The 144,179-nt window shown below is 38.4% G+C and overlaps 9 protein-coding genes and 4 pseudogenes across 18 annotated transcripts; all 13 read right to left on the reverse strand.

Moving 5' to 3' along the window:
- Positions 1–12,704: 12,704 nt before the first annotated feature.
- LOC120292449 (salutaridine reductase-like) lies at positions 12,705–25,124 on the reverse strand. The gene is made up of 4 exons (XM_039310630.1): positions 25,046–25,124; positions 24,686–24,929; positions 24,537–24,602; positions 12,705–12,880 (listed from the first exon to the last, which is right to left on the reverse strand). The coding sequence occupies exons 1-4, from the start codon at positions 25,051–25,053 to the stop codon at positions 12,731–12,733; spliced, it is 468 nt and encodes a 155-aa protein (XP_039166564.1). The 5' UTR covers positions 25,054–25,124; the 3' UTR covers positions 12,705–12,730.
- An 11,819-nt stretch (positions 25,125–36,943) lies between these two features.
- Positions 36,944–38,934, reverse strand: LOC104441776 (salutaridine reductase). Its single transcript, XM_010054999.3, has 5 exons — positions 38,857–38,934; positions 38,498–38,741; positions 38,348–38,413; positions 37,883–38,065; positions 36,944–37,520 (listed from the first exon to the last, which is right to left on the reverse strand). Exons 1-5 carry the CDS (start codon positions 38,862–38,864, stop codon positions 37,143–37,145), a joined length of 879 nt encoding a protein of 292 aa, XP_010053301.1. The 5' UTR covers positions 38,865–38,934; the 3' UTR covers positions 36,944–37,142.
- A 3,525-nt stretch (positions 38,935–42,459) lies between these two features.
- On the reverse strand, positions 42,460–44,600 carry LOC104443126 ((+)-neomenthol dehydrogenase-like). The gene is made up of 2 exons (XM_039311189.1): positions 44,111–44,600; positions 42,460–42,901 (listed from the first exon to the last, which is right to left on the reverse strand). The coding sequence occupies exons 1-2, from the start codon at positions 44,137–44,139 to the stop codon at positions 42,559–42,561; spliced, it is 372 nt and encodes a 123-aa protein (XP_039167123.1). The 5' UTR covers positions 44,140–44,600; the 3' UTR covers positions 42,460–42,558.
- Positions 44,601–52,256: 7,656 nt separating this feature from the next.
- On the reverse strand, positions 52,257–53,975 carry LOC104441777 (annotated as a pseudogene).
- A 4,677-nt stretch (positions 53,976–58,652) lies between these two features.
- Positions 58,653–65,785, reverse strand: LOC104441778. 9 transcript variants are annotated; one of them, XR_005550309.1, is made up of 10 exons: positions 65,627–65,785; positions 65,344–65,455; positions 64,116–64,243; positions 63,746–63,885; positions 63,558–63,626; positions 63,278–63,416; positions 63,015–63,080; positions 62,879–62,922; positions 62,362–62,473; positions 58,653–58,978 (listed from the first exon to the last, which is right to left on the reverse strand). XR_005550309.1 is itself a non-coding variant. In XM_010055001.3 (9 exons), the coding sequence occupies exons 1-9, from the start codon at positions 65,733–65,735 to the stop codon at positions 62,447–62,449; spliced, it is 834 nt and encodes a 277-aa protein (XP_010053303.1). In that variant the 5' UTR covers positions 65,736–65,785; the 3' UTR covers positions 60,972–62,446. The 9 variants fall into 9 exon arrangements, 2 of the variants coding, with proteins under 2 accessions (XP_010053303.1, XP_010053302.1); XR_005550307.1 differs by lacking the exon at positions 58,653–58,978 and adding an exon at positions 60,972–61,229; XR_005550308.1 differs by lacking the exon at positions 58,653–58,978 and adding an exon at positions 60,972–61,246.
- Positions 65,786–66,464: 679 nt separating this feature from the next.
- On the reverse strand, positions 66,465–69,692 carry LOC104441779 (general transcription factor IIE subunit 2). Its single transcript, XM_010055002.3, has 5 exons — positions 69,534–69,692; positions 68,796–69,125; positions 67,852–67,983; positions 67,644–67,760; positions 66,465–66,984 (listed from the first exon to the last, which is right to left on the reverse strand). Exons 2-5 carry the CDS (start codon positions 69,045–69,047, stop codon positions 66,643–66,645), a joined length of 843 nt encoding a protein of 280 aa, XP_010053304.1. The 5' UTR covers positions 69,048–69,125; positions 69,534–69,692; the 3' UTR covers positions 66,465–66,642.
- A 2,522-nt stretch (positions 69,693–72,214) lies between these two features.
- Positions 72,215–75,352, reverse strand: LOC104443127 (protein P21-like). Its single transcript, XM_010056478.2, is given in 3 exon segments — positions 72,215–72,983; positions 72,985–73,076; positions 75,332–75,352. Coding segments are annotated over 3 exon segments (648 nt in total). The 3' UTR covers positions 72,215–72,448.
- LOC104441780 (thaumatin-like protein 1) lies at positions 75,322–76,225 on the reverse strand. The gene has a single exon (XM_018872262.2). It carries the CDS (start codon positions 76,163–76,165, stop codon positions 75,482–75,484), a length of 684 nt encoding a protein of 227 aa, XP_018727807.2. The 5' UTR covers positions 76,166–76,225; the 3' UTR covers positions 75,322–75,481.
- A 12,636-nt stretch (positions 76,226–88,861) lies between these two features.
- On the reverse strand, positions 88,862–104,928 carry LOC104443129 (annotated as a pseudogene). Its single transcript, XR_005550299.1, has 4 exons — positions 104,514–104,928; positions 97,050–97,264; positions 95,755–95,882; positions 88,862–89,765 (listed from the first exon to the last, which is right to left on the reverse strand). The product of XR_005550299.1 is annotated as a PR5-like receptor kinase (transcript).
- Positions 104,929–107,262: 2,334 nt separating this feature from the next.
- Positions 107,263–107,877, reverse strand: LOC104443130 (annotated as a pseudogene).
- An 11,285-nt stretch (positions 107,878–119,162) lies between these two features.
- On the reverse strand, positions 119,163–124,126 carry LOC108959230 (annotated as a pseudogene).
- Positions 124,127–128,316: 4,190 nt separating this feature from the next.
- On the reverse strand, positions 128,317–129,260 carry LOC104443133 (thaumatin-like protein). Its single transcript, XM_018872265.2, is given in 5 exon segments — positions 128,317–128,686; positions 128,689–128,945; positions 128,947–129,007; positions 129,010–129,068; positions 129,070–129,260. Coding segments are annotated over 5 exon segments (666 nt in total). The 5' UTR covers positions 129,207–129,260; the 3' UTR covers positions 128,317–128,534.
- A 7,311-nt stretch (positions 129,261–136,571) lies between these two features.
- LOC104447521 (NAC domain-containing protein 90) lies at positions 136,572–138,738 on the reverse strand. Its single transcript, XM_010061250.3, is given in 4 exon segments — positions 136,572–137,082; positions 137,085–137,109; positions 137,535–137,824; positions 138,532–138,738. Coding segments are annotated over 4 exon segments (792 nt in total). The 5' UTR covers positions 138,698–138,738; the 3' UTR covers positions 136,572–136,771.
- Positions 138,739–144,179: the final 5,441 nt, after the last annotated feature.

The raw sequence follows: 144,179 nt of genomic DNA on the forward strand, positions 1-144,179 counted from the left end.
TTGTGCTGTATAGCAATAAGCGTACATAAGATATTCTCTTAAATTATACGGAAAATACAAGGCAACATTGAGCGTGAATCTTCTTGTTCTATTCAACCCTCTTTTACCATTTTAACATGATATCAGAGCAGATTGTTGTGAAAGCAAACACAGCCTTCTGATGTTGTCCCTTTTTTTCCTGAAATTTCCATGGAAGATTCATCAATCTCAGCCTTCGAATCTGCTGTCGCATCCTTACCAATCATGGCAATTCCACAATCTACTCCAGGAAATCAGTCCCACACCATTACCTTTCCGGCCATTGGAGTAAAACTTAATGGTGATAAGTATGTTGTATGGAAAGCAAGGTTGCTTCTACTTCTCTGGGTAAACAAACTTCTATCCATTATTGAAGGTACATACCTATCCCTGTCCTCTAACTCATATCAGACAAACAAGTGCAGATGGAACTGCTATAGTTGTTTCTAATCCTCCCAAAGAAGAATGGTCAACACGTGATCAAGTGGTGCTCGCATGGATTCTCAACACCTCAGCCGACACAATTGTCGGATAGCTCTCAGCATTCACCTCTTGAACAAACACATGGGGATTCATAGCCACATCCTGTGCGGCACGAAATCATGCCCAAGCAGCTCAACTTCGGAGGCAGTTGCAAACTCTTCGTAAAGGTAACCAAACGGTTACAGAATTTCTTCTAGAAGTAACGGCAATTGTAAATTAGCTATCCTCCATTGGTGATAAAGGTGATCGGTTCCCAATCCGATCCGGTTCCACTTAGGAATTGAGAATTGGATCGGGAGAACTAGTTCTGAATTTTTGGGACCGAGAACCAAACCGAATGGTACTAAGATTGAGAATTGAACGGGATCGGTCCGATCCCAAGGTATTGATCACCTAGAAAAAAAAAATATACTAGATTTGTTACTATTTTGAGGGTTTATTGTTATTTTTAAGAAATTTAAAAATATATATATATTTTTAAAAGAATCGGTTCGGTCTGGTTCAGCCCCCCAAACCAAGAACTAGACCAACAATCATTGAATCCTTTTTTTATGGAAGCAGGAACCAGACCAATCCTTGTGGGCCTTCTGAGAACCTAACCAGACCGGCCGATCCGATCTGGTCCAAGCGATTCTCGATTTAGGCGATCTAACATGCTTATCTATAATTTGCGAAGTCATCTCTCCTCAAGAACCCATGTGTTTCGTGGGTTGGTCCAAAATATCAAAATTGAGGCGTACGAGACATATTCCATCAACAAATGGCATTTTCGTCTGGCTCACGCCTTGTACAACATAGTCAGTCGAGTACTAAATAAATCTACAGTCTCTATTTCTCCTTTGAACAAACACATGGGGATTCATAGCCACATCCTGTGCGGCACGAAATCATGCCCAAGCAGCTCAACTTCGGAGGCAGTTGCAAACTCTTCGTAAAGGTAACCAAACGGTTACAGAATTTCTTCTAGAAGTAACGGCAATTGTAAATTAGCTATCCTCCATTGGTGATAAAGGTGATCGGTTCCCAATCCGATCCGGTTCCACTTAGGAATTGAGAATTGGATCGGGAGAACTAGTTCTGAATTTTTGGGACCGAGAACCAAACCGAATGGTACTAAGATTGAGAATTGAACGGATCGGTCCGATCCCAAGGTATTGATCACCTAGAAAAAAAAAAATACTAGATTTGTTACTATTTTGAGGGTTTATTGTTATTTTTAAGAAATTTAAAAAAATATATATTTTTAAAAGAATCGGTTCGGTCTGGTTCAGCCCCCAAACCAAGAACTAGACCAACAATCATTGAATCCTTTTTTTATGGAAGCAGGAACCAGACCAATCCTTGTGGGCCTTCTGAGAACCTAACCAGACCGGCCGATCCGATCTGGTCCAAGCGATTCTCGATTTAGGCGATCTAACATGCTCATCTATAATTTGCGAAGTCATCTCTCCTCAAGAACCCATGTGTTTCGTGGGTTGGTCCAAAATATCAAAATTGAGGCGTACGAGACATATTCCATCAACAAATGGCATTTTCGTCTGGCTCACGCCTTGTACAACATAGTCAGTCGAGTACTAAATAAATCTACAGTCTCTATTTCTCCTTTGTCTTGCATGTCTTTCTAGCAAGAGCCACAGTCATGTTCATCCACTCTCCAAAAATAAGTCTTCGGCCTCCCTACAATTAGTCCATTTTGATGTATGAGGACGACTCCTATAATGTCCTTTTTGGACAACTGTTATTATATATAATTCACTGATGATTTCTCTCGATTTTCTTGGATATATCTTTTTCAATCCCATGATCAATTTCTTTCCATTTCATAGCATTTTTAAATTTGGTGGAAATTCAACTTAACACTACGGTGAAAGCCATTTAATGTGATAATGCAGACAAGTTCCAGTTTGCTCCTTTTCGCAGACTATTGCAGGATCGAGGAATCCACTACCGTACCTCTTGTTCGACACTTCATCGCCAAAATGGTACTGCCGAAAGAAAGTATCAACACGTTGTAGAAATGGGACTGTCGATGCTTCATCATGCTTAAGTTCCAACTCACTTTTGGGATTTTGCATTTGAAAGTGCTGTTCATATCACTAACAGGTTATCTTCAGTTGTGCTCTACCATAAGTCACCTTGGGAAGTTCTCTATAATGTTAAACCCTCAATTCATCACCCACGCATCTTAGGCTGCGCTATCTAGCCGAAATTTCAACCTTACGCAAAGAACAAACTACAACATCAATCTCATTGCTACATTTTTCTGGGTTATCCTCTTGGCTTCCATGGTTATCGTTGCTATCTCAAGGATAATCGGTTCTATATTACCACTGATGCCATTTTTTATGAAGACTTATTTCCTTTTATTTCTGCTGCATCATAAGTTCATACTAGCCCATCTCCTAATTTATCAACAGATTCAGAATTTTACCCCCAACCAGGTGGTATTTTCGTCTCTGTCAATCCGCTCATGGCCTCTCCAAATCAAAATCATTCTACCTTAATTTGTAGAAATCCTTTACTGAATCAGCAACACTGCGTGTTATGGCACCATCAATAAAAAATGATTCACCTAATTTCGCATGTTCTATCGCATGCTCCTCTGATCAGTCCAGTCCCTCTACTGACCAACCCATCAGCTCTTCAACTCAGCGAGAGCCCTCTTCCGGTCCACCCGCGGCTCTGCCCGTGGCTCCTACACACCCCATGGTCACACGGCTTCGAGATGATACTTTAGCCCGACGTCATCTCACTAAGGACCACACATAAGCCCTTCATTCTACGGTGCAGCCAATACCCACTCCAACTTGCTTCAGTGAAGCAGCTACAAATCCATGCATGGAGGGCTTTCATGGCTGAAGAATATACGACCTTATGAAAAATCAAACCTGGGTTCTAGTCCATGGTCCGTTACAATATAGAGCAATTGGATGCAAATTGGTGTTTCACATCAAATATCATGCATATGGCTCACTTGAATGCTACAAAGCAAGATTGGTGGCCAAGGGATATAATCAACAGGAAGGAGTTGATTTCCATGAGACTTTCAGTCCCTTTGTGAAGCACGTAATTGTCTATATGGTGATTTCACTCGCCTACAGTTAAGGTTGGACACTTCGACAACTTGATGATAAGAACGCGTTCCTTCATGGCCACCTTACTGAGGAGATTTGTATGCAACAATCACTAGGTTTTGTTGATGCTAATCACCCTAACTATGTTTGCAAATTTCAACGGTTGTTCTATGGATTAAAGCAAGTACCACAAGCTTGGCATCAAAGGCTAAGTTTTTTCCTCTTATCTATTGGTTTTCATGTTTCTTGTGCCGATTCTTGATTATCTGTCCTACATACATCAGCATACAGTATTTCTCCTTGTATATGAGGATGATATCATCCTTATAGGCTTTCCCTAGGCACCACTATCCACTTTAATTGCATCTCTACAATGGGAGTACACTATCAAAGATCTTGGTGATCTCCACTATTTTTTTTGGGGATCAAATTACAAAACACTGCCTCTAGCCTTCTTTTGCATCAAGGGAAATATGTTGTTGAAATTCTTAAGAAGGCCAACATGGACAAAGCACGAGCTGTAGTTACACTATGCTTGACCAGTGCAGATCCTCTTTCTCTTGATCAAGGTAATCCCACACTATATCGTAGCACAATGGGCGCACTACAAAATCTCACCATTACTCGATTAGACCTTACTTATGCTGTGAATACTGCTTGTCAGTTCATGCTTGCCCCTACAGAAGCCTATTGGCAATATGTCAAACGTATTTTACGCTTCGTCTCTAGCATTCTTAGTCACGAAATTATCTTCACCAAAGGATCTTAGGATTCCCTTCATGCTTTTTTTGATGTAGGATGGGCTAGTGACCATGATACTGGACGCTTTGTGGGTGGTTATGTTGGGAAAATATGGCTTCAAATTGGGTAGAACAATGTAGTCGGATCTTTTAAAGTACTCAAGTCAAACTTTGAGACGTGATATCACTTTCTTTAAGGATTTATTTGCCCCACTACGTTGCTAATGGTCACCGGCAAATTTCCTCCAGGATACAACAAAGTCTCAAACAAGAATACTAGATAGCAATTCTAGTATTTCTCCAGGATCTCTCATGGGAAACAATTAAAAACAATGGCTATAGTTTCTTTCGAAAGAAAAAAAAATGAAAGAAGATATTGTTTGATCTCAAAACAAATGTACTTATATATGTCTTTCGAATAGAGGCAACCCTTCAAAATGTTACAAAAGAACAAAGACAACCTTTCGTGAACAAGTACGTCTCAAAGGTTACATTAAAAGACATAAAAATTGATTGTCGGTTAGTGCCAAATCTCGTCCACGTGCGCACTCACATCTTTTCGATGTGGGACAAGGCACCTCTTCATTTGTTTTATAAACAAATTACCAACAATCCCCCACTTTTGTTTATAAAACAAAAACAAAATATAAAACGTTAGAAATATACAGCCAAAGTTTTCGTGAGATTAATATACATACATAAAGGTCTCTTTCGAGTTAAACCTTTACTTAGTGCAAGTATCTCAAAGCTCTATCAAAGTGACAAGTAGCTCGGCTTTAAACTTGTACTTTTATGTAATAGAATCGGACATACTGCACATACACTAACCTCTTGTTTCAGCGAGAAGTTCTATATTACTCTGCACTATTATGGCCTTGTGCTTGATCCTGTTTCACGAGCTCTCTAGAAAGCAACCCTAACTTTCGTAAGAAGCGGCACCACTTCTAAGCTTGTATAGGTGAAGTATCTACCATGTGTTTCTATTACTATCAACACATTACATATTTGTATCATACTTTATTAAAAATTCAATTCAACCTACAAAACGTAACAGACGATACTGACTTCTCATATTAGGGCTACGTCAGTATCAAACAATCACATCCAATAACTTGTTTTTACCCATTAAACCTTGTAACTAGTGATGTTCTAGAAAAAGGTCGAGTTACCATTATTGGTGATTTCAATTAAAGGGTTTCAGCCCTGTTTCTTGTGAGGTCATTATTACCATGTCTCTCGGTAAAGACTTCGTCAAAGGATTGGCAAGATAATTACTTAACCTCACATAGACAATTGTTGTGGTACCATCTTTAATCAATTGTCTCACATATTTATGTCTTAGACTAATATGTCTAGACTTACAGTTATAGGTGCTACTATAGGCTCTTGCTAAAATAGCCTGACTATCACAATAGATAGAAATATGAGGCATAGGACTAGGTCATAATTTGATATTTAACAACAAATTCATAGTCCATTTAGCCTCTTTCTCAAATTCTACTAAAGCAACGATTCAAGTTTCATAGTTGAGTGAATTATGCACATTTGTTTCTTGCTCGCCCAAGAAACAACACATTCACATAATGTGAAAATTAATCCATTAATGGATTGTTTATCTCTCACACTTGCAATCCAACTAGCATCGGTATATCTTTCTAATATAGCCAAATTATTATAGAACAATAAGATAACCCTCCAATGTTCTATATTGGATTACTAGTATTTACTCAACTTGCATATACAAAAAGTAATATCAGGTCTAGATAATGTATCAGATACATCAAAAACCAATATCACTCACATTAAAAACTTTCCACCAGGAATCAAATGGAGTACTCATATATTTGAAAACAATATGTTTAAATCTATGCAACATCTTCTCCGTGTAATCACTTTAGCTCAAAGAATAACCCCCACTATTTTTAATTTTAATACTTAAGATAGTATCTGCTTCTCCTAAATATTTCATTTTGAAAATGAAAGCTAGATACTTCTTAGTCTCAATGACTTCAAGTCCCCTTCGGATACCCCCACCACAAGAATATTTCATGAGGCATCCAATCAAAACTATGCATTGTCAAATTTCATGCTCAATGAAATACATACATCAAAATAGAAAACCAATGCAATTATACTCTCTTGGCTCATTTATGATATTCCTTAGAATCAAATCTATGAGGGGCAAGGACAGCAAATAGAACACATTAGAACCAAACAAGGGACGCCCAAAAAAAACCCATTCAGTATCTCCAGATTGCCTCCATAAATAGAGCACTACATATCATCCCATGCATGTAAGAACATTCTCTAAAAATTCAGTAAATGCAAGCGAATCGAGTATCGAGGTATCATAAGTGCATAAACTGGAATTGAGAGAGGTGAAAAGAAGATACCAGCAATTCTAGGAATGGAATCAACAACATTGTATAATCCGAAACCTTCTAAAAGGTATAATCAAGGCCATACCTCATTTCTCATCAAATTGCATGCAAGGGCAAAACCATAAATTTAACATTATTATGCTTGAAACCATTAGATAATATGATTGAATAGAATTTTCATGCCACTGCTTATGTGCTTGCATAAGCCCATAATAACATAAACGTTTGTGCACATATTAATCCAGGACATCAAGCAATCAAGCCGATTCCAATTAATCTTGTGCTTGAATGCATGGCTCAAAAATACTAAAGCATGAAACAAATCAAGACCAAAAGTCTAGCTTAATCACACGATACCAAAATTCTATAGACACCTTCCAGTTCTAGTTCAAAATTCACACGCTCGTGTCAATCTCGTAATGCATTGCGACTGAACTCACCTTTCTTGGTCAACCGCCTACAACGATCAATAGCTCAAGCATACACATGCGTACCATTTCTTGTTACTGAAGTCTTAAATTGAGGCATGTCACATCTCTTCAATTGTATCATTATCCCACACATGGAATTGAACACACACGCCAAAATGACTAAAGACTAAGAGCAAGTATGAAACCCTCAATGACAAATAGTGTAGCAGTTTACGTGCTAAACATGGAGATAAAAATATCGCATACCTTAGCATATAAGCCGATTAGCAAAAAGCAACACCTCGGTACATTCTCAAGTAGTCCTCCAAGACATCCATGAATGACCCAACATTTGCCTTCACTTTCACAATTGTCCTATCTGTGGGTGCAGTGACCCCCACTATTCCTGAGTTTGATCAGTGCCATTAATGTGACACCAATTGGCAAACATAGGAACGTTTCGGTCACATCTACTTGTGTCATCCACAGAAAAGTGAAGCAATACTAGCCAACGAAAAGTTTCGACGGAGATGCAGTCGCTTCAGGCTCTCAACCAAGCAGAGCATGCTTTGTGCTGTTTCAAAATACAGCCAATGGCAATGAGCGATAATCATCAGCGTCCGTGGAAGCCACCGAGGGACAGACCAAATTCTGCTTTGGCGTTTTTCTCAACTTCTCCTTGGATGAACTTATCTCCTTCTTTTGGTTTTTTATTTTTATTTCTTTTAATTCTAAGCTCATCTCTTTTCAAATTCTCTCCCCTGCTGATGACTAAGTCTATTTTTTACCGTACTCACAACGACATCCTTAATCCTCCTTATTTATTGAGGAAGCTTGTCCGCTTGAAGGTAGGCAGAAACCTGAAAACATATAAAGAGCTTTGACCGCGCACAATAAGTGCAGCAATCCCAACGAGATCATGCTCCCCTGCTCGACTTACATAGGACCGAACCGAAGTGTAGGACCTCGATCTTCTGTCATACCACGATTGCAGAGAAATAACACCTCTTCTCAAAAGCCTTTTGGTCAATCACCTATCATCCGAGACCCTCTTTGTAACATTCCACCGTGTCGAGTACTTCCATGTCCTCGTTCATCGAGACCGTCCGTTAATACATGCCGCAGAAACGCTTCTCTTGAGTTCATGATTTTCGTGACCCGAATGCGAGACCCACGTGAGCAAAAAAGCAGAAGCAGAAGTCTATGGGAGTAGGCAGAAAGTACAGACGTGGAGGCGGGCGAACTCCTCGGCGCCTGTGAAGGCGAGATAGGAGTGGGGGGACTTGTCCATGATGAGCCTGGCCAGGGAGATCGGGTTCTTCACCATCGTCACACCAGAAAACGTGCCGCACCTCCTCCCCACCCCGTCCATTATGCTCGCCTCCATCTCCACCGTGCCCTTCTCCGTCAGGGCCGACCCCCGCCCCGAGTTGAACACCGGATCGGTGATTCTCGTGCAAACCAGCGACCATGGCGCGCACTCTGCACAACAATCGAGACTCTTCGACAAAAACCAAGCACTGCATCAATCTGGTTCAATCGAGGCAGGAACGCTGGCGAAAAGACACGACCCGCCGGGTCAGAGGTTCACGCACCAGTTAAAGCACGTGGATGGCTAAACGTAGAAAGAGCCACGCCATTGACGTCCTTTCGTCCCTCGTGACTGGCGTTGGGTCCCAACCGCCATCCATGCCAATACGTTTCATTCACCATCCGTTCGAGAAAAGATGGTTTTGTTTTCGAATTCTCGCGACTAAATATTTCAATGGGTGAGATCGTCCATCGATTCCACCATCATCCACGAACCAGCACGAGGATCGAAAAGCTCCACTGTCGCCACCATTTTAGATCCATCGTAGCCTCCTACATCATATAACTTTTGGTTCAAGATGACCAAAGAATGATCCCCTCTTTTCGTGCTCATGTCCTTTATCGGTCTCCATGAGCGTTCTCGAGGATCAAATCTTTCTCCTGACTCCAAGTAGTCTTCTCCAACGTTCTATACTTATTGTCGAACATCACGCCCTCATGGAGCAGATCAACATGCAAGAAGTCATGGCATGTGATCACTCGATATATTCGCCAAAGAGTTTGAAGTCTCCTCCGTATGCACATCTTCTTTTGTATTAACTGATATCCATCAGATTTCCTTCATTTTGCTTCCTCCAAAACACAATCATCCTTGTTCTAAGAGTTCCATAATATCCTGAATGTTGTCCTCCGCTTGCAAAATATTCTTCACCCCCTCTGGTGATGCTGTATCATCTGTGCATAAGATATATCAATGTGATTGTCATGAGATTTGCCAGAAATAACTGAACTGTCCCGCCACATCAATACGCTCTGAAGTTCCACCAAAGCCCTCTGCCCTGGTTCTCGATTCAAGCAAAATTGCACTGGCGGCAACTTGACTTCGATTAACTCCAACTTCATTGTTGCAGAAAAAATAAATCCTTAAAATTGTTTGGGAAAATATGGCTTCAAATTGGGTAGAACAATGTAGTCGGATCTTTTAAAGTACTCAAGTCAAACTTTGAGACGTGATATCACTTTCTTTAAGGATTTATTTGCCCCACTACGTTGCTAATGGTCACCGGCAAATTTCCTCCAGGATACAACAAAGTCTCAAACAAGAATACTAGATAACAATTCTAGTATTTCTCCAGGATCTCTCATGGGAAACAATTAAAAACAATGGCTGTAGTTTCTTTCGAAAGAAAACGAAAAAATGAAAGAAGATATAGTTTGATCTCAAAACAAATGTACTTATATATGTCTTTCGAATAGAGGCAACCTTTCAAAATGTTACAAAAGAACAAAGACAACCTTTCGTGAACAAGTACGTCTCAAAGGTTACATTAAAAAGACATAAAAAATTGATTGTCGGTTAGTGCCAAATCTCGTCCACGTGCGCACTCACATCTTTTCGATGTGGGACAAGGCACCTCTTCATTTGTTTTATAAACAAATTACCAACAGGTTATACCATTTTTCTTGGTTCTAATTTAATCTCATGGAGTTCTTGCAAACAGAGATTGATTGCTTGTTCAAGTATCAAGGCAGATTTCAAATGTCTTGCTGACACGACTACTAAGATCATATGGATTCAAGCTTTACTTTCTAATTCAAGGATCATCCTGCAGGGGTCCCCAGTACAATGGTGTGATAATAATTCAACTATCTACCTTAGTGGCAATCCTGTTTTTCATGCTAGGATGAAACATGTGGAGATTGACTATCATTTTGTTCGCGAGTGAATTTATTAGGGCCAATTGCATGTTCAATATATCTCTTCAATGGACTAACTAGTGGACATATTCACCAAAGCCCTTTCAGGATCCCGATTCCATCTTCTTCAGGCCAAGCTTACTGTGACTGCCACCCCATCAGCTTGCCCCAGGGGGGTTGTCAAAGGAAAGAAATCCCTACAACATTGATCATGGAACTGCTACGATTCCTGATTTGGTCATCAAGTCAAATCATTTTGTTCCAAGAGTACACCTACAATTCCCCCATGACTTGCTCCTCAAGACGGATTATTCTCTAAATATTGTATCCAACAAAATCACGTTTCTTATGAACCTAGTGCTTAGCCTATATATATGTAAATTCATTATGTTGTATAGCAATAAGTGTACAGAAGATATTCTCTTAAAATATACAGAAAATACAAGGCAATGTTGTACCTGAATCTTCTTCTTCTATTCAGCCCTCTTTTATCATTTTAATAGGTGCGACCATTACGGTATATCGGAGGAGTTAACCGAAGGGTATCATCGGATAGTATCTATATGATGTATTGTTATTTGCAAACTTCCAATCCTCAGAAGAAGAGATGGTGATGCTTAGTTGGTAATTTGCCTTGAGGCTGATTCACCAGCAATGTCGGCTCTGAGTCGATTTCGAGGCATTGCACAAAGTACTAAGTCAAATTGTGAAACGTGTTCAAGATATAAAGATGAATTTCATAGAGTAGAATATTAATCATTCCGAATTCGTCGGTTGAAAATTTTGAGCAAAAAGTACAATCGCTTTATCGCTGGCCATAGTAAACACAAATGAAATGAAAAAGGGAAAATTATCAGAAGAAGACCTAAATCTATTGTATTTATGCCAGTTTAGTCTTAACCTTTTCAATTTGACTACTTTAGTCCAAAGCCTTTTAACAATTTGTTAATATAATCAATTCAACCAATTTTGACGGGAAATCACTAAAGTGGACGTTGGTCATCTTATGTGGTGTATGGCTAATGCTAACACCAATAATTTTTAATATATTTCTAATTTTATATTAATTTTTTTCTTTTTTTTTATTTGCTTTTCTTTTTCTTTTTTATTTTTCCACTATGGCTGACGAGAGTCTCAGGACCTTGCTGGCCGCCGGGGAGGATCACAGCCCTTATTTCCAGTCAACCACCATATCTCACCACCTCCTCGCAAGCCACTCTAGGATGCAAGCGTGGCAGTCCTATTCCATAAGCAACACGTCACACGTGCCGTGGCTGTCACAGTCGGCGTCGGCATGGCCAAGGCAAGTTTGAGAACACTATAGGCTTGTTGATGCCCACTTACAGCTGATGGCATGACCTAGAATTGGTATGTACGCGGAAAGCTCGGGTTGATATGAATCATCGTGTTCGGCTTATATCTTTTTTTCTCTTTTCATTCCGATTGTTGCTTGAGACCCCAGAACAGTAATTAAATTGGTTTGCGGATGTACAATTCCATTTCGAGAACAAATTGTCATTCCATACGTGGTCAAAAAGAGTGTAAAAGATTAAACCCAAATGAGCAATTTTATCTTGTATAGTGCCAAATTATTCCAAAACTCGTGCCAACATAACTCCCATTTATTCTCCTTTGGCATAGTCACTCTCTCCAATCTCAGTGATATAAGTGTAATGCGGTTTAGAAGCTCCTACCAAGAAACAGAATTAAAAATACAGTAGAACATAGCTTTAGGGTTTAAGCGGACATAGCCTCTATACACTACTCAACCAAATCTTGATCAAAAGGTCGATACCACTGTCCGATCAAAGAACACGCCAGAAGGTCCTTCTTTTGGCATTAAAGCCACTGTAACGGGACCTCTCGCGCCTTCCTCAACCGGCAAAAACCCCGTGTTGTGGTTTAGGTCGGTCTTGACGAAACCGGGGCTCACGGCATTGATGGCGATACCAGGGTATTTCTTTGCCAAAACTCTTGTGTAAGCATTGAGAGTTGCCTTGGACACGATGTAAGCGGATGAAATGATCGGCCAGCCTCCAGTTTCTACTGTTCCCTCTTTCATATCCTTTAAAAATCTCATCACCAAACCGTCCACTTTCTCTTCCGTGAGGCTATCAACGTCATTGAGCTCCTCTTTGATATTCTCGCCAGGTATGAACTAATTTCAAGCAAAATAAGATGAACAAATCTTTCATGAGAGAAAATGCAAATAAGTAACAAGGTTACAGGACAAAGACAATAGTGTCAATCTCTTTCATTATTCCGTTAAACAGCTAGAAGATATAATAAGTTGATTATATGTGGTTTTCTCGATCAACAATATGAAAAACTTCATTTATGTAATTACACTAATGAAGTACATACCTGAAGCTTGCCAACGGAAGAGGAGACATTGATCACTCTTGCTGAATTCGATTGCTGAAGAAGAGGTAGAAGAGCAGCGTTACTTGTTTGACTCCATAGTAGTTAGTCCTCAGACATTTTTCTGCTAATTCATACGTCTCCTCAATGAACTCTTTCGTTGATCTGGCGTTTGGACCTTTAATCTGCAATAAGGTTACATGACAAAGGCAATAGTGTTTACCACTAGGGGTGAGCACGGTTCCCGGTTCTAAAGAGACCGGTTCCGGTTCCCGGTTCCATTTTTCTAGGAACCGGCGTTCCCGGTTCCGGTCAGATATTTTTTTTAAAAACCCAAGAGCACCCACATCATTATCCCCCGTCCCCTTCCTTTTTCCCTCTCTTTTTCCCCCTCTTTTCCCTCTCTCTTTCTTTTTCCCCCTTTTTCCTGCTCACGTCACTTCCTGTCCCCCAATTTTTTTTCTTTTTCTCTCTCTCTCTTCTCTTTCCCCCTCTCTCGGCCGAAACCCCACCCCTTCTTCTTCTTCTTCTTCTTCTTCTTCTTCTTCCTTCCTTCCTTCTGTTGGAGAAATCTTCGTGAAGTGTTTTGAAGTTGACAAAACGTTTCCATCAGTCTAGTCTGAAGGTCAGCAGACTCTGTTAGTTAAAGTCTGAAGACTTCCGGACAGCCAGACTCAAGACTCAAAGTCTATCCTCATTGACAGTCTCTAATCCGTTGAAGAAAGGTTATCCATAACTGGATGTTTTGTTCAGGATTTAACCTTATCATCTGGAGAAGATCTCGTGGTTGGAGAAGACGTATAAGAATCCTTTGATTGATCAAGATTGATTCAATGACTGAAGATTCGATGATTGTCTAAATATTATTGGAAGGTTCTACTTATGGAAACCAAGATCCCGATTGTATGGGCGAACAGATTGATGGGCTATCAACACGTTCCTTTAATAGCTCGAACAATCTTCCTAATTGATTCCGTCCAACGGGTAGATTGGAGGAATTCCTTTGGTAAGTGCCAACGGATATGATGGCATAAAGGAGTATATAAGGAAGACGTTCTTAGTTGTTCGAGGTGTGCGCGATAGAAGAATTCCAAAGTTTGAAGCTCCTTTTTTGTTTAGACAATTCCTTTGAGCGAACACTTGTATACGAAAGAGAGAGTCTATATTTGTGAGAGACCTTGAGGAGATGTGGTAAAACATCTACACTGTGGAATCAAGGCAAAGCTGTGCTGTAACTTCTCTTTTGATCATAGTGAAATCCAGCCGGTGGGCTGTCGTGCGGAAGAGTGGACGTAGGCTTGGAATAAGCCGAACCACTATAAATCCCGTGTTCAATTTTCTCTTCCTCACTCTCTCTACCTCAATCGTATTTCATTTTGTTAATTAAGAGAGAATTTACTTTCTATCATATGTTAAGAATCGCTTCCGTATATCGATAAAGTGTTTAGGCACCTATTCACCCCCCTCTAGGTACTCATACTAGCAATATCAATTGGTATCAGAGCTCGTGTATTCACTTTGTTTGAAGTATTTTACTTCAGAGTTAAAGATCCATGGCTAGTATGCTAGCACCAGGGCTGATGGAAGGGCAAAGCAATACCAGACCACCCTACTTTGATGGAAAGGATTACAACATCCGGAAGAACAAGATGAAAGCTTTCCTACGATCAAAGGATCCTCGGAATGGGACGTTGTAGAAAAAGGAATTACTCCTACCACCGCATCGGTCTCGAAAGAGGAAAAGAAATGAAGAAACCAGCGGAATGTCTCAGGAAGAAATAATCAAGAGACAAACACTCGATGCAAAAGCAATTTACTCCTTATATTGTGCTTTATCACCAACTGAATATAATAGAATATCTTCTTGTGGTATAGCAAAAGAAGTTTGGGACAGATTGCATATCACCTATGAAGGAACAGATCGAGTGAAGGAAACAAGAATCAACATTCTTCTCGGTCAATACGAAGCCTTCTAATGAAACCAGGAGAATCAATATCTGACATGTTTAGTTGATTTACAGATATTGTGAATGGTCTTGAAAATCAAGGTCAACCAACTTCTGATCCCATGAAGGTAAACAAGCTACTGCGTGGACTCTCCAGGGATTGGAATCACATAAAGACTTCGATAAGAGAGACGCAGAGAATCATGCCACTATCTCGTCGACGAGCTGATTGGAACTCTTCAGTCCTATGAAGTGGAAAGGATCAATGAAGATGAAGATCCAAAAGGTAAGAAATCCATTGCATTAAAATCAAATGATGATTCTGATGTTACAGATTCTGAAGATGATATGGACGATGAGGAGCTTGCTCTCATGATAAGAAGATTCAGAAAACTGAATAGAAAAGGAAGAAGGTTCAACTCAAAGAAACAAAGCTTTCAAAGACAGCAGACCAAGTCTCGTTGATGATGAGGAACCAAATAAAGATGTAGTCTGTTTTGAATGCAAGAAAAAGGGACACATCAGACCCAACTGTCCTCTTCTGAAGAAGAAGAGAGGAAAAGCTGAAAAATTTCGAAAAGCTCTCAAAGCCGAAACCTGGAGTGATACAGAGTGTGAAGAAAGTGATAATGAATATGCCAATCTATGTCCGATGGCACACCGACTCTCGGACTGGATCGACTCGGGATCGACTCGGACAGTGAATTTAAGGCAAGTGATTTTAAAATTCCTGTTAAAGTTTCTAAATATATTGATGAACTATGCTTTAGTCTTAAGACTTCTCTCAAAAGAATTTCCGAACTGAAAAAGAAAACTCAGCTCTAAAACAAAAGGAAAATGTTTTAGAAAGAGTTAAAAGTCTAGACTTGTCTGTTTCCAATCTTAAAGAAATGAAGATAATCTTTTAAAAGAAAATGCTTTTTTAAAAACAGACTTATCAAATATATCAAAGAAATTTTCTATAGGGTCTGAAAAACTTGAGAAAATTCTTTCAAGACAAAGACCTTACTTCAATAAGTCCGGTCTAGGTATGACAGAAGAAACAATCCCCTTGATTGATTTTCCTAAAGTAAAAGAAAGAATTAAGAAAAGACTCTCGAGTGAGGTTTACAAAAATCACTTCAAGAAAGTTTTTGTAAAACCTGTAGGTAGAAATGCTCTCAGATGTTCTAAGTGCAACAGTCCAGGATCACTTTGAAAAAGAGTGTCCTATGGTATGGAAACCGTTAAGAAAGTATGGGTTAATACTTGTTTATCTTACTAACACCAAAGGACCCAAGAAAATTTGGGTACCAAAGAAAGCTTGAGACTTTATTTTAAATGCAGGTCTCCGTCAAGAAACAGGTAAAGTGGTATCTTGACGGCGGATGCTCAAGACACATGACGGGAGACTCAAACTGCTTTATAAAGATTGCTCAAGTAAATGGTGGAAAAGTTTCATTTGGAGGAAACAGCAAAGGAAGTATTGTGGGATTTGGAACCGTGAAAATTGGAACTCTCACAATAAGTAATGTTTCCTTAGTGGAAGGACTCAATTACAATCTTCTCAGCATTAGTCAATTGTGTGATCTTGGTTTCAAGATCTTCTTTCAAGAAGGAACATGTTCGGAATCGTAAAGACTCTACTCGTCTTTCATGGGTCGAAGACATGGAAATATCTATCTTCTGGATGTGAAACCAAATGAATCGCAATGCTTTATCTCAATTCAAGACGAAGCAAGCTTAGGGCACAAAAAGCTTGGTCATGTCAACATGAAGCAATTAGCCAAAATCTCTTCAAAACAGCTTGTTCGAGGACTACCCAGATTGCCATACCAAAAGACTGATTCATGCACTCCATGTATTCTGGGAAAGCAAGTAAGAAATTCTTTTAAGCCAATTAATTATGTCTCTACTAATCATGTACTACAGTTGCTGCATATGGATCTCTTCGGACCAACCAGAACTCAGAGTATTGGGGGTAAGAAGTATTGCCTAGTAATTGTTGATGATTACTCCCATTTTACTTGGGTATATTTCCTTGCAAGTAAGTCCGAAACCTTTTCGTATTTTGAAAAATTTGCTAAAATGGTTCAAAATGAAAAAGGATGTGTTATCTCTAGTATAAGAACAGATCATGGAGGTGAATTTGAAAATCAAGATTTTACAAAATTCTGTGATGAATCGGTTGTAAGCATGTGTTTTCCTCTCCATATACTCCTCAAAGCAAAATGGAGTTGTGGAAAGAAAGAACAGATCTCTTCAAGAAATGGCTAGAACTCTTTTAATTGAAAGTAAAATTTCTTCTCGATTTTGGGCTGAAGTGTTTCAACAAAGCATGCTATATCATCAATAGAGTCTTCTTAAGATCTATTCTTCGAAAACCCCTTATGAGTTATTCAAAGAAAAGAGGCCTATTGTTTCATACTTTCATGTATTCGGTTGCAAATGTTTTATATTGAAAAATGCAAAAGATCGAGTTGGTAAGTTTGAAGATAGATCGATGAAGGTATCTTCCTTGGATATTCTACATCAAGCAAAGCCTACAGAGTCTATAACAAGAAGAGCCAGACTGTGGAGGAGTCAATGAATGTCAAATTTCAAGACTCAACGCAAGATGAATCAAGTCAGACTCATCAAGAAGAGTCTGAACCTGCTCCAGACCCTCCAAAGTTTACAACTCAAGAAGCATCTCAGACTCTGGAAAACCAGCTTCAAGATGTTCGTGAAGATCCAAACAAAGAAAGAGATCATCAACCAGACAGATCAACGAGTAACTGGAAGCATAAGTCCAGTCATCCCAAAGATCTTATAATCGGCGAAATTAATGAAGGAATTCGCACCAGATCCAAAAGGCGAGAAGAGTCTAGTCTTTGTGGCACTCGTTTCGAAATTGAACCAAAGAGCATAGAAGAAGCTTTATCGATGAAAGCTGGATTGAAGCTATGCAAGAAGAGCTCGACAGTTCAGCATAAATGATGTCCGGGAATTGACATCCAAACCAAAAGGTAAAACTGTTATTGGAGCTAAATGGGTTTTCAGAAACAAGATGAACGAGAAAGGAAAAGTCGTACGAAATAAAGCAAGACTCGTGGCCAAGGGATATACGCAAGAAGAAGGAATAGACTATGATGAGACTTACGCTCCAGTGGCAAGGTTAGAAGCTATTCGACTATTACTTGCGTTTGCTTGTTATAAAAATTTCAGGTTATTCCAAATGGACGTCAAAAGCGCCTTCCTAAATGGATTTATCCATGAGGAAGTTTATGTGGAACAACCACCGGGGTTTGAAGACCCAAAGAAGCCGGACTCGGTCTTGACCGAAAAGGCTTTGTATGGTTTAAAGCAAGCACCTCGAGCTTGGTACGACAGATTGAGTAAGTTTTTAATACAAAATGGTTTTGTCAAAGGTAAAGTAGATACAACTTTATTTATCAAAAAGGAAAACAAAAGTTTCTTACTTGTTCAAATATATGTGGATGACATTATTTTCGGATCCTCTAATGAGAATCTGTGCAAGAAATTTTCTAAGTCTATGCAGGATAAATTTGAAATGAGTATGATGGGAGAATTAACATTCTTTCTTGGTCTTTAAGTAAAACAATTGGAGGAAGGAACTTTTATTTATCAAGAAAAATATGCTAATGATCTTGTCAAAAGGTTTGGACTGGAAAAGTGCAAAAAGGTCAACATTCCAATGTCAAGTTCTTTAAAGATAGACAAAGATGAAGAAGGAAAGAAAGTTGATCAAAAGTTGTACAGGAGCATCATTGGTTCACTTCTTTATCTTACTGCCTCTAGACCTGATATTTTGTTGAGTGTTTGCATCTGTGCTAGGTTTCAATCAGATCCTAGAGAATCTCATCTCAGTGCTGCGAAACGCATCATTAAATACGTGGCTTCATCATCAAGCATCGGTCTGTGGTATCCTAAGAAGGGAGACTTTAATCTTCTGGGATATTCAGACGCAGATCTGGCCGGTTGCAGAGTTGATAGAAAGAGCACTTCAGGAACTTGCCAGTTGCTTGGAAGCAGGACAATGTCTTGGTTTTCAAGGAAACAAAGCACTGTGTCTCTTTCAACAACAGAAGCAGAGTATGTAGCTCTTGGAAGCTGCTGTTCGCAAATTCTATGGATAAAACAACAGCTAAGAGACTTTGAAATTGAAGACTCATGCACGGAGATTAATTGCGACAACACCAGCGCTATCAACCTCACCAAAATCCAATTCTCCACTCAAGAGCAAAGCATATAGAGATTCGACATCACTTTATAAGAGACCATGTTCAAAATGGAGATGTTTCAATTCAATTTGTTGACTCAAAGAATCAACTGGCTGATATACTCACAAAGCCTTTGGAGAAAAATCAATTTGAGTCTATACGGTCCAGACTCAACATTTTGAGGTATGAGGATATCAAAGTCTAAAGACTTTCAGACTCAGTCTTACAAGACTTTATCTGGAAGATAGTCTTGGCTCGACCTTCAGACTGTAAGTCTTTTTCTCTCCAATCTTATCTTAAAAAGGTACGATCATCAGACTGTGTTTAAATTGTTGCTATATTTAATTAACGTAAATATTGCATCGATTCATTTTCAAAAAGGTAGTTATTTTTGAAATGGCTATTTTTTGCGGAAAAAGACAGTTATTTTGAAAAGGCATATTTTTATTTCCTTTGTGACGGTTCGTTTACTCTTCTTTTTAACCGATTGTGCAATCGTCGATTTCTCTTCACTTTTCTATTCACTTTTCTCTCAAAAACCCTAGAAAGCATCGATCCTCAATTCCCGTTTGTCTTCTTCGCTCAATCTTCAAAAAGTTGTCATCTTTTCTGGAAAAGTCAAGCAAGGAATCTTCCAAACACTGAGAAAGATGTCATCTTCACGAAAGTCCTCAAGAATCGCAAGCAGGGGACCACAGAGAATGAGTGAGGGGCCTACGCACTTCGATCTTACTGAAGATGAAGTTACTCCAGATTAGCAACCGAGCCCACAACATTCTCAGCAGCGTCAGTCTTCTCCATCTAGTCCTCAAGGCGGTGTTCATCAGCATCAAGAAGAAATCATCGAGGATGTAGACCCCGTAAGAGTTCAAAAGCCCGCTTTTATTTACAAGCTATAACGTGCCTTAAAAGGAATTCGTACTCCTTTGAACTATGTTGATGAGTTTCTTAGAGACAAAGGATATAGGAACGAATATATCTTTCGCGAAAAATGGAAAGTTTGGGAATCGCTCGTAAAGAGGTGGCGAGGAAACCCTTGCGAATATCCCAAGTGATCCTCGTGGACTGGGGACCGAATCCTGTAGATGGGAATGACGATGACAACTGTTCAGTCTATTTCAACCGAAAATGGGTATTGCGGCTGAAATTCAAGGAAAATGGGAGATTTGTTCAGATCAAAGGAACAAAAGGATCTCGTACTCAAAATTGCTGAAGCGTGGGGTAATAAACCCTAGGAGTGTGGACTTTGATTTTCTGGATGTGAAAGTGAACTTGAGGGAAAAGTTCAGTTATCTTCAACTTGAAAAGTTTTGCTCTGACTCAACTGAGGCTTATGCTGAATTGACTGCATATTTCTATTCAAATCTTAGCTTTTTGGATGCGAATAGATTCTCCTTCAGTGTTAAAGAACAAGACTATGTTGTGGATATGAATATGCTGGCAGATGTGTTAGAAGTTGAGAGAGGCAGATATCAACCAATCAAAGTTTCCATTCTTTGGGGCCACACTTGAACCGGTGAAGGACGGGAGAACAGATGAGAAGATCACCTACTCACGGATGAATGCATTCAACATCTTACTTCACAAGATTGTGATCAATTGCCTTCGGCCGAAATCAACTTCCAAAACCGATGTTTCAAGCTCGAGGCAAAGTTGATGTATGCCATCCTCTGTGGTAAGAAGTTTTCTCTCCCTCATACTGTTATGTTTCACATGTATAGAGTAGTGATGAAGGACAGAGGTCAACTCCCTTACCCAAGCCTTGTTACGAAGTTATTCAGACATCTGAATATTCAGCCTCCGCAAATCTTTTGTGTTCGATCATGCGATCATATGGTGGTAGGACTGAAAATGGTGACCAAAATGCGTCTGAAGGAACTGAGCAAGGAATTGGAGAAATTCAAGGAGAAGACTCCTACCAAATCTCATCAACTCTCTTCTGCTGCTAAGAGAAAAGGGAAGGAGCCCATGGCTGCTCCATCAAAGAGAAGAAGACTCTCCTCGTTGAGGATGAAGATGATGACGAAGACATCACCATCTCTGCAATGGCCTTGAAGAATTTAGGTCGTCCTGTTCCACAGAAAGAATCGGAACAAAAGACGAAAGAAGCAGAGGAGAAGGGAGAAGAAGAAAGAGAAGCAGAGGAGAAGGAAGAAGAAGAAAGAGAAGCAAAGCAAGAAGCGAGAGGAAGAAAGACTGAAGAAGAAACAAGAGAAGAAGGAGAACCCGAGGAAATCTCTTCTCCACCGTAGGCATGGAAATGGGGGAGATCGGGAGAAAGGAGTGACGTCTTCATATCCCGATGCAAGTGAAGGAGTCGGGTCGCTCGCCACAGCACCCGAAGATGTTTATGCATCTCAGTTTCCAGAAGAAGGTCATGAAGTGTCATCGCCAAATCTGCAAGACTATGCTGATCTACCATCTTCTGCAGATCGAGCCGAAGCAAGTACTCAGACCGATAATGGAGCAGATTTTCGCAGAATCATGGATCTTCTCTTGGAGATGAAAGGTCAGATTTATGCCTTGGGATGCGAAGTTCAAAGTTTGAAGAAAGAAAGTCAAGCTTCTTCCTGTTCATTGAATGATAAGATGCAAGACCTCTCTATTCGAATCGTGCCAATGCCAAGAGTGAGGAGGTTGTACAGCTGAAGGAAGACTTTAAAAGGCTGGAAGGCATCGTTCAGTCTATGGAAGATTTCCAGCTTGTCCGCATTCCCAAGACTTCATCTCATCCTTTTTAATGATGAGAAAAAGGGGGAGAGATGCATGATTTGATCAAAAACTTTCAATCATTTTTTAACTGTTTGTTGGATTGTGTTGTTGTTTAACTGTTTTTGGAGACTTTGACTTTGTTTTGTGTCTCGGATGAGATCCGAACTAGACTTGGACTTGACTGCTTCTATTAACAAGTACTGATATCTTATGGATGGTTTTATTATATACTAGACTAACCTACTTTCTGTGGTTGCAGATTCTAGTGTTAATCTTTTAGCCATTCATCTCTATAAGATATGCATGTGTTTGAGAAATGTTTTGCAGGTCAAAGTTATCCAAATCTGCAGGAAGGTTTTGTCACCATCAAAAAGGGGAGATTGTTGGAGAAATCTTCGTGAAGTGTTTTGAAGTTGACAAAACGTTTCCATCGCCTAGTCGAAGGTCGGCAGACTCGTTAGTTAAAGTCGAAGACTTCCGGACAGCCGGACTCAAGACTCAAAGTCTATCCTCATTGACAGCCTCTAATCCGTTGAAGAAAGGTTATCCGAACTGGATGTTTTGTTCAGATTTAACCTTATCATCCGGAGAAGATCTCGTGGTTGGAGAAGACGTATAAGAATCCTTTGATTGATCAAGATTGATTCAATGACTGAAGATTCGATGATTGTCTAAATATTATTGGAAGGTTCTACTTATGGAAACCAAGATCCTGATTGTATGGGCGAACAGGATTGATGGGCTATCAACACGTTCCTTTAATAGCTCGAACAATCTTCCTAATTGATTCCGTCCAACGGGTAGATTGGAGGAATTCCTTTGGTAAGTGCCAACGGGTATGATGGCATAAAGGAGTATATAAGGAAGACGTTCTTAGTTGTTCGAGGTGTGCGCGATAGAAGAATTCCAAAGTCTGAAGCTCCTTTTTGTTTAGACAATTCCTTTGAGCGAACACTTGTATACGAAAGAGAGATTCTATATTTGTGAGAGACCTTGAAGAGGTGTGGTAAAACATCTACACTGTGGAATCAAGGCAAAGCTGTGCTGTAACTTCTCTTTTGATCATAGTGAAATCCAGCCGGTGGGCTGTCAGTGCGGAAGAGTGGACGTAGGCTTGGAATAAGCCGAACCACTATAAATCCCGTGTTCAATTTTCTCTTCCTCACTCTCTCTACCTCAATCGTATTTCATTTTGTTAATTAAGAGAGAATTTACTTTCTATCATATGTTAAGAATTGCTTTCGTATATCGATAAAGTGTTTAGGCACCTATTCACCCCCTCTAGGTACTCATACTAGCAATATCACCTTCCTCTTGCTGGTTGTTGCTTCACTCACCACCACACGCCGCCCCACACCCTACTCACCACCACATCTTGGCCACCGAACCACCACCACCCACCGCTCGTCCGACGAGCCGTCTCACCGTTGAGCCCGACGAGCTGTTGCGCGGCCCCTCGCCGCCGTGAGCCGCCGCCGCCGTCCCCAAGCCACCGTCACCACCTCTTGCTGCAGCCTGCTGCTCGCTTGGCCGTTCGGGCCGTCATTGCTCCGAACCGCCACCGCCGACGTGGTTGAGGCATCGGATCATCCTCAAGATGAAAGCAATTGGGAAGGCGGGGATCCTGATGGAGACATTATTTATGTGGAGTAGGTCTAACTGCTACAGAGCAACATCACTATGTTGCTAGACTGGGCATACTGTTGCTTAACCGGTTAGTTTGGTGTTGTCTTTGTAGGGAAGAGAATTCTTTTTCTTCTGTTCAATGACAAAATACGATAGCAATCGTATTGTAGGGTGCAGCTTAGCCATATTCTGGATCTTGTTGGAACAAATTGTTATTTATGTGCTATATTTTCATAGGATTGTATATGTTATTGTCTACTGAAGGAATAGCCAATGTGCCTGAAATACTTGGCACTGTATCTATATTATTTGTCACTCTACTCAACTCTGCCCATTTGGGGTGAAGAATCTTCAGTTGATATTGATGTGACCATCTTCTTTTGCCGGCCTGAAATGGGAAAGAAATTATCAGCCGATTGATTCTCTAGTTAAATGCTAAACCTAATAGACAAGCTGAATCCTTCTGTTGAGGCAGTTTGCAGTACATGTAGTCCAGGCCGTCATTTTGTTGTAATTGGTAAATCTCATGCATCAAACTAAGAAAATGATGATTTTGCACTTCTTCTGCTAGTTTACGGCACAATGAACGGATTTGCAACTGTTTGCTTGTCCCGGGATAGATACATTTACTGAAGCACCATACGCATGCTCTTGTTGGGTTTTAAGCTTTCAAGTTGTTCTTTCAGTGATGCTACTTATTATTTTCAGAATGACAACTGAAAAGTCAGTCTCTCTTCATGCAGGTTTAGGGCGGTAACAATAAATCGCTCTTGTGCAGGAAAGGAGGTTTCATAACATCATATGGACTTGAAATATATCTTGCCGATCTTTGATGCAATCCTCATAGTTTTGTCCTTGCATTTGCCGACCGCACGCCATGGCAGCTATATTGAGCTTGTACTTTGTGTATCTGAGCATGTTGCCGTAAAACTTTCTGCAAGGAGCACATAGCAATGACGAAAATGAAAAAAAAAAAAAAAAGAACCTGTTGGAACCTGGAACCGACCCCGGAACCTGTGACAGAGTAGGTTATAGGTTCTCGGTTCTGACGAGTAGATTCTAGGTTCCAAAAATTGAAGAACCTGTACCCGAGGGTAGGTTCCAGGTTCCGGACGGAACCGAACCGGAACCTGGAACCGCTCACCCCTATTTACCACTTTAAGCTTCTCAATTCCGATGAAGAAAAAGGAAAAAAGGAATAAATATTGTTTGCCCCAAACGTTTGTGCTAGTATCAAGAAAAGTAAAAAGGTGGTCTAAGATACGCATAAACGTCGGACATAATCTGTAAATCACCTCACAAAAGTAAATGGAAATTGTATTTCGTAGTACTACTACCAAGTTGAGAAAACTCACTTTATCTACCGTCAAAACCAAGTCTTTTTTCATGACTGTAACTCCGGTTACGCCTGCATTATTCACCTGCAACGCCATTGTTCTTTTATGGCTCCTTTCTCAATCTATTTGAAAGATGATATACAAAGCGACATACAAATAGATTTTACCAAGATATCGAGTTTTCCGAACCGGGCCTTGATGAAATCCGCCAGAGAATAGACACTCGTCCCATCGACCACGTCAAGAGGATGAAAGACCACGTTGGAGATCCCAATACTCGCAAGCTTCTCGATAGCATCATCTCCTTTATTCACATCTCTGGCAGTTAATACAACAAAGACTCCATTTGAAGCTAGTTGCTTACATATCTCGAATCCAATCCCTTTATTCGCACCGGTCACGACTGCAATCCTTCAGAAATTAACACAAAAGGGAGGAAAAGATCAAAAGGGTTAGCATTTAAATTGAAATATATCATATCGAACTGGTCTTGGAGATTCATCAAGAGTAACGGAAGCAAGTAGTACCTGTCCATTTGATGAAGAGCTTGAATTGTTAAGATCTTTCTCTGTTTTTCTTTTCCAGTGGTTTTGGAGGGTGGTGGCTCTTCTGCTGTGGCTTGTTGATTCCGTATTTATGGGTGGTAAGAAACATCATTTTTTTTCTCTATCTAGGCAAAAAAGAAGAAGCAGGAAATAGAGAAAACGTCAGCCAGTACGTCGTAGGTTTATGCGTGGTCGTTTTTTTTTTTTCTTTTGGTAAAAGGTAAGAATTTTATGCGTGGTCGTTGGCTGGGGGTCGTTGAAGATTATAACGCAAGTATCCTCGTCATTCTTATCTAAGCGGTGATGACATCCTTTGAAGGAATAAATGGCAAAAATCAGCCTTTGAAGTGATGAAGAGTATTATATTACGACCAAAAAAAAAAAAAAGAAGAAGAAGTGATAAAGAGTATTATAGAACAAGTCGATGCTATCTCTTTAATATTATGAATTATCTGGTAATAAGATATGGGGGCGAGGTTTTAACTCATCTTGTGTCTACCTAGCGGACGACTGGCTATCTATTTCTTGCCATTTGCCCTTCTTTGTCCAATCATAAGTACCCACCCAAAGCGCGACAATTTAAGATCTGTGCTAGCGATGTCGCTGCGTCTTGATTAACGGACAAGACTAAATTTGGTGATTTTAGTTTTTAAGCTAGTTTTTTTTTTTTTTTTTTTCTCTCTCTCAGTCTCTTTTCCTTCTTTACTTTTTTTCTTTCTATTTTATTTTATTCTCTTCTTTTTCTTTTTCCATTTTCTTTTTCATTTTTTCCCTTTGTTGGCCCACTAGGCCTTGTTGGTAATTGGCAACTTGTCAGCCATAGGCGAGGTACACCCAGGCCTTGGTTGTCGAGGGCAAGCCTTCACCAAATTGGGCAAGGGTTTGCCCTCACCAACCCAGGTGAGGAATAGAATTTCTGTAATTAATAGAATTTTAGAATGGAATATGATTCCAAATTCAAATTCTTTTGAATTCTATTTCACTTTCTTTCAAAAATAAAAATAGAAAGAAAATAGGTTGGCAAGAGAAAAAAAAGGAAAAAGAAAAAATTAATAAATATTTCATATAAACCTTAAAATATTATTAAAAATTGTCCATATTAGTATCGGTCATGCTATACAGGACGGTCAGTATTTATGTTAGTATTTTTTTTTTTACCAAGATTGGCATAATTGACTTAATTAGTGAAATGTGAAAATGTATAAAACTCAATTGTCACAATTAAAAAATTAAAAACTAATAGATTTTAAGACTTTTTAGACAATTTATCCATTATTGTTGCATAATTTGCACTATAGCCACGACAATACAAAAAAGCCATATAAGCAGTCACATCAGCTTGTTATTGCTTTGGCAATCCTGTGAGAGGTTCTTTTTGGGTCTATTCTCCAAACTCCAGTTGACTTTGAGGTCAAGTCAACTTGAGTTTGAGAAGATGTTAAAGACCATTAAGATATTTCTCTTAATTTTGCATCTCTTAAAAATTACGTATATATCTCTCTTGATTATGCATATCCCTTATTGACTACAATTAATATCATAATATCTTGTTAACGTCTCCTCAAAATCAAGGCGACCTAAAAGAAGTCAACTGGAGTTTGCTGAAAAGATCTTAAAACAATTAGTAAATTAGTGAGGTGTTTTAGTGTTTGAAGAGAGAATCAGCTGGCATGTGCAAGCGACGACAAGCTGATGTGGGTGCTTACATGGCTGTTATGTGTTACTGTACTTGCTGTGCACACTGAGCAGTATTAGGCTATCGTGGCTATGATGCAGACTACGCGACAACAAAATAGGCTGACGTGGCTACGGACACCGCGGTTAAGGATCAACCTTGGGAGAGGGATACCAGTAAAAAAGAGAGTGACATGAGATTTGAAGAGTGCGTTCTATGGGTATGCACTCAAATGTGCATCAGATGCACTCAAAATATCAAGATAAGAATTATGCGAAAGAAAGAATTGTGTAATTTAAGTATCTTTCTGTATTATGATGAAAAGTACATGAGCTTATTCATGATATAGCTAGTATAAGCACCTAGAGGGCGGTGAATAGGTGTAAAAATAATTTCTCGAGATATGAAAGCAATACTAGGCAAACAATAGAAATGAAGCTCTCCTTTAGTTAACAAAACGAACTATGATCAAAGTAAACAGAGAGTAGGGAAGAGAAAATTGAACACAAGGTTTATAGTGGTTTGGCTTATTCCAAGCCTACGTCCACTCTTTCGCACCGATGTGAGCCCCACCGGCTGGATTTCACTATGAACAAAAGAGATGTTACAGCAATGCTTTCCTTGATTCCACAATGTAGATACTCTACCACACTTCCTCAAGGTATCTCAAAATATAGACTCTCTTTTAAGTATAAGATTTCGCTCAGTAAATGAATTGACTAAGAATCAAAGAGCTTCAGACTTTGGAATTCTTCTATCGTGCACCTTCTTGAACAACTGGAACGTCTTCCTTATATACTCCTTTGTGCCATCATACCCGTTGGCACTTACCAAAGGAATTCTTCCAATCTTCCCGTTGGACAGAATCAATTAGGAAGATCATTCGAGCTATTAAAGGAACATGTCGATAGTCCATCAATCATGCCCGCCCATACAATCAGGATCTCGGTTTCCATAAGTAGAACCTTCCAAGAATACTTCGCCAATCATCGGATCTTTAATCAATCTTGATTCGAATAAAGGAATCCGTTATGTCATATCCAACCAAGAGATCTTCGTCAGTCGATAAGATCAAATCCTTAACGAAACACACAGTCCTAGATAGACCTTCTTCGACAAACTACAAACTGTCAATGATAATAGACTTTGAGTCTTGAGTCTGGCAGTCCGGAGGTCTTCAGACTTTAATAGTAAAGTCTGCAAATCTTCAGACCAGACTGATGGAAACGTTTTGTCAGCTTCAAAATATTCCAGAAAGATTTCTCCAACAATCTCCCCCTTTTTAATGGTGACAAAACTTTCCTGCAGATTTGAATATCTTTGACCTGCAAAACATTACTCAAGCAAATATGGATATCTCATAAAGATTAATGGCTTAATGATAACACTAGAATCTGCAACCACAGAAAATAGGTTAGTCTTGCATGAGAGTAAAGCCATTCATAAGATATCAATAGTACTTAATATAAGCAGCAGTCAAATCCAAATCCACATCCAGACACACAAGTCAAGTCAAACATCAAAACAAACAAACTAAAAGTTTAAGTTCAAAGTTTTCAAATCTCGCATCTCTCCCCCTTTTTGTCATCATAAAAAAGGTTGAGATGGAAATGGAATAGAGTCAAGATTGCTTGGGAACACGAACAAGCTAGAAATCTCCCATTGACTGGACGATGCCTTCCAGCTTTTTCAAATCTTCCTTCAGTTGAGCCACCTCTTCACTCTTAGCATTTGCTTGATTCTGAAGAGCAAGGGCTTGGATCTAATCATTCAAAACAACTGAAGAAGCTTGTCCTGCATTCTGCAAGTTCTGAACTTCGCATCCCAAAACATATATCTGACCCCGCATTTCCAAGAGAACATCAAGAATTCTGCAGAAATCTGCTGAATTATCAATCTGCGTACTGGCTTCAGCACGATCAGATGGAGTGAAGGTAGACGATGGTACATCAGCATAGTCACACAGATTTGGCGATGAAACATCATGTCCCTCCTCAGGAAATTGAGAGGCATGAGTGTCCTCTGGATCTGCTGGAGAGCGGCCGACTCCTTCACAGTTTCCACTATCTCCCTATGTTTCCATGCCTTCAGGTGGAGAAGAGTGTTCCTCATGCTCTCCTTCCTCTTGATTTTCTCTTCCTTCTTCTTCTTCAAACCTTTCCTCCTCTGCTTCTCTTTCTTCAGCTTCTCTCTCCTCTTCTTCCTTCTCCTCTGCTTCTTGCTCCTCTGCTTCTGTCTCCTGTCGTTCCATTGATTCTGGAACAGAACAACTCAGCTTCTTCAATGCTATAGCAGAAATTGTGAGGTCATCCTCATCATCTTCATCAATGATGAGAGCTCTTCTCTTTTTGGATGGAGCAACCATGGGCTCCTTCCCTTTTCTTTTCGCTGCAGAAGAGACTTGATGAGTTTTGACAGGGGTTTTCTTCTTAAATTTCTCCAACACATTGTCGAGTTCTTTCAGACACATTTTGGACACCATTTTCAGTCCTACCACCATTTTGTCACATGGTCGAACACAGAGAATTTGTGGAGGCTGAACATTCAAATGTCTGAATAACTTTGACACAAGACCTGGATAAGGAAGTTGGCCCTTGTCCTTCACCACTGCTCTATACATGTGGAACAGAATAGTGTGAGGAAGAGAAAACTTTTTCCCAAAGCATTGATGGCATACACGCTTTGCCTCTAAGTTAGAAACATCGGTCTTGGAAGTTGATTTGGTCCGAGGCAATTGATCACAATCTTATGAAGCGAATGTTGAACGCACGCATCCTTGAGTAGGAAATCCTTCCCTCTCGTCCTTCGTCTTTAACAAGTTCCAATGTGGCACGAGCTATAGAGACACTGATGGGTTGATATCTCCCTCTCTCAACCCCAATCACATCCGCCAGCATATCCACATCCACCACAAAGTCCTGATCTCGGACACTAAAAGAGATTCTATTCGCATCCAAGAAACTAAGATTTGAATAGAAATATGCAGTTAATTGAGCATAGGCTTCTGTGGTGTTAGAACAGAACTGTTCAAGTTGAAGAAAACTGAACTTTTCCCTCAAATTGACATTCACAGCATCAAGGAAATCAAAATCCACACTCCTGGGGTTTATCACCCCACGCTTCAACAATTTGGAGTATAGATCCTTATGTTCCTTCGATTTAAACAACTCTGTCTTTTTTCCTTGAATTTTCGGCGCAACACCCATTCTCAATTGAAATTGGCTGTACAATTTGTCATCATCATTCCCATCTATCGGATTAAATCCCCTAACACGCGGATCACTTGGGATATTTGCAAGGGTTTTTTCTGCCAACCCCTTAGGAGCAATTCCCAAACGCTCCATTTTTCGCAAAAAGATGTACTCATTCCCATATCCCTTGTCCTTAAGAAACTCATCGATGTAGTTCAATGGTGTACCAATCCTCTTTAAGGCACGGTAAAGCTTATAAATAAAAGAGGGCCTTTGAATTCTTACAGGATCTGCGTCTTCAACGATTTCTTCCTCTTGTTGATGACCAGCACCCTGTGGACTAGTTGGTGGAGAATGACGCTGCTGAGAATGTTGTGAGCTCTCGCCGACTTGGTGACTCCTCTTCCTCGATGAGATCAAAGTGAGTAGGCCCCTCACTCATTCGCCGTCCCCTGCTTGCGATCCTCGAAGACTTTCTTGAAGAGGACATCTTTCTCAGTCTTTGAAAGATTCCTTGCTTGACTTTCCCAAGAAAGATGACAACTTTTTCGAAGATTAAACAAGGGAGAAAGACAGGAATGGAAGATCGATGCTTTTTAGGGTTTTGGAGTTAAGTGAAGAGGAACCGACTGTATATAGCTTAGTCGAAACGGGGGAATGCTAAACGTCGTAAAGGAAAGTGAAAAGATGCCTCTTAAAAATAACTGCCTTTTTCAAAAATAGATAACTGCCTTTTTTTAAAAGAAAAATTAACTCTTTTTGAAAAGGAAAAATTGCACTTTTTACGGAAATTGAAGATAGCATAAATCAATTATAAATAGATAAATGATCGTACCTTTACGAGATTTAATCTAAGAGAAAATAAAATAACTTACAGTCAAGAACCATGATTGTCTGAGTTTGAGAGTCTCTAGACTTTAACTTCTTCAAGCTTCAAGATGTTGAGTCTGGAACGGATGATTTCAAATTGATTTTTCTCCAAAGGCTTTGTAAATATATCCGCCAGTTGGTTCTTTAAGTCAACAAACTGAATCGAAACTTCTCCATTTTGAACATGATCTCTAATGAAGTGATGTCGAATCTCTATATGCTTTGCTCTTAAGTGAAGAATTGGATTTTTGGTAAGATTGATTGCACTAGTGTTGTCACAGTTAATCTCCGTGCATGAATCTTCAATTCCAAAGTCTCTTAGCTGTTGTTTTATCCACAGAATTTGTGAACAACAACTTCCGAGAGCTACATACTCTGCCTCTGCTGTAGAAAGAGCTACTGTATTTTGCTTCCTTGAAAACCAAGACACCGCCCCCGCTTCCAAGTAATCGATGTGTACCCGAGGTGCTCTTTCTATCAACTCTGCAACCGGCTAGATCTGCGTCTGAGTATCCAAGAAGAGTAAAGTCTCTCTTTTTAGGATACCAAAGGCCGATGCTTGAAGTTGAAGCAATGTATTTGATAATATGCTTTGCAGCACTTAAATGAGATTCTTTAGGGTCTGCTTGAAATCTAGCACAAATGCAAACACTAAACAAAATATCAGGTCTAGAAGCAGTAAGATAAAGAAGTGAACCGATGATACTCCTATATAGCTTCTGGTCAACTTTCTTTCCTCCTTCATCTTTGTCTATCTTCAAGGAACTTGACATTGGTATATCAGTCTTTTTGCAATTTTCCAATCCAAACTTTTTGACAAGATCATTAGCATATTTTTCTTGATGAATAAAAGTCCCTTCCTTCAATTGTTTCACTTGAAGTCCAAGAAAGAAGGTTAGTTCACCCATCATGCTCATTTCAAATTCATCCTGCATAGACTTAGAGAATTTCTTGCACAAACTTTCATTAGAGGATCCAAAAATAATATCATCAACATATATTTGAACAAGCAGAAAACTTTTGCTTTCTCTTTTGATAAACAGAGTAATGTCTACTTTATCTTTTACAAAGCCATTTTGAATTAAAAACTTACTCAGCCTGTCGTACCAAGCTGGAGGTGCTTGCTTTAAACCATACAAGGCTTTTTTCAGTCTGAATACTGAGTCTGGCTTCCTTGGGTCTTCAAACCCAAGTGGTTGTTCCACATAGACTTCCTCATGGATAAATCCATTCAGGAAAGCATTTTTGACGTCCATTTGGAATAACCTGAAATTCTTATAACAAGCAAAAGCAAGTAATAATCGAATTGCTTCTAACATTGCTACTGGTGCGTAAGTCTCGTCATTGTCTATCCCTTCTTCTTGCGTATATCCCTTGGCCACGAGCCTTGCTTTGTTTCTTACGACTTTTCCTTTTTCGTTCATCTTGTTCCTGAAAACCCATTTAGCTCCAATAATATATTTACCTTTTGGTTTAGGAGTCAACTCCCAAACATCATTAATATTGAATTGTCTGAGTTCTTCTTGCATAGCTTCAATCCAACTTTCATCAAATAAAGCTTCTTCTATGCTTTTGGGTTCTATTTCATAAATAAGAGCCACAGCACTAGACTCTTCGCGCCTTTTGGATCTTGTGCGAATTCCTTCATTAATGTCACCAATAATGAGATCTTTGGGATGATTGGACTTATGCTTACAGTTACTGGTTGATTTGTCGGGTTGATGATCACTTCCTTCATTCGAATCTTCAATAACCACTTGATGCTGGTCTTTCAGAGTTTGAGTTGCTTCTTGAGATTTAGACTTTGTAGAGTCTAAAGCAGGTTCAGATTCTTCAAGATGAGTATGAACAGATTCATTTTGCATAGAATCCTGGAATTTGACATTCATTGATTCCTCCACAGATTGAGTCTTCTTGTTATAGACTCTGTAGGCTTTGCTTGAGGTAGAATATCCAAGGAAGATGCCTTCGTCTAATTTTTCTTCAAACTTACCAACTCTATCATTTGCATTTTTCAATATAAAGCATTTGCATCCGAACACATGAAAATATGAAACAATAGGCTTCTTTCCTTTGAATAACTCATAGGGGGGTTTTTTTTCAGAATAGGCCTTAGAAAAACTCTATTGATAATATAACATGCTATTGAAACTGCTTCAGCCCAAAATCATGAAGAGATGTTACTTTCAATTAAAAGAGTTCTAGCCATTTCTTGAAGCGATCTATTCTTTCTTTCCACAACTCCATTTTGCTCTAGAGTATATGGAGAGGAGAACACATGCTGAAAACCAGATTCATCACAGAATTTTGTAAAATCTTGATTTTCAAATTCAGCTCCATGGTCTGTTCTTATACTCGAGATAACATACCCTTTTTTTCATTTTGAACCTTTTTAGCAAACTTTTCAAAGTAAGAGAAGGTTTCAGACTTACTTGCCAGGAAATATACCCAAGTAAATCGTGAGTAGTCATCCACAATTACTAGGCAATATTTCTTACCTCCAATGCTCTGAGTTCTGGTTGGTCCGAAGAGATCCATATGCAGAAGCTGCAGTACACGATTAGTGGAAACTTGATTTATTGTTTAAAGGAATTTCTTACTTGCTTTCCCAATACGCATGGTGTACATAGATTAGACTTTTGGTATGATAATTTGGGTAGATCACGAACAAGCTTCTTTGCTGAAATTTTGGCTATCTGCTTTATATTGATGTGCCCAAGTTTTCTGTGCCATAAGCTCGCTTCATCTTGAATTGAGATTAGACATTGCGATTCATCTGGTTTCACATCCAAGAGGTAGATATTTCCATGTCTTCGGCCCATGAATGACTGAGTAGAATCTTTACTGGTTCCTGAACATATTCCCTCTTGAAAGTTGATTTTGAAACTAGTATCACACGATGGCCGATCGCAGATTGTAGTTGAGTCCTTCCACTAGGGAAACATTGCTTATTGTGAGGTTTCCAATCTTTATAGTTCCAAACCCCACAATTCTTCATTTGCTGTTTCCTCCAAATGAAACTTTTCCACCATTTACTTGAACGAGCTTTATGAAGCAATTTGAATCTCCTGTCATATATCTTGAGCATCCACTATCCAAGAACCATTTTACCTTTTTCTTGATAGTGACTTGCATTAAAAAAAAAAACTCAAGCTTTCTTTGGTACCCATATTTTCTTGGGTCCATTGGTATTAGTATGATATGCGGTTTTTGCTCATACTTTCTTAACAGGTTTCCAAACCATAGGATATTCCTTTTCAAAATGATCTGCACTATTGCACTTTGAACATCTGAGAGCATTTCGACCTACTGGTTTTACAAAAACCTTATTGAAATGATTTTTGTAAGCATCTCTTGTGGGTCTTTGCTTAATTTTTTCCTTCATTTTAGGAAAATTAATTAGAGGAATGGTTTCCACAGTCATTCCCAAACTAGATTTATTGAAATAAAGTCTTTGTGCTGAAAGAATTTTCTCAAGTTTCTCAGATCCTATTGAAAATCTTTTTGAAATATTTGATATGTCATTTTTTAAAAATTCATTTTCTTTTAAAAGATTTTCTTCACTTTCTTTAAGAGTAGAAACATTCATGTCTAAACATTTCAACTTTTCTTTCAAAACATTTTCCTGTTGTTTTAGTGCAAAGTTTTCTTTTTTAAGTTCGGAAATCCTTTTAAGAGAAGTCTTAAGACTAAAACACAGCTCATCAATGTATTTAAAAACTTTAACAGGGATTTTAAAGTTACTTACCTCAAATTCACTCCCGAATCCGAGTATGTCTCGGAGTTTGATTCTGAATCCAATTGTGCCATCGACATATATTGGCATAATCATCATCACTTTCTTCACACTCGTATCACCCGGGTTTATGCTTTAAGAGCATTTCGATACTTTTCAGCTTTTCCTTTCTTCTTCCTCAGAAGAGGACAGTTGGGTCTGATATGTCCATTTTTCTTACATTCAAAGTAGACTATATCTTTGTTTGATTCATCATCCTCAACAGACTTAGTCTGTTGCTTTTGAAAACTCTGTTTCTTTGGATTGAATCTTCTTCCTTTTCTGTTCAGCTTTCTGAATCTTCTTATCATGAGAGCAAGCTCATCATCGTCCATATCGTCTTCAGAATCTGTGAAATCAGAATCATCATTGGATTTAATGCAATGGATTCTTACCTTTAGGATCTTCGTCTTTATTGATTCGTTCCACTTCATAAGACTGAAGAGTTCCAACCAACTCATCGACAGATAGTGGCATGATTCTTTGTGTCTCTCTTATTGAGGTCTTTATGTGATTCCAATCCTTGGAGAGTCCACGCAAAGAGCTTGTTTACTTTCATGGGATCAGAAATTGGTTGACCTTGATTTTCAAGACCATTCACGATTTCTGTAAAACGACTAAACATGTCAGTTATAGATTCTTCTGATTTCATTTTGAAGGCTTCATATTGACCGAGGAGAATGTTGATTCTGGTCTCTTTCACTCGATCAGTTCTTTCATAAGTGATATGTAATCTATCCCAGACTTCTTTTGCTGTAACACAAGAAGATATTCTGTTATATTCAGTAGGTGACAAAGCACAATATAAAGAATAAATTGCTTTTGCATCAAGAGCTTGTCTCTTGATTATCTCTTCCTGAGTCATTTCACTTGACTCAACAGTTTCTTTTCCTCTCTCTGAGACAGATGCAGCTTTAGGAGTGATTCCTTTTTCTACAATGTCTCATTCCAGAGGATCCTTTGATCGTAGAAACGCTTTCATCTTGTTTTTCCAGATGTTGTAATCCTTTCCATCAAAGTAAGGTGGTATGGTATTGCTTTGCCCTTCCACCAGCCCTGGAGCTAGCATACTAGCCATGGATCTTTAACTCTGAAGTAAAACACTTCAAACAAAATGAGTACACAGGCTCTGATACCAATTGATATAGCTAGTATAAGCACCTAGAGGGGGGTAAATAGGTGTAAAAATAATTTCTCGAGATATGAAAGCAATACTAGGCAAACAATAGAAATGAAGCTCTCCTTTAGTTAACAAAACGAACTATGATCAAAGTAAACAGAGAGTAGGGAAGAGAAAATTGAACACAAAGTTTATAGTGGTTCGGCTTATTCCAAGCCTACGTCCACTCTTTTGCACTGACAGCCCACCGGCTGGATTTCACTATGAACAAAAGAGATGTTACAGCAATGCTTTCCCTTAATTCCACAGTGTAGATACTCTACCACACTTCCTCAAGGTATCTCAAAATATAGACTCTCTTTTGCGTACAAGATTTCGCTCAGTAAATGAATTGACTAAGAATCAAAGAGTTTCAGACTTTGGAATTCTTCTATCGTGCACCTTGTCGAACAACTGGAACGTTTTCCTTATATACTCCTTTGTGCCATCATACCCGTTGACACTTACCAAATGAATTCTTCCAATCTTCCCGTTGGACAGAATCAATTAGGAAGATCATTCGAGCTACTAAAGGAACATGTCGATAGCCCATCAATCCTGCTCGCCCATACAATCAGGATCTCGGTTTCCATAAGTAGAACCTTCTAAGAATACTTCGCCAATCATCGGATCTTTAATCAATCTTGATTCGAATAAAGGAATCCGTTATGTCATATCCAGCCAAGAGATCTTCGTCAATCAATAAGATCAAATCCTTAACGAAACACACAGTCCTAGATAGACCTTCTTTGACAAACTACAAACTGTCAATGAGAATAGACTTTGAGTCTTGAGTCTGACAGTCCGGAGGTCTTCAGACTTTAATAGTAGAGTATGCAAATCTTCAGATCAGACTGATGGAAACGTTTTGTCAGCTTCAAAATATTCCAGAAAGATTTCTCCAACAATTCATAGGTTTGATGCTCACTCGCAGCCGATGGCATGTCCTAGGAAATAATAAGTACACGGAAAGCTCAGATTTATATGAAACATTGTATTCGACATGGAAGTTGACCTGAGTTGCACCACCCGGAACAAATTAATTACGTAATTCAGACGGACAACTCAAAATCTTGTTCTGTTTTCATCGGAATTGCCTTTCCAGACCACTAGATCAGTGATTAAATCGGTTTCCAGACTGTAGAATTCCATTTCGAGAACAAATGATCATTCCATACCTTAATAAGAATGATTGATTAAATAGATTAAATAGATTAAATAGAATCACGTCGTATTTTATAGTGCCAAATCATTCCACTCTTCGACAACTTCACTCTCTCCAATCTTAGTAAGACAACTATAATGTGGTTTAGAAACTCCTACCAGTGAATAGAAGGAAAAATACAAAAGAACATAGTTTTAGGGTTTAAATGGACATGGCCTCTCCGAACCACTAAGCCAAATCTGGATCAAAAGGTCGATACTACCGTACGATCGAAGAATGTGCCGGAAGGTCCATCTTTTGGCAATAGAGCCACTGTAACGGGACCCCTGGCGCCTTCCTCGACAGGCAAAAAACCTGTGTTGCGGTTTAGGTCGGTCTTGACGAAGCCGGGGTTCACGGCATTGATGGCGATTCCACGATATTTCTTTGCCAAAACTCTTGTGTAAGCATTGAGAGTTGCCTTCGAGACGAGGTAACTGGATAAGACAATAGGCCAGCCTCCGGTTTCCAGCTTGTCCTCCTTCATATCCTTCAGAAATCTCTCCACCAAACCATCCACTTTCTCTTCCGTGAGGCTATCGATGTCATTGAGCTCCTTTTTGATATTCTCGCTGGGGATGTACTAATTTCAAGAAGGATAAAAAGAACAAATCTTGTCGTGAGGAGCTATGCAAAATTGACTAATAACTTAGAGGAATTAACGAGCATTCCTGGATTATTCGATTTGTTATGCCTATAATTGGGAAGTCGTTAAACATCAACCAACCTTATAAAATGTTAGTTATTTTATATTCCTCGTGTTTGATACTTCAAATCTGCCTCACTTATCAGATATTTTCTTTCACGTCATGAGTTTCAATCAATCTCCTTATTTTCAGAATTTTGTCATTGGATGAAACAAGATGATACAATAAATTGATTATGTACGTTTCTCGATCAACAACATGAAAATTCATATGCTTATGACACCAATTAAGTACATACCTGAAGCTGGCCAAGGTCAGAGGAGACATTAACTACTTTTGCCGAATTCGATTGTTGAAGAAGGGGTAGAAGAGCAGCAGTTACTTGTTTGATTCCATAGTAGTTAGTCCTCAAACACTTTTCTGCTGATTCATACGTCTCCTCAATGAACTCTTTCATCAATTTGGCCTGCGGACCTTTCAGCTGCAATAAGATTACATGAAACAAGAAGATTGTATTAACCAGTTTAAGCTTCTTAATATCGATAATTAAAACAGAGAAAAGGGGAAAAAAAGAAGAAGAGGATGCCCCAAATAATATGCCACAGGGAATGGTGGGCAAATGTGTATAAAGCTAGTAGCTAGGAAAAATGAAAAAGCTACGTGAGATACGCTTTAACGCTCTGTGTTCTCTATAAATCGCCTCAATAAAAAATTGTGTGAGAAATGTATTGCACAGTAGTATTGCCGATTTGAGAAAACTCACATCATTTGCATTCATAACCATGTCTTTTTTCATGCCTGTAGCCCCGGTTATGCCTGCATTATTCACCTGCAACGTCATTGTTCTTTTATGGCTCTTTTCTCAATCTATTTGAAGCATAACATTAGCAAGTGACCTATGAATACATTTTACCAAAATATCGAGTTTCCCGAATTGAGCCTTGACGAATTCCGCCAGCGAATTGATGCTGGTCCCGTTGACCACGTCAAGCGGATAAAAGACCACATTGGAGATCCCAATGCTTGTGAGCTTCTCGATAGCCTCATTTCCTCTAGTCACATCTCTAGCGGTTAATACAACAAAGACTCCATTTGAAGCTAGTTGCTTGGATATCTCAAATCCGATCCCTTTATTCGCACCAGTAACGACTGCGATCCTATGAAAATTAAAGAAAAACGAGAACAAAATAGAAGGGTTAGCATTTACGCTGAAATATATCATATTGAACTGGTCACGATGATTCATCAAGAAGTAGCGGAAGCGAGTAGTACCTGTCCATTTGATGAAGAGCCTGAAATGTTAAGATCTCCCTCTGTTTTTCTTTTCCAAAGGTTTTGGAGGGTGGTGGCTCTTCTCCTGTGGCTTGCTGATTCCGTATTTATAGGTGGTAATAAACATCATTTTTGGTCCATCTAGCCAGAAAAAAAAAAAATAAAATAAAATAAAATAAAATAAAATAAAATAAAATAATAAAACAGGAAACAGAGAAAACGTCAGCCAGTACGTCGCAGGTTTATGCGTGGTCGTTGGTTGGCGGCCGTTATGACGTAACTATCCTCGTCATTCTTATCTAAGCGGTGATGACATCCTTCGAAGGAGTAAATGGCAAAAATCAGCCTTTGGAGTGATAAGAGTATTATAGAGCAAGTCAATGCTATCTCTTCAATATTATAAATTATCTGGTAATAAGATATGAGGGCGAGGTTTTAATTTATCTTGTGTCTACCTAGCGGACGAGTGGCTATCTATTTCTTGTCATTTGCCCTTCTTTGTCCAATCATACGTACACAACCAAAGCGCGACAATTTAAAATCTGGATTAGTGATGTTGCTGGGTCTCGATTAACGGACGAGACTAAATTTGGTGATTTTAGTTTGTAAGCTAGTTTTCTTTTTTTTCTCTCTCTTTTCCTTCTTTACTTTTTCTTTTCTTTTCTCTTCTTTTATTTTTTTTTTCTATTTTCTTTTCATTTTTTCCCTTTTCCCTCTGCTAGCCATCGTTAGGCCTTGTCAATAACCGGTGACCCACCAGCCTCAAGCTAGGTACACTAGGCCTTGGCTAGCAACGTAGGCCTTCGTCAAATTGGGCAAGGGTTTGCCCTCGCCAACCCAAGTGAGGGATATAATTTCTATAATTAATAAAATTTTAGAAAGGAATATGATTCCAAACTCTAATTCTTTTGAATTCTATTTCATTTCTATTTTACTTTCTTTCAAAAATAAAAATAGAAAGAAAATAGGTTGGCAAGAAAAAAAGGGAAAAAGAAAAAAATTAATAAAAATTTCAAATAAATATTAAAATATTGTAAAAAATTGTCCATGTTAATGTCGATCATGCCACATAGGGCAGCCAGCATTCACCCTAGCAATTTTTTTTTTTTACCAAAATTGGTGTAATAGACTCAATTAGCAAAATGTGAAAATGTTTAAAACTCAGTTGACACAATCAACAAATTTAAGATTAATAGATTTATGACTTTTTAAATAATTTTCTACTTGTTAATGCATATTTTCCACCGTAGCCACAATAATACAAAAAAGCCATATAAGCAGTCATATTTACTTGTTATTGCTTTGGCAATCTTGTGAGAGGGTCTTTTATGTCTGTTCTCCAAACTCCAATTGACTTCAAAGTCAAGTCAACTTGATTTTGAGAAGACGTTAAAGATCATGAAGATATTTCCTTTAATTTTGCATATCTCTTAAAAATTATGCATATATCTCTCTAATTATGTATCCCTGATTGGCTATAATTAATATTATAATATCTTGTTAACATCTTAAAATCAAGGTGACTTAGGAGAAATCAACTAGAGTTTGATGAAAAGATTTGAAAATGAATGGTGGATTAGTGAGCCATTTTGGTGTTTGATGAGAGAACCGGCTAGCATGTGCAAGCGACAACAAGCTGATGTGGGTGCTTACATGGTTGTTGTGTGTTACCATTAGGGGTGGCAAATGGATGGGTCGGGTTGGGTATGGGGCGAATCGAAAATGGGTCAACCCATATTTGACCCATTTAACCCGTTTTGACCCATATTCTTATACTGTAAATCTAGTGATCCATATCCGACCTGACTCGTACCTGACCTATATCCGACCCGATCCGTATTGCTAAAACCTACTTATTGTTAAAATATTTTTATGCAATACAATTTTTTTAACGATCTTTATGCAATACAAATTTAAGGGAAAAAATTTATAATTCTTTTTAAAATATTTTTAAAAATCGAAATTTTATTTTTTAAATATATTTTTTTACTTATTTTCATTTTTTAAAATATCATTCTTAATTTTAATAATTATTTTTCTTTTTTTTCTTCTTCTTCTTCGGTTGGCCGCTGGTCACGATGACGGCCGGCGACCGGCCACAGGCGAGATTGAGCTCGCTAGTGTCAGGCAGGGCTCAATCTCGCCAATTCGGCAAGGCTAAGGCCCCGCCTGACACTGGCGAGCTCGAGCCTCGCTAGATCCGACGAGTCTCGAGCCTCACCAGTCATCGGCGAGGTTGAGCCTCGCCGGATCTGGCAAGACTCGAGCTTGCCGACGTCGGGCAAGGCTCAATCTCATCGATCTAGTGAGGCCGAGGCCTTGCCTGACGCCAGTCGTCGGCGAGGCCAAGCCTCGCTAGCTCGCCGACGTTGGGCAAGGCTCGAGCTTGCCAGCGTTAGGCGAGGCTCGAGCTCATCGGCATCGGGCGAGGCTTGATCTCACCAAATCTGGTGAGGCCGAGGCCCCACCCAACGCCGACGAGGCTCGAGCTTATTGGCGTCGGTCGAGACTTGAGCTCGCCGACATCGGGCGAGGCTCGATCTCGCCGATTTGACGAGGCCAAGGCCCCGCCCGACGCCGGCAAGCTCGAGCCTCGCCGGTCATCAGCGACCTTCTAGGGAGCGGCGGAGGCAACTCAGAGGCGAGCTGCAGCGGAGGCAACTCAGAGGCGAGCCGCGGCGGCGAGTGGTGGAGGCGGCTCCAAGGTGAGCGGCGAAGGTGAAGGTCAAAGGGCTGTCCATGTTTTATAGGTTTTAAAAATGAGTTGAAAATGGGTCAGAACGTGTGACCCATTTTCGACCCATATAAAACTGAACTTAAAATGGGTCAAATGTGGGTTATGGCCCATTACAACTTCACAACCCACATCCGACCCATTTGTGAAAAATATTGGTACAAAATGGGTCACCTCTAGTTACCATATTAGTTGTGCAATCTGTGCAGAATTAGGCCGTCGTGGCTACGACGCAGACTACGTGACAACAAAATAGGCTGACATGGCTGCGGACACGGCGAACAATGTTAAGGATCAACCTTGAGAGAGGGATACTAGTAAAAAAGAGAGTGACATGAGATTTGAGAAGTGCGTTGTCTGGGTATGCACTCGAATGTCCATCAGATGCACTCAAAACATCAAGATAAGAATTATGAGAAAGAAAGAATTGTGTGATTAAAGTCCGTTTCTGTAGTACGATGAAAAGTACATGAGCTTATTCGTAGGTTTGATGCTCACTCACAGCCGATGGCATGACCTAGAAAATAGCATGTACATGGAAAGCTCGGATTTATATGAAACATTGCATTCGACATGGAAGTTGACCTGAGTTGCATCACTTGGAGCAAACTAATTACGTAATTCAGACCGACAACTCAAATCTTGTTCTGTTTTCATCAGAATTTCCTTTCTAGACCACCAGATCAGTGATTAAATTGGTTTCCAGACTGTAGAATTCCATTTCGAGAAAAAATTATCATTTCATAGCTTAGTAAAATGACAGCTTAAATAGATTAAATAGAATCATATCGTATTTTATAGTGCTAAATCATTCCTCTCTTCGACAACTTCACTCTCTCCAATCTTATTAAGACAACTATAATGTGGTTTAGAAACTCCTACCAATGAACAGAAGGAAAAATACAGAAGAACGTAGTTTTAGGGTTTAAACGGACATGGCCTCTCCGCACTACCAAGCCAAATCTGGATCAAAAGGTCGATACTAGAGTACGATCAAAGAATGCGCCGGAAGGCCCATCTTTTGGCAATAGAGCCACTGTAACGGGACCTCTCCTGCCTTCCTCGATAGGCAAAAACCCCATGTTGCGGTTTAGGTCGGTCTTGACGAAGCCAGGGTTCACGGCATTGATGGCGATTCCACGATATTTCTTTGCCAAAACTCTTGTGTAAGCATTGAGAGTTGCCTTCGAGACGAGGTAAGCATATAAGACAATAGGCCAGTCTCTGCTTTCCAACTTGTCCTTCATATCCTTCAGAAATCTCTCCACCAAACCATCCACTTTCTCTCCCGTGAGCTTATCGATGGATGCACTAATTTCAAGAAGGATAAAATGAACAAATCTTGTCATGAGAGACTATGTAATTGGACTATGTAATTGACTAATAACTTAGAGGAATCTACGAGCATTCCTGGATTATTCGATTTGTTATGCCTATAATTGGGAAGTCGTTAAACATCAACCAACCTTATAAACTGTTGGTTATTTTATAGTCCTTGTGTCTGGTATTTCAAACCTGCCTCACTCATCTGATCTTTCTTTCACATCATGAGTTTCGGGGTAAGTACACTATTAGTGCCAAAACTTATGTACGGCGTTCACTTTGGTGCCAAAAATTTATTTTGGATCACTTAAGTGCCAACAAATTAAAAAAATGATCATTTCAGTGCCAACGCCGATAAAATTGGCCAAAAAATCTGACATGGCACTTTATATTAATTTTTGGAGAGTACAATCAGTATTCAAACAATAAAACGACGCCATTTAGCGTCTGTCCCTAAATCCCCAAATTGAGAGAGAGAGAGAGAGAGAGAGAGAGAGAGAGAAGGCATGTCGTCTTCTTCTTCCTCGAAGACCAACACCAGCAGCGGCACTAGCAGCAACACCAGCAACGCACCAGCAGTGGCACCAGCAACAAAAGGGCACCAACGACACCTTCAACCCCTCTTCTTCCTCACTCCTCCTCTACCCTCGCCTCCTATTCTTCCTACCACTTCTTGCTTGAGCAACAATCTCAGTCTCTCCTTGCTCACCTAATCGAGTAACTACAATGGTGGCCGAGTGACGGTGGCCGAGCGATGGCAGGCAAACGACAGTGGCCGAGCAGCTCAAACCCTAATTTCAATCCCCATATGAGCTATACGGCATCATTTCTATGATGATGTCCATGTATAATGGAAAAACGACATCGTTTTAAAGCCACCGCAACTTTTTTTTCTAAAATATAAAAGTCACGTAATTAATCTGGCCGAAATCTTTTACCGATGGCACCAAAGTAATTATTTTTTTATCTGATTTGGCACTTAAGTGATCCAACAGAAACTTTTGGCACCGAAATGAGTACCGTACACCAGTTTTAGCACTGATAGTATACTTATCCCCATGAGTTTTAGTCAATCTACTTATTTTCAGAATTTCGTCATTGGATGAAACAAGATGATACAATAAGTTGAGTATGTATGGTTTTTCTCGATCAAAAACATGAAAATTAATTTGCATATGACACCAATTAAGTGCATACCTGAATCTGGCCAAGGTTAGAGGAGACATTGACTACTCTTGCCGAATTCGATTGTTGAAGAGGTAGAAGAGCAGCAGTTACTTGTTTAATTCCATGGTAGTTAGTCCTCAAGCACTTTTCTGCTGATTCATACGTCTCCTCAATGAACTCTTTCATCGATTTGGCTTGCGGACCTTTCAGCTGCAATAAGATTACATGAAAAAAGCGATCGTATTAACCAGTTTAAGCTTCTTAATATCGACAATTAAAAGGGAGCAAAGGGGGCCCAAAAAAAAAAAATGGACGCCCCAAATAATATGCCACAAAGAATGTGGGCAAATGTGCACAATGCTAGTAGCGAGGAAAAATGAAAAAGCTGCGTGAGATACGCTTTAATGCTCTGTGTGTTCTATAAATCGCCTCAATAAAAAATGGTGTGAGAAATGTATTGCACAGTAGTATTGCCGATTTGAGAAAACTCGCATCGTCTGCATTCACAACCATGTCTTTTTTCATGACTGTAGCTCCGGTTATGCCTGCATTATTCACCTGCAACGTCATTGTTCTTTTATGGCCCTTTTCTCAATCTATTTGAAGCATTACATTAACAAATGACCTATGAATAGATTTTACCAAAATATCGAGTTTCCTGAATTCCGCCGGCGAATTGACACTGGTCCCATTGACCATGTGAAGCGGTGAAAGACCACATTGGAAATCCCAATGCTCGCAAGCTTCTCGATAGCCTCATTTCCTCTATTCACATCCCTAGCAGTTAATACAACAAAGACTGGGGAAAATACATTAAAAGTGCCAAAAGTTGTGTACGGTACTCACTTTGGTATCAAAAGTTTCCGCCAAATCACTTAAGTGCCAAATCGGAGAAAAAACGATTATCACCTGTAAGAGATTCCAACCAAATTGGTTATGTGAATTTTGTATTAAAAAAGAAGAAGAAGAAGTTGACATGGGAAAGGAATGTTGTAAATGACGTTGTTTTCCTTTCTCCTTAAGAAACAATGTCGTTTTTCCATCATACGTGAATTGAAATTAGGGTTCTTCATCCGCGATCTTCACTCGACATTGATTGTAGTTCGCTCACGCACCACCACTTGGTTGCCGCCGCTCGACCACTATCGTAGTTGCTCGACCATGTGAGTGACGAGAAGATTGTTCATCACACACACGCCCCTCCCGTATAGGGTACCCATCTCGTGTAGAACTTATGCTTGGAGCTGTCGTTTGGGGCTTGGCTCGCCAAAAGAATATGGGTAACAACTAGAACAATGGAAGCGTGCAGTTGTTTCAAGCGAGGAGAGGCTAAGGTTGTTACTCAGGCAAGAAGTAGTAAGAAGAATAGGAGGTGAGGGCAAAGGAGGAGGAGGAAGAAGTGGGGTTGAAGATGGAGAGAGCGAAAACGAGGAGGGTAAGGGAGAGGAAGAGAGTGCAAATGGAGATGGTGGATTGGGCTCTACTCAAGAGGCGGCCAGAGTGGGTCCCTCTAAAGGGGGAAGAAGAAAGAGGAGGAGGACAAGAGCTTAGGCTTGTTGACAATGTCAGACGAAATAGAGGTGGAGTGATGCTAGTGTTGTTCTTTGAAAAAGAAGACGAGGAGGAAGCCCATGGCCAATGAGTTCTAGTCACCGCTCCTACCATTGCTCATTGCTAGTATGCCCACTTGCTCGCCTTCTACCCTCTCTCTCAATCGATTTTTCAATTTAGAGATTTAGGGATTTTACTTCAGAGAAAGATCCAAACGATGTCATTTTGTTATTTGAATGTTGATTGTACTCTCCAGCAAGTCTCGTCGGTTTTAAAAATTAATTAATAAATAAATAAAAAGTGACATATTTGATTTCCGGCTAATTAGATCGGTGTTGGCACTAAATAATTATTTTTTAATAGTTTTAGCATTTAAGTGATCTAAAATAAACTTTTGATACCAAAGTGAGCGTCATATACAACTTTTTGCATTTCTGACGTACTTATCCCATAAAGACTCTATTTGAAGCTAGCTGTTTGCATATCTCAAATCTAATCCCCTTATTCACACTAATAACACCTGCAATCCTACAAAAATTAACACAAGAAGGGGAACAAAACAAAAGGGTTAGCATTTATATTGAAATACATCGTATCGAACCGGTCGCGATGATTCATCAAGAGTAGTGGAAGCGACTAGTACGTGTCCATTTGATGAAGAGCTTGAACATGTCCCTCTGTTTTTCTTTTCCAGAGGTTTGGAGGGTGGTGGCTCTTCTGCGGAGGCATGTTGATTGCATTTTTATAGGTGAGAAAAACATCATTTTTGTCTACCTACCCAGAAAAAAAAGAACAGAAAACAGGTAACAGAGAAAACATCAGCAAGTACGTCAAACTTGGTCGTTGGTCATCGGTCGTTGTCGTTGAAGTTTATAATAAATGACTTACCTGCCATGGTTGACTGTTCTTGTGGTTCTGGAGCCAGTTCCCTACTTTCCCTCGTTAGAAATATCCTAAATATCTTTTGATATCTCTAATATGTCCAATCATGAGTGCTCACCACTCACCCAAAGTGTGATAATCCAATATATGGAGTTAGCCCGAGGAATTGATAGCCTGTTAGCCACTATGAAACAGTGCTCAATTCTGATTTTTTGTTCTCAAAATCAATTTAGGATAAGAATCGTGTTTGGTAAAATTTTTATTAGAGGAACAAATGTGTTCACGAATCAATTTGGGACGATAATCAATAATAATAATAATAAAAAGTTGCTTCTTGGTTCAGGCTCAAAATTGAGAATTAAAACTCTTCTTCTTCTCTTTTCTGTTTCTTCATCAACGCCATCTCACGCCCGCCGCCGTTCGCCGCCACTGCTGCCGCCGATCGCCGTTGCCCGTCGCCGCCCGCCGCCGATCTCCAAACCTCGCCCAGCGAGGCCGAGCTAACGAGGGCCAACGACTAGCCTGAAGAAGAATTATAATAAGAGAAAAAAAGAAAAAGAAAAGGAAAAAGGAAAAAAAAAAAAAGAAATTATAAAATTATAAAAATTATTTAAAAATTAAAATAAATTGATTTGAAATAGAATCAATAAACACGATATCAAATGCAATTCTATTCCACAATCAGAAATTTTGTACAGTTACCAAATGTGTTCTTTTACTCATAATCAATTCCCGAGAACAGAATAAAAAATAATCATTTCTGATTATAATTTGTTTCCGGGAACAAAATTATTACCAAGAGTGCTCTATGTCTCAATTAATGGACAAGACTAAATTTGGTATTTTCAGTGTGTAGGCGACTCTTTATCTTGGATGAAAAGGGGTCATGGATAAATAAGAAAAGATTGACATGATGGTGGTTAGCGCAAGGAAATGCATTAAGTAGGACACCTGCCGTGCTTGCATGCTAAAATATTGGCTGGTAGACACTCGTTATATCATTTGGACTTTGACAGGTCCTTAAAAAATTCAAAAATTAAATGATAGGGGAAAGAACTCCTGAAGGGCGGGACTCCCTACTACACATTCCTTTACTATCTTCTGCCCTTGAAGAAAAATATATGGGTGGGAATTTGAGATATATCGAACGTGCGAGTATCAACACGTTAAACAAGAAGGTAGTCTTGTCAGTCCATCAAGATTACCTAATAGATAGGGCAGCCCTAACGTGGAAGGTCAAACATTCGATTGCTTGCTGAGGTTATCCTGTCATCAAAACATTAAGGATTCAAGCAATATCCCCCGCTATAAGGTAAAAGGGAGGTTGCTACATGTTATATGACTAAGTGTTTCTTCATTGACTAAGCATTCTTAATGTGTTTGTTGACAGCTTATGAGCTTATTAAGTATTTATCTCAAATCAGCGTCACTAACACGAGAAGATGGACGATTAGAGAATGAATTTGAGAGAGAGGACTGAGACAAATTCTGACATTGAAGAGAAAATGAATGAAGAATCTCACTGGAGAGACGTTAATTCATTGAGTTGATGAATTTTAGGCCCCATTGATTTCGAAAAAAAACTAAATGATTTGAGAAATATTTCTTTGAAAGTAATCGCTTGTATCGCTTGAAATAATTAGTTAATAAAAAATATTTTCATTATTGGCAACAATTTATGTTTAAGCATTTTTGTGTATAATTAATATATTTTTCATTAATTCATTTTTTAAAGTGGTATAAAGGATCATTTTTAGGAAAATAATTTTTAAACCATTCGTGTTGCAACCTCCCGACTGAGAAGACAAGTTTAGAGATAAATTAGGAGAATGACATTAGAAAATTAGGAAAATTCCAAAAAATATAAATTTTGGCCTAATTTAAGACATTTTTAATTTTCTTTTTGAAAAATATATTTAATTCATTAATCAATATGTGCTTAATTTGCATGAACATGGACCAACTCAGAACATGAATTTAATATCACATTAACCAAGCTGATCGATTGGTGTGCATTAGACTGCTTAGACCAATTTCCTCGAAACATATTCAAGGGCTTTAATCTCGACCTCAGAGATAAAGCACCAATCCCTAGAACTACACACCAAGAGTGCAAAAAAATAAAACTTACTAACATATCACAAACTCATCAAATCGTGGACGAAAGAACAATTCAAATGTCAAAACTTGGAACAAAATGACACTTAAAGGCCAAAAGTTAGGAAAGTGACATTTAAGTGTCACTTTTTTTTATAAAAAAAAAAATGAGACTTTAGTATCACCTCCGGTGAACCCCGTCGAAAATCTTATATGGCAATTTTTTATTAATTTTGCTTGCCTACGTAATTCGCCAAAAAACTGACTCAACAAATAAATGCAAAAACGATATTGCTTTGGTGCGGATTTGAATTTTAATATAAAACTTAATTAAATTAAATGCAAAACGAAATTTAAAAAAAAAAAAAAAAGAAAAAGAAAAGGAATGAAGAAGATGAATAGTTGGAGGCGAGTGAGGACTTAGCCCTCAACTCCCGCCATCTCTGGGAAGGATCAACGACGGTTGGGAGATGGTTAGCTAGGGTTGCCAGGCCCTAGAGCCCTTAGCCGCCTCCAACTATTCATCTTCTTTCTCCCTTTTTTTAATTTTATTTTAAATTTAATTTAATTAATTTTATATTAATTATTTATTCACGATAGCAACAAAAGGATGTCGTTTTACATTTATCTAGTCACGTCAACGTGCAAATCGTCATATCAAAAAATCGACGTTGTTTTGCACTTCTCTCATCGGAAAATCGTCACGTTAGTATTTTTGATTACTTTTCTCATCATTAGCACTTAACTATTCCATTTTACTATGATTTTGACATTTAAATATAATTTTCCTAACTTTGAATACTTAAATCTCCCCCATGCCAAGTTTTGACACTCCCAAATTGTGCTTAAAATTCCCGTCAAAATGACAGGTCGGCTATTGTGGCAAGCCTAGGTTTGAACTCAGATCAGCCAGACCCATGAACTACCCAAATTCACGCCCTTAAAACTAATACAATAAAGACTTTAAGCAAAATACACTCGACCCGAATGAAAGTACACAACATGTACCTTCAAACGAGTTATTGACCCAAAAAAAAAAAAATGCAACAAACGTCTTGGAGAATGATCAACCACACACTCGAACCAACCTCTCCAAGTAGGCTGTACGAATAGTCCATGCTGGTCAGTCGTGTACCAGTAATGGCCCTACGTGGATCTGCTCAGGACGCATGAACTTTGAAGGCTCTTGCAAACATTTCAACAAACCGTTTATGTGCATTGAGAACATTGACTCTAGTCACGATTTCGAAGTGAATTTTTCGACTTAAAATGACACTGAAACAACGATATGATCATGAATCATCGAGCAAAACTTCGTATTTTCCGTGGTTTACGCATGGTTAATATGAGCGCATCTTGGCCTTGTATCTCGACAAGGCAGGGCCGAACAGGGGAGGGTGAAATTACCTGGTTTATCTGCTATGCCAGGACCAGTATGAGAACACAAATCAGTGACTGGACCCTTAATAATTTTCTACGAATAGGTCGATTCCTTCGGATAAGTTTCCGACAAATTTTACTCTCTTCGGATTTCCTCGGCCAAAGAACAGAGCGGAGCAGGGTACAACGGACGATTCGAACTCGCCTTGCTGGAGAGGGACTTTTTTCTCTGAAATTGTGGGTCAATCCAACTCGGGAGGTTCCAGACATGCCGCCTGTGCTGATGGGTGTCGGCGACGGAGCTTCAAGCGAAAGCGAATCAATTCAACCGCACCCGGCCGAGAAACAGAACAAAACAGAGCAACAACGACTGATACGGAAATCGACGGCGACCGCGGTTTGCGGCGACGACGAGGAGGACTGGAGGACTGAGGATGGCAAGACCTCCGTAATAGTTACTGGAATTTGCAAGGAAACCAGGGTATCGGCGGTAGAGACTGGACTGGATGCTTGTCGAGGCTGCAGGTGTGTTAATCAGGGATGGTGAATGGCAGCAAGTGGTGGAACGTGGCTGTGCGGTGGTTGATGGTGGTTGTGTGGTGGCCGTGTGTAGTGGACTTGGTGATGAACGTGACTGGTCGAGGGTCTGCCCCGTCTGAAGCGAATGCCCCTCCTTTCATACTGAACGGGTTCGGTGTGCCGAGGGCCTTTGAGCGCTCTCTTCACTCCCTGCTCTTTTGTCCTGCCCATGCCTCTTATCCTCCGTTTTCTCTCTTCCATACGCCAAGCAACGCCCCCATCCGCTGCTATACCTCTGCTTCTCTCAACGTTTAGTCTCAGCTCATGCTCAGGTCTCTTCTTATCCCTTGACTTTTGCTATGTTTTGTGGGTTGCCCAATGCTTGTTAATTTCCAAATCCTGTCTGTTTTCTTTCCTTGTGTTTCCTCTCTTCTTTTCTGATCTTTTTTTTTAATGTGCTTTCAAGCTGCCTACACACTCCAACGAATGTTCTGTTCTCTGTGCCATTCACGCTCAGTCAGCCCGTTTCTTCCTCGATTTTCTAATGAGCCCTGTCCTATTTTTCACTTTACTTTTACTTATTATTATTTTTTCACTTTACTTCTACTTATTATTATTTTCTATTTCTTTTTTTAAAAAGATCACGTAGGAACAATGCCATTTTAGAAATTGTACTAAATGCCTAGACAAGTCAAAATGCATGAACTCGGCTTGAAATATTTTTGGTAGGAAAACAAGTTCCAAACTGTTTTGAAAGTATGTAGAATGATCTTGGAGCACAAATTTAGGCATCAACAATTCATTTTTCATGAAACAATAGTATTAATCGTTTACCTTCTTTAATATTTTGTTACATTGTATTTATGTCTATATGTAAATCACATTGGTTGTGTTGTATTCATCTTGTGTTATATCAAATATGATATGTGACCAAGACTTGTGCATTAAATATGGATTGATATTTATGCACGATGAGAGCTAAGTGATGCGTGGACAAAGTATTTTATTGTGAAAGCCACCTCTTAAATCTTGTTAAGATAAAGTGTTACATAATGGGATCCATTTCTCGAACCCACTTCTTTTGACCAAATAAAAAACGCACCTCTATAATCCTACCGAAATGACCACTTGGGTATATCGGTGGGGTCAACTATGTGGCGCGCATTATCGAATAGCATCTCTTTGATAAATTATCATTTAGCATTTCTGATCCTGAGAAGAGGTGGTGAATCTCTTGCTCAGTTGGTGATTTGCTTACTCAGAAGAGGTGTTGGCAAGCTAGCCTAGATTGGGAAATGGGACATCGAGGTTCTGAGATAGGAGTGCGGAATGAAAATTGAGTGGATTTCCAGGGGTTCCACAAAGTATAAAGTCAAGGAGATTACCCATTATAAAGGGAACCCACGAGAAAGTTTTGGAGAAATGATTTTGTGGACTGGATATAAATCATTTGAGGGAAACTTACACAAATAAACTCTGAATTTTAATCTACTGTGCGATGTCGTCTTTGTATTTTCAATTTGTTTAATATGATCTTTGAACTTGATCCAATATACAATATCATTTCTGAATTTTTAAATATTTTCATATATTTTAGGGATTACATTGAACATTTACGGATAATTTAGGAATCACGTTGAATAAATTCGAAACTCATAGATGACATTGTGCCTAAGACAAGCACGCCTGGCAATTGGATTGAAAGAGTATTTACTCGCGCACCCTATTGACATAGCAATCAAAGTCGGAAAGTTCGAAATTACTGATTGGATTTAGTTATTCATACCAATAAGGAGAATGGAAAATATGAAAGAACATAGGTATATGGTTTAAACTGACATAGCCTCTCTGCCCTACTCATCCAAATCTTAATCAAAAGCTCCATTCTACTGTACGATTGAAGAACACGCCGGAAGGTCCATCTTTTGGCATTAGAGCCACCGTAACGGGACCTCTTGCGCCTTCCTCGACCGGCGACCCAATGTTGTGGCTTAGGTCAGTCTTGATGTAACCGGGATGCACGGCATTGATGGCTATCCCGGGGTATTTCGTCGCCATAACTCTTGTGTAAGCATTGAGAGCTACCTTCGAGACGATGTAAGCAGATAAAAGGATCGGCCAGCCTCCGGTTTCCACTGCATTCTCCTTCATATCCTTCAGAAACCGTGCGACCAAACTGTCCACTTTCTCTTCCGCGAGGCTATCGATGTCATTGAGCTCCTCTTTGATATTCTCGTCGGGGATGTACTGATTTCAAGCAGGAGAAGATGAACAGGTCTTGTCATGATAGAATACGCAAGTAAAAAATCTCGTCGTGAGCTTCAATCGATCTCCCTATGTTCAGGCTTTGGTCATTGCATTGAACGACAACATGATATAATCGAGTACACACCTTAAGCTGGCCAACGCAAGAGGAGACGTTGACAACTTTTGGCATGTTCGATTGTTGAAGAAGAGGTAGAAGAGCAGCAGTTGTTTGATTCCATAGTAGTTAGTCCTCAGACATTTTTCTGCTGATTCATACGTCTCCTTAAAGAACTCCTTCATCGATTTGGCCTTTGGACCTCTAATCTGCATAAAGTTACATGAAAAAGACGAACGGCGTTGACTAATTTGAGCTTTCCTGATTTCGATAAACGAAAGGGAAGAAAGGAAGAATAAAGGATGCCCCAAACATTGCGCGAGGAGGATATTTTCATGTCAAGAAAAGAACAAAATAACGTTCAAACTAACATTTTCGAACTTGCATGTTGATACACGCTTTGCTGGTATATGTTCTATGAATCATGTCATAAAAATTTACATGAAAAATGTATCCCGTAGTTGTAGTTTGAGAAGACTCACCATATCTTCCGTTAAAACTATGTCCTCTTTCATGTATGTAGCTCCGGTTATGCCCGCGTTATTCACCTGCAAGGCGAATTGTGCTTTTATGGCTCTTTCATCAATCTAGTTGAAACATAATACAACAAGTGATCTATGCATAGATGTTACCAAAATATCAAGTTTTCCGAACCGAGCCTTGACGAAATCCGCCAGCGAACTGGCGCTGGCCCCGTCCACCACATCAAGCGGATGAAAGGCCACATTGAAGATCCCAATGCTTGCGAGCCTCTCAATAGCCTCATTCCCTCTATTAACGTCTCTTGCGGTCAATACGACGAAGACTCCATTTGAAGCTAGCTGCTTGCATATCTCTAATCCAATCCCTTTATTGGCACCCGTTACAACCGCAACCCTATGGAAATTAACAGAAGAACGAGAACAGAACAAAAGGGATTAGCACTTGTTTTGAGATATATCATGTCAAACCGGTATCGACAATCCATCAAGAAGAAGTGGAAGGAAGGAATACCTGTCCATTTGATGAAGGGGTTGAAATGTTTAACCTCTATCGTTTTTCCTTTCCCAAAAGGGTTTTGGAGGGTGGTGGCTCTTCAGCTGGGGCCTGTCGAGTGCATATTTACGGGGAAAAGAAGGAGGAAAAAAAATTCATTTCGGTCTGACTAGCCAAATGAAAAGAAAATGGAAGCAGAGAAAGCATCAGCCAGCGCGTCGATATTTGGTCATTGATCGCGCAATTCCTAACGTATGCGTGATGTATACTAGTCATTCTTATCTGAAGTGGTGACGGCTTCCTTTGAAGGAGTCTGCGAGCAAATTCGAGAGATACAAGGACCGATTTTGTGGAATAGGGGTATTGATCGTTCAAAATTTACCCGATTGATAATTTTTAGAAAAAGGCGTACAATTGCTGTCTCACTAACTAATCATGAAAAACAAATGAAATTGAAAGAACATCAACATGGGGCGAAAAATACGTGGAAGGACGTCCTTTGCTCCAATTGTGATCTATCATTATCAGTTAGTCAGATAGTAGATTGAAAATTGAAGTCGACGGGAATGATGAATTTCGTCACACCACTAGCAGAAGAAACTATCTAATAATTACAAAGCATGGGAAAAAAAAAAAAGGATTTTCGTTTGATCATTTATGGCTCAAGACCGCCAGATTAGTCAGTTGGCTTTGTACCTCTAGAATGCCAGTTAAGAACAAGATTATGTCGTTCCATTTCCATGGCTAATTGAAACTAAATAAATGAACCAGAAAAAAAGGGGAGAAAGGGGCTCCGGTCTTAATCAAAGCGTTGATGTAGCAGTGTGATTAAATAACATGCTAGACAAAACGTCTTTTGGTAGTAGAGACTCTATAACGGGGCCTCAAGCACTTTCTTCGATAGTCGAAAATCCTTTATCGCTATTAAAATCAGTATATACCTAGCTTGGATTGATCGTGTTAAGGGCGGTTCGAGGGCATTTTTCAATTAAGCATTTAGAACTGCCTTTGGGAGAATGTAGGCTAATGGAGTTACTGGCCGGCCTGCCTATGGTTTTCCACCGCATCCTCCTTCACGTCCTTTAAAAACCCACCCCCCCCAACCAAATTTCGATTTTGTTTTCCGTTCGGTCATTGATGTTGCTGAGCTCCTTCGTGATACTCTCGCGGGGAACATATTGATTGCAGAAGGAAATAAAAAATAAAAATAAATAAATAAAAAAACTCATCGGCATATCCTAGATTTTACACCTTTAAAATTAAAAGAGAATTGGTGTGGAGCAAAATATTCGTTTTGTCAATAAAAAGGATCAAGTGTTACAACATTGTGCTATAACTCATATTGAAGATCCAATGACAAAAACCAGGCTGAGAGAAAGTCCACCTGAGAGCCTGAGAGTAGATAATGCGTAGATATCGTTATTGAAGAAAGTTTAATTTTCCAGAGAAAATTTATATTTAAGGAGGAATAACGAGTGGGCCAATGAAGAAAGAAAAAAGTTTCTGTCAGATTCTCCAAACCCTATTTAAAGCCCATGAAGCTAACTCTCAGCCCACTTTCCTCAGCCCATTCTCTTGTTCCCTTCTGCAAACTGATTCAAAGGAAATATAAAGAGCAGGAGAGGAGAGAGAGAGAGAGAGAGAGAGAGAGAGAGCAACCAACAAGGAAAAAAACGAGAAAAATAGAAGAGAGTGGAAATTCAAGAGAGACGAAGAAAGGGATTTCGGTCCATGCACGCTTCCGAGATCTTGACAGGCCGGATTACTTGCCTTTCAAAGCGTTTGGTAAGATTTCGAAGCTTTGATTCATCCAATTAAAAAGATTTCCATCGTTAAGCTGAGCTATAGTTTCAGATCAGCATGGATTTTAGGTTGCTGGGTCAATTCAAGAGGCTATTGAACTATGAAATCATGTGATAAAAAAACTTCGGTGTGTCGTGAAACCGTAGAATTTCACGGATGGCAATTTGGACTTCCCGTTTGATAGATATAGAATTTTCAAGTTCTTGGAAATTGCTGGACATTGACTGTGACCGGCAGTATTTGGGTGAGAGGAGATACAGGTCTTCTGATACCTTGAAAGAGCATTATTTTAATTGTAAACTCATTGAAACGGAACTTGGTGGAAAGCAAGTATGATACGTTGAAATTCACTGCACGAGATGAGCTCGCTACCCTGTTTGGTGGGCAAGTTTATTACCTGTGGCCCTCCTCAGAAAATAAAAAGTCAGCTTATTAAAACAGGTTGAGCATTTCTCAAACTGATTTTTGCATTTTGAAAGATGAACGGCATAATTCACCACCTTTATTTACATAAACCTTTTAAAGGGGCATTTTCTCAAGGATCCTGTCAATATTTTATCTTGAAACAAACTAACCTTCGAAAATTTTATGGGAGTTTACCGATGATCGTAGTTAATTGAACCCGCAGAGATTAGACCAAACAAAATTTCAATTGATCTAAAATAAGCACAAAATATTGCGAAGCAGGCTGATGAAGTTGGGACCATTCACTTACGTGGCGATGTCGTGGGACCATGATTTTACACTATTTAAAATACTAAGTCCTTTTACTTCATGTGAAAGTAAAATCTTAAGCAGTGGTTTTCACCAGAATTGCAGAATTACGCTGAACTTTTCCACCTTTTTTCCCTTAATGACATGCATGCTATTGTAAGCATTCAATCCAAACTAGACACTCTTTAAACATGAAGTTCCCTGCTTTACTCACTTTATAAGGTGAGTAAAAGTGTACTCTCACGCATTATAGCACTGGCATTTCTCTAGGTGATCCCCAGTGTAATATATCTACAGGACTGAAAGCTAACCCAATAATCATTGTTTTTCAGTACATGCATAATCTTCATATCTATCCCTACAACCCTTAAGTTGGACCTCGGCCACAGCGCAAGTCGAATGTACATTATAAGTTGCCCGACAACCTAAGGACATGCACCGCGGTTAGTCAGATTGCGAAATCTCCCCATAACAAGCTCCGTGTCCATAAATAGTGACCACAGTGCCCGGCTTTATGCTATAATAGTTACAACCTGAGCGAGTTGTTTTCTAAATTAGATCTCCCCAGATGGTATTAACCTGCTGTGCAAGCATATTTCATAACATTTGAGACTTGATTTGGCTTATGATTCATTTAATTGATTCATCACTCAATGTATCGACAAAGTGTGACTTGATGACGCACCAATAGAGATAGTGTGGTATATAACGTCTCGATCCTGAAATTTGATGGTTCAATCTTCATCAGCATCAATTTGTCGGTCCTCATTATTCACTTTGGTGGCCTATAATAATTCTCTCATCAACATGTAATGAGTGAGCACGCTTGCAAGTTCTAGCTTCGATGTGGCGGATATCCCTCTAACATAAAGTGCAATCCAAACAGAACTTCAACTGTTTAGGACAACTAACGCGACCATACAAATAAATTCTTATACTAATTGTTCCAACTAAATGATATCTTAAACTACTAAGAATCTGTTTGATAGCATTTTCAATTTTTTAATTTTTCTACTCTTTTGTTCCCCGAAACCAATATATATAAATCATTTTGGTAACGTCAATTAATTTTTTTTATTCCCTGAAATAGAAAAGTAATCAGGAAATAGATTTAAAACAGAAATAAGAAATAAAAAAAATTTACATTTTTATTCTTGGAAACAATTTTTGAAACAAGGTGATTTTATTCTTTTTCCTTGGCAGAAGAACAGCCCAAGTGCCATAACTTGGCACGGGAGAATACTTTTAAGTGTCATAATTTCGAAAATGTATACTTAAGTGCCGGTTTCGAAGTTAAATGGAACACTTAGGTGCCATTCCGAAAATCAGCCAAATGGCTGACGTGATCATTTTCCGGTGAGTTTAGTCCAAAATAGTGTCGTTTTGCACGCTGACATAGCGAGAAAATGCAAAAACGATCTTAGTTTCGTGTCGATGTGTAAATAATAATATAAAAATTAATTAAATTTAATTTAAACTTAATTTATTTAAAATATTTAAAAACTTAAAATTAAATTTTAAAAAAGGGAGCAGTGGCGGCGAGAGCTCAGCCCTCAACCGCCCCCTTCGGCCTCCCTTTTTAAAAAAAAATTAAATTTTTTTAAATTTTTAGTTTTAAAATTTTAGAATATAAAATTAAGTTTAAATTTAATTTAATTAATTTTTATATTATTATTTACACATCGAGACACGAAACAGCGTCGTTTTTATTTTCTCACCACGTTAACGTGCAAAACAACGCCATTTTGGACCAAACTTGCGGAAAATTACCACGTCGATCATTTGGCCAAATTTTCACTGAGTGATACTTAAGTGTTCTGTTCCATTTAACTGTATCTTTCAAAGTTATAAGTAAGTATCCTTTTCAAGTTATGACATTCAAGTGTCCCAAACTCCTTTTTCCTTCCTTTTTCTTTCTCTTCTAGCCGGTCAATGGGCCTTGGTGTTGGTCAATGACCGGTCGGCAAGAGGAGAAAAGAAGAAGTGAAGGAAAAAAAAAAAAAACAAAAAAATCAAAATAATTAGGAAAATATCATAAAATTATTTTAAAACTAAAAAAAAAATCGACGTCACAAAAAAAAAAAAAGGCCACACCAAATGTGTTTACGTTATTCTTTTATACCAAGAATAAAAATTTTAAGATCGTATCAAATGCATTCTTCGTTTAAAAATTTGTCCAAGAAATAGAGATGAAAAAAATTATTTCTAAACAAAAATTGTTTCCGAAAATAGAAGCGTTGCTAAAAACATCTTAACTCATTGTCGTAGGCCAAATAAAAAGACCAATCTTTCGATAGTTCAATCTTGACTCAAATCATCAATGGACAATCATATCTTTTATCAGTAGCGCACTCTGGTAATATCATCAGTCAACTTTGGTGCATCGTGCTAATTCAAACTCCTTCAGTCCAGTTGATGAAATGAAATGAAACGAAAGACTTTTGTTGCAGCCTAAATCTCCAATAATGTCACAAAATCAGGGTTTGGTCAAAAAGTCCTCTTGTTTAACAGTGGACTTCGAAGTACCATCCGAGATATAAGCCAAAAGGGTAGTTGTGGCAGCTTCCTTTACCATATCTTCCAAGGATTGCAACACTTGCCTTCGACTGATGTACCTATAATTGCAGTCAATTAATGCCGGGACCATTGCGTCTCACGCAGGCAATCCAAGAATTCCAATAGAATGAGAATATAATCCTAAACTAATGATTTATCACATTGATTAATGACCCCTACGCCTAAAATTCCACCACTGATATGTTATTTTATCTATATTTCTACGCCTAGACCTCCCTGCATAAGAATGTTCATATCGAGTTTAATATGCCCCCGTTGCAATCAACTGTCATTCTATGCCATCTAAGGGGGTTAAAATGTTGCTATCGCTTAATACTTTATGTGCGCAAATTGCTATATGGTCGGTCCACTAAAGATTAAAAAAAAAAAAAAGAATACCTTCCGTCACATGCATGCATGACGACCTCGACAGAGCAATTCTCTGTCGATTTAGCTACAGTACTGGCACATCCGAAGCTTGATCATACGCAGAGACTAGTGACGGACTAGAGTAGACTAGAGTAGGCATCTTTCGGCGACGGACATGCTACAGGTCTCCGATACATCGGCGTTGCAAAACTAACAAGTGAATTAGCCTGTCTAAGCGAGTGATTACTCATCTTTAAACAACCAGATGTTTCCAAGGTAAACTAGACCGATTGGGAGTCCCTTTTGTTGGTTTCGGTTCACATTTCCAATAGAACGAGAGCGAGAGAGAGAGAGAGAGTTTTACTTTCGATTACATGGAGATGACTAAGAACGAAGACTAATGAAAGCTCCAAGTTGAATAACAATGGCGTGCTGAAGGCTCCTAGACTTGATGTCCATGACATGGACGCATGGGAGCTTAGTCCACGTAATTAATATAGAATATACGTGAATTGCCGAGTACATGTGTACGTATATAAGACCCAAAAACCGTATAAATGATGTGCTTGAGATGAGGTAATTATACATGTGTGAGATTAACAAATGACCAGCCAGGTTTCTTGAGAAATTTATTCATATGCACGTAGAAACCTATCTTTTTGTCTAAGGATTGCCATCCATCACTTTTAATTTCCTTTTTATTGACTTAGAGACACTCCCGATTCGATAACTCCAACTCTTTCCACAACCACTAATTCAATTTTCCGTCAGACTATTCAATCTATTTCCTTGCACGACACCACCTGATCAAAGAATAGTGCGACACGCGTCTGCAAGGAACTTAATTGGTCCTCCAATCAAGATAGTAACAACATATCAATTTTCACTATCAAATCCGAAACTGGCTCCATTTGGATCCAACAATAAGAAAAGTCAACGACCCAGCAACCCCAATTGGAACTCAAGTGATTGTACAAGGACCAAATTAGCCTCAAGATCAACACTCATGTTCAACAAAGTAATGATCTGGTTAATCTCTACTCTAGCTCTACTGCATGTTAATCTAGACACTCCTCCAACACCTTTGAATCACCATAAGCAAGATAGAGTGCATCAAAAATGTGGAGCTCAAGGCTAATTTTGAATGTTAAGATTTGCCAATCAAGGAATTTTTCACAAAAACTCAGATTAAAACCAAAGAATGAGGTTGTTTACGTCATTTTGGAAAGGGATAATTTCAAATTATTAGTTTTGGCTTCTTCTGCACCACAGGTCGCCGCACCTTATATTTAAGAGCTCAGAAACTGCCTGCGTTAGGGAAACAGACTCAGATAGACAAACTTCTCAGCAAAACCATTCCATTCTCTCTATTCTCACCAGTATTCATTGTATTCATGAAAACACCAGGCTCTAAGTTGATGTTTCTGTTGTTAACGACCATGTTAATCATCGCTCAGCTCTCCAGTTGCCGCTCTATCCAGAGAACAGGTGATGAATCACATAGATCCTTGACAGCTAAGTTCTTTCTGAAGTACGCACAGCAAGTCTCAACAAAAGCCTTCGAAGACAACAACAGCAAAGATGAGATCGACCCAGTTTATGGAGTTTCCAAGAGAGAAGTTCCCGGGGGACCAAATCCGCTTCACAACTAATCTCTCTCTAAGCCGTGTTGGTCATGCAAAGTTTTGCAGATAATAGCCATCTTTTCTCTTCATTTGTAAACTTCTTCAGGGTGTGATGTATATTGTTTGATAGATACACTTTTGAAAAGGAATGTAAGTGTGTGTATTTCACTAGAAACTTGCAACTGTATCAAACAGAAATTGCAAAGCAATATATGCAGTTAAAACCGATTATAACTTAGCCGCCTGAGCCCTTACTTCAGAAGGGCTGCATATGATCCAGCAAAAACAGTGGTTGACATTCCTGTTGTGCTAATACCTACAAAAATAAATTGTCTTCCGAAAACATATAGGCAGCAAAAAGATCGAAAAATGATGAAGGTCAAGCATTGGAGGGAAAAAAAAACAAAGAAAGAGAAGAGGCGGACTAAAATTATAATACATGACTGACCAACTTGAGTCATAGACATACATGTGTTAGCCATTAAAGTATACTATCAGCTAATAAAGTTAAAACTAAGCACTTTAAAAGAATAGCAAATAATTTACTGCACTATCTCATATTGCTAGTCGTAGCCAGAAGGTCAGGTGCCGCCTTCTTATGCAGTTCCAAATTTTATCTAAGAACAGAAGACACTATATTTTTGTAAAGAGCTCATTGTGCTCATTTTAGCGGTGAAAGAAAAAATTTGGATGCATCTAAGGGTGTTAAATTCCATGGTCAACAGGATAGTCGGAATGGGAAGATTGAACAGATACAACTTCCATCTGACAAATTTTTCCTCGTCAGCACGTGGAGAAGAATTAATAGAATAAGAATAGAGGCATCGCATCAGGTAGCCAAGGACTGCGAATGTCCATGAGTCTCTCGTGCAGCACATCCGTGCAAAAGGATGAGAAAGAAATTCATTGGCTCTTCAAATCAAATTTGGGTCCAATGAGTAATGGGATTTGGAGACAGCTGCATAAAAAGACAAATGAAAAAAATACATCCGTGTACGCAAACACCATTTTCTCCATCAAGATCTTTTAAAATGAGATAGGTTGACTTTTCAATTACTAAGAACTCAAATGACAAATTAGCCAAGAGAAGGTGACCCCAAGTTGGCAGATCTTGGCCCTCATTTCGTAAAATTATGGAAATGGAGACAAAAAAACCCCACGGTGAGAGCAGTTCTTCATAAAAAAGAACATCAAATCCACTCATTGCAGGTTGGTGCAATAGAAAAGGACGAACATATAAGAATTATAATGGTGAGAAGCATTGAGAAAAGTACCGGCATCAAGTATCAAAGTCATTCAAGATTGTCATGCAGAGGTACATGCACATGGAGACACGCAGATATGCCTAACTAATAGCAAGTGAATTTGCACAAATACGCCACAGAGAAGCCAGTGAAGGGAAGAAAATACTGGGCTGAAAAAAAAAAAGGTAGAGGCAGTGTACTCACCTGGATGCTTTCTTTTAGAGAAGTGGAATAGCTCCAACCCAAAAGTAATTTGGAAGCTGGCAGAGGAGCATTTTGCCTTCAAAGTTCACCGTTTAAATGATAGGGAATGGATCTGCAATTTTTTTTCAAATGACTCCAATCTACATAAGTTCTGTGCCCACAGGATCAATTGAAAAATGAATGGAAAGCGTTTTCCTAGTGATTGGCTGGAATTTGGAGCTCCAGATCTGTATGAAAATATTAAGTCAAAGTCTTGCAATCCTTGCCACTTGCAAATAGCAAAGTCTCAAAATCAAAAATTTTACTTTTCAGCAAACAGGAATTGGGAAAACAGGTGCAGAAAGACAAGAATGAGAAGGACGGCTGCTGGTCAAGATGGGAATAATTGAACATCATTTGCTTCTCGTGAGGGAAAAGGGTCAGGCAGTACTTGCGTGTAACTCTAAACTCATGGTGAAAAAAAAATGAACAAATGTCTAGAGGTCAGAAAACCATTATTCTAAGTCGAGTTCCTCACATGTTTGTACTCTGTGCTCCCAACAAATATTTTGAAGGCTTCAACTGCAAAAGAATAAAGTGAAAACACAATTAGCACAATTCTGAAAGGCAGTTTCATGCCATCTGACAAGAAAGAAAGCCAAATGAGAGCTCACTTGAACGGAATCTTATCACAACGCCATGTGTGTACTTCATATTACTGGTGGAATTGAAATTCAACCCTGAAAGTTAAAATCAATGAAAGCAACGGTTACCGAGACCAGGGTGCAATAATTTTCTGCTAAAAGGGAAAAGAGTACTGAGAGCACCAATGACGTATTTCAGTTGACAGCTATTTAGCCTCCATTTTAGAGACTGAAAAGACCAATAAAACCGCATGAAGCTATATTGTGCACAAGGTTCAGTTCAAAGATCGCACCTTGAGAAACTTGGACTATCAAGGATGGTGACTCCGTGGCTATTCTATGCAGAGAACACATTGCATCTTCTGCAAGTTCACCAAGCGCATCATCCTTCAACTCAACCAACAAAACAAATTCCTCACCATAATTGAACTCCTGTTTCAAAAAGTTATTTGGACTCCTTCACGATTTAAAAATTTAAATAGTAAAAACAACAATATCTGTCTACCCAAAAGAGAATTAAAGAGAATTGCGAAAACATTAAATGATCAAACTCTGTGCTAGGGATCTTTCTACCTCTCCTTTCCTAAATATAGAAAGGATATCGTCTTCTACTTCAGACTCATAATCAACATTAAGTAGTTCCTGTAGATAAAACAGAAAAGAGATAAGTTGAATAGTGCAAAATTTACTATCACCAGATATAATGACCGAAAGCAGTATAGGCACCAAGTATTGGTGGTCAGTCATATGCAGGGTCATACATGGCAGTAAGGCATCACATGCTTCTGAAGAACTCCCAAATAGAAAGGGTTCTCGTAGAACTTTAATAGGTCCCCCTTCCTCTGGAAACGCATAAAAACAGCATGCGTGTATCTTTCCGGATTATCATCATCGATACGTCCTACAGGAGTTACCGTGATGCATATGTTAGCATAGGAAGTATGTGAAATGTCAATAGGCAACCACGCATGAAACAGTCTACGCAACTTAGAGCAAAAACTTTTTAAGACTACCAGTAGAGTCACAAAATGACTTAAGCAGCTAACCAGAAGCTTCAAGCAAACATTAGGTGAATGCAGCACAGTGCCCCGGGCACTTCTGCATCAGCAAGATCATGGAAGAGGAACTGACCTAATGATATTGCAACAATGCCGCCCATTCGATATTGGGATGTATACAGATAATCCAGCATATCCTTCTCTTCCTCATCAGTTAGGTTATCCTTAGCTTTTAGCAAACATATGTGCTCCACAACATCTCTAGGAAGAATGAAACATGACCAGTAAATAAAATGCCACAACCAATTCATACATTTATAGTGATAGTACTGAAAATGTAGGTAAGAGTTTCAACTAAATCATTGAAGGTACACACAAGTAACTATGCCCTTTGTGTCAAAAAGTGGGTTTTCTAACCACAAAGGTGGGTATTTAATTGTCATTAGATCCTTCATATGGTATACTGATTGAAACGTATCACTTACCAGTAATCAATATAGAATTTTCAAACACTTTTCTCATATGTAAAAGACATGCAAAATATTTGATGATGTTGATATGGTCAAGTAAAAGACAAGAAGCAGAGCTTACAATCACATACCACCCAATGTTTTTCAGTTGAACACGTCACTTAAACAGTTAAAATGTGAGATTACATCTTCAAAAACTTTTCACCAAAGAGATTACTCCAAGTGAGAAGGGGAAAAACCAGTATTGACCTGCGATCTAGTTGAAATTTTAAACGGTGAGGAAGGAGCACCAACCCTAAATAGGTAACTATTGGCCAAACTATATCACACAGAAGAAGAGGGCTACCGACCATACGGTACTGCTAATTTTTTTTATAGCCTAAGAACAAGACCTGATGGAAGAGAAACCGCATGTACCTCCCGCTTACTTTCAAGCAAATTTCTTTCTTCTCTTAAGAGACATGTTCCGGCATATAGATGAAAGCAATTTCTATCGAATATTGTTAACCATTTTACAGACAAAGGTACTACAGAAGCAGAAGGTGCAGCCATTCCCGCATCGAACACACCTAATTCACTATACCATACTCCTTGCTCCAAAACAGAGCAGCATGATAATTTTTAGAAGAACCGGCGGGACAGGGGCTGCTAGTTGCCCTTCCGCTGCTTACACCTGTGCGCAAATTTCAGCAATTATGCATTATAGTTCATAAATTGCAAATGTACTATTTCCATATCTCCACCCCATTCTCTGTGCCCTCCATCCACTTAATTTTCACGTTGCAACTAGATAACCCAGAAAAAGCAACTAGGAGCTAAACATGAACATGAGTTACAAAAGAGTATGAAGAGCAACTGCACATCGCCAAGAAACAACTAACGTTAATGTACCTCTTCCTCTGCCCGTCCGCATTCGACTGACTATCCCCGCACGCCGAAATCCTCGCCCGAGAGTCCTTTCTCCGCACAAAATAGGCGCCCGCTACTCCAATCGCTCCCCTAACTAGAATTATGCAACACAACACACGAAGTCAGAGTCAATCAAAAGAACCCCGGACGTTGTCCGGAACCGCGCGACAGCACCAACGCAGTCCCTTAACTCGGTTTTCTGAATAAACCCCCGAAAACAACCCCGTCCAAGCAGCAACACTCCACGTCAGGAGCTCAGGCTCACCGTTGAACGATCCGAATCGCGATAACACGGGGCCCCGGCGGCGGCGGTGGTTGGGGAAGAACGAGAGGCGAGCCAGAACAGAGCTCCAGCCGGGAGCTTGGATGAGCATGGCTGCTATTGGCTCGATGGAAAGAGAAGCGCAAACGAGTGGACGAGGAAATAAACGGCCGATTTTAAAGGGCGGTTGGAGGATTGGCGCCTTGTTTTATAATTATTCATATGTTGACATTGCGTGAAACCGTGCGGAAGGATGATTAGGCGATGGTCACGCTACATTGTCTCGTGATGTCGATTAACACCATTTTCTTCCCATCTTTTCTCCCCAACTTACTCCTCTTTATATTACTATTATAAGGAACCCGGATTAGCGTCCACAAGCGTCTCAACCTTTATTAACATCCAAATTAACCTGAACCCGGATTAGCGTTCTCGAGGACGTACCAGGGAACATGAACGGGCTCACCACGTGTTGTTTTTCTTATCGAGAATCGATATTTTCGAGTTCAGATATAAATGGCGGCGAGCATCTAGAAAACCATCCGAAAGCTTAAGTTCTCCAATTTTTGCTTTTGACTTCTTCAAATGGCTGAGTTTTCAGGCCTTGGGCCAAATCCTGAGAGATGGGAATATCCCTCACATGTCCTACAATTTGTAAGACTAAGTCGCAGTGGCTCGTGAACCGAACCTTAGTCAAACGAGGACGTCGGATAACTTAAGACTGTCCACGCTAATGACGCAGAGAGACAGGACCATCATTACAAGCTACGAGTGCTTTGCTATTGGTCTTCTGTTGATCTGATCGGGTTCTAATCATCGGTTCCGTTTGCCTCCTTCAAACTTGGATGAATCTGACTTTAAGAACTCTGCGACTGTATGATTCAGATTATGGTCGAGATCAATGATCCAAAACAAGCACGCGGTGAGTACAACAATCAAAGATACACGGGGAAAAAGACCGTCGTCCATGCAATCCTCAGGTATTTGTTTTTTGAGGACAGCTTCTGCGTCTCCGTCCTTCAGGAATCTCTGACATCCTTAAAGAGTTCTGGAAGATGAGAGTTGGTGAGCTTCGTCCTCTTGCTGATCTCATGCTTCTTCTTCTTGACCTTGGGCTTCTGCGAAATCCCGTGGATTTGAGCCGCAAGCCTTCTCTGCGTTGTGTTTGTTGATGGTTTCATGCCATTCTTCTGAAGATCCTTCTCGATGTCAATCATGTCCCGCGGTAATTCGATACTCCGAAAGAGTTGCTTCAGATCGTCATCTACTTTTATGGGCACTTTGGGATCGTTTGGGTAGGCAATATCCTCCTGAGAGTCGAAGTTCGATAGGAGCCATACTTGACCAGCAGCTTTCAAGGCCTGTATACACATACACCGTAGAAATCAAGATGCATAACAAAGAACTCCATTTGTCATTTCTGGCCCAACACAAAAACGAAAATCATATACTTTTTAAGCCTCGTTGTATACTGAACGCTTAACCAGTGGACGTCCCCACAACGATTAATGTAGAAACTAAAATTAAACGACAATAGAGACTGAACAAACTAATTCAGATTATGATAAGAACCTCCTCATGATAACAGGAAATTTAGGTAAAACATGAAACATTGTCTCACCAGTTGCTGGTTGTGTTCTGATGTAGTAAGTGCATATGTGTTATTGGGTCCAATAGTCAACTAGAACAACTATCCAATCAATTTCAAACAGCAAGAATGACATGGCAGGAACTCCAACATTCATTCAGCGTCATTTCAGTTTATTACCCTGTAAATATAGAACATTACATGAAATGCAAAAAATGAATCATTTACCCCAGCAACAATCTAGTGGCAAGCTACAAAGACTACACAGTACTCTCAAAAACATATTTTTCAGCCCACTTTCAGATAAAGCCATTGCATGCTACCCTAGCAAACTAACTTCAGCTGCCTTTTATCATAGTTGTTTTATTAGAAAAAGGAAAACCAGACTTGAGGTACAGTAAGGAAAGGAGAACACGATCAAAGTGGATGTACCAGTAAGTCGTCCATCACTGTTGGGTAAGCATCCTTAAGGTCAATGACAGCAATGCCCTCCGTGTAGCTTCTTATCAACTTCAGTAGCTGATTCTTGTCCTTCACATCATGCTTTGACTGAGGCGATTCAAAAACCAAAACCAAACTATCACCTTAAGAAAGCATGGTATATATTTAAACAACAGAGGAGCTTCCCAGGAAAATGTACCTTGTAAGAAAACCGCTGGCCATCATAGTGTACCTTCGGGTTATTTGCCAAACTGTCAAAGACAGCTTTATTTGAAAGCATATCGACATAACATGCTTCATTTATCTGCTCTGGTGTAAGTCCCATCCTTGTCTGGAAACATTCATTTCAATTAGTGAAGAGCGTTCAGATAGTATGTACTCTAGGTCTCAGATCTAAGCATTGTTTGGTAATGTTTTACCGAACTTGAGGAGTCATTATGGAGGGAGATGGGAAACAACAAGGAAAGACAAGAAGGGGGCAGCCAAAAAAAAAAAAAAAATGACAAGAAGAAAAACAGCAAAAAGAGAATTAGATGAGAGATTTTTGCCATTGAAGGGTGCGAGGGACTTCTGGTACCATAAACACAATCTAATTTGGAAGGTCAAGACTCAAAACATCTGGAAGTATGTGCAGCAGGTAGACAAAATTGCTTGTTAATAATTCCATTATTAAACCAAGACAACTTTGGAAGACTGCCTCCATTCAATAAGATGGCACTCAAGAAAGGTGCTCAATTTGCCCATGGCTGTTGTTTGACACCCGAACTACTAAGACTGCCCAAGTCCTCTATCAAACAGATAAAATTCACTGCTCCCGGAAAATCAGTACATACCATCACACAACATTTAAGAAATATTTCACCGATTCTCCAATCAATGATTAATGAACCTCTAAGTCCAACCAATGACAAATCCATCATGCATGCTACCCTATGTCAAGTAAATCAATTGCAGAGCCAAGCCAACCGTTCCAAAACTTATTCAATTTGTTGTACGTGTCAATAATCATTAGTAGCCAATAGAAGAGTGATAAAAGACAACTATCACTAGAATGCGACCACAATGGAGTACGCATACAAATGCATGATGCTCCTGCACACACGGACGCACACAGAGAGAAAGAGAGAGAGAAGTTTAGATTACCTCAAACAAGATGTCGATGACGCGCTTCATCTGAGCCCCTACAGGCGCTTTGCGTATACCATTGATATATTTAAGTCTTTCGGTATCATCCGAGAACTTGACGGCGGGCAGTGGTGCCCGCGCAGGGGCTGCAGGCATGGGCTTCACCGGAGTCCTCACGCTTCCTGCTCTGGAAGACGCGATGCTGCTGAGAGTGGACTGACACTTCTCCTGCTGCTTCTTGAATCTATTCAGCTGTTCTTGCAGCGCCATGGTTGTCTAACGCGTCGTCGATCCCGCGGCCAATGTGCCGGAGCCTCTCCCCAAATTCGATGCCGGGCACAAACGAATCTGTGCCGAAATGACTAGGTAAGTCAGCAATCAACGTCTCACAGCGAGAACAGCTCAAGCTATAAGCACGACGAGCAACATCACGCAAGCTCAGCCCAAATACTTTCAACTCAAGAAACTAAACCAATCAACAGCAGCGAAATCGGCAAAGTTCACGTCTTTCCACCTCAGCACGATCGGCCGACTAATCGAGCGAAGCGACTCCGACAACAACAGCGGGCGATTGCCGGAAAATCACTCGACGGCCGCATCGGGAGGACCGATCAAAGCCGCAACAATCAGATCGAAAACAAAAGCGGACGCGGGACGCGGGACGCGGGACGCGGGACGCACGACGGACGACGACGATTGAGGACGATTGAGGAACGATCGGAGCTGCGATCGAGGTGGAGAAACCGGAATACGCACCTGCAATCCCTCTCGATCGAGAAGAGGGGAGGGATGGACGGACGAGGTTTTCCTCCGTTCGGTTCCGAATCGGTTCTCGCGGTGGCCAGACGGACGGGGTCTTGTTTCTCCGTTCTGCGCTCTGCTTTCTTCTGGACCTGGATTTATCAAAGGAGCAGGCAGTAGGTGGGCCGACTAGGGAGGCCGAATCTTTTAAGCCGACTCTGGTTAGGAGTTACTTGTTATATAAGTTTTTTTTTTTCTTTTTCGTTATTGTCATATAATAAGGTTAATATCACGAAAAATATGAAATTAATGCATCTTTAAACAAATTTTATCCCGAATTTATTTTTGGCTACCAAAAACGTAAATTGATAAATCTATGATAAATTTACCCTCTATTAATTCATGTTAAATTTTACCGTCAAATTATTAAATTAAATTATGCATAATTATTAACACTTTAGGAGTAAGTATACCAATTTTTAGTATTAATTTAATTTAACAGAATTAACAAATATAAATTTATCATAAATTTACTAGCTTGGTGTTTTTTGTGGTCAAAAAATTAATTTAAAGTTAATTTATCATAAATATATGAATTTTGAGTTTTTTGTGGTATTAATAATATATATATTGTTACTATCATATAATAATTTCAATATCACGAAAAATCTCAAATTAATACATTTTTTAACAAATTTTATCCCAAATTCATTTTTGACCACAAAAAATCCAAAATTAATAAATCTGTGACAAATTTATCCCCTGTTAAATCCTATTAAATTTTACCGTTATATTACTGAATTGAATGATATATGAAAATTGATGGGTGTACTAATTTAGGAGTAAATATACCAATTTGTTATATTAATTTAATTTAACATAAACTAAGGGTAAATTTATCATATATATACTAGTTTTGGATTTTTGTGGTCAAAAAATTAATTTAAGGTAAATTGATCATAAATACGCCAATTTTAAGTTTTTTTTTTTTTTTTTTTGTGGTATTAACCATATACTGTATGAGCAGTGCATCATGAATAAAATTTGATCATTTTAATACTTTTTTATCGCCTCGCTACAAAATATAATATTCTCAAATAATATTGAAATTGTCTTCTATCTTGCGCAATGTATTGGGTTGTAGTAATTTATGACAAAACGCATAATTAATTCTTCATATTTCCACATCATTTAATCACAACAATTATTCCTTCATACACATCAATAATGCAAATCAAGAAAAGCTAGCTCCATAACCACGGCAACAGCACCCCAAATCCACCCCCCCCCCCTCGGGGACCCCCCGCGGAAAAAAGAAGAAAGGGTATCCTATGTAAATACTGACTAGGAATAGCTTTGACTGTGTTTTCTCTATGTCAAAAATGATCATATAAGTGTGAATATGTAAATCATAATTTACTGATATTTATATTCAAGTCAAATTGTAATTGTTAAAATATTAATCTTAATTTTTAATCATTATAATGGATAAATAATAAAACCAGTGAATTTTCAATCATTCTAATTGAGTATCGAGTAAACTTAACTAATAAAAATTATTTTTAATGCATTAACTACTAAGATATATTTTTAACATAAATATTTACTTAAAAAACTTATAACAAGCTATAAAAAAATTGCGATTTTAAGACATCAAAACATACATCAGAACTTATAATCATAAGGGAAATAAATTTTACAAAACTATAATAAATATTTTCAAACAATTATACTGATTATGAGAGAATGATTAAAATCGATGAAGGGTTATTTTACATATTTGTTTAAAAAAAGAAACAAAGACATAACTCTAGGTTCGCGTTCACCCTATATTTTATGCAATGGAGTTTTCAGCTCCACTCAATTAGTAACTCCGATGATTTTGTTGTTATATTACTTAGGTAATTAAGCATAAAAGAAAATATGATCGTAACACTCTGATTATTTCTTTTGTTTTTTTTTCTTTCCTTTTTCCCATGCCTCAGAATTAGACCTCTATCTACGATGCTGAATCCATGTTAGCGCTAAACTTCCTTCTTTTTGGACTTGGTTTCTGCTAACCGCACCTGCGTTGATTCATCGAAACCGAAGTCAAAATTTCAATTAAAGAAGCAAGTATACATTGGAAAAAGGCCCTACCTCCATATAAGAGTTAGGAAGAAAACTGGCATTGAAATATCAGGAAAAGGTCATTACAAATTTCATAATTTTCGTATGGTGTTCAGTTAAGTACTATAACTTCTTTTTTTTCCTAATTACTTAAATTTGATAACTTATATATAGCGTTCACTTTAATATCATAAGTTATTTTTTCCAATCACTTGAGTATTATATAACTTTTCAACTAATCACTTGAGTGTCATGACTTTTTAAAGACGTTAACCACAAGTATTATATCACTTCAAATTTCCAACACTTGAGTAAACATTTTTAAAATTTTTTGGCATTTAGATGATTGATCGAAAGTCATGACACTCAAGTGAACTTCTTTTAGAAGTTATGGCATTTGAGTGATCTAAAACAAAAGTTATGAGACTCAAGTGAATATCATACAAAAAGTACGATACTAACGATATCTTTATCTCCTGAAACGTCCAAATAACTACTTCAACCATGCATTGACACATTGCATTTGTTTGTTTTTGTCTCTTGAGAAGGGGTGTAGTTATACTTCTGATCGATCTTGTCCATGCCAATAAGACAACCGGTCAATCTTATTTGAAATGTTCGGTGTATAAGAGCACGTTCTCAAGGAAGTCACCCGGCAATACTGATCGCTTCGTTGCTCTTCTCAACTCTCTCTCTACTCTCCTATACATTCAGCATCATCATCCATACAAGTTATATCTTCTCCTTTCAGCGACACGGCTTCGCCGAAAACCTTGCCGCCGGAGCTCTCGCTTCCAAACATCTTGCAAGGGAAAACAAGACTACCTCCTCGGGCAAAACACGACCACGTAATGGGTCAAGTCACCGGGACAAGTTGCGCTTCTGGTGCCGTCTGCAGGGTATGTCTTAGCATCGGGGCACATGTTCTTCAAATATTCAGAATAATTCGTCGGGCTGCATTTGCCCGCGGGGCAACAATACTCATCGATCTTGAACACCGCGCACGGGTTATTGTACCCGCGGGGATCCTTCAATTCGTTTGGGCACTGGCCCTTGACATCGCCCGCGTACTCGAGCGTAAAACACCCCGACTGCGCCGACGACTCAGTAGGGATAATTTGGATGGGGACGTTGAAGCCGTCGTTTAGGGAGATATGGAAGAGATCCGTTTGGAGGTGCTCTTGGTCTAGATAGTACCAAACCTGGGTGTTGGGGGGCGCACCCAATCCTTTGCATTGGAGGACGCTCCCACAGTCGCCGGTCTGGCAATGGCCCCGGCCGCTAGCATCAAAGCTGCAGTTTGTCCTGCCCCAGATGCAGGCCTCGGAGGTGCCTTGGGGAAGGTCGATGGTCCATACCGCCTGGGATGGCAGCGGCCCAGACGGTGTAGGGGCAGTTGCTGCCAACGAACGAAGGTGGTGGTGGAGTGGGAGGGCGTGACGAAGAGGCCTAGGAGGACGGAGAGGAGGGTGAGGGACGTATCTTCCAGTGGGGAGGAGTTAGCTTTAATTTGGTGCTGTAAATGAACATGAAGGGGTGGATTCTCGAGGGGGATTTATTTATAGAAAACATCACAAGCCATGCTTCAATGATATAAATCCTTCAAGGGCTAAACTGTGTCTTTTCTTTATGTAAATGAAGACAGGTGGTGTCCAGTACTTCATAGAAGTTAGACTCGGCCAAACAATGGTGGGTTCATTTATAGAAAAAAAATTTCACCTGTTCTATCGGTGAATATTTTTAATGTAGAATGATTTCTCTCACGCTTTGCGTGCGTGTAATCGAGGCATATAGTAATATATCTGTTGGATAAGGACAGTGTCCAAATAAAATTCTTACGCGACATCAAAAGTCAAAGTTCGATGATGACAAAGGGGACAATATTTTGATGCTCATGGGAGATTCTAGATAAATTCACACTTTAAACTTTTGTATGTTCCGGAAGGTACTTTTGTTGAGAAACCCTTAAGAACGTCGAGATCGATTTCAAAGAAAATAGATGATGAATTAAGTGATGCGACTCATCATTGTGGACGGTGAAGGTGGTGGAGTGAGGGGTGTGAAGAAGAGGACTAAGACGGAGGAGTGGGCGAGGGGGAGAGGGCGAGGGACAATCTTTTGGGGGGAGAGGCTATAATTTTGGGTTGTGATGTAAGATGAATGGTGCTTTTTAAATGAACGGATTCTTAAGGCGGGGTCCCTTTATAGAAAATATCATTAACATGCTTCAAAAAAGAGTCTTATGTGCATGACAACCCAAAATTTTGTTCAGAAATAATTTTTTATTAGGGCACTGCTTTCCGGAAGAGAAATCTGTTTGATAAACTTATTCAGTTTTTCTATTTCGGAATAGATTTCTATTCCGAGAAATATATTTGGAAGAGAAATTAGAAGCTAAAATTTTCTACTTCTAATTTCGGAAGAGAAATCGAAATAATTTCTCTCACTAACCCTAATTTCGGTGAGTCCTCCCTCATCTCCTCTACGTCTTTGCCTCCTCCTCTTCCTCCACCTCTCCTCATTTTATTAAAAATAAAAATAATAATATATAAATATATTCATTTTATTCATTTAAAAATAAAAATAAATTTATTAAAATAAATAAATTATTTTTATTTATCATTTTATTTTTAGTTTATTAAAATAAATTTATTAAAAATAATTTATTTATGATAAATAAAAATAAACGTTGAGTGTTTTGCCAAATATATTTTTATTTTAAAATAAAATGATATTTTTATTTTATTTTTATGATTTATTTTATTTTATTTTATTTTATTCATTATTTTTTTGTTACTAAATCATTTTTATTTTTATGTTTTATATTAAAGGTTGCCGGTCGTCACCGCCGCCGTCCGAAAGGAAGAAATTTTGTGTCGTTATCAAACGAATTTATATTTTTAGAGTAGAAATTTTGTGTCGTTATCAAACGGTTATTTTTGCTTAGAAACTCTTCTAGAAATAGAAATAGAAAAATCTATTTTTGTTCTAGAAATTATTTCTGGAATAGAATGGTTGCCATGCGCGCCCTATAAAAGAAAAACTAACGTGGGTTTTTTTGGCTGCACGTGAACGAAGGCACGTATTAGTTTTTCCAAAACGTTAGGGGCAGCTACTTGATGGCTTTGGCAACATGCTCATGCTATGGACCAAGTCGGACATATCGCTTTTTGACAAGGAACAGTGGATTTGAATGACATCCTTAAGCTCATTTATCGAAGGATAATGACCCTAGTATAAAAGAATTAAGATCTTGTCTCCGGTCTGTTTACGTTTATTCTTGAGTATTAGTTATTGGTATGCTTATAGAATAACCTTATATAATAGGATCAAGATCGTAGTTATTGTGTGTCATCGTGATAAGCCTTTAATTTGTTTAATTTTTCAAGAAAAAATTTGTAATGTGTTGCCTCAGTGAATATTTTGATTTCCAGGACTAATGTTTCCATTACAACAAATAAAAATTGGGACTTGGCTTCAATGCATCTTGTACATATGTGGACAAGGACAGCCTACAAAATAAAATTCTGACCCAACTTCAAAGTCAAATGTCTGTCCCTCCCTAACTTGATGGTGAGTCTTAATCAACTCTTCGAGTCCCCTAACTTGAAAAAGCAATTTTTTCTTTTAAAATTTAGATGATCTATTGACAGTATTAGATAGAATTGATAATAATATGGAGCAGAAACAAGAGGAAGACTTACTTGCGTTATTATCATTATCATCGTCACTTACAAATCATGGACGATAATATTATTTAAGTAGGGAAGAGTACAACGATTTATAAATTGTGCTCATGAGCTACTTTATTAATCCCCCCTCATTATTCTTATTCTGCGTAAAGTCTTTCTCCTCTAGGGGCAGAAGGTGACTTTGTAGTTGGTACCACTTGGGCAAGTGAATGTGCTGGTTGGATCATCTTGAGGATAGCTATAAGCATCTGGGCAATTAGTCTTGAAGAATTGGGAGTAAGTAGTCGGGCCACAGCTTCCTTGACCATTGGTGCAACAATACTCGTTGGTCTTGAACACTGTGCACGGGTTGTTGCAGCCACCGGGCGCCTTCAACTCCGCCGGGCACTGGCCGTTAATGTCAGCCGCGCACCTGATCCCGCGGCATGCACCAGTGGTGGGGCTGAAGTCCATCGGGATGTTGAATCCGTCGACGAGCGATATGTCCAGGAAGTCCACGTTGTTGGGCTGGTTCAGGGCGAACTCGGCCAGAGTGTTGGGCGGGCTTCCCCAGCCCTGGCAGTCCAGGAGCCGGTTGCAGTCACCAGTCTCGCACTGGCCTTGGCCGTTGGCGTCAAAGTTGCAGTTGGTCCGGCCCCATATGCGGGCCATGGTCGTGCCGGGGTTCACAGTCAAGGACCATGTCTGGCTAGGGTCAAGCCGGCGCCCACCCCCGGGCGACGCAGCGGCCCAGACGGTGTACGTGCACTGGTTGACAATGTCAAAAGTAGCTGCATGGATGGAAGTGAGGAAGAGGGTCAACAAAAGGGACAAGGTTAGGGACACTGGCGTGAGGATGGAACTCATCTTGTTTCTTGAAGAAGAGACCTTTTCTGATTCAGCTCTACTTGGTGATTATTCGATCCGCAAGGATGGGTTTATATAGATTGAGAAGGCAGAGATTTGGCGTAAGGAATGGGGAAATTGACGCTTATTTTCTGGACGAACTTTCTTCAATTCAAAGAAGACGATCGCTTCAAATGGAGGACAAAACGTGAGTCAATAAATGGATACACGTCCCTCTTGCAGTGATTGCGGAAGGATTGAGGACTCAGAGATCAAGAGGACTTTCTCTCGGATTGATCTATTGGTGGTTGACTTTTAGGCATATGTTAGTAATACAAACTAAAAACCAAGCAACCACACAGCATCTATATTTCAGGCTAATCTACTAACTCGTGAAACTTGTCAACATCGACTAGTGGATCTTGCGTACGTGTCCAATCTACAGCTGTTCAACATCGTCAATCGGATTTGAGCACAACAAGATTGTTTTGGTTTTGCTCACGGCACTATAGACGTGGCCCTTACTTTTTCTAATAAATTTTTAGGATTTAAATACATGAAAGAATAAGTTTTATGACTATAGTCGCGGCGTACCGATTTCCACATTATATGTGAAACTTAGAGTAATGTACAATACCAAATGGTCACTTTCGTAAGTCCATGGCCCTTCCTTTTTCTAATGAGGTGTAACGACTTAAATGCATGAAAGAGTAAGTTTTACAGCTAAAATTGTGATTTATCAAGTTCCACGATAAATATGACACTTAGACTAAAGTTCAACGCCAAATGGTCACTTTGCAGTGATAACCTACTCTTTTAGGGAGTTGGCCCCAGTGAACAGGTCAAATCATAATAGATGGTATCCAAGCATGCCCTCTGACAGGTGTGTGGTTCATGAATAAACTCAGCCAATACTTGATTTGACTAGGGTGGGGAGAGATCATCACATGAGAGAGCTCATGTAGAGTAAAGCTCTTGTTAGGTTCATCGCAAAAGGGACGGGAATGGATCAGAACACCAAGCTCGTAACGGAGGGGGCACAAATCGACCAAATCAGACATCAAATAGGAGGGAATCTGCGGCATCCCAAATTTCACATCGGATGGGAGATTTCTTATTATGAGATATGAGTTAACACCCACTCCAAAATTGTAATTATGATTATTGAGAATATTCATTTAAGGCAAACAAATCATTTATAAAAATAGACTCCCGGTCTCATTGCCCTTTTTTTGCACCTTCTAGAGAACACACACATAAGGACGACCCAAAACGATTAAATACTAAAGAGCGAGGAGTTTCTATCATGGGATCGAAAAATTCAACGGCAGACACCGCAATGAGACCTTCGTTTAGTCAAGTCAAGACCAAGTCAAACGCATAGATGTCATAAAAACTCCTTTGAAAAATACTCGATCGAATTCAAGTCAGGCACGTAAAATTTGTCGGCCCCCTTAATCGTGGCGTCTCCATCGGGTTTCAACATGTTTGTAGTCTTCACCCTTTATCCTCAGCAATTTTTTTTTCGGTCGAGATTGAATTTCATTTCACCAAATAAATATAATTTCTTTTGGGCATTTCAGAAGCCCTTCCGGAGGTTTTTTGTTTTTTTTTTTTTAATTTGAAAAATCAATAGTTTCCGAAATAATCTTCGGACCGAATCACAATAGAGTAATTCATCGTTTATCTCCCTAAATCCTAATCTTTGGAGGCGAACTGTGCCTTGTCTTTGGTGCACAGATGGTTGATTCGGAATCGTTACCCGAATACGAAAACATAGCAAGGAAAGACGGACCAAAAAATATGACAGACATAATGGAATTATAGAACTTTACTTCCAAACTTTTTTCAGAAAAATGATAAAGCATTGTCTTAGAAGATTTTGTTATTCTCTAAGATCGACACGCATGACCCTACAATTTACGAGGAATCGATCTCTCCTTCCAAAAGATTATTTTTCTTTCGCTCCCCACTCAGTTTGCTCCCAACCAGGATTTGATCCTGTCTTATTCAGTACGATGAGTTTTGTTCCACACGAAAAAAAATTAAAAATAAATAAAACCTAGTAGTTTCAATGAGTTTTAATGTTGTAAATTAACAATTATTGAAAGGGAAAATTCTAAATAAGAGTCGAAAGTACCTTCATTTTTTTCAAATAATGGCCTGAAGTAAAAATTGCTTCAAATAAGGGTCCAAAGTGCCAGTATTTTCTCAAATAAAAGTCTAAAATGAACATTATTTCAAATAAATGAGTAAAGTGACCATAGTCTCAAATAAGGCTTAAACTCATCAGCTGCAAATGATAATTTTGTCTTTTTATAACTTTTCTTTTTTTCTTTATTTTTTTCTATATTTTTGTTAAAAATACTAAATAAAACTAAAAATTAAAAGGGGGGGGAAACACAAGCAGGATACTGCCTGTGGCCTCCATCCCCTTGTCAATGGAGCAGCAACAACGACAAGTAGGGTCGGCAATGCCTAGACAAGGGCTAGCAACCCCTACCGACTAAAGACAAGGGCCTACGGGAGAGGGCGGCGACCCTCTCCCGGATCTGGGTGAGGGTCGCCTACCCTCACCCCCATTTGGGTGAGGGTCACCAGCTTGGCAACTTTCGCCTAGGGCCACCAAACCTCACCACCCAAGTCTGCGAGTGTTGGGCCAGCACTAGTGACCTTTGCCTAGATTTGGGAGAGAGTTAACGCTAGCCCTCGCCTTTGCTTTTTTTTTTTTTTTGTGGGGGGAAGGGGGAGGGAGTCGCCAACCCTCACCTAGGCACCGACGACCCTATTGGCCATCACCATTGCTGCCGACCCATTGGCGATGGGACAGCAAGCCGGTGAGACTACACCTTTATTTGAAATAATTATAACCACTTTAGGTCCTTCTTTAAAACTGATATAACCAATTCAGCCTCTTATCTGACATAAGTTCACTTTAAACTCTTATTTGAGATAATGAGGGTATTGCATGCCCTTATTTGGAATTTTCTTTTATTTAAATATTAGCATTTTCTGCTGCATTTCCTTCAAAATATTTTCTTAGAAGATTTTGTTATTTTCTCTCAAATTTATTTGCATAAATATATCTAATGTCATATAACGACAATTAGGAATTTTACAACTACCATGGAGTTTTTATATTTTGGGAGAATTACCAAAAAAAAAATCATAAACACATTGCAATTGTACCAATTCAGTCCTGAACTCTTTTTTTTTTGGTCAATTCAATCTTAAACATTTTGCATTTGTGCTAGTTGAGTCCATCCAATTGGTGTTGACATGGTACTAACGTGGCATTTTTAAAATAATTTTTTGAAATTCTTATAATTTTTATCTTTTCTTTTATTTTCTTTACTTTGTTCCCTCTTCCCCTTCCCTTGGAGCCGACAAGGGTCACCAACCGACCCTCGTCAACCATAGGCAAGGGCTAGTCGCCGACCCTGGGCTAGGCGCCGACAACCCCATTGGCCATCACCATTGCTGCTGACCCACTGGCGATGGGACAGCAAGCCAGCGAGACTACATCTTTATTTGAAAAAATTATAACCACTTCAGGTCCTTCTTTAAAACTGATATAATTGATCCAGACTCTTATTCGAAATAAGTTCACTTTAGACCCTTATTCGAGATAATGAGGGTATTTCATGCCCTTATTTGGAATTTTCTTTTATTTAAATATTAGCATTTTCTGTTGCATTTCCTTCAAAATATTTTCTTAGAAGATTTTGTTATTTTCTCTCAAATTTATTTGCATAAATATATCTAATGTCATATAACGAAAATTAGGAATTTTACAACTACCATGGAGTTTTATATTTTGGGAGAGTTACCAAAAAAAAAAAAACCATAAACATATTATTGTGCCAATTCAGTCCTGAACTTTTTTATTTTTTTGCCAATTCAATCTTAAACATTTTGCATTTGTGTTAGTTGAGTCCATCCAATTGGTGTTGACATGGTACTACCGGTACTAACATGGCATCCTTAAAATAATTTTTGAAATTCTTATAATTTTTTTTTTTTTTAATCTTTTCTTTTCTTTTCTTTTCTTTATTTTTTTTCCCTCTTCCCCTTCCCTTGGAGCCGACAAGGGTCACCAACCAACCCTTGTCAACTATAGGTGAGGGCTAGGACGACCTTACCCAAACCCAACAAGGGCCGAGACTCCCTTGCCCGGTGTCGGTGAGGGCCATGAGAGCCTTGCTCGATCCGGGCAAGCGAGGGCTCACTCAATCTGGTCAAGCGAGGGTGGATCGGGTGAGAGCATCCTAGCCCTCGCCTATGGCCAACATGGCCAGCTTTAATGGAAGGGGAAGGAGAAGAGGGGGAAATTAAAGAAAAGAAAAAAATTATAAAAATTCAAAATATTATTAAAATATTTTTTTGAAATGCCACATTAGCACTAGCAGTGCTACATCAACACTAATCAACCTAAATTGGCCCGATGGACTTAAGTAGCATAAATACATAAGGTATAAAATTAAATTAGCCAAAAAAAATAAGTTTATAACTAAATTGATACAATTGTAATAGGTTTGAGGCTCTCTTTTTTTGTTTGTAATTCTCCCTATTTTTTAGAAAAAAAAAATATAAACTAAACTTATGCCCTTAGTTTGTTCAAATAGGATGCAATCTAACAAATAATTTATGGTCAAGTTACATATTTCAATTTTACACAGCTAAAAAATTTCAGGCTCGTGCAATGCATGTGGATGCTATTTATAAATCTTATACATACGCTTAGCTCAATCTACGTATCAATAATGGGTGCACTTTAGGGTGGGGAGAGATCATCGACATGAGAGAGCTCATGGAAAGTAAAACTCTTGTTAGGCTCATAGCAAAAGGGATGGGAATGGATCAAACTGCCAAGCTCGTAGTGGAGGGGGCACAAATCGACCAAATCAGACATCAAATAGGGATAGATGGTATCCAAGCATACCCTCTAACAAGTGTTCAACATCGTCCATCGGATTTGAGCACAACAAGATTGTTTTGGTTTTGCTCACGGCACTATAGACGTGACCCTTACTTTTTCTAATGAATTTTAAGGATTTAAATGCATGAAAGAATAGGTTTTATGACTATCGTCGCCGCGTACCAACTTCTTTAGAGTTATGTACAACCTCAAATGGTCACTTTCGTAAGTCTATGGCTCTTCCTTTTTCTAATGAGGTTTAATGATTTAAACTTGTGAAAGAGTAAGTTTTACAATTAAAGTTGTGACTTACCAACTTCCACAATAAATGTGAAACTTAGACTAGAGTACAACGCCAAATGGTCACTTTAGTAAGTGATAACTTAGTCTTTTAGGGAGTTAGCCCAGTGAACAGGTCAAATCATGATAGATGATGATATCCAAGCATGCCCTCTGACAGGTGTGTGGTGCCTGAATGAACTCGGGCAATACTTGATTTGACTAGGGTGGGGAGAGATCATCGACATGAGAGAGCTCATGTAAAGTAAAACTCTTGTTAGGCTCATAGCAAAAGGGACGGGAATGGATCAAACTGCCAAGCTCGTAGTGGAGGGGGCACAAATTGACCAAATCAGATAGCAAATAGGAGGGAATCTGCGACATCCCAAATTTCACATCGGATGGAAGATTTCTTATTATGAGATTTGAGTTAACACCCACTCCAAAATTGTCATTATGATTATTGAGAATATTCATTTAAGACAAACAAATCATTTATAAAAATAGACTCCCGGTCTCATTGCCCTTTTTTTGCACCTTCTAGAGAACACACATAAGGACGACCCAAAACGATTAAATACTAAAGAGCGAGGAGTTTCTATCGTGGGATCGAAAAATTCAAAAGCAGACACCGCATTGAGACCTTCGTTTAGTCAAGTCAAGACCAAGTCAAACGCATAGATGTCATAAAAACTCCTTTGAAAAATACTTGATCGAATTCCAAGTCGGGCACGTAAAATTTGTCGGCCCCGTCAATCGTGGCGTCTCCATCGGGTTTCAACGTGTTTGTAGTCTTCACCCTTTATCCTCAGCAATTTTTTTTAGGTCGAGATTGAATTTCATTTCACCAAATAGATCTAATTTCTTTTGGGCTTTTTCAGAAGCCCTTCCGGAGGTTTTTTTTTTTTTTTTAATATTTGAAAAAGATCAATAGTTTCCGAAATAATCTTCGGGGCCGAATCACAATAGAGTAATTCATTGTTTATCTCCCTAAATCCTAATCTTTGGAGGTGAACTGTGCCTTGTCTTTGGTGCACAGATGTTTGATTCGGAATCGTTACCCGAATACATAGCAAGGAAGGACGGACCAAAAAATATGAGAGACATAATGGAATTATAGAACTTTACTTCCAAACTTTTTTCAGAAAAATGATAAAGCTTTGTCTTAGAAGATTTTGTTACTCTCTAAGATTGACATGCGTGACCCTAGAATTTACAAGGAATCAATATCTCCTTCCAAAAGATTATTTTTCTTTCGCTCCCCACTTAGTTTGCTTCCAACCAGGATTTGATCCTGTCTTATTCAGTACAATGAGTTTTGTTCCGCACCAAAAAAAAAAAAAAACCCAAAAGTTTCAATGAGTTTTAATGTAGTAAATTAACAGTTATTGAAAGGGGAAATTCTAAATAAGAGTCTAAAGTACCCTTATTTTTTTTAATAATGACCTGAAATAAATATTGTTTCAAATAAGGGTCCGAAGTACCATTATTTTTTCAAAGAAGAGTCTAAAATGGACATTATTTCAAATAAATGAGTAAAATGACCATATTAGTCTCAAATAAAGGCTTAAACTCAACGGCTATGAATGATAATTTTGTCTTTTAAAATTTTTCCTTTTTTCTTTATTTTTTTCTATATTTTTGTAAAATAAAAATACATAAAAACTAAACTTTAAAAAATAAAAATAAAAAGGGGAAAACACAAATAGGATACCGCCTGTGGCCTCCGTCCCATTGTCAATGGAGCAGCAACAACGACCAGCAAGGTCGTCAATGCCTGGACAAGGCCAGCAACCCCTGCTGACCAGAGATGAGGGCCTATGAGAGAGGGCGGCGACCCTCTCCCAAATCTGGGCGAGGGTCGCCTGCCCTCACCCCCCATTTGGGTGAGGGTCACCAGCTTGGTAACCTTCGCCTAGGGCCACCAAACCTCACCACCCAAGTCTAGGGGTGTTGAGCGAGCACCAGTGACCTTTGCCCATTCGGGAGAGAGTTGCTGCTAGCCCTCGCCTTTGCTTCTTCTTCTTCTTCTTTTTCTTTTTTTTTTTTTTTTTTTGGGGGGGGGGGGGGAGGGGGAGGGGTGGTCGACACTCACATAGGCACCAACAACCCCATTGGCCATTGCCATCGTTGCCAACCCACTAGCGATGGGACGGCAAGCCGACGAGACTACACCCTTATTTGAAATAATTATAACCACTTTAGGTCATTCTTTAAAATTGATATAGTCAATTTAGACTCTTATTTGAAATAAGTTCACTTTAAACCCTTATTTGAGAAAATGAGGGTATTTTATACCCTTATTTGGAATTTTCTTTTATTTAAATACTTGCATTTTCTGCTGCATTTCCTTCAAAATATTTTCTTAGAAGATTTGGTTATTTTCTCTCAAATTTATTTGCATAAATATATCTAATGTCATATAACAACAATTATGAATTTTACAACTACCATGGAGTTTTTATATTTTGGGAGAATTACCAAAAAAAAAATTATAAACATATTGCAATTATGTCAATTCAGTCCTAAACTTTTTTTTTTTTGCCCAATTCAATCTTAAACATTTTGCATTTGTGCTAGTTGAGTCCATCCAACCGGTGTTGACATGGTACTGCCGGTAATAACGTGGCATCTTTAAAATAATTTTTTGAATTTCTTATAATTTTTTCTCCTTTTTTTTCTCTTTTCTTTTCTTTAATTTTTTTTCCCTCTTTCCCTTCCTTTGGAGCCAACAAGGGTCACCAGCCGACCCTCATCAACCATAGGCGAGGGCTAAGACACCCTTGCCCAAACCCGAGCAGGGTTGGGACTCCCTTGCCTAGTGTCGGTGAGGGCCATGAGAGCCTCACTCGATCTAGGCAAGCGAGGGCGGATCGGGTGAGGGCATCCTAGCCCTCACCTATGGACAACATGGCTAGCTCTAAGGGAAGGGGAAGGAGAAGGGGGGAAATTAAAGAAAAGAAAAAAAATTATTAAAGTTCAAAAAATTATTAAAATATATTTTAAAATGCCACATTAGCACCAGCAGTGCTACGCCAACACTGATCAACCAAAATTGGCCCAATGGACTTAACTAGCATAAATACATAAGGTATAAAATTAAATTAGCCAAAAAAAATAAGTTTATAACTAAATTGATACAATTGTAATAGGTTCAAGGCTTCTTCTTTTTTTTTTGTAATTCTCCCTATTTTTTAGAGAGAAAAAATAATATAAACTAAACTTCTACCCTTAGTTTGTTCAAATATGATGCAATCTAACAAATAATTTATGGTCAAGTTGCGTATTTCAGTTTTACATGGCTGAAAAAATTCGGGCTTGTGCAATGCATGGGGATTAGGGATGAGTATGGTCTGGGTTGGTCCGAGCCACCCCCTAACTCTAGGACAAACCCATACGTGTCGGTCCTCAATTTTAAGGACCGAGGATCGACTCTATTGAGCTTGGAATCAAGGACTGGACTGACCCAATGGGTTCGGTCCGGTTCTAAGGTCAACTCGGGACCGATCAATAATTTTTTTGTCTTATTTTTTATACTCCATAAAAAAGCAAACCTACAAATTCAAATTACACAATCATCGATTATGCAGCATTGTGCAACTAAACTATAAATACCTATACATATTTACCAAATTTAAGATGACACAATAATAGAAATTTCATATCTACTAACCGCTCATCAAGATATGGAACAAGATAGAAAGTTCTTGTAATCATCTATCTTTAATATTCATAACTAAGAGTGTATAAAATACCCGGGAACTGACCGAACCGCTCGAAACCGTTCGGAACTAGCGGTTCTTGAGGGAACCGGTTCAGTTCTCGGTTCCAATTTTTCGGAGTCGGGAAGGGTACCGGTTCGATTCCCGATTCCATGGGCAAATCTGCCCACCCGGACCGGATCGGAACCTTTTTAATATTAAAAAAAATTACTAAAAGAAACCCCAGATTGGATCTCATCTCCTTACTCCCTTCGTCTTCGATTCTCTCTCTCTTTGTCTCTTCCTTGGTTTCTCCTAATCCAATCGCCATTTTGATTCCTCCTCGAGCGTCGACGCCGCCGCTGCCGCTCCTCCACTGCTGTTGTTCACCCCCTCGCATCGGCCGCCACCCACCATAGTCACAGAAAATTGTTTCGCAACCGTTCTATGTTGAAAACCCAACCATAGACCTTCTCCCCTCCTTCCCAACTCATAGACCCGATTGTTCTATGTTGAAAATCAAAATTGTTTTGCGTCAAGATCAATTCCATGGATCTACCTGGGAACCGGACCGTCGGTACGGTCCGGTTCCCAGGTAGATCCATGCAACAAACGAGTGGATCCCGATTCCAATTTTCGGAATCGGTCATTAGCGGGCGGTTCCCGGTTCTAGGTTGGGAACCGCCTGCCCAGACGATGCACACCCCTATTCATAACACCATATACAAAAGCGTTTTCCTGCATTTGATCATGTAGAATCCACTCAACCAAAAAACGAGCTTCACACCACTTGACTAGCAAATCACCGTAGAAACTGCAGTACTACTTTACTCTTCAAAAACTCCTACCGTTTGACACAAATTGAAAAGCAAAGTGTAGCTAAAATTTATTAGCAAAATACAATTAAACCATAAAAAGTTCAAAATACTTAATATAAAACTTGAATATATAACTTCACATCTTGTTAATTCACTTGAACTTCTAAACACCTAAAAATAAAACAAACGACACATAATTAATACTCAACAAAAATTTAAAATTGAAATTACTATTAGTGCTATTGATAGAACATCTTAATATAATATAATATAACATAAATTTTACTTAGGTTTTAATATATAAAATAATTATAAATAATATAATATAATATACATGGTTGGTCTAGAATTGGACCAACCCAAAACTCTTAGGACCGATGACTAACTCGCACAATGTTGGTCCTAGAATTTCAAGACTAAGGACCGATCCAATCCCCTTAGGAACCGGACCAGGACCGGCAGGGTTGGGCCGGTCCAGGGTCGGTCCACGGTCGACCCTAGATCTCTGCTGAGGGTATTTCAGACCTTTATTTGGAATTTTCTTTTATTTAAATATTTGCATTTTCTGCTGCATTTCCTTCAAAATATTTTCTTAGAAGATTTGGTTATTTTCTCTCAAATTTATTTGCATAAATATATCTAATGTCATATAACAACAATTAGGAATTTTACAATTACCATGGAGTTTTTATATTTTGGGAGAATTACCCAAATAATATTATAAATATATTGCAATTATGTCAATTCAGTCATAATTTTTTTTTTTTTGCCAATTTAATCTTAAACATTTTGCATTTGTGCTAGTTGAGTCCATCCAACCGGTGTTGACATGGTACTACCGGTAATAACGTGGCATCTTTAAAATAATTTTTTGATAATTTTTTGAATTTCTTATAATTTTTTTCTTCTTTTTTCTCTTTTCTTTTCTTTAACTTTTTTCCCTCTTCCCCTTCCTTTGGAGTCGACAAGGGTCACCAGCCGACCCTCATCAACCATAGGTGAGGGCTAAGACACCCTTGGCCAAACCCGAGAAGGGTCGAGACTCCCTTGCCTAGTGCCGGTGAGGGCCATGAGAGCCTCGCTCGATTTGGGCAAACGAGGGCAGATCGGGTGAGGGCATCCTAGCCCTCGCCTATGGACAACATGGCTAGCTCTAAGGGAAGGGGAAGGAGAAGGGGGGAAAATTAAAGAAAAGAAAAAAACTATTAAAATTCAAAAAATTATTAAAATATATTTTTAAAATGCCACATTAGCACCAGCAGTGCTACGTCAACATTGATCAACCAAAATTGGCCCAATGGACTTAACTAGCATAAATACAGAAGGTATAAAATTAAATTAGCCAAAAAAAATGAGTTTATAACTAAATTAACATAATTGTAATAAGTTTAAGGCTCTTTTTTTTTTTTTTTAATTCTCCCTATTTTTTAGAGAGAAAAAATTATATAAACTAAACTTCTGCCCTTAGTTTGTTCAAATAGGATGCAATCTAACAAATAATTTATGGTCAAGTTGCATATTTCAGTTTTACACGGCTAAAAAAATTCAGGCTTGTGCAATACATGGGATGCTATTGATAAATCTTATACATACGCTTAGCTCAATCTACGTATCAATAGGGGGACTTAAGCAGGTCCTTAAAAGGCCTTGACAGCCCAGAAAGACGGGTCCTAGGATATCGGAGGGATAACCTCCCTAGGGTGGGAGTCCCTTGTCTGCTCCTGGGTACAGCCTGGGAGGGGGCTGGAAAAATAAGCCCTCCCCACTGTTGGACCAGCCACAGTCCCTCCCTTGGAAACAAGGAAAGGGAACGGCCAGCACGCTTGATCTCCGTGAAGCCTTCCCCGTTTTGAACGCAGCGAGCGTGGTTCAGGGAAATGATGGTGCCGGAGAAGGGGCCTTCTCCGAGTGGCCGGGGGTGCACTTTAGGGAAGAATCTCCCCTAGATAGAAATGCCATCTAAGTATATGTAGAAACGCTGTACGAATAACAACATTATATATTTGTGAAATGCAATTTTATATACTCAATCGGAAACATTAATTATGCGTGCAATTTATGGGAGAATGTTCCCCAAATAGACTACCATCTCAGTATAAGTAGTGACACTATACGTATACTCATACGCCAAATTCTTTTGGCCTGCTTTTTAGGTCTCGCAAATGGCAAATTGTGCTCCCCACATCAAAAACTTTCTTTACATTCGAAATATATGTTTTGCATTACCTCGACCTAAAAAGACTGGCTTGCCCCAGTACACATCCAAAATCTACATGCAACCCCCTCTCCCTCTCCCACTCTCTATCTCTTTATAGGGGAGAAATTACCGAAAAAGTTCTAAAATTATTGTGTTTGTGCCCATTCAATCCTAAACCTTTTAAATTAACCAATTTAATCCTAAACTTTATGACAATTTGTTAATTTGGTCATAAACCTTTCAATTATACTAATTTAATCATTACAACAAATTTTAATTGGAAATCGCCAATGTGGCGGTTTAGTCAGCATGAGTCACCCTACATTGCACAAGTAGCACTTAAGTGAATAATTTTTTTCTAGTTTTTTTTCCTCTTCTTTTTTTATTCTCGTTTTTTTTTTTTTTTACTTTTGCTGGCAAGGTACACAATCGACCCTTGCTTGGTTTAGGCCAAGCCATTGTAGCCCTCACCTAAATTTGGCTGAGGGCCACAATGTTCTCGCTATCCTAGGGTTACAAAAAAAGAAATAATAATAATAAAATAATTAATTTAATAAAAAAATTATTCACGTCGGTACCGATCATGTCATGTAAAATAATTAATGTTAACTAAACCATCATATCGGCAATTTCCAATCAAAATTAGGTTGAATGACTAAATTGACAAATTATTATAAGGTTCATAACTAAATCGACCAAATTAAAAGTTTTAGAAATGAATTAGTATAAATACAATAGGTTTAACATTTTTCGTGAGAATTTTCCCCTTCAAAAAGTGCCTAATACATTCTGATCGATCTTATACATGCTCGTAAGATAACTTGGTTTTCTTATTTGAAAACTGAGGTCGCATTTCTTATAGATACATACACAATGAAACAACACAACATAGGAACTACTTCTCGACACACATAATAAAACAGCACAAGAACTACTCGAGGAAATCACGACCAGCAACACCGAACGTTGCTCTTCTCGAGAGCATCATCATTTATTTGAATTATGTATTCTCTGTTTGGCCACACGATTTAGCCAAACCCTTCATTCTGAGCTCTCGCTTCCGAACATCTCCAAGGGGAAATAAGACGACCCCATCGGGCAAAACACGACCGTATAATCGGTCGACCCGCTCGGACAAGTGAACGTGCTGGTGGGATCATCTTGAGGGTAACTGTAAGCGTCGGGGCACTTGTTCTTAAAAAATTTGGAAAAATTGGTTGGACCACACTTGCCTTTGGTGCAACAATACTCATCGGTCTTGAACACCGTGCACGGGTTGTTGCACCCGCCGGGGGCCTTCAATTGGTTAGGGCACTGGCCATTGACATCACTTGTGCACTTGATTTGCCTACACTTGGCTTTTGACGACGGCCTGGTGGGGCTAAATTCCATGGGGATGTTGAACCCGTCGACCAGGGAGATGTCGTAGAAGTCCAGGTTGCCGAACTGGTTCAGCGCGTACTCGGCCAGGGTGTTGGGGGGCACGCCCCATCCTGTGCACTGAAGGACGTTCCCGCAGTCACCAGTCTGGCAATGGCCCCGCCCACTAGCATCGAAGTTGCAGTTGGTGCGGCCCCAGATCCGGGCCATGGAGGTGCCCGCAGGAACATTGAGGGTCCAAGTCTGGCCACGGTCGAGGCGACGACCGCCACCAGGAGAGGCGGCTGCCCAGACAGTGTAGGGGCAGTTGTTGCGGACGGTGAAGGTGGTGGAGTGGGAGGGTGCGAAGAAGAGGGCTAGGAGGACGGTGAGGAGGGCGAGGGCCATTTTTGGGGGAGCACAAGCTAGCTCTAATTTGTGTTGTGATTGAAGATGTGCAGTGCTTTCTAACAGAACGGATTACTAAGGGGGTTTATATAGAAAATATTGCTAGCATGCTTTTATAATAGATCCTATAAAGGCTAAACTAAAGTGTTTTTTTTTTTTTTTTTTTGGCGCCACCTAAATGAAGGCTGGTGTCCACTATTTCATAAAGTTAGAGGCGGCTACTTGATGGCTTTGGCATCTTGATCTTGAAGGTGGACCAAGTCGGATAGATCACTTTTTGACAAGGAACAGTTGATTTGGATGGCTTCCATAAGCTTGTTTGTCGAAGGTTAATGAACTTATATAATAGGATTAAGGTCATAGTTACAGGATCACCCGGATAAGCCCTAAAGTTTAAATAGTTTAAATAGATCTCCAAGAAAAATTTGCCATGTGTTTTATCATTTAATATTTCGGTTTCCACGACTAATGTTTCCATTACAATAAGTAATTTGGGAGTTTATGATTTCTCTTACACATTATCGGATAAACTAACACCTGGGGATAAGGACGGTCTACAGGATAACAATTCTGACACGACTCATAAGTCAAATGTCAAATGGTGATAGAGGGGATGAAGCTTCGTGCTGAGGAAGCTTCGTGCTGAGGGGATATTCTAGGTATCAAAACCGGCATGTGTTCCGGAAGGCACTTTTATTGAGAAATATCTAACCATGTCAAGATTGATTTGAAAAAAAAAAAAAAAAAACCTGATATATAAAGCGATGCGGCACATTATTATTGTGTTTTCCATATGGTCCCCTTATATTCTACCAAAGTGTACCAATCAATCATGAATGATAAGGTTTGCCTACAAAATTGGTATACTAAGGATTTAGATTTTTCGCACTGTGTGTGCCTGATAAGAGATGGATGGATATTGCTTTTGGTAGGGGAATAGAGAAATGATTCTCGAAGGCAAGGCATACAATATGAAAGTAGGACATTTTTTAGGTAACTGTTTAGAGATATCGAACTTTCACTTATATAATATCTAATTCACTTTTTAAATTTTAAATACAGAAGATAAGGGTATTTTAATCGGTTGATAGATGGACATCAAATTTGAAAGTTAACTTTATAAATAGTATAAATGCATAAGTATAGATGTGGTGACTGTGATTGAATGTTTAAATAAGCAATTCAATTCCAATGGGAAAAATTGTCCAAAATGTCACAAACTTCATTTTTGTTAATTTAGTCACAAACTCTTTAGTAGTGCCAATTTAATCCTAAGGATTTTTACGTTTAGTTAATTGAGTTCACTTGACCAAAAATTGTTGACGTGGACATAGGTCATCGTTTTTGTTAATATCCTAATTTTTTTCTTTTTTTTTCTTTCCTTCTATCTCTTGTTAGTCACCAAGCCTCAGTGACTATCGTGACTTACCCCTTAGGGGAGAGAATAATTAGTTTAGGAGTTATGCCTAAAAGATGGACTTAAAGACCCATGATTTAGACACAGCCTTCCCACATTTATACCTCGCGTGATGTCAAGTTTTCCAAAGTGATGCTATGAGAATTTCTAAAAAGAGTCATCACAAGCCTAGAAACCAAGTGTGGCATGGGAGTGTGCCTTACTTCCTATGCAACCAGAGAATTTAGGGTTGAAGATTTAATTACACTAATAAATTAGTTAATAACGTTTCAATACCTAATATTGTTCATTGTCTTGCAATTTGAATTGATATTATACCTATTCACTAACACGTGATATGATCATGCAAGTATGCAATCATTAATATAATAATAACCAATCAAGGAATGCATTAAATAAATTGCAAGGCAAAGCGGGCATTTGACGCTAATAAATAAGAAAGATACCATTATTAATGAAGCCAAAGGTAAACGACAATTAATATATTGAAAGCACGCAATCTATTGATAACTCTTCTAAAAAAAAGAAGAAGAAACAATGAAACCCTATTACAAAGCCCTAAGGTTATATTTAATCATCCGGATTTTTAATCAAGATAGGATTGGATAGGACAAGATATAAGATCTAGATGATTTTGTTATATTATGTCCATTGTTTGATAATTGTAATAAAAAAAGTTGAATATATTCACATTATATTACATATATTGTTTGGTATATAGATGGTAAAAATCTTTTTGTACCATTCTTGTCTACTTTATTTTTATTTATTTATTTATTTATTTTCTCTCTCTTTTTTAATTAATTTTTTTAAATTTCTTTCTTCCGCTTCCATCATTCTCTAGTAAAGTTTTATTAAATAGACAATTGTACTAATATACCTAAAATATGAAAACATCTAAAATATGTAGTAAATATACATTTATATAGTGAATTTATATTATAAGATAGAATTAAATTCGAATATATAAATAAAAATAAGATTACATTAAAAAATAAATTTTTATTTTTTTGTTATTTTGAATATCTTATATTAGGATTCAAATATTACTTATATTGAAGTATAAATTTAATTTAATTTTTATTTGAGAAAAAAATTTCCTATTATAGATATTAGAAATCTTATCCACATTTATCTCACCTCTCCCATGGAATAATTTTATTTGTCTATATCACATTTATATATGATATTATCTTATTTTGAGCATACATCAAACATATAATATGATAAATTTTATCCTACCATAAATTTTATCATAATTGCTAGACGTAGCCTAAGAGTTTGTTCAATTTTGAGCAAGATTTTTTATCAAAAATTTTTCACTTTTTGTTATACTAAACTAGTTCTAAACCAAAATTAACATGAAAAATCTAATGAAACTGGTCAAAGTCCAATTTCTAAATATTCTCTTCTTCTTCTTTTTTTTATAGCTTTTTCCAAATATTTCTGATTTTTTGAATTTTTTTAAACTAAAAAAAAAAAAAGGAAGCCATGGGTTGGGTCAAAGGATCCGGCCTGAATTGGCCGTTTCAACAAAGCAAGCCCAAATTTCCTATTTCACTTTTAAATGATCTAAGCCCAAAACCAAAGCCAGCCCACACGCTTAGTCCAGATTCACAAAACTTCTAACCCATGTTTTTATTCTTTTATTATTCCATTTTTACTTTTTATTTTCCCTTTCTTATTTCTTTCCTTTTTCTTGTTCGTCCCCTCGCCTTCGCCGAACTTGTCTTCCTTGCTGCTCCCCTGCTCATTTCTCATGAACGTCTGCACTCACGTCATGCCCGGAGCCCAGCAGATCAACATATTTCACTCATCCTAAGCAAAAGCCGGCAAGATTAAAACTAAAACCTCCATCGTTCTTACTGAAGATGCAGAACTGAACGCTTCTCATTTGTCCACCATCCATTCTCATCCTCCACAAAAATCAAGGTTGGCTACCGTCCATCACCGGAACGATGAACGCAAAACACACCACGCTCGCGAAAATAACCGTAGCAAAGAAATGAAGCGAGTAATCACGACAATGACCTATAGAAACCGACAAGATGTGAACAAAGGGATCTACGGTTTCAGCGAGAAGGACATAACTTTCATGGGTATACATTTCATCGAACCCTCGGTGGGCGTCGACTGGAGGGCAAGCGATAACTCGACCGGGACATCAAAAGGCGACCGAGATAGAAACAGACAACCAAGCAGGGTCCAGAGGCAACAAAACGCAGCACCGCAGGGGTCGGAACTCAATCGAACCGAAGAATCGCGAGCCCCGGTCCGGCGGCCCGAAAATGGAGCGACGCGCAGCGTGCCTATGCGCTCGGGTGATGGGGCCCTACCCGGCTTGGCAACGTCGGACAGCAGATGGGCTTCGGACGGATAGAGCCGTGGCCTACCGCCTTGTGTCATCGAGACGGGATCCTCGAGTCAAAAGGGGTTGAACTCAAAAAAACATACTTATTGGAAGAACGGGCACCGGGAAGCGAGCTTCTCTCTTGCCTGCTCTCTACCCTCTCTCAAATCTCGACTTCTCGCTCCACTCTCACTCTTAATCGTTCTTTCAACCTTTCTCTCGGATCTCCTCTCTCTCTCTCCGGACCTCAAATCTCGTCCGCGATTCTCTCTCTAACCCCGCAAAAACACGTCACTCTCTTCCTTTTAAGCTCAGCCAGCGATAGGTGCGCATGGCTTCTGCAACTGCCAGCTCGTCGCAGCCAGCTTGATCCCCGACCCTAGGATCACGCTGCAACCTACTGCCGTCTCCTTTGTACCTCCATCACTCTTCCTTTTTGCAAATGGCGCGAGTGGCATGAAGAGAAGAAGACCAAAAGGCATGGGGACCAGGCCGAGAAAGGAAGAAGGTTGGGCCCGAGCGAGGGGAAGGAATAAAGGACAACAAAAAAGGGGCCAAGCCGGCCCAGCCCTGGCCCGGCCCCCTACGTTTTTCAATTTAAAAAATATTTTTAATTAATTAATTTTTTTGATAAATTTTAATGCTAGTGATGCAGATGCCCCTAATGTCCCTATACTATGCAATTTAATAAAAATATATTTTTGTTAGGGGTTAAAAAAATTAACTCCTAATTCTATATGTAATTAATTTTTAAATAAAAGAGTAAAATTTATGTGTTAACAGCTGACTAACTCAAGGCAAAAGTTGGCAAGGTCGACCTTGTCAACCTTTGGCAAAGCTCATCTCTACCAGCTATTGACAAGGCCAAGCCTCGCCATCGCTAGGGAAGTCAAACTCACCCCGCCATTAGCAAGGTCAAGCCTCATCGACCCGAGCCTCTGTCTAGTTGTCAACCACAATTGAGGCTTAGCAACCAGTTAAAAGAAGAAGGGAAGGGGAAAAAGAAGAAGGAATATAAAAAGGGAAAATTAAAAAAAAATTAAAAAAATTGAAAAAAAAATATTATTAAAATTATCCACATCGGCTCAGTAACGCCACGTTAGGGATTTCAATCCAAAATTTTCCGGGGGAACTCAATTGGAAAAACATGAATTTAGAACTTAATTAGCATAATTAAAATATTTATGATTGAACTGATAAAAGTGTAATATGTTTAAAGCTTTTTGGATTATTTTTTTCCATTGTCCAATAACATTTTATAACATTATTTCGTTTAAACTTTATAATTCTGACTCATTAAAATTAGTATTTCTCTTTAGATATACCCAACAATACTTGGTGAATGCAGGAACATAGATGCTAGCAACATTCACAAATAACGTATAATAATCAATTGACACTTTCAAAATATCGAAATACTTTTGTCCATCATTGACAAATCTATTGTGGAGTGATCTATGGGCTAACTCTAATAGTCTATTTCGATCACATATAAAAAATAAAAAATGAACTTCACTTAAATATAAATTTCTACACACAATTTTTCGTTCCACATGTTTTGACATACCTATAAAATGAACTTGCACCATCAAGGCCATGGCTGAGTTCAAATGATGATCTTCTATATAGAAAAAGAAAATTTGATCTGCTAAATTATTTGGCCAAAAAAAATTGACGTGCATGAAAAAAAAAATTAAATTAGTTAGCATTAAGGTTGAAAAGTGAAAAAGAAAGTGTCTATATTTCGTTAAGTTGAAGTATTTGAAACTTCCAGTTACGATAATCGAGTCGTCCACCTGAAACTGAATAAATAATCAAGGCAAAAGGCTGGCTGGGAAGGCTAAAAGAAATTTATCTTCACTAGGATTTAGATTCATCATAATCATTTCATGAAACACGAACCGATATTGAATTATGACCGACTCGTCAAATCCCCTAAATTAGAAAGGCAATCCTTTCATTTAGAGGATAATCTCACAGCATACCAAAGAATTGAAAATAATACGGGGTATAAACGAGAGGAATTCTAATTTGTGTTTCGTATCAATCGTCACCAAAGCTATTAAAGTAGTGAAGGGTAAAAACCCTATAAGTTGACCTCATGAGCTACTTTCATTAATTCCCCAACATTATTCTTATTCTACGTGAAATTCTGGCCCTCATGGGCAAAATGTGACCGTATAGTTGGTGCCTGTTGGGCAACTGAAGCTCGCTGAATCATCCAGTGGGGAGATGTAAGTATCTGGGCATCTATCCTTGAAGAATTGGGAGAACTCGATTGAGCCACGGTTCTTGGGCTCACCGGTTAGAGGTGTCAAAATGGGTCTTAGACCCATATATGACCCATTTATGATATATGACCCATTTAAATCATAAATGGGTATATATGGACCACTTGTTTTTTACAAAAGTAGTTAAATGATTTTACTTTAATAGGTGGATTTTAAGTGGATCTTAAGTGGATTTTAAATGGGTCTTAAATGGGTTTGGATTTAGAACCCATTTTAACCCAAAACCTCACAATCTCTCTCTTCTCTCTTTAACTTTACAATATATATATATATATATATATATATATATATATATCTATATATATTTATATATTTATATATATATTTATAATAACCGAAATTATAATTATAATTTTTTTATTTTAATTTTCTTTTCTTTTTTCTTTCCTATTTTTTTCTTCTTTTTTTTTTCTTTCTTCTTCCTTCGGTCGGCATGACGATGGCCGGCGACCGGCCAGCGAGCCTCGAGCTCGCCGGCATCGGCGAGCCTCGAGCCTTGCCGATCCGGGCGAGACTCGAACTCTCCGGCGTCGGGCGAGGCTCAAGCCTTGCCGAGATCCGATGAGGTGCGAGCTCAAGCTCACCCGACGATGGCGAGCCACGAGCTCACTAGATTTGGCGAGGCGGAGGCCTCACCGACGTTCGACGAGACTCGAGCCTCGCCAAGTCCTATGAGGGGTGAGCTCAAGCTCACCGAACCGGCGAGGCGGAGGCCGGCCCCAAGCTGTCGTCGTGGCCGACGGCCAGCCAAAGAAGAAGAAGAACCAAAAATAAAAAAATTAAATTATATTTTAAAAATAAAAATAAAATTAATTAAAAATTTAATTTTAAAAAATAAAAATAATTAAAATTCGATTTTTAAAAATTATAAAAAATTGTCCATTAAATTTGTGTGTTTAAAACTAATTTAGCAATATCATTTAAAAATAATATATATTTATATAAGAAATAAGCTTGAAAGTTTTTTCGTAATATAATCTTTTAAAAAAAACATAAGAATAAGTTTTTCTAAATTTGGTTAAATATGAAAATATTTTATTAATATGGATTGGATCGGGTATGGGTTGAAAAATTTACATTAGGCTTAAATGGGTCATAAATAGGTTAATGGGTCAATTTGAGTCGACCCATTAATAACCCAATCCAAACCCGGCCCATCTATTTGACAACTCTACCACTGGTGCAACAATACTCGGTGGTCTTGAACATTGTGCACGGATTGCTGCACCCACCAGGAGCCTTCAGCTCCTTTGGGCACGGGCTATTGATGTCATATGAGCACTTGATCCCCCTGCACGCACCCGTGGTGGGCCTCAAGTGCATCGGAAGGTCGAACCACTCGACGAGCAATATGTCTAGAATGTCCAGTTTGTTGACCGTATCTATTGGGAATAACGGATCCCCGAAAACCGGATTCGACACTAAATCGAACCCCTAAATCAATGCGGAAGACGAAACCCGGGAATAACACGTATCACCGATCCTAAAGCACACCACGGATTCGAGCGTACCTTGTTAGCCACAGATTAGACACTGATGCCGAAGTGAGGAAGAGAAATTGGCCCTTGTTCGATCCGATGACGCCTTGAAGGGAAGAAAAAAGTGTCGTATGCTTTACTGTTTTTCTTTGGAGAGAGAGAGTGCGGGGGAGAGGAGAAGACGTACGTTGATTTTTTGTTTTCTTCCAACAGGTGTCATCTCTCTCTCTCTCCTCCCTTTTATACCTTCCCCCATCCACGGGCCCTATTCTCGTGGGCCGAGCCTTTTGGGCCCAGCATGGGCGGATGGGCCTTAAGCCCATCACCAATTAAAACCATCATCTCCCACTCGCACATGGTGGGCCGAACAAGATTCTCTTAACCTCTCTTCAACATTCATACCGGTGAATAATTCGTGCGACCAGCATACTTTGAGAGCTCGTTGCCATACATCTGTTAGGAATATATAGCAGCTCATAATGGGCATCACATCCTGAGTAGATTTAGTATGCAGTACCCTAGATCGATCGATCACATTTATATCTCTCTTGATCTCTTTCAAACAATATATATATATATATATATATATATATATATATATATATATTTATGATTATCTCAAAGACAGTCATAATTGGTTAACCGGTGAATACAAAACTACAATGTGATTCTCCAAAATCGATCTTCCTCTTTCCTTCAAACTCTCAATTTCAGTTCAGCTTGCTTTTCTTCAAACTCTCAATTTCAGTTCAGCTTGCTTTTCTAGAAATGTCTCATTAGATCGAATCAATTCATGACCATTGGCAACATCCTAAGATAGCAAACACTAAATAGAAATTTTAAGAATAAGTAAGAGTCATAAGGGGACTAAAAAATTGAGGAACTCTTTTTTTCAAGAGTCTCACACGACATAAAAATTGAGATCAAACTTTTGCCACTCTTATTGGTTGTTTCATGCATACGTAGTATGAAATACGTATTACGGTAATAACTCCTTTCCCATGGAGCGTATGTCTACACCTTTAATAACGTACAGATGATAGTTCAGACATACCCAATGTCTAACTTGAGTTCACGTATCTACTCATTCACAAAATTCATCAGAACTCACATCTAGCATCATAGACAGATAAAGTAAAATATGTGGGGTATTTTACTTTCAGACATAGTAAATATTATGTCCTCATCTTAACACCCAGTTAAGGCGACATACGTATTTTAAGCTTGAGCTCTCGATTATCACCTAGATAATAAGCTTAAAAATAGTCTCATCTCTGTCTATCACACAGTAAATAGAGGCAATTACCCGTGTGAGTTGGCTAATCTTATATCTGTTCGACATACTTTCTCAACTTAAAGTAATGCACTGAGCATTAAGATGCATAAAGATCAAATAAAGATTTATAGGCATTAATGATGAAAACACGAATTCATCAAATGTGAACTCTTCAGGGAAATTACAATCCAGTACATCAGACTTTACGCAATCCTAGAGATTTCATATGGCCACAAAACACATCTCTAGATATTGGCTTTGTCATAAAATCTGCTACCATTCTATGCGTAGTATGTACTCTAAATTCACATCTTTTCGTGCAATCATATCTTTGACAAAAGTATACTTGGTATCTATATATTTGGTCTTGCCATGATATTTTGGATCTTTGGTGTACGCTTTTGCTGCTTGGCTATCATAGTTAACCAACAATGAATCTGCAGCACTTCCAATAACACTTAAATGATCCAATAATCTCTTAAGCCAAACATTTTCTTTTATTGCTGCTGATAATGCCACGAACTCAGTTTCCATCATGGACAAGGCTATACACTTTTGTTTCTCACTGCTCCAACATATGGTGCCATTATTCGGTAAGAAAACAAATTCAGAGGTAGATTTTCTTTCATTTAAATCTCCTCTCCAATCAGCATCAAAATAGCCTTTGAGTTGCAGATCCTTTCCATAATAACTCAACGTATAATCAGCAGTCCCCTTTAAATACCTTAGTATTCATTTAACGGCTTTTCAACGTGCTTAACCTGGATTGGATTGGTATTTACTCACTATTCTAACTGCATAACATATGTCAGGTCTTGTACACATCATAGCGTACATCAAGCTCCCAACAGCACTAGAACATGTTTCATTTGTTCCTTCTCTTGTGGAGTCCTTGGACACAGTCTATGGCTCAATCATTCACCTTTTGCAATAGGAGTGTCAATGGGTTTACAATCTCATATCCTTCAATTCAAAATTGGAAGACAACCAACTTTTGACAGTATTGACAAGTTCCATATTGCTTCCGGCAATTAGTATATCATCAACATATAATGATATGATCACAAATTGATCCTTGGATCTTTTAATATATACATAATGATCCTCATCTATCATTGTAAAGTCATATGCCATTATGGCATTATGAAAACGTATATACCATTGTCTTGACGATTGCTTAAGGCCATATATCGACTCCCAAAGTCAACATACATTTTCTTCTTGGCATTTCACTATGAAACCAGCAAGTTGTTCCATTTATATTTCTTCCTCTAATTCTCCATTGAGGAAATCAGTCTTTACATTCATTTAATGTAACTCAAGATCCAGACTAGCTGCTATTGTCAGAATAATGCGAATCGAGGAAAATCTCACTACAAGAGAAAAACGTATCTTCATAATCAATTCATTTCTGTTGATTATACCCATTCACCACAAGGTGAGCCTTATGCCTTTCAATCGAGCCATCAGCCTTTCGCTTTATTTTGAGAACCCACTTGTTCCCAATAGCTCTGTGTCCTTTTGAAAGATCAACCAATTCCCAGACTTGATTTGATTTCATTGACTCCATTTTCTCGTCCATTTCATGAATCCATTCTTCCTTATTAGGGTAATTCAGAGCCTCATTAATATTTCTTGGCTCATCCTCATCTTGTGGAGCAACCAAAAAAGTTTCTCCTTCAATGTCAAAACGTCGATGGGGAATACTTTAGTGATTTGTTTGCTATATAGGAGATTGTACACTTAGCACATCATTCCCCATTATGCTCCCACTCGGATTAGATAATGACGATATCATCTCATCATGTGGATGTAATTGAGAATGAGTTGAATTCAATTCATCACTTCTCATATTACTCCTACTTGGACGAACCTACCAATATCATTATCTTGATCTAAGGTTTCAAATAGGGAACAATCTTTCCCTATTTTGCCATTCTTAGGAAATTCATCCACTAAGAATGTGACATCCCATGATTCAAATTCAGTTATACTCCCACTTTCCTTCTCACTTATGAACACATACCACTTCGAGTATTCAGAGTATCTCATTAAAATACTCAACTTCCTTTAGGACCCAATTTCCCAAACTTGTGAGAGGACATATGAGTATAGGCAGCATAACCTCATGGCTTAAGTAAACTTAAGTCCGATTTTCTATCTGTCCATAACTCATATGGAGTGGAAGTAACTGATTTAGAAGGCACCCGGTTAAGTATATAGGCAGCAGTTAACAACGCATCACTCCAAAAAGTGATAGGCAAGTTAGCATGCGTCGTCATGGACCTAACCATTTCCAGTAGGCTTCTGTTTCTTCTTTCTGCAACACCATTTTATTGAGGAGTATATGGAATAGATAACTGTCTTCCTATTCCCTTTTCATCACATAATTTTCTGAACTCATCAGATAAATATTCTCGACCACGATCAGATCTCAATGCTTTTATTTTCTTGTCTAATTGATTTTCAACCAAGTTCATAAACCTTTTGAAACAACATAATGCTTCAGATTTATGAGAAATCAAATAGATATATCCGAATCGAGTATAATCATCTATTAAGAGTGATGAAGTAAACAGTCCCATGCCTTCCTCTCACATTCATTGAACCACAAATGTCAGAATAGATTAAATGTAGAGGAACGTAAGCTCTTTTACCTTTTCCAAATGGTTTTCTTATCGTTTTCCCTTTTAGGCAATGCTTACATATGGACAAATCGACTTTTTCAATATTGCCCAACAAGCCCTCTTTGGCTAGTCTATTCATATATTGTTGGCCAATATGACCAAGTCAAGCATGCCACACATTCACATCATTATCACATAAAGTAGAATACGTGAAGCAAGAGAATAACAAATATTGACATTACCACAGTCAACATTTAATACAATTAAAACCATCCAGAAAGTGACCACAACTACAGTAGTTTGTATCCAAATACAAATTTACATCGCTATTACGGAAGTTCACACATAAACCAAGCTTAACCAACACCAAAACAGACACAAAATTTCGACGAATTTCCGAAGCATATAAAACATCATGTAGGAACAAAGTTATGTCCATCACGCATGTTCAATTGGCAGGTGCCAATCCCTTTAACTTCAGCTCTGGAGTTGTTTCCCACATAGATCCACTTAGTTCCAGTTGGTATCGTCGAAATTCCACGAAGGATTCTCTATCCTTCGCTACATTGTCTGTTGCTCCTGAATCTACAGTCCATAAAGGATTGGATTCAGCCTATAAAACAGAAATTGACACAAAAGCAAAGTTCTCAAATGTTTAAGAGGTGTATATCTTCTTTGGCTCACGATAGTCCCGAGCATAGTGACATTTCTTGTTACAATTGTAACACCTCACACTTAACTTTTTCTTCACTTGAGGACGTTTTCCTCTTTTGTGTTGGTTAACTCTTGATTTCTTACAACAAGGACTTGATCCTTTGCATTCCCACATATTGAACGAATCAATACGATTACGCTTAGAGCTCAAAGCCCTTTCTGAGCTAGAACTAGCATTGCAAATTTCTATTTTCAGCTCACATGCCGTTAAGTGGTCCTCTACCAGCTCAAGATGACGCACAGCATCCTCAAGATCTTCCATAACATGGTCAAGAGCTTTAGTACTTCTTGCTTTTCCAGTACATATTGAATCTTCATATTTAATATTTCACAATTGTCGCCGTTCATATTAGCAATTACGTTATTAGTTGCTGAAAACATCGATCTGAACACATCAGAGATACATGCACGAATAATTAATGCCTATTATTTATGCATCCCTATTTGCACAGACCCATCATATTAATGAATAATTTCAAGTAAGGTTTCAGAATAAAAAAGGTCACTATGTTTCCAATCATCCTCCAAAAATCTTAACTTAAAACTATCATTAATATGATTGTCATATGCAAAATCAATTCTATGAAGCTACAAAAAACTTCTAAACTACCCACAGCTAATTACCCACAGCAATCAACAATAACAGAAAGCAACAAATAATTGACATCCAATAAAATAATAATGCTTTCAACTAATACAACAATCCATTACAATAAGTAATATATCCAAAAAGAAATATCAACATAGAAAGAAATATTCAACACTCAAAAACATCTCAAACTAATCTAAGAAATAAATAGGGAAAGTCCCTTCTAATCTATCAGTCAAAGTATCTAAGAAAACTGAAGGCACATTTGCCAACCATGAAAAAACTTTTGGAAAGCTCTCATGTCGCCACCAAGACGCATTCACTCTACACTATGTGATGCTCAATCTAAGGGTTGACGTTTTGGCCAACTCAATCCTATAGTACTCTCTTACAAAAGCTTCCACTAGCCCCCTGTAATCCGGGACCACGTTGACCTCCTATAGCCGATCTAACACTGCTTGCCATTCAGGTGGAAGAGTGTTCATCAAAGCTGACACATTCTCAAAATACGGCATAAGATAACCATTCCAGATGATTTCCTGTATCATCTGATTAACCTTGACCATGTGTGATATTAAATCACCATCAAGCCACCGATAATCAGCTAATTCTTTCATAAGTCTTTTCAGTCTAGCTCTTCCTTCGTCCGTTCTTGGGATTGCAGGTATCCATGCATAACGCATCATAGTTCCTGCAACAAATGCAGAACTAAAATGGATCACTTTTAATCCACAATAAACAAAATGAAAAATACACAATTTTCCATGATTCATGCAACAAATGCAGAATAAAAAATGGATTACCTTTAACCCGCACAGACATAATTGAAAAAGAAACAAATTCTTTTATTTTTATTTTTTTTCGAGTCAACGGTCAACGGGTCAGTCAACGGTCAACATCGGTCAACAGTCAACAGGTCAACGGGCGGTGGGTCGTCGGACGGCGGGTCGGACCGGTCGGACCGGACGGGCCGGTCGGACGAACCGGGTGCACGTGCTATGCGTGTGCGCAGGCTGACATCACGCAGACGTCAGCCGGCACGTGTCCCGGAGTCGGGTCGGCTGTCGGTGATCGCCCGGCTAACCGTCGTCGTTCGAAGTAATCGATGACGTCACCCTAGCGGTTATCGACCGTTGGGTGACGTCATGCTGACGTCAGCACGCGTCGGTCCGTCGACCGACGCATGCCGGTTCGCCGGCCGGCGGCACGCACGCGCTAGGCGAGCCAGTGCTTTCGGGTGCGTCGCGCCCACGCGCAGCGCCTTCTGGCCGCGTGTGTGGGTGCGTGTAGCGTCGCCCGGCGGTGCACAACCTTTCTCCGGACTCGTCTCAACGAGCCATTTCTCCCTAGATTATCAGAATTTGATTTCGACTTACGAAAACTCGAAAAAATGGGCGAACAACGCTCAGATGTCGGGATTTCTCGCACCGATCCGTACGGTCGAAAATTTTCGTGAAAAATCAATCACAAAACATGAAAAGGGTTGGGAAAAATGTGAACTAAGGCTCTGATACCAATGTTGGGAATAATCGATCTCCAAAAACCGGATTCGACACTAAATCGAACCCTAAATCAATGCGGAAGACGAAACCCGGGAATAACACGTATCACTGATCCTAAAGCACACCACGGATTAGAGCGTACCTTGTTAGCCACAGATTAGACACCGATGCGGAAGTGAGGAAGAAATATTGGCCCTTGTTCGATCCGATGACGCCTTGAAGGGAAGAAAAAAGTGCCATATGCTTTACTGTTTTTCTTTGGAGAGAGAGAGTGCGTGGGAGAGGAGAAGACGTACGTTGATTTTTTGTTTTCTTCCAACGGGTGTCATCTCTCTCTCTCTCCTCCCTTTTATACCTTCCCCCATCCACGGGCCCTATTCTCGTGGGCCGGGCCTTTTGGGCCCAGCATGGGCGGACGGGCCTTAAGCCCATCACCAATTAAAGCCATCAGTATCCAAGGCAAACTCGACCATGGTGTTGGGCGGGCTTCCCCAGCTCCGGCAATCCAAGAGTTGGTTGCAATCGCCGGTCTCGCACTAGCCCTGGCCATTGGCATCGAAGCTGCAGTTGGTCCAGGCCCATATGCGCACCAGTGCTATGCCTGGGGCGTAGCGCAGGGTCCACACCTAGCCAGGATCAAGCTGGCGTCCACCACTGGGCGATGTTGCGGCCCAAATGGTGTGTGTGCATCGGTTGACAATGTCGATAGTAGCTGCATGTGTGGGAGTAAGGAAGAGGGTCAGCAGAAGGGACAAGATTAGGGACAGGCGCGAGGATTGAGCTCGTCTTGGTTCTTGAACAGTTGACCGGGACACGAGTGCTAGAACCGTTTGAAGAAGAGACATTTTTTCCATTGAGCTCCACTTGCTGATTATTTTTGATTCGCAGAGAGGGGTCTATGTAAATTGAGGAGCCATAGATGTGGCGTAAGGACTAGGGAAATCGTCGATAAATGCCAGCGAACTTTCCCGGAAATTTCAGAGCAGACGAATCGTTTCAAATGGGGGACCAACCACGAGTCAATGAATGGATATATACGCGTCTTTCGCTGTGGCTGCGTAAGGACCGAGAGCCGGAGAGATCGAGAGAGGAACTTCTCTCAGTTTGATTTAGTCAAAGCACAAGTTATCAATAGAAATTACAAACCCGTGACCGCACGGCATCGCCCTTTCGGGGTCGTCTACCCGCCCAGGACCATGTGCGCCAAAAATTTACCGACGCTCTTGTCGGTCGTCGGATTTAAAACTCGTCAACGTCGACCATTGGATCTTGCGTCTGTGCCCGAACAAAAAATTGTCAACGTCGTCTTTCGAATTTGAACGCGGCAAATTTGCTTTGATTTGATTATGTGCATGCAAAATTTACCCAGCGTTCTTATTAGTCGTCAAATTTAAGCTTGTCAAAGTCGTCTATTGAATCTTGGGTAGGTGTCAAATCTAAAACTTATCAACGTCAAATGTTAATGAGAAATTTCTAAGTACGTGAATATTGATTTAAAAAAAATTGACATATAAAGTGATGCGACACATTATTATTGTGTTTTGCATATGGTCCACTTACAATCTAGCAGTTTACCAAGTGTACCAAGGCCAAAAAGGTTGATTTAACCGGCCCTTGCCCTAGTCAATTGTTAGCCATCGCCGAGGCCCAATGATGGCTAGAGGAAAAATGGAAGAGGAAAAAGAAAAAATTGAAAAAAATATTAACATATTATTAAAATTTGTCCACGTCAACATTGTTTGTACCGCATCAACGATTTTAGGCCAAGATTGGCCAAATAGATTCAACTGGCAAAACATGATGTTAAAATATTTAAATTTAACAGTTTAAACTTTTAAAATAATTGGTCGTGATTCATGAATTTTCACATAGTATTAGAACTAGAGATCTCGAGTTCAAATTTTATCAAGCACCATTTGCCTCTTTAATTAAATTTCCATGCATAGTGCTATGTAAAAGACTAGATTAAGCATGAAGGGGAGTCTTACTAGGTCCAATTTGCCTCCTCAATTAAATTTCCACGTTTAATATTAGGTAAAGACCAAACTAAGCGTAAAGTGAAGTGTTAAAATATTTAAATAATAAACTATGCATTCATTTAACTATTTAAGCTTTTAGGACAATTATGTGAGAGGGAATGTTAGAATATTTAAATAATAAACTACACATTCATCTAACTGCTTAAACTTTTAGAACAGTTGATTGTGGTTCTTAAATTCTCAAACGTAAAAAATTTAGAGCTCAATTGGCCCAATTAAAAGATTTAGAATTGGATTGGTAAATGTGCAATAACTTTAAAATTATTTGGACAATACTCCCCCCATTGTCCAATAACAATTTATAACTTCACTTCATATAAACTTTATAATTTCAACTCAATAAAAAATGTATTTCTCTTCAAATATACCCAACACTACTTGGTGAATGCACGAACATAAATGCTAGTAACATTCACGGTTAACATATAATAATCAATTGACACTTTCAAAATATTGAAATTCTTTTCTCCGTCACTGACATCTCTATAGTGGAGAAATCATTGTGTAGGCCAAGATCTAATAGTCTATTTCGATCACACACATATTTAATAAAAAGAAGAATGAAACTTCATTGAAATATAATTTCTACATAATTTTTGCATTGCACATGTTTCGATATACATATCAAATCCTTGCATCATCAAATTTTCCAACCGGCGATATATAGAAAAAACAAATTGATCTGCTAAATTATTTGGCCAAAAAATTGAAGTGCATGAAAAAAATTAAATTAATTAACATCAAGGTTAAAAAGTGAAAAAAGAAGAAGAAGTTTATTTTCTGTAAGTTGACGTGTTTGAAACTTCAAGTTGTGATAATCCAGTTGTCGTCCACCTGAAACTGAATAATAATCAAGACAAAATGGTGGCTGGAAAGGTCAAACGAAATTTATTTTATGGATTTTTCATTTCATCATGACCATTTTATGAAATGCGAACAAATATAATAACATTATTTAATAAAATTGATAATAATTCGGAGCTGAAACAAGAGGAAGACTTACTTGCATTATGATTATTATTGTAGTCGTATAAATCGTCACCAGTGGTTTTATTTAAGAAGTGAGTGGTACAACCCTTTAAATTGTGCTCATATGCTACTTCATTAATTCTCACACATTATTCTTATTCTGTGGATATTAACATATCAGATCTCTCATGGGCAAAATGTGACCTTATAGTTGGTACCGCTTGGGCAAGTGAATGTGGTTGTTGGATCACCTTGTGGGTAAGCATCCGGGTAACTATTTTTGAAAAATTGGGAGTCACGGCTGCCAAGCCCATCGGTACAACAATACCCATTGGTCTTGAACACCGTGCATAGGTTGTTGCAGCCACCGTGGGCCTTCAGCCCCGCCAGGCACCGGCCATTGATATCGACGGCGCACCCGATCCCGCGGCACGCACCAGTGGTGGGGTTGAAGTCCATTGGGATGTTAAATCCGTCCACGAGCGATATGTCCAGGAAGGCCCGATTGTTGGGCTGGTTCAGGGCGAACTCGGCCGAGGTGTTGGGCGGGCTCCCCCAACCCTGGCAATCCAGGTGCCGGTTGCAGCCGCCAGTCTAGAACTAGCCCTGGCCATTGGCGTGAAAGTTGCAATTGGTCCGGGCCCATATGTGCGCCATGTTCATGCCCGGGGCCACGATCAAGGGCCCCATCTAGCCAGGGTCGAGCCAGCGCCCGCCACCAGGCGATGCATGTGAGGAAGCGAGGGAGAGGGTCAACAAAAGCCGCAAGGCTAGGGACGTAGGCTTGGGGATTGAGCTCATCTTGGTTCTTGACCACTTGACCGCAACGCAAATGTTAAGAATCGTTTGAAGAAGAGACCCTTTTTTTTTTTTTTTTTTTTTTATGGAGATCTGCTTGTTGATTATTTCGATCCATGAAGAGGGGTTAATATAGATTGGGGAGGCTGCAATTTAGCGTAAGGAATGGGGAAATTGACAATTAATTGCTAGTCGAATTTCACATAAATTTCAATAGTGGTGATCGTTTCAAATGTGGGACAAAACATGTGTCAATCAATGAATATATAGACGTGTCTTTTGAGTGACTCTATAAGCATTATAGATGAAAGAGATCAAGAAAAACTTCTCTCAAATTGATTTTTAGTGATGATTTTTGTTTTTTGGGTTTGTTTTTTTAAAGATGATTGTCAAAGACGTAATTAATAGAAACTAAAGACCAGCAATCACAATCACAAGGCATCAATCTTTCAGAATAATCTATTTATCCCTGATTATGTGCATGGAAAACTTGCCCAACGCTCTTGTTCGTCATTGGATCTTATTCGTCTGATCTGGTAACAAATTTGTTAGATTTTTTTTTTTTATCTCTCTTTTGTTTTGCCTTTTTTTAGAGTTTGAGAGTCGAACCCCAAAACTAAAACTAAACATTCCCACTCCAATCAATTCTCTTACCGATGGGTGGCATGCCCAATGGGTACCCCTTTGAACTTGAGCATGATAAATTTGCCTTGGTTTTACACATGGCACCCTGGACTCAGCCCTTCTTTTTCCTAATGAAACGATCGATAGGGATTGGTAGTATTCATCACATTCCTTGAAAGGATACAGTATTGAGTATAAATTTCACATCAACACCGCCGTGTTAATTATCTGTCTTTGTTAGGTACAATTTGTCAATATATTAGATGGACTTTGTGAACAGCCAAATAGCAAATATTTGCAATTTTTAATTCATTGAAAATCGAAACATTTCATTAATAATATATGATAAATGACGTAAATCATAGAAACATACACAACGACGTATATCATAGATGTATATGCCTTTAAGCTAGGTAAATTATCTAGGATTTTGTTTAAAAGTGCCTTATGAACAATTTTTGAGTAATCAAATAAGAAATTTTTGTAATTTCGAATGCACTAACTAACCTCACGATATGCACAATCACAATTTTCAAAATTGAATATTTCCTCGTACTATTCTTATGATATGCATTATTAATGTTTTGAAAGCACTCATTAACGAGAGCAAATCATCTAATATACTTCGTTGATTAATTCCATATGCCTTCCAATAAAATTTAGCAATATTTTTTTTAGCCACATCAAAATTTATCAACTAATTAAAATTGAGTAATCTTTTTGGTTGTAAAATTACAGGACACTTGACCTAGGAGCACTTGGCTTGACCTGGTGGTAGTCGTGGCAACCCTCACAACCACCGGGCAAGGGTTGCTTGGCCCTCGGATGGCGATTGCGAGGGCCGCCATGGCCTCCAAGCTAGGGCACGTGGACCCTCCCTCGCGTGAAGTGAGGACTTGCTGCCTTTGCGTTACAATTGGTGATAAGTTTCAGGATATACAGGGAAAAAAATTTGTTTTAGTACTAAAGTTGTGATATCTTTAGTCTTGCATAAAATGTAGGAAACTCTGTTGAGTGATATGTAATCTAACAACCACCCCAAAAATATCACCACATGTGTGATTACTCAAATTACTTCTTTTGAGGGCTTGGCACATGTGGAAAGGGTGGGATCATTATGAATAGTGAGCTGATCCTTCTCCTATACGTGCGCGGGTCGTGGACGAACCAGGCCATTCCTGATTTAATGAGGGTGGGGAAGGATCGTTCAGACAAAAAGATTCGAATAAAGTGTGTGATAGAGGGGTTAGGAGTGGACCAAACCATATATCGAATAAGAGGACCATCACTAGGTAATCGGGGCCTAAGTAGTACCGACACCATATGCAACATGACATGACGCAACACGCCATTGCATCATTTCTAAAAAAAATAGAGAATTCCGTCACATTAGCACACATTGTATATTAAATTTATATTTTTATACATACATAATAAATTATCATTTTATGATTATTTTAATCAAATTAATTTGATTCAAATTCATAAATAAATTAAATAAAAAAGTGTCTTGAATGAATTTACATTAAAAACATTAATCTACTTTGTTAATATTATTCATTATTTCAATTTGACAAATTCAACTCTACTCCAATAATTTATAAAACTTGAAGAGAAAACAAGCAATCCATATTTTGGACTCGTGTCGAGTGTACTAAAAGAGAGGAGAAAAGAACAAACTTGGGAACTAAATTGTGAGTCATGGGAACTAAGAGTAAGAAGAAAAGAGAATACTAAATTTCTCTTCTTTGCCCCTTTACTATTTTTATTATTTTTTTAATTTCTTACATATTTAAATTTTGACATTTTATTTATTGAAAATTTTTAAAATTGACCTCATGCGTATCAAAATTCTAACATGCATTGGAATTCCAAACTTACATGTCAAAAAGTGTCAAGAGAGTTGACTGAGCGTCGGATTTTTCAACACTTGTTTACCAAGTGTCGAGGGTTGACGGAGAGTTGGATTTTCCAATACTTGTTTACCGAGTATCAAAAAGTATCGGGAGAGTTGACTAGATGTCGGATTTTCCGATATCTATTGAATAAGTATCGGAGAGTGTCAAAAAGTGTCGTCTGACATAATACGAAACCTTTTAAAGAGTATTAGTATTTCCTAAATTAGGGTCAATACTGACAAAGACATTAGTTATTTGAGTAAGAGTTTGGGACATCCCAAATCTCATATCAAATGGGAAATGTATGTTGAGTGATATTAGGTAACAGTTGCTCTAAAATGGTCACCATTTTAAGTATCAAAGAACGAGGAGCTTCCCCATTCCTATGATCTAAACATTCAAATCATGACATGACTCCGAGACCTTGGTTTACTCGAGTCAAGACTAAAGTCAAACTCACAAATCTTATGATTAACTTTCGGGAAGACTCTTTGGAAAAGTATATGAATAACTTTCAGTCAAGCACGTAAATTTGACTATCCCGTTAATTGTGTCGTTTTAATCGGGGTTCGACATGTCTATAGTCTTCACCCGTATTCCCCCCAATTCCTTATAAAAAGATTGAATTTAATTTCACTAAATATATTTGAATTTTTCTAGCTTTTTCACAAGCCCTTCCAAAAATTTAAAATAGCAATAGTTACAGAAATAATCTTTTGGGCCAAAACACGATAAAGTAGTTCATCGTATATCCCCTAAACCCTAATCTTAAAATAAGTATCCACGCTGATCGGATTTGGACGTAAACTTTGTATTTGGTACGCAGATGCTTGATTCAAAATGTTATCTGACCAATACAGTAAGAAAAATGGGAAAAAGCAGAGGGGGAGGAAAGAGGAAGAGGGGGGGGACATGATAGAATGACAGAAATTTAATTACAAACTTTTTCAGTAAAATAATAGAGAGTATCGTCTATTTCTGCCAAACTTATATTTGCTCGTCTTAATTTCATAGTAAAGTGGGTTCCGGTTTGATTGGTTAACTAGTCTTTTGACAATGCTTGTAAAGACTAATTATCATAGCTGAGTAAAAACCAGTTCGCCTAAGTATAATAGTTGCCCATAATTGCAAAGGCCGTGCAAGCTTAGCCTCGGGTTCACGAGGGTCGTACTCGGAATTGAGCTCCGGAGCGAAGCTCGGCTATCGTGGCCAGATTAAAGTCGCCCGGCCTCAATATGGCATTGAGTCTACGACGAGAGAGGCGGTGCCCACTGGAGAGGCATGCTATTGTCCATGTTTTTTAGAGGTCTATCATAGTCTGCTGCTAAGTATATCAATTAACGGTGTCCATAGTAACACTTGTCTACGAAGTTGTTATCTAAGGAAGTAGATATTTTGCTCCACTTCATACGCGCCTGATAAGAGATAGATGCATATTGCTTTTTGTAAGAGAATAGAGATATGAATATCAAAGTTGAGGCTTGCGCTACATGAAAGTAGGAGATTATTTAGGTGATAGTTCATAGATATTGACGTTTTATTTATATAATAGTCTAATTTGCTCTTTACTTTTTATATATGGAAGATAAGGCTATTTTAATTAGTTGATGGGTGGACACCAAATTTAAAAAAGTTAGCTTTATATATAGTATAGATGTGATAGCTGTGATTGAATATTTAAAAAAGTTAGTCAATTTGAATGTCTGATAACAATTTAAAACATCTCTTCATGTAAAATTGTTGAAGATACAGTTGCTAATACCCATTGATCCTAATTGATCTTGACTAGTATATTGTTAAAGGATCAAAACATCATGTATCATGGAATCTTTTGTCTATATTTTATTTCCCTATTCATTTAGAATTATTGTATTATAAATAGGGTTTATCAAAAAAAATTCCCTCTATTTTTTGTTTGTTCACTACTTTATATATTGTATACGTAATAAATATAAAGTAGGGGTTCTAATAAACCTGGAAAAAATATAAACTAAAGATAGTAATCTTTTACTAACGGGATCAAAAACCGGTTTTCTTTGACACAAGAAAGGAATGCAGAAAATTCCTTTCTTGTGTCAAAGAAAAGACTGAGAAGAAGAAGGTGAATAATCCTTTGTTTTCTATTCTCCACTTACTTATTTTATGTTTAGTATCCAGTGAAATTTTCGATTTGATTTATTCTATTAGAATAGAAAACGATTGATCCATTCTATGACATTTCAACCTCACAAGAGTGACCTAGTGACACCGCTCGAATTTGGCTTAAAAAAAGAAGGGATAAAGTAAAATAATCTTTTTTACAATATACATACTATGACTAGTAATAATCTTTTTTACAATATACATACTATGCTAGTAATGCAGTACAAATAATTCCCGATATCGACATCTGGAATAGAAACAAGCAAAAAGCTTTTCATAATTTTTAATCATACATAATATAATAACACATTGAATTATACGAAAGCAAATACACAATTTCAATCTTTAATTGCTTGTCATCCTCTAAACTCTGACATGGTATCGGAGCCTCCCTCTTTCACTTAAGCTTCCACATGCCAATTTTCATTCTCATTTTTCAAAGGGAGGTATCATGCCGAGAAACCAAAGTTCAAGGTGTGGATCTGAAACGCCTTCCAACAATCAAAGGGTAGATGATGTTCCACTGAAGAACCAACCAGATTCAACAACAAAAATCCAAGCAGAAGAACAAGGACAAATGCAACCTGGTAATGAACCGCTGTTCGGCCCATTCCAGGGCCCATTCAATCTAGCCCTAGACATTATTTTCCAGCCCCATATGTCCAATGGGTTCCTATTCAAGCTCAACTTATCCGAAGGTAGATCAACCAGAGAAGCCTGGCCTAGAATTATACCCCAACGAAGCTCGGTAAGAATGTTGGGTCAAGAGGAAGTCCACCAGTCATCACCGAGCCCACATTGGCACATGAGCCTAGTTGGTCCTTCGCAGACCACGACGGATCAGGTCCATCGAGTATGGGTGGAAATCCTACTCGACCTATGGACTTGGTGTTTTTCCTTTTGTAGGTGTTGCCGGTGGCTGGCCAAAACCCGACAATCCTTTGCACACATCTGCCACTGACGAGCCCAAACTTCGGCTCATCACATAGCAACTCTTTGAACCAGAGAACTATTCTATCAAGTTCCACAAGCTTCGACAAACATTGATTACCAAAGATAAAGAGGGTTTTATTGACGGACCGTCTCGGTCTTGATTGACGACCGATTAGCACGACAATGGAGGAAGTGCAATCAGCTCATGCGGACCTAGATCGACAATTGCCTCGCACCCAAGTTTGCTACAGGACTTCCTCCAACCGAAGATGCGAAGGGGATATGGGAAAATTTGCCAGAAATGTACGGGAAACTTGATAGGGCAAAGATCTTCTCACTAGCTCAAGCCCTAACCGAACTCAAACAAGGATATCTATCAATCTTCGTAGTCTTCAACTGACGGTCCACTCTGTGGAATGAACTCAAAATGGCAGAGGAAAGGTTGGAGGGACCCAAAGCTACTTTGGCTCAATGTCGAGCCATGAAGGAACGGGAAAAGGTAGCACGTTTTCTACTAAATACTAAATGACTCTTACTTACCATTTTGAAGCCAAATATTGGCTATTGGAACCCGTCCTCTCTCTCATCCGAATATACCAACTCGTAATCCAAGAGAAATCTCAACGATTGGCCTCATCAAAGAATGTAAAGGTGGGAGATCGAGTGGTCCTCGCAGCCAAGGCTTCATCAGACTTACAGCACCTTGTCTTAAGGTCTAGCCATGGCAGATTGCAAATCCAGGGAATTGCGCAGGGGTTTCTCGAGGAAGAAGAAGAAGACCGGGTGTCTTCATTTAGAGCAGACGGCCAAGATTTGTTCACTACATCCGATGGCTCAAGATACGTCCGAGTGCAACAGCAAACGAATAGCTGAGATTTAATCGGAGGATCGGATGGCTCGATTTATTCCGCAAGATTGGACGATTCTCCCTTGATCCTCACCACGCTTAGATCAAATGGCACACATCATGCCAAGTCAGCACCCGTTTGGAAAGGATCCAACAGCCCAAATTCTGGCACATCATCAAATAAGGCTAATTCCAACAAAGGAAGAGACAAATTTTGCAATTATTATAAACGCTCCTATCATACTAAAGAAAATTATTGGAAATTGCATGGGAAGCAGGTAGTCGTAGCACATCCTAAGGTCAACCATGCTATCAAGAATGATTAGTTTTAGCAAATTATGAGGGCTCTAAATCGGATGGGAATACAATACAAAATGCCCAGTTATGCAAGTATTTCCTATTGTTCGATGAGAGCTATTTCGAATCAAGTATGGATCTTGATTTAGGTATTAGTAACCATATAGTTTGCAATGAATGATACTTTTCCGAAATTAACGAGTCTTCACCTCATGCTTCTATACGTCTCCCGGATGGGAGCAACACTTCCGTTGCTAAAATTGGGAAAGTTCAGCTCAATTCCTCCATCACACTTAAAAATGTTCTATTCATTCCGAATTTTCAATTTAATCTCATTTCCATGGCTAAACTCTGTGAAGACAACTCCTATTGAGTCATTTTTTATTCTAAAGTTTGTTTCTTTCAAGCCCTTCCGACTGAGACACTAATAGGCTTTGGTAAAAATTATGAAGGATTACATTTTTGGGCCACTTTTCCTAAGACTTTTGATATTGCGTCATTTCCTTTAAATAAAAGCATCTTATGTAATGCCAATAATAATAAAGACGTTTTTTTTTTTTTTTTTTTTTTTTTATCTCATTAGCGATTAGGCCATAGAGCCTCTTTTCATCATCCCAAATGTCCTATATGTTCACTAGCTAAATAGTCTCCAATGTCCTTTCCATAAAGCACATCACGTGCCAATCAAGCTTTCTCACCCTTATACTTGGACATCTAGGGACCATATCACACTCTACATCATGATGGGTCTCGCTATTTTCTCACAATTGTGGATGATCATACACGAGCTACTTGGGTTTTTCTCATGCAATCTAAGGCCCAAGTACTTTCTCATTTGAAGAATTTCCTCATCTTGATAAAAAATTAGTTCCAAAAATCTGTACAATGGACTTACATTGATAATGCTCATGAATTCTTTAATCATGAGTGCTCTTCTTTATTTCTCTCCAGTGAAATTGTCATGAAAGTTATTGCACATGAACTTTCCAACAAAACACGATTGCTGAAAGAAAACATCACCATCTCTTAGAAGTTACTCAAGCCCTTAAATTCCAAGCCTCAATTTCGGACAAGTTCTAGGGAGACTGTGTGGTCACAGTAGTCACTTGATCAATAGGATGCCATCTCGTATTCTCAATGAAAGGACTCCTTTCAAGTTACTCTTTGGCAAGTGTCCAGACAATCGTCACCTCCATGTTTTTGGCTGTCTGTTGTGTATCTACCGTTGATTCTCAAGACAAGCTGGATCCTTGAGCCCTCAAGTGTGTATTTATTGGGTATCCAACTCTTCAAAAGGGATATTTGGTTCTTGATCCATCGACCAAACGAGTTTTTGTTAGTAGAGACATCACCTTTCATGAGGATACTTTTCCCTTCCAAGACAAATTATCTTCATATCGAAAAGAGGATTTGACTTCATCTCATCATCTATTCTTAAGTGCAATTGATTCTCCAAAGGGACAATTGATTATGCTTTGTCATATAACACCTTCCATGGCATCCCCTGATGTTGCTGTAAGTCTTACACCAAATATTGATAACGATGCATCCAATAATCCATCACCAGTAATGCCTAAGACTTTTGTATCTTCGGAATCATCTACTTCGCCAAGTAATACTTCTACTGAACCACAAGATGATGTTCCATCTATACCAGCCAATCCTTAGCATTTAGGTCACACCATCCGACCCCTGACATGGACGGAGGATTATATTTTGCTCTTCCGCGGACACATTTGGTACACAATACATTATTTTCTCTTATTTAAGTTTTGATCATCTTTCGCCTTGCATTACTAGAATTTCTAAGCAACAGGAACCGTTCTCTTATGACGAAGCCACCAAAGATCCTTGCTGGCGAAAGGCAATGGAGGATGAATTAGGTGCATTGATGGAAAATAAAACTTGGGATTTTGTTCCTCTACCACCCCATCGAAGACCCATAGGCTACAAATGGGTATACAACATCAAGTATAAAGCTTATGGATCCGTTGAGCATTATAAAGCCAAATTAGTGGTGAAAGGATTCACACAATGAGAATGATTTGACTATATAGAAACTTTCTCACCAGTCGCAAAGGAAGTCACCATTCGGTCTTATTTTCTCTATTGCTACTATCCATGATTGGCCCCTCCATCAGGTGGATGTCCACTATGCTTTTCTCCATGGAACTCTTGATGAGGAGATCTACATGGTTCCTCCACTAGGATTACACAAACAGAGGGAGAAAAACATATGTCATCTTCATAAATCCCTATCTCAAACAAGCATCTTGCCAATGGTATGCCAAATTCACTAATGCACTTATGGTTGCAAAGTTCCAACAATCCAGGCACAACTATACTTGGTTTAAATGGAGACAAGGTACCTCATCAATTTATTTACTTTTATATGTTGATGATATACTCATTATGGGGAATGATGCATCTACTATTGATGAATTCAAGAAATATTTGCACTTTATCTTTCATATGAAAGATTTGGGACCTCTAAAATACTTCCTTGGAATAGAGATTGCATGGTCAAATAAGGGCAAATGTCTCGACTACTGCAAATTTGTCTTGGAGATCATATCAAAAGCAGGATTGCCAAAATCTAAACCAGCTACATTCCAATCGAACAAAATACAAGATTGAAACAACTGAGTATGACAAAGGATTGTCACCCATGAACAAGGATTCTCTACTTAAAAACCCTTTGGCTTATCAAAAACTTGTTGGAAAACTAATTTATTTGACTAGGATCAAACCCAAAATTTGCTATGCCGTGCAAATCCTTAGCGAGTTCATGCACGCCCTATAATAGTCTCATATGAATGCGGCATTGAAGGTTGTAAGGTACTTGAAAGGAAGTCCAGGATTGGGAATATTATTGTCACAAAATAACAACATGAAGATGACAACATTCTGTGACATGGACTATGTTACCTGCCCCATGAGTAGAAAATCCATTACAAGTTTCTAAATAAAATTTTGAGATTCATTGTTTTCATGGGAGAAAAAGAAACAAGCGACAATTTCCTTATCATCTGCCGAAGCATAATACTGAGCAATGGCGAAGACTAGTTGCGAGATAGTCTAGTTAAGAGGCCTACTCCAAGACCTCAGTGCATGGATAAAAGAACCAAACTATCTTATTTTGTGACAATGATGCTGCACTCAAACTGGCAATAAACCTAGTTTTTCATGAGAGGACAAAGCACATAAAGGTTGATTATCATCTCATCAAAGACGAGTCGGAATGGGGTAATCAAGACAAGAGAGATAAGGACAATGGAACAGCTTGCGAACATCTTTACCAAAGCTTTATGTCAAAGAAAACATTTGTATCTACTAAGCAAGCCCGGCATCCTTGATGTGTATAGACCGTCAAGCTTGAGGGGAAGTGTTGAAGATATAGTTGCTGATACCAATTGATCCTAATTGATCTTGATCGGTATACTATTGGAAGATCAAAATATCGTGTATCATGGAATCTTTTGTGTATATTTTATTTCCCTATTCATTTAGAATTCTTGTATTATAAATAGGACTGTAATTACGCATCGAATGATTTGAAAGCAAATACACAATTTCAATCTTTAGTTGCTTGTCATCCTCTAAAACTTTGACAAAAATCAGTGACAATAATATTTCTCTTCGGGTATGCCCAACATTGCTCAGCAAAATGCACGAACATAAATGCTAGCAACGCTCACAATCATCATATGATAATCAATTGACACTTTCAAAATATCGACATTATGTTCTCCATCATTTGTCCTTGTTGTAACAAAGAAATCGTTATATAGGCTGAGCTCTAACAATCTATTCCGATCATATATTAAAAAATAGTGAGACACACATAAGTATAAATTTTTACTAGGTGAATGCATGGCGTTTAACTCTATCTATAAATAGAATAAGTATATTTAATACATTTCAATGCGTAATCATAACATGTGCATGTCTCATATACCCACAGAAACAAACTTGTACCATGAATTTTTTCGCTTGGAGATGGCTCGATTCCAATTATGACATGCTCTAAAAGAGAAAGATGATCTACTGAATTATTTGGCCAAAACAATTGAAATGCATCAAAAAAAGTGAATTGATTAACATGAAGGTTAAATATTGAAAATGGAAATATCTGTTTTTCGTTAATTGAGGAATTTGAATCTTCAAGTTATGATATTCCATTCGTCATCCACCCATGATCAAATAACAATCAATAGAAAAGGCTAGCCGGGAAGGTTAAAGGTCTTCACTAGGATTTGGATTCACTATGATCATTTCATGAAACACGAACTAATATTGAGTCACGACTAACTTATCAAATCTCCTAAATTGCAAGGGCGATTTCTTTTATTTAGAGGATATAATGATAGCATACCATAGAATTGATGATAATATGCAGGTAGAAACAAGAGGAAGCCTAACTTGCATAATGCTTATCATTGTCTCATTCGTATAAATAGTTACCAATGCTATCAATAAAGTAGTGAAGAGTAAGACCCTATAAATTGAGCTCATGAGCTAATTTCATTTATTTACCAATATTGTTCTTATTCTATGTAAAATTTTGGCCATTGTGGGCAAAATGTGACCTCATAGTTGGTACTGCCTGGGCAAGTGAAGGTTGCTGGTAGATCTAGTGGGTAGGTGTAAGCATCCGGGCACTTATCCTTGAAGAATTGGGAGTAAGTAGTCGAGCCACAGCTCTTAGACTTATTGTTGCAACAGTAGTAAGGGTCCGTTTGGTTCGATTTTGGGGAAAAGACTTTGAGAAAATATAAATATCTTTGAGGTAAAGGAGTTTTCCAAAATATTACACCGTTTGATCAATTGTAACCTCAAATAGTATTGGAAAATAGTTTTAACATAAATACCGTTTAGTAAAACCCATATTTGTAAAGGGCTTTTGCTATTTTTTAAATTTTTTTAATATGAAAATTTAATCTAGTGTAAGTTGGTCGTTAGCCGCTACTGGCCAACCACCAAATCTTGCCTCGAGATGAGTAGATCTGGCCTTAGAATTGCCAGATCTAGCTTCCAAACTGCTATATCTAGCGGCTTGAGGTCGCAAAGGCTAGATCTAGCGGTTTGGCCGTCACATTATGAGATCTAGCCTCCAAACTACCAGATCTAGTGGCCTAAAGTCGCAAAGGCCTGATCTGGCCTCCAAATTGTCAGATCTAGGGGCTTGAGGTTGTAGAGGCCACATCTAGCAGCCTGAGGTTGAGACCTCAATGATGCCACTGCTAGAGGTCACACGACCTCAGGCAGCATTGCCTGATTCTCGCAAGCTAGGCGACGCCACCTGATTGTTGCGCACTCAAGTGGCGTTGTCTAATTCGCGGGTCGTGCCACCTTAAGCAATGGTTGCTAGAGACACACAACCCCTAGGTGGCAGTGGCAGTTGCCGAAGAAGACCAACTCTTAGGTAGCAAATTGGGGAAAGATGAAGATGAATGAGAAGAAGATGAACAGCTATGCGGATGAATAGCACAATTACATTTCCAAAATGTGAAAAGTTCAAAGTAAGTACGAACCTGCATTGAGCTTTCGCATTCCCAGTGTTAACATTTAGCCAAGGGACTTCCAAAAATACTTATCAAATGCCTTAACATTTTCTCCAAGGGGTTTTAGGGGCTCAAAGCCTTGGGAAAGTTGAACCAAATAGAGCCTAAGTAGTTTTGAACACTATGCACGGATTGTTGCACCCACCAGGGGCCTTCAGCTTTTCTAGGCATTGGTCGTTGATGTCATCTAAGCACCTGATCCCTCTGCATGAGCCGGCAGTGGGCCTTGAGAGCATCGGAAGGTTGAACCCATTGATGAGCGAAATGTCTGAGAAATCCGAATAGTTGAACAAGCCAACTCAACGACAGTGTGGGCTAGCTCCCAAAGCCTGAGCAATCCAAAAGTCGATTGCAGTTGCCGATCTAGCACCAGCCTTGGCCATTGACATCGAAGGTGCAATTGGTCATGCCCAATATGCGCCCTGAGGTTGTGTTCTAGGCCACAGATAGGACGCACATCTAGCCAGGGTTGAGTCGGCGCCCACCGCTAGGTGATGCCGCAGCCCAAACAGTGTATGTGTATTGGTTGATATTAAAATATGTCTCGAGTTTGAGTTCAATGCGAAATTCTGAATATTTCAAATTGGATATGTTGCTGACGTTTTAAATTGAGAAAAGAAGATTCGAAGAGCAACTTCCCAAAATTCGAATCAGCGTTGGAGAATTTGGCTACTAAAATAGGAAAGTTCAACTTTGACTTGGACTTTGTTGACACCTAAATTTTGAAGTTGATTTAACAGAAAAAAAAAAACACATGACATATAGTTTAAAAACATTTTATTTTCATTTTGTTTTGTTTTATTTTAGGCCGCCGATGAAGGGAAGATTTTTCATATATTCCGTTCAAGTTTTTTATATTTTGAAGCAATATTATGAAAAATACAAAAGAAAATATCACGTGTGGTGCAATAATATATTCAAAAATTATGCATGAGTAAAATTGGAAACAAAATACACTTCAAAAATATAAAATTTTCCCATATAAAAGGTGTTGTGCACATACGGACGAGGGGGGAGGAATTTCGAAAATTTGGAGCAAAAGGGGGCCCTTCTTCAGTTTTAGGAGAGAAAGAGAGAAAAAAAGAAAAGAAAAGAAAAGGGAAAATAAGAGAAGTGACGTGAGAGAGAGAGAAAAAGCCAAAAAAAAAGAAATGAAAACCCCCCACGCAACTGTTCATCTTCCTCGCGCGCTGGGGAGTCTCCGCCGGCGCATCGCCGTCCGCTCCCTCCGGCGTCCGCCCATGCCGTCCCCGCTCTCCCGCGCCGGCAGCCGAGCCACCGGCGACCCAGAGTCGCACCGCCGCCACGCCGCCCCGACGCCCGCAGCTTGACGCCGCTCGCCGCCTGTAGATCTGAACAGCAGCCGGCCCCGATCCGACGTTGCCTCCATCGTCGATCTTGCAACTCATGAAGCCCCTCGTTGTTCCTCGACGATCTGGTGTCGTCGAGGGGTCCAGCAGCCCGTGATCCAACGCCTAACTCCTCCTGCGCCGGCCGACGCCACCTCTCCCGTTCGTCTACGAACGCCTCAGCAGATTGCCCTCCAGAGGCCACGACGATCCCGACACCAGCCATCACCTCTGCCGCACCTCAACTCATCATCCTCCGCTCGGTCGCCGACCCTCGTGCCGGCCCGCGACGCCCGCTCCCAGATCTGACGCCGCCCCGTGCCAATCCGTGATGCCCGCACCCAGATCCGATGTCAGCCCCGTGCCGGCCCGTGTCTTCACCCTCGCCGGAGCCCCAAACCAGTGGCCAAGATTTCTTTTTTGTTAAAAAAAAAGGAAGAAAAAAATCGAATTAGGTATTTTTGCTTTATTTTATTAGGCAAGTTTATGTTATTTTATTTTTTTATTAGTATCTTTTTATATCTTGTTTCCTTTGTTTGAAATAATCTCAATATATCATCTGATTCGCAATTGTGCTAGGGTTTTTTTTTTTTAATTTATCTCATATATAAAGTTTTAGATGAAATAATTAATCAAGTGGGAATAAAATTGATATTTTGATATTTAAGGCTTAAGATCAATTTATCGATTTTATTAGCGAAATATTATCCCTTGATCTAAACAATGTGTGATATTTTTGATGATTTTGAATGAGCTATCTCGTCTTGATTGCCTTATTTATCTTGAGATATGTTTGGGTTAGAATATTGCATGTTTTAGGGTTATTTGCATATTTATGTTAAACATTTTATTTATCATGAATTAAAAAAAAAAACACACAACAAAAAATCATCATGCATTTGTCATGTAGAGTTATGACATATTTTGTACGTCATTACATATTAGGGTTAAATTGCACTTAGTTTAATTTTAGATAATATTTTTCTTAATTTATTATAAGTTTAAGTATTTTCTTAAATAGATTGCATTTTAGGATTATTTGGGTTAAGATAATATTTTAGTTTAAATTAGGATTGAGCTCAACCTAATTCCTAATACAAATTGAATAGGATCTTAATCTAATTAGATAATTTTCACATTTTATTTAATTCCGAACTACATGAAAAATACAAAAAAAAAAAAAGAAAAGAAATGTCTTAGAATAAATTAGTTCTATTCCCTAGGATAGATTGCATTTTTAGGAAAAATAAAAAATGTCATTGCATGTCATTAAAATTAGATTCATGAAATGCACGTCATTTAGAGATTATTATTAGGTCCATTTAATTAGAAATTGCATGACATTAGAATTAGGTCATTTAATTATATTGCATTGTATAGTGTATGATTTTCATTAAAAAAGTGAAAACAAGTAAAAAAAGAAATTGTGTGTTAATTAGAAATCATATCTAGGGTTGTTATGTGGATTCTAATTTAACATTGCAGATGCTTTCATTACTTTGAGGTAAAATTATTTTTGCAATTTATTCATTACTTTTTATTGGGTGTTAAATTGGTCGTTTGCGCACCCGCATGATCACCTCACATATTAGGGAAATATATTTAAAATCAATCTAAGTTGTGTTAAAAAACATTTTTGAAAATAAAAGAACGGTACCAAAAGGGCATTAAAGAAATCTAGTGTAACCATGTCTCCGTATCCATAGTCTCTGGTTTGTAGGAGTAAAGTAAGTCTCCCGTTACTTTACTTAGGTTTCTAATCGACCTACCAAAAATAAATTAGTGGCAACTCCTAATTAAAAAAAATCAATTGCATATTAAGAACTTGAACATAAAGTCGCGAATTGATATGAGTTTGGAAGAACCCAAGTTAAATCTAAGCTTAACAATCTATTAGCCAAATCTAGGTGGATCACACCTGAAAAATTGGTCGTGACAGAATTTCGTTTAAAACATACAGAGCTATGTTTTGGATAAAATCGTTTAAGATAGTATGAGAAGTCGACAAAAGAATAAAGGTCACACACACACACACACACACACACACACACACACACACACACACATAGACTTGTGGCCATGGGTAGCAAGAGGGTTGATCATGAAGAATTGGTCTTGTAGCGCCGTCCCGTCGTCGAGTGTTTGGGAGTGATTTTATTTGTCGTTCTTGTCCACGAATTACATTTAAGAAGATTTAGTGTTCAAGCCAATTAAATCTTGTGGTAATATTTGCGTGTAATTTCTTTGTGAGATTGAGAGGTTATTTCTTGAGAAATTTTGGGACTATACATTGTTGGGTGTAATTGGGACTTGAGAAATACTGAAATAGTGTTTGAGTGACTCGAGTGTGTAATCTCCTTGTATCGCTTGATCTATAGTAGAATTCGTCATTGTTCTTCTCATGGGTGTAGGTTTTTATAACCAAATCACGTAATTCGGTGTCCGATTTATTTTCTTCTTCCATCTATATTATTGTTCGATCGCTCGTTTTTCGCAACAGTTGACAACCACAAAATTAGCTGCATGTGTGGGAGTGAGGAAGAGGGTAAGCAAAAGGGACAAGATTAGGGACAGAGGCGCGAGGATTGAGCTCATCATCTTGGTTCTTGAACACCTAACCGGGACACGAGTGCTAGAACCGTTTGAAGAAGAGACATTTTTTCCACTGAGCTCCACTTGCTGATTATTTTGATTCGCAGGGAGGGGGTCCATGTAGATTGAGGAGGCAGAGGTTTGGCGCAAGGAATTACACGCCAGCGAACTTTCAAGGAAATTTCAGAGCAGACGATGGTTTCAAATGGGTGACAAAACACGAGTCAACGAATGGACATACGCGTCTTTCGCGGTGGCTGCGTAAGGACCGAGGACTAGCGAGAGGAACTTCTCAGTTCGATTTAGTCAAAGCACATGTTGTCAATAGAAACTAAAAACCCGCGACCACACGGCATCAATTTTTCGGGCTCATCTTCCCACCCATGACTACGTGCGCCAAAAATTTAATTCCGCTCTTTCGGTCGTCGGATTCAAGGTTGTCGACGTCGGACCATTGAATCTTTCATCGGTTCAAGATCTAAAAAATGTCAATGTCGAGACTTTTGAATTTAAACGCAGCAAGTTCTCTTTGATTTGATTATGCGCATGGAAAAAAAACCCGGCATTATTGTTAGTTGTCAGATTTTTTTGTCACCGTCGACTATTAGATCTTGCGTAGATGTCCGATCTAAAACTTGTCAACGTCAAATATGAACGCGGTAAATATGCTTTGGTTTTGCTCATGGCGAGTAAATTGAGCCCTTCCTTTCCCTAATGATATGATCACTGAGAATAAATAATAATCAACACGTCCATTTAAAGGATAAAGTACCAAATACACTTTACATCAACGACATCATGTTAATTATTTAGCTCTTTTGGGTATAATTTGTCGATATTTCATATGGATTTGTTAAAACCCAACTAAAGAATGTTTGTTATCTTCAAAGCACCATCCCTCTTGTGTCATGTGTAATCAATATATTGAAAATCGAAAAAAAAAAAAAAAAAGAAGAAGCTTTTCTTATTAGATTTTATAAACGAGTGACCTAGTGAGCGCATTCATTGACAAGATCCATACTAGAATACCCATACAAACTTGTGCAGCCACATAAATCATAGACGTACTTACTCATGAGTTGGTTTAATCGTTTAGGTTCTATGAAAAAGTGTTCTTAGAGCAATAATTAAATAATCAAATAAGTAAATATTGCGATTTCGAATGCACTAACTAGTCTTACGATATGCACAATCACCACTAATTGATGCTTTATTAGAAAATTAGGCTTCGTTTTATTTAATTTTAGGTTAGGTCCTCTTGTTGCACCTTCTAGAGAACAACTACAAAAGAAAAGAACAACTTGAAACAAGTAAGACTCCATTTGTTACTTGTTTCATGAAAATGAATAATTGAAAAAAAAAACATTTTTTAAAAATGACTGTTTGTATCATTTAAAATAATTAGTCAATATATAATGCTTTGAACATCAATAATAATTTATGTCTAAATAATTTTGTAGACAGTAAAAAGTATTTTTTGATAATTCAATTTTTTTTTTTGTGTGATTTAAGCAATCATTTGCTTAAAACCTCGAAAGCAAACATCGCTGTGAGACCTTTGTTTAGTCAAGACAAGACTAAGTCAAACTCGCAGATGTAATGAAACTCCTTGGGAAAATATTTCATTTAACTTTCAGTCAAGTGCATAAAATTTGATTCTCCCGTTAATCGCGGCGTTTTGGTCAGGTTTCTACATGTTTTTAAGTCTTCACCCTTATTCCCTGCATATTTTTTAGGTCGAGATTGAGTTGACTATTATCAAAATAGATCTCATTTCTTTTCGTTTTTTCCCCCCGAAACCCCTCCGCAGAAAAATCTTAAAAAGATCAATAGCTACAGAAATAATCTCTGGGGCGAAATCATAGTAAAAACGCACAAAAGAAGACAAAATAAAAAAGGTTAGGTTATTACATAAAAGTTTGTAATAGAGATTATTACAAACTTTTCTTCAGAAAATAATAGAGAGCATCGACTATTTCCATAATTACATTGCACGTCTTAATTTAATAATTTTTCACTCTATACCATTATATTTCAACAATATTTAAGAAAAAAAAAAGAATAATTTGGAGTAGAGTAAGAAAACCTTCATTTAAAGTCATCCACCTCTTCCGAAAGAATCCAGATTCCATACATATGAAGTTTAATTCCATGTTTTATATTTTTTATCTGTACCGGATTAATGAGGCCGTGCTTGGAATATTTGAAAGGATTTCAAATTTAAAACTTCATATTCGTTACATCGATCATGTCAATAACTGCTCTCGACACACTTTTATGCTTGTTTAATTTAGATTAATCAGATTTTGAATTTAGTAATTGCACATTAGACGAGAATGTTCCATACATTAAAAAATACATAATTTTCTTAATTGATTTTTTATAATGAATAACACTAAAGTACTTGAAAAAAAAAATCACGCTAAAAATAGTTAAACATATTTTTGGTGCATCCTGAAAACAGTGGCAAACTGAAAATGCGGAAATTGATTTTCAAGTAAGATTGACGACACAAATAATTTATTTTGTTTTGTTTTGTTTTACAAGGGATCTTTAACAAAAAGAAAAAAAATCCTGATGGAATTAAAATTATATTCACAATGTCTATCTATTAAATTCTAATTTTTCGTTCAACTCGATGTCGACTAAAAACTACTTTTTTATTGAGTGAATTTTAGTTCTGACTTATAGTCTCTTTGCAGAATTTACAATGGATGAACTTTGACTTATTTTAATCTTAAACACCAGGAATGTTCATAACATGTATATAAATGTGGACACGTAATTACTTTTCGTAGAGTGAATTTTACTTATGACTCTTTTTTTTTTTTTTAAATCTTACGGTGCATGCACTTTGACATTTTTGAATCTTGAGCACTTGAAATTTTCATAAATATGTATAAACGTTCACGCCAAGGTTCACAGATATTTTTTTTTTCATAATTTTCCGAAATTTGAGGTCGATATAAAATTTTGGCAAAAAAAAAAGTTACTTTGACTTCGTCAATCAAACACCCCTTAAAACAGATTGCTTCACCAAATAGATTTCACCTCCAAACATGGTCTTTGACACCGCATATTGAGATCAGTTTTCCATGGACAAAAACGATCCAATCAAATGGTAGAGTAGTGATCGATATTAGGATGTTTGAAAAAAGACAACCACCTTCTACGTGCGTGTCCTTGTTTGAATACCCATGTAAAAGTGCCAATCTTAGTCCAGTCATATAGCACTTAGATTGCTCAAAATTTCTTATGTAGCAGAATCGATAAAGTCAGCCCATTGTGAACATATTTTCCCTAGTTGGACGACATTGACTAGGTCTTGTGGATGTTATGTGTGTGGCGAATAATTCCTCTTTCCATCATGTATCACTATTATAGGTGCTCTCGTTGCCTTTTATATATCGAATTATCAAGAATTGTCAACAAAAACTTTTTTTCCTATGTAAATTTGTAATAACAAACTCTTTCTTAAGAATTATCCCTAACAAATGACACATAATACTCTAATTTGCAGCAGATTTATTATTCTCCTTACAAAGAGTACTTATTTTTGCACTCTCCACTCATTTGCTTCCCATTAGGGTTTGTACTTGCATCAATCAATCAATACTATTACTTGTGTTCAACCAAAAAACATAAAAGTATTATTTCTTATAGCATAAGTTTTGATGAGTTTTAATGTTGCAAATTAGCAATTATTGATGATCCTAACATTTTCTGTAGCTCTTCCCATAAAGTATTTATTTTTTGGAATGTTTTAATTATTTTCTCTCAATATCTCGTTGAAGGATTGCCTTTAAAAGTGAGACGTGGAACTCTAATGTACAATAGATTAATTTGCAAGGAGTATTTTTCTTGCACCCTCCACTCAATTTGCATTTACCTAGGATCTGTGCCTGTCTCATTCAACACCATGAGCGTTGTTCGAATACGTGCTATGAAAATGATATCTCCCAAATGACAAAGTTGGCGATACACATAAATTATCTTGAAACGAAGTCGGTGGTTTAATCTTCCAAATGCAAGTAGAGCAAGTGGTAAAACCCATCTTTACACAAGTGCGGCCTAAAGCCTTTATTATTTATCTACAAACAATAGTCTCTTTTATCCAAGTGTCGCCCTGGCTCTGCACGCTTTCGATTCCAACATCCCAAGAAGAAAAAGGCGAGACAGCTATGGACACCCCAAAGAAAAGGGAAAACTAAACAGTCATATAAATTGCTCGATTAAGAGCGTCTATAGATGTTCATTTATTCAACTCCTTAAACTTTTGTTCTTGCCTCAGCTGCATACATAGAGGAGCTTGAGGCAATACACTCATGCAAGTACACTAGCTCAAACTAACTTGAGCACCATTATTTCGGCATAGGGTCTCCTATAGAGTATTCCCTACGATTCCACTCTTACTTCAAGGGCAGAACACGACCCTATAGTTGGTTCCACCAGGGCAGGTGAAAGTGCTGGTTTGATCATCCTTAGGGTAACTGTAAGCATCGGGGCACCTATCCTTGAAGAACTTGGAGAAATTCGTGGGCCCGCAGCTTCCGGAGTTGCAGCAAGATGGTCGGTCTTGAACACGGTGCGGGGGTCGTTGCAACCGCCGGGCACCTTCAGCTGGGCAGGGCACTGGCCATTGATGTCGGCCGTGCACTTGATCCCACGGGTGCACCCATTGGAGGTCGGGCTGAAGTCCATGGGGACGTTGAAGCCGTCGACCAGGGAGATGTCAAAGAAGTCCTTGCCGCCGAACTGGTTCAACGCATACTCGGCCAGGGTGTTTGGGGGCTGGCCGAATGATGTGCATTCACGGACGCCGCCACGCCGTCGCCGATCGGCACTTGCCCTTCCCGGCCGCATCAAATTGGCAGTTAGTCCGGGGCCGATACGGGCTTGTTTCACCGGGCTGACGTTCGGGCTCCGGGACTGGCCTCGGTCAAGCCGTGGCCACCCCTGGGACTGCCGCAGCCCAGACCGTGTAGGGGCAATTGTTCCTAATATCGAAAGTGGCAGCATTGGCGCAAGTGAGGAAGAGGGAGAGCAAGAGGACGGAGGAAATGCAAATGGCATGGGAGCGAGCCATGCTTAGGGTTTGCTCAGAACTTGGTTTTGTGTGATTTCTTTATGTGATGGTACTTGTGTAGTAACTTGGTGGGTAATGAAGAAATGCACGAGGGTTTATATAGGGGCGAGCATGGCTAGGGATTGGCGGAGAGAGGCCAACAGGTGTCTCTACCTGATTAGTTGATTGAATATTAGATGGGGCTTGATAATGCTGTCCTTGGCTTGGCTCCAGGTCAAGTCAAGAACGAAGATAAAGCCTCCACGATGCACAGAGGCTCATCCGTAACCGGCCAACAATTTTTATCATTGCAAAGATACAAGTTTTCGCTGCAGACCAGAGGAGTTTTCTTACCGTGCGAGTGCTCGAGAGCTTTATGACCAGGGAGCGGCTAATGGGTTTGGCAATTATCCATCATTCCGGCCCTTCTGCTTAGAAAGTTCAACCAGTCTTTGCTTTAAAACAATGAGCTCAATATCTGAAAATGAGGAAAAGGGAGAAGGAGCTGAGCAGAGAGAATAAGTAGGTGAACTTCTGCAAGACAAGTATGTGAGTTGCAGCGTACCTTTTTTAATATAAGTATCTACATGTTATTTGATAATTACACGCATTAATGTTAATACTTTAGAACGAAAATCTTGATGTTGTCCCCTGATGCAATTCCCCTATGTCGATCAAATTGGTATTTCAAGTTTTGAATTGCTAGAGATTATATACTTCTTTATCATACATGTGTCCATGCTAAAGCCCTATTGAGAAATCTCTCTCTAGCATGGGATTGTTGAAGATAATGAAGTCATGTGTCAATCGTATCAATCTCATGAACTTAATGGAAGAACTTGATTTAGGAGTTATCAGTGAGCATAAAAAGTCACATGATAATTCAAAATAGCATATACAAAAAAAAAAAAATTGTAATTTGACATGGTAATAAAATTTGCTACTCTTTTGGTTGTCTCAACTTCAAGCTCCATTGAGAGCTCTTCAAAAGTTAAATCCTAAATTCACTAGGCCGATATTGAGGGAATGTGCCCTTAAGATCACCTAGGGAGTCGGACATCTCATTAAGGTACACGAAAATTAACTCAGACACTACTTGATCCCGCTACAGCAGAAAAAAAATCACTATATATGGTCATTTCAAGTATATTCATTCATTTTGAACTCAGTATTTTTTAATTATATATATTTCCCAAATTTATAATTATCTAGATATTCTTTAATTTCCCTTTTCGAGATATTAAATAAAATTTAAGTTTCTCCATCAAGCCAAGATCACTCTCCAATATCGCAAAAAGATTGAATTCTCCTAGATAAAATAAATGTTATAAATGGCCAATCACTTGAAAGTTATTTTCGCTTAGTTATTTTTCTTTTTCTTTTTTTGGGTCTTTCGATGATACTATTGGGGAGGGAATTATTCTTGGGGGATCAATATTCACCATCAAGAAGAGTCCACAAACGTTATCGTCAAAGTATTGACAAAGAAAACACGACGCAGAAGAAATCAAAAGCAAAGAAAGAGGTGCAATCACGTGCTTCCGCTTGTTAATCTAACAGGACAAGTCGCGCTCCTATCCTAGACAAGAACCGTATCAAAGGGGGAAACAGATATTGAATGGAAAGGTGAAGAAAAGTCGTCGAGGGGATCACCCGATAGGATTATTCCTGAGGAATCAAGAGAGGTACGATTTCGACCGGTGGCATCACAGGGAGCACCAATCCATGCGCGGTGAGCACATTATGTCGGTTCAATAGTTAGCACGCGAGAATTTGCATTTAAGGACGTACTTATTTTCGTGAAAAATAAATAAATGAATATTAAAAAAATAATTATTTCTATTGCTTATAAAAATAAATAAATGAAAAATATTTTTACTCGATGCTCTTTTCTCGTCCATTAGCGCGTGGAATCTGCACGACTTTGCACCACATCACAATCATGGAGAGAACTGGGTCAAGCTTCCGAGTTGACTTTGCCCTTTGGTTTCCCCTTTTTTCCAAAGGTTTTTCAATACTTTTATTGGTGCAGAATCCACGACTCTTCATAGTGACGCGGTTATGGATGCTTCATGCGACCTTCCATGGATGGGAAATGCAACAGGACAGAGTGTGAATGCTCTAATAATTCCAAAACGGATGGTGGAACCAAGCGGAGAATCGCGAGGACGACTTGAGCCTAGACTTTTTTGTCTAGTAATGGCACAACTATGGTCAAGCTGTTTTTTAATTAATTATATTTGGGTTGTTAAAGTCAGCAAAAGTGCGCAACAGATTTCAATTCGATCTTTAATAAGGGCCAACCTCACATATTTGAAAACCAATTACGGCACGAACACGATTGATTTGCTTCACACCCATATAGATTTGACTACAATATTATATGAATTTTCACATGATACACAGGCTGGATTTTAAAATCGATCCGTATTTCTACTACCTGTTAGTGTGTGAAGTTTTTATTTTCCTCTCATCTTGCGAATTAACTCAGTGAAAGTACTTTTAAGTAAGGCGACCCTATTTGTTCGTTTGCACATTTCAAAACTATAAGAAATCAAGCTATAAGTGACGAAATTTAAAACGTGATTGAAAGGCCGATGTCTTTAATTATTGCACTTCATATAATTTTAACATGAAAATCAATTGAAGAATTTGATAAGCGAAAAGATGAAATATATTCCTTTTTGGGTTAATATCATAATGACCCCAAATCGACATAACTGTAAGTCTATAACAACTTTACCCGAAATTACCTTTTTTTTTATTACAAAAAACTCTTCAAACTGGTACACATATGACATATTTACCTAAAATTAATTTGTTTAATCACTAAAAATCCCAAATTATTATATTTTCATTCATTAGTTTCAGTAAATTAGATTAACACCACAAAAAAAATAGTATTTTTGTGATAAACAGAAAGTAAAATCTCAACCTGGTGTATCCGTCAACAATTATGTATCATCTAATTCAATAATTTAATAGAAATTAATGAAGAGTAAATTTATCATAAATGTATCAATTTGATATATTTCATATCATTAACTCTTCCTTTTTTATAATTCAAGGGTACAAATGTAGACAACCGGATAAAAATTCTATTCAACTTAATCTTTTCCTTTTAGAGGTTTAAGATATTGTTGGGGGTAATAGCTTAACTTGTCGTATCGATCAATGCTCGACTTTTCACGTCTACGGAACTTCGGGGTCCTTACTCTGCTAAAGTCATATGTCTGATTAAATTTTCTTAGATAAGTACTAGGATTTCTAGACCATTAATTTATTCTTAGTCGAACAGCAGGTTGAATTCAGTGATCGACAAGACGATTTCTTCGTGGAAAGTCTCTGCTATCAAGTTCGGGTGTTCTCACTCTTTCTCAGATTTTTTTTTTTCTAGAATCCTATTTCTCATATCATGTGATGTAGCAATTACGTATAGATTTATCAAAAGCACTCAACAGCTTCATTACCTTTAAATGATAGGTACTCACCTAGACCTTTTAAATAGATAGATCGGGTCAGGCCAAATTTGAATTTAGTCTTAAATGGTCCGACACAAATTAACTCATTAATCTGTTTACACTTCTATATTTAAGTCAATTAAGGAACTCATTCTAATGATTTTTTCAAATATTATATTTTAAAAATACTTCCAAATCTAGGAAAGCTTGTTTTTTATGATTTTTTTAAATGGTATTACTAAAACACTTTCATAATAAAAATTTAGTTGACAACTTTTATAATTTTTTTCAAAAATGGAGCCTCCGTTTTTTTCTTGAAAACGTTTGTTAGGAAGTTAATTTCTAGGAAAATAATAATATTTTAATTGCATTTACCTGAAATTTGAAAATAAATTAAAAAATGTTTTCCACTGTTTGGTATGAAAAATCTTATTTGATTTTCCTCCACGCATTTCTTTTAATAATTTTTTTATTTCTTTTATTTTATAAAAAGTTGATCTTTTAATTTTTAATTCTTTTTCTTTATCCTTCTTCTTCAAGTGATGGCCGTCCATGGCAATGGCCGGCGAGGTCTTAGCCTCACTAGATTCATAAGCTTGAGTCTTGCTAGATTGGCGAGGCCTTGGCTTCACCTAATTAGCAAGCTCGAGCTTTGCAGCATCCAACGAGCTCACCTCTCTTCTAGTTGGGTGTCATCGTGGCTGGCCATTGGCCAAGGAAGATGGAAGCAGGGGAAGAAGAAAGGAAAAAGGAAGGAAAAAAAGAAAAAGAAAAATAATTTTGATTTTTTAAAAATATATTTACAAGGCTGAAGAGAGAGAGTATGTGGATGAGCTTAGTGGGTTGAAAATGAGTTCTAAACTTATCCCACTTAGATCCATCTATTTTGGCCTTTAAGTTTAAAATCCATTTGAGGTAGGTTCTTCAAAATTGAATTACTCATTTTGACCAGTCTAGTATTCACCTATTATATGAGTAAAAAATAGGATTGTATGTAACAATAATATGGGGAAAAATTCCAAATAAGGACTCAAAGTACCCTCGGTTACTCAAATAAGAGCCCAAAGTGAATCTTATTTCAAAGAAGGGCTTGAAGTAAATTTTGTATCAAATAAAAGCATGAAGTGCCATATCAATTTCAAAGAATGACTTAACCTCATCGGTTGGTTAAAGGCATTTTCGTTCTTTACTTTTTATTATTTTGTTTAATTTTTTCTGTTTCTATTCTTTTCTATAAAAAAAAAAAAAAAGAAAAAGAAAATATAGGCGGGAGGGACAGGCCACCTGTGTTTCTTTTTTCAATTTGTTTCTTTAGTTTAAGCCTTTTTTTTTTTTTTTTTGAAAAGAAAAAAAGAAAAAGAGAAAAAAAAATAAGAAGATAAGAAAAACTAAAGGATGGAAATACCCTTGAAGGCCAAGTCCTTCATTGAGACTTACATGACCACTTCAAGCCCTTATTTTAAATAAGATCCACTTCAAACCCTTATTTAAAATATAAAAAAAAAAAAAAAAAAGCACTTTAGGCCTTTATTTGAGACATGATTTACTTGAGATCCTTATTTAAGAAATTGATGGCACTTTGGACTCTCATTTGGAATTTTCTCTATGTTGTTATTAGGCACCATTACTAGAACAATATATGTCATCTCGTCTCCCTTTTGTTTGCATAGGCAAGTTGCACATTTAATCTTTATTATCTTTAAATATGCCACAATTTAGCCCCTACACCTTAGGAAGTATTGACACTCTTCAAGAGCTTTCACACCATGTTAAATATTCGTTATGTGTCCGACACTCTCGGACACTTAACACATATCAAAAAATCGGACACTTGATTAACTTTCCCGATACTCTTCAATACTCGAGTCGAAATTTCGACATGTGATTCCAACACGCCAGGTCAATTTTAAATTTTTTTAATAAATGGTACGTCAAAATATATATATGTGAAAAAATTAATAATAATAATAATAAAAATTGGAAAAGAAGAAAAATATAGTTTTATCTTTTCTTCTAACTTTCACTTCCCGTCATATATAATTCACCTCTCAATTTTTTTTCTCTCTTTTCTTCCAACTCATTTGATTCAAGAGTCTAGAATGTGAATTGTTTTTTTTTTCTCTAAGTTTTATGGATTATTGTAATAGAATTGAAATTGTCAAATTAAAATAATGAATAATTTTAATAAATGGTGGATTATTATTTTTAGTGTAAATTCATTTTAGGCTTTTTTTATTATTTATTTATTTATAAATTTGAATCAAATTAATGATAATTTATTGTATATAAAAATATTTATTTAATTTATAACATGTCTCAAAATGTTAGAGTTCTCTATTTTTTAAACAACGTATCGCGCGCGTTGCGTATCATTGTCGATGCTACTTAATTGTGAAGACTTGTTCTTTATTTTATGGAAATATAAGGAAATCGACCAATTTTTGGTGAAATATCGACTGAAATTGCACGTGTTTGTTCGTTCGAATAAAATGCGCGGACCCCATGCAGGCAACCACCGCCATGACAGCGGGCCTCACAGCAATTGCAAGGAAACATTCCCTGCCTCCTCATTTTTTTATGACACTTTCCATCAAAGGCATATAAAATCTGTCTGTTAGGGTAGTACATGCACGTCTCTCTCAATTTAGTTGAATTAGTTCAGCATTATAAATATATATAATTGAAAAATTACTAATTTCTTTAATCTCTACCTAAAAGATGTGTTTCCGAGCTAACAAGTGTAGCTTTATGCGTGGTTTGATTGTACTTTTTTAGGCTTTTTTTCTAATGAATTTCATGAGAATTTTCAATAAAGTGGAAATAAAAAAAATATGGAAAAGTGGATCGTTAAATCATAATTTTTCTCATTGAATTTTTTTTTCATATTCTAAGAGTACTTTGAAAGCTTGCTATATTAAGTTATTTGACGATCTACAGATGGCTTTTAAATGAGTGGATTATTTACCAACCAATCAAGTTCTACGCCGCACTTCATATACTTACTTCTTAGAAGAACTTACTATAATTATTATCTTTTATGTTACTAGCTACTTAGACTAATCCATAGAGTTTTACTTTTCTTAATTCAAGAAGTATTAATTGCGTAGGTTGGACCCATTTTCTCTTTCACGTAGAAGTGGATCTCATATGTATATGGGGGATTTAGGCATTAGAAAGATAACAATATTTCGACAAAATAAAAAAAACAACGTATAAAATAATTTGACATATTTAGAGTGTCATTCACTTTCAAGACTTCTAGCAATATTTGTAGTTCATAATATTGCAAGTTTGAAAATATTTTGAAAAGCAGTTATGTACTCCTAAAGTATTTTGCCCAAAAGTAGATAACAACAGTTGCTTTGAATTGTTGACTCGGAAAAAATAGGCATTGAACTCCAAGAACTTCATAATACTTTTATCTAACAACAAAACTTTCCATAAAAGGCCTTAATTATTGAATTTGAGTGCCCGACACTACTTTTAAAAATCTACCCAAACTAAAGTATTGCTTTATATTTTTCTGCATGAAGGTGCTACATAGCTATGTAGAACCTTACATTATGTGTTTGCCTTATTGTGTCCAAGAACTCCGCAAGTCACAACTGTGATTAGAAGTTAGCTGGCTTTGATGAAGTTTAGCATGGTAGCTCTATTTCTATTCATTAACAATATCACAAGTTACATGCACGAATAGGTAAGGATACTAAATTAATCATACTGTGGCAAATTGAAAGCAGCTATTTGGGTAAATGATGATATTTACATACCCAACAAGAACTTAATATTTTCTTTGTCGATCTATTTTGTATAACTCTTTACTATTCCTAGATAAGACGTCATAGCCACCCCCTAAAAAGGAGAAGCAAGATATGCTCTCAAGGCAATATGTTTCCAAAATTAATAAAGCCTGATGCACAAGATGGCTATGTTGATTAGACCTTTCATATTAGTTCTACATTGATGGTCAAATTTAGGATACAAGCCCACCGTGAACAGACATTAAATTCAAGAGAACTACGCATCTACTTGGCATCACCAAGGTGACTAAGAGTTACCCCATTTTAATTATGACAACGCGAATCTGCTATTGTTTAGTTATACATAGTAAATTAGCTTTCTTAGTTAGTACCAGAATTGATCCCAGTCCTGCAAGAACAGTTCGCTATCATCGGGCAGCATCTCCATGTCAATACAGCTTCCTAGTCCTCCTGCTTGCAATGGAATTGTCCCAAGGTCTTTGGAGGCGCATGAACTGTCTGGTGATGAGCTTGCTCTCTCCATGGGCGGAGAACTGCCTCGACGAGATGATGTCATTTCTAGAGGATGTCGATCATCATTCGGCATGGTGTTCTGTTGAAATGTCTGGCTGCTTCTAATGATTTCTCCCATCGGTCTTCGGTCGAAAGACCTCAAGGTCTTCGTTTTCTTGTACACCGGCACACACTGAATTCATGCCTTGGCTGCAATCATATACACAAATGAGAGACATTAGTCATGTGCCGTTGTTCGACTCGTGCGTGTTCTGACAACAAGGACTCAAAAGAGACAATCCAATCTGCTGTGGTCTATTACATTTTATTTTTTCCGGTTCAAGAATTGGCGTAGATCTATTTGCGTATGGAAGTGACCGGTTGAGTATTAGATTGAAAACTCAATGCGATAATAGAACATGTACAGATAAAGACGAAAGGGAAATTGTCCAGGTTGGTGCAAGCACTTGCACTTATGTTGCCTGGATCTTCTTGTCTTGATTACTCTTAATACCATTGCAGTGACGCCACCACTCCAGCATAACAATGTCCAGAATAAGATTACGCAACATTTGAAAGTATGTTAAATTATCGTACAGTTTTTTCGATAAACATTGGATTAGGGCATCACATACCACCACTGGGATCTCTTCAGGAGAAGAAGCCTCCCCTTCGGTGGCCCTGTATTCATTCATCTTCCATTCAGTTTTCACGCCGCTCGGAGCCCGTCCTGTATAGAACACCATTGTTCTCTTCACCCCCACTATGCGATTGCTCGAGTAGACTAAACTGGGAGAGCCCGTAGCTTTCCAGTACCCAGTGGTCGTGAGCCGCCTCGGCCTCCCGCCACGGTACTCACTCTCTTGCCTTGGGATGAAGAAGAACCATTGCTCCGGATCTCCACAGCATAGATCTCCTGCAAATTCTGGATCCAGAAGAATTTTGTTTCATGATAGAATAGAGAGTATGGATCAAAGATCTGTAATCTTTCTTTGGTGGAATTGTAACTGTTTTTTAAATAGTTCTAACACATTAGCATGTGTTCAAAATTGTTCATGAGATTATATACCGTCCATAAATATTGTGGATGCATATGAACACTGCTTGGGGAAATAAAAATCGTAAATTATGGAATGATCCTCCAACTTATTTAGAAGAAAACCATACATCCTGAATACTACAAAAAGTCAAACCCATCGCATTAAACTTATTTAGAATAAAACCGTACATTTATATCCATAAATTAGGACCTAACAGGTACAACTTCCTTATTAAATGCTCCAAATTTTCGTTGGTTCGTCTCTTCTCAGACAAGGGCAGAAAAAGTGAAGCCCATCATCTATTATCCGTCGTACTATGTTCTCCCACACTCGTATTACTTAATAAGAGACTTCGTTTCGAAGGAGTGTCCATTTTATAATTCATAAAAATGCAAGAAAACTTAAATGAGAAGCATCTGAGGCCACTGTTTCAGTAAAGTCGAAAAGGGCAAATAGCATAGAAAATACACATAATAAAAAGCTGGATCGAGAATGATAATATTGAGGTTAATTAATATAGAAATGCCTAAGAAGAAGAAGAAGAAGAAGAAGAAGAAGAAGAGGAGGAGCAGTGTCAAGGATTGGGACATACGGGGAAGGTCCGACGGATGGAACTCATAGATATCAACAACCGGTATGACCCGGTGAATAAGCCCGTGCAGAGCCTGTCTTGTTCCCTCGAGCTTGTTTCGTAAATAGAACGAAACCAACTCTTCTTCGGTCGGGAAGAATCTGAACCCTGGTGGCAAATCCTCCATCTCTCTCTCTCAACAACTTGCTTATGGCTTTTGTATCTTTTTGCTTTTGTTTGCAGTTATATACAAGAACGTGTTGAGATCGTCACATATATATTGCGAAACCAAGAGAACGAACTCTCGTGGAAGGGTCAATAGAAGAAGAAAAATAGAGGAGAGAAGAGAGAGAAGAGAGAGAGAGAGAGAGAGGGACGTCGGTTTTGCTTGGAAATTTCCACGCGCTTGCGTTGGAGAAAAACTTGGAAATCTTTCCCTTGAAAGTGTTATCCCGGGTTGTATTTTCTCTTTTCTTTAATGGTGGTCATCATTGCAGTGAAACTTAGCACCGCCGCGTGCTCCCAGAATAACGACACGAACTAATATTCCATGAGCACAATATCACAAATTGGACCGGCTTTTGGTACTACTAGAGATTTACTTAGGAGATTATATGAAATTCCGTGTATTTGGCGTGATTGGTTCTGATTGATTGGAATCGATATTAGGATCCTATCTCTAACCGTCTTTGTGTCTTGTCAAATGTTACATTTTGGAAATACAAGATGCTCTCATTTCTTCACCCCATCAAATTGTCGACTCATGTTCCCTTTTTCACCGACACTAGCGGATTTACTTCCAGAGAACCCACGACCCATCCACTTTTGAATCTTCCTCTCCAAAATTTGCCTTCTTCCAATCTCGATGCAGCTTCTTCTGACAATATCATCTCGGCAGCATCCAACATGTCTGCTCCATTCGCGAATTCTCCACCGGCCAACATTCCTCCAAATATTCTAAGTTGTCAAGATCAATATGAAATCATAGATTCAATCAATTTGCAAATCAATGTTTATTTATTTTGAAAAAAATTCAGATATTCTGCTTTCAATAACATCGGATAGTGAAAAGCCAATGTAAAGAAAAGGAAAATACCCAACTCAAAAACTTAAGCTTATAAATAAAAAGAGATCATGTATGCATGAACAACATTTACACCTCCATTGTCAAATAGTGTAGATAAATCAACACATATCAAAGTCATTGTCTATCAATGGTCATATCGTGGAAACTTGATGAAATGATCTTTGAAAAAAAGAGCCCACTTGACAAATGCATGTGATTTACCCAGGCGTTATGTTAAATTCTTCATTAGGTGAGCCGTGATTTTGACATATATATATATATATATGGTTTGATTTTGACCTACATATAACTATTGATAGATAATGACTTTGATATATGTTGATTTATGTCGCATTATTTGATGATGAGATTTACATGTTGTGGTCTCCATCCATACATCAGCTTAGGTTTTTAAATTGAACTTTCTAACAATACGTTAGCTTACTTTCTCCTTTTCTTTATACTACGTAGGATCACTAGCAATGACTGAACCGATCATGTCGAATGAATATTGATTTGAAGGATTATATAGGAATTTCACGTAAATGTTTATGATTGAATTGATAAAATTAAAAAATTTATAACTAAATTAGCATCCATACAATTGGATTAAAAAACTGATTTTGTAATTTCCCTCCTAAAAAGTAAATGATTGGGAAGATAAAAACTATGAAGTCATTTTTTTTATTATTGTTTATAGATATTCTCCGATATCTAAAATTATAAGACTACTGTCGATACTTCTAAATTTTGTTAGTACACAAAAGTTGCGTGGTTTGACATAAAAATGTTATAACACTCATAAAAACAATGTCGTTTGGGGATTACTGAACCACTTAAATCCATCTAAACTCAAGTTGGAAGTATCAATCGACAAATAAATGCTCTCACACTTTGCTATAAGGTCACTAAAGGCAAAAGAAAACAGATTTTGTGAGGAAATGAAATTAGGATCAAATGATAGTCTATGAGGCAAGTTAAATTCCAATGATAAGCGATGTGGGTAAGACAATAACATTCACCGTAAAATCGTGATTCTGAAATATTGTGAAGTTCGAATCTCCTGCCATTTGAGCCAATAATACTGAATGTTAGTTTAAACAAACCACATAATTTAAACATTCGCCAAATTTAAAAAAAAAAAAAAAATGAAAGATGATGGACTAATGTACAATGTCAGTATCATCTATTGTAACAGTTTTTAGGTACCTCGAGTTCAAGAAAAAAAATTTAAAATTACAGGCGCTGCAAAATTTGATTAAGTAAAAAGTAAAAAAAAATCAAGCACTCAAGGGTTTTGCTAGTAAACGGTATGCTTAAAACAAGTTGGGGAAAGAGCAATCAAGGCCCCAATTTTGCCCCAATTATCTTTCTCTAACTATTTTTTTTCCCTCTTAGTTGCACTGCAGCAAACTTGTATTTGTTCTACATGTTCTGTGCATGCATGCAGGCAGAAGTTTCGTGCATACAACGAAATCGTTTGACCATTTCCAAGTAAACTATACTTCAGCGAAGAAATGTCTATTTATCTGACTGACTCATTTAGACATGCTAAATTCAACATTTCTCTCTATGCTACATCATTCAAGACACCGATACACATCATGTCTTTCTCGTGATCTAAGTAATTGTCCAACATCAATTTGGAATTTTCCTGGCATTTCTCTCCTAATTTCACTTCACCCTCTTCGCAATGTAGAGAAAGCTTAACATTAAGGCCGAAGGAAAAAAAGTTACTTTGCTTCTTTGCAAGGGAGAATTATAAATAAAAAAAGTCTTAAATATATTGTAATTATGTCAATTCAGTCCTAAACTTTTTCTTTTTGTCAATTCAATCTTAAACTTTTTGTAATTGTGCCAATTCAATCCATTCGACCAAATTTTGTCGGCGAACGTTGACGTGGCCATCCCTGTGAACGATGACATAGCTGTCCGGCGAATGATGACATGGCATTTTTAATTTTTTCAAATTTGTAATACTTTTTTTTACTTTTTTTTCGAATTTTAATTCTTTTTTTTTTTCCATCTTCTCCTTCATCTAACTAGTCAATCGACTAGAGGTGAGGGCCAACGAGGGCAGCCTCGTCTGCTGAGGCTCACCCTCACCAGCTACCGGTGAGGGCAAGCCTCGCTTAGCCATGGCGAGGTTCGCCTCACCATCGTTGGGCAAGGTCTCACCAGATCTGGGAGGCTCGATCTCGCTGGGATTAGCGAGGCTCGCCCTCGCCAGATCTGGCAATAGCAGTCTCACCATTGCTAGGTGAGGCTCGCCCTCACCAGCCCTCCAGAGGAAGGAGAAGATGGAAAAAAAAAAGAATTAAACAATTCGAAAAAATATTAAAATTTGAAAAAAAATTACCACATTAGTGTTCGCTAGACAGTCGTCACTGACTGACATCCACGTCAACATTGGTCAGCTAAATTTGGCCGGATAAACTAAATTGGCATTATTGCAAAAGGTTTAGGACTCAATTAGCACATATAATAGGTTTATGATTTTTTGGGTAATTTTCTCTTTTTTGCTGCAATGACAAAACCTACTTTAAATTAACAAATTTATACCTAACAAGAACCGGAAGGAAGACTTTTATGTAGTATTGTAACTTATATGATTTTTTATTAGTCGAGTGGCTTGTTAGTCACATTAGAACATTTCGTTAGGGACATAAAACTTTTATTGTAACGCTCAATGAGCTACCAAACTGGCTGCCCCTTCATACTTTTATTACTTATTAAAAATGTGGCTAGTCATTTAATCAAGAGACCCATGGAAGGGTTCTAAAAACATATCATTTTATTTTTGGCCAATGAAAAGAACATGAAGTAGGGTCAAGATGAGGAAACTTACTGTTTTATGAACACATTACGTGATTAATACGGCTAACATAGAACTAATTACGATATAGAAATTTTGGGTGGACATAATTATTTCTTCATATTTTATAGATTAAATCTAATTAAATGGAATGCAAAAGTCATCGAGTAAAAAAGAAGAAGAAGTAAAGTCTCTGCCTCCTCTTTGCCCAAAGAATGGTTTAAGTGGACCTCGTTCATCGTAAAAATGATATCTCGTATGGTGTAAGTAGGTCGGGATTGAACCTGGCAGGTCTTGGTATCTTCTTCACCGGTCTCGACGTTAAGTCCGGACTCCGGAGTGCGTGGTCCAATGGAGTTGACTTGGGTATGATGAATCAGTATTTATTTTATGACTTGAAATGGTCCTTGTGACAAGTGCTTTTTTGGATGCTTCATCATGAGGGTTTGCTCAAACCCTTACTTAGTCCATTTGGTAATGAAAGGAGCAAACCGAGTATGTTGATTTCTTTATGTCCCACATCGATTTATGTCCACTTCCAATCTCTGGAAAAAAAAAATGGGCAACAACATTCAAGCTTAATCAGGGTTTAATAAAGAGCAATGCTAGGTTCATTAAAACTTGTCTAAGAAATGTTGAGCGATGTGTCGAACTGTAACCAACTCATTAAATAAGTGGTCATATTGAACAACTAATAATAGTGACATATAATTTAATAAATTTATGTAGTAAATCAGTCTTAATAAATTTATCATTTCTCTTTATTATTATATTTCTCAGTTTTAACTCATCGTGTACTTTTTAGTATATTTTATCAAATGAATATATCTCTAGCATAAAATGAAAGCCAACCATATACTTGAGAGCTCTTATTGTGAATTAAGTTACAAATAAACCCTTCCACAACAAAACATATGGCAAAGTAGAGATAGCGATAACAGCGAATATTCTCCTTACATTATGCACTCACTTCACGTTTTCTCATAAATTTTATTATTTTTCATTTTAGGACAAATTTGCATGGGCGAAAGGACCGAGAATTTGTCTATCGCGACTTAATGTGAAATGTCCAAAGTAGCTTTTTTGCTTACGTAGTGAAAACAGCGAAGGTTCTCCTTACGTCGTGCGCTAACTTCACTTTGTCTCCAATTTTGAAAATAATTATTTAGCATTTTAAAACAAATTTACATGAGCGAAAGAACTAAGACTTTGTCTGTTGCCACCTAATATGAAATGTCAAAAGTAGCTTTTTCCACTTCCCACTAAAAGCTAAAGCATTATTCAAATCTATAAAGAGAACACTACATTTAAATCTACATGTCGACATTTATTAAAGTTAAAGCATCGATCAAAGTCAAATGCGTGTGGGTGCAAGATTTGAAAGTTCAAAAACAAAAGGTGAAATATAAAAATCACTCCAGACATACCTTAAACTACCATTCGTTTAAAAAGGCACCCCGAAAAACCTTGAGCCTAAAGTCACCCAAATGTCCTACCCACGCCCTAATTTCCCCTCCCGCTATTGGCACCATCAAGTCATCCTGTCAGGGCCGCCAAAACAGTTGTCGACCCACCAAAATGCAAAGTCAGATTTTACAAGCCAGAAGGTAGGTAGGTTAGGACAGTAAGGGTTGCGATTTCTCGATTTGGGAGTTCTTGGAATGACAGGAGATTTAAATTTGTGGTAGGGGCGTTATAGGAAAATAAATTATGGTTTCATAAATAGAATTATGACTTTAACTGCATGATGCAAAATTCTGCAAGTCACTACGTATATTTATCTTCTTC

This window comes from Eucalyptus grandis, chromosome 4 (genome assembly GCF_016545825.1).
Source record: "Eucalyptus grandis isolate ANBG69807.140 chromosome 4, ASM1654582v1, whole genome shotgun sequence".
Taxonomy (NCBI): domain Eukaryota; kingdom Viridiplantae; phylum Streptophyta; class Magnoliopsida; order Myrtales; family Myrtaceae; genus Eucalyptus; species Eucalyptus grandis.

Excerpts from the sequence above, each read along its gene's own strand:
- LOC104441780 (XM_018872262.2), bottom strand. The coding sequence starts at position 76,165 with ATGAGTTCCATCCTCACGCCAGTGTCCCTAACCTTGTCCCTTTTGTTG.
- LOC104441776 (XM_010054999.3), bottom strand. Across the intron at positions 38,414-38,497 it reads TCGGGAAACTCGATATTTTG|GTGAATAATGCAGGCATAAC; the intron begins GTAAAATGTATT and ends ATGACGTTGCAG. Across the intron at positions 38,066-38,347 it reads TGGTTATGAATGCAAATGAT|CTGAAAGGTCCGCAGGCCAA; the intron begins GTGAGTTTTCTC and ends ATCTTATTGCAG.
- LOC104441778 (XM_010055000.3), bottom strand. The coding sequence starts at position 65,735 with ATGCTCATCCAAGCTCCCGGCTGGAGCTCTGTTCTGGCTCGCCTCTCG. Across the intron at positions 63,627-63,745 it reads ATGTGATGCCTTACTGCCAT|GAACTACTTAATGTTGATTA; the intron begins GTATGACCCTGC and ends TTTTATCTACAG. Across the intron at positions 63,417-63,557 it reads CTATATTTAGGAAAGGAGAG|GAGTTCAATTATGGTGAGGA; the intron begins GTAGAAAGATCC and ends TTTTTGAAACAG.
- LOC104443126 (XM_039311189.1), bottom strand. The coding sequence starts at position 44,139 with ATGTCTCCTCTAACCTTGGCCAGATTCAG. Across the intron at positions 42,902-44,110 it reads CTAACCTTGGCCAGATTCAG|TGCATCCATCGATAAGCTCA; the intron begins GTATGCACTTAA and ends TCTTGAAATTAG.
- LOC120292449 (XM_039310630.1), bottom strand. Across the intron at positions 24,603-24,685 it reads TCGGAAAACTCGATATCTTG|GTGAATAATGCAGGCGTAAC; the intron begins GTAAAATCTATT and ends ATGGCGTTGCAG. Across the intron at positions 12,881-24,536 it reads TGGTTTTGACGGTAGATAAA|ATTAAAGGTCCAAACGCCAG; the intron begins GTGAGTTTTCTC and ends ACCTTATTGCAG.
- LOC104441779 (XM_010055002.3), bottom strand. The coding sequence starts at position 69,047 with ATGGCGCTGCAAGAACAGCTGAATAGATTCAAGAAGCAGCAGGAGAAG. Across the intron at positions 67,984-68,795 it reads TCATCGACATCTTGTTTGAG|ACAAGGATGGGACTTACACC; the intron begins GTAATCTAAACT and ends GAATGTTTCCAG. Across the intron at positions 66,985-67,643 it reads CAGTGATGGACGACTTACTG|GCCTTGAAAGCTGCTGGTCA; the intron begins GTACATCCACTT and ends ATGTGTATACAG.